Here is a 144179-nt window from a genome sequence, read left to right on the forward strand (position 1 = left end):
ATACTTTGAACAAAACCCTTCAAAACTATCTGACTTGAAACATTGTGCACGATCTGTTACCACACGATTAGGACTTCCAAAATCATTTATAAATTCTTCAAAGTGTTTTAAAACACATTTAGATGAGCAGCTGGAACAAGGACGTAAACGTACAAATTTTGTCAAGTTATCAACAAATACCAAGAGTTCGTTATTGCGATTTGAACTTAGAACAAAAGGACCCAGAAAATCTAAATGAATTATGTCAAATGGTCGTTTTCCTGGTGGGATAGGGTTTAGTTTTCCTTGAACTTTTCCTGATGGAATTTTCGCAAAGGCACATGTTACGCATTGTCGTATATGTTGTCTAATGTAGCTGATAAAGTAGCACTAAAACTCAAGTCAAGTACCGAGGTCCTTTTGCAATAATTAAAGTCCTACCATCAGATGTGTATCAAGTTGCGGACTTCCGAACACAAGGGCAAGGGCGCAAAAGGCGGCCACATACGACTACTGCACACGACGCTTCACAAATCAAACTATTTCACATTGTGAACGAAGAAGATAGCACACTAGACAATGTGACGTGCAACTATTCAGATGATGAATTACAAGCTAGCGAACCGTTACCGTCGAGCGAACTCATCTCCCCGTTTCCCGAGACTGATGAGACTACACAGCATATGAACGACGAAGTATATACATTCCGTAAGCAAAGAGCCAAGAAGTTGCCTATTCACTTTCAAGACTATATACTCTAGGTCGTGGACGACTAGATTGTAGGATGGCCGATTGTAAGCAAGAACTTGGGTTATTGAGAATGGCAACGATGGGGGATTGGAATTACGGTTTTTGAAGACGTTGGATGTTTTTCGGAATTATCGGGTTTGAGAAAGAGATTTACGTTTGATGATTAAGTGATGTAACGTTTTTGATGTTTACGTTGTTATTGAATAAAAGCTCTTAAGTTTTACATCTGTGTAGGGGGTTTTCCCCTTTCCCATGGGGGAATAGGGTTGAGTTGAAAAATAAATAAATAAATAAAAAAGCCGGAGTCGAAGTCGAAAGTTTCAAAATCCTGGAGACGGAGTTGGCAATTTTTCTTCCGACTCTGCAGCCCAGCGAAGAAACCCCCATGAGAAGGATCCTCGAGTCTTGATTGAGAAAAATATAATTTGAATTCGGGATACCAAAATTCAATGATTACTTTTATTAAAGTTCATCATAGTTGGGATGAAAAATATATTGTCCAGCATGAAAGCAAACGGGGGGGGGGGAACTTTCTTTTGTGAATACGACTGTATGATTTTACGATTACACTATTTGAAATTTTAAAGAAGTAATGGTAATTGAAATTTTTGTTTCTTGTTAGATATTTCTATAAGAGATGGCGCCAGCAGCAAATCTCTCTTTTCTGAAAATCCTTCTCTTTTTACGTTCTTGATCTTCCGAAACAGCGTTTCTCAACCTTTTTCGATCCGCGGAACCGCCTTCCCCCTCCCTCTCATAGTTTTCTTCTTTTTATTTCTGCATCAATACTTTTTTTCTTTGTTAAAAAATAAATTAATTAATAAATAAACTTTCGTCTCCGACCGGTGAGGGTATTTTTCTTTTCACAAAATAATAAGTAAAATAATAATAATAGATATAGTATTAATAAATAAAACCTTACTCGATATTAAAGGAACTTTCACAAAATATTTAGTTAAGATACTAGATAACTAACTATTGCAATGACTAAACATAAATTAGTCAGCATTTGAGAAAACTCAAAGACAATTTTGAAAATTAATCACAGAATTCACACAAAAAAAGTCGTATAGGATACTATTTTATTTTTGAAGTAAGATTTTACTGATCTTTTTATTATGGACCAGCGATTATCTCCGAGGACCGGTCAATTTTTTTCTGCTGACCGGTGCTGCTGGTCCGCCAGACCACTGGTTGAGAGAGCTGTTCTAAAATCATTTTTATTCTTTAACTAGCCGCCTTCGGCGACCAGCTGGTCCGCCTTTTTACGCCACGGTTGCCGCCTTCGGCGGCTGCATAGACAATTTAGCGACGGCATTAATCAATGTTTTTCTCTATATATCAATATTATCATCTGCCTTTTTACGCCAATGATGGCGCCTTCGGCGGCTGCTTAAATAAGTTTCGTGGCGGTATCAATCAATCTATATTTATATCATTATTAATTTAAATAAAATATTTTCTAGATCTATCTCCAGTTCCGTTGTTTGGAACATTTTTAAAGGAGGGGGAGGGGAAATACAAACGGCTTGCTCTTCATGCAAATTTTGTCGAAAAATAACGAAAAACACTTCCACTTTTACTTGAAACCATTGTTTTTTCAAAGTCATGGTGTGTGTTTGTGTGTGTGTGTGTGGGGGGGGGGGGCTATTGATCATACGTTGAAGTTCCTATATTTCTTATTATCCATCTACTGTATCCACCTCTATATTTGTCCACCTTTCTTTCTCTCTATCTATCTATACCTCTGATAGTAATTAACAATCCTTTCTATCTACAAAAAAAAAAAAACATTTTTTTGCCTTCTTAATACAGTGAAACCTCCGAATAGCGGACAGTCAAGGGACCAGAAGTTTTGTCCTTTATCGGGAGGTGTCCGCTATTAGGAGGAACTGCTTAATTTACCTTTTTCAAAATGGGCTGTTGTTCCCTTTGTAGAACATAATTGAAACAATTGCGAAAGGTTTACTACATTTTACGTCAAGTGTAATTAATATGTTTGGAGTAATACTCCGCTTGTTGGGACGTTCTTTGCAGGAGCAGCTCTGAACCATTTCATGACAACCTCGTCGATTTCACTGGTTTCTGTTTTACAAAACTTTACATTTTTTAAATTTTCATTCGAACTCACAATTCACAATTTTCTAATTTCGTCTTTATCTTTTAAAATTTCGCTGATTTAAGTTTTTCCAACTTGAAAATGATCGGTAAGACAACGCACACTTATTTTTAGTTTTTCGGCATTATCCAAAACATTAATTTTTTCTTTCAATTTTAGTCTCTTTCTTTTAGTTGCCATTTTAAAACTCAAATAATATTGTCACACAAAAAAATCAACTAAATCAACACGCCTTCAGGAAAGTTTGCAACTGCAAAGCTACGATTGCTGCGTGAAAAGCAGGTTCACTTGCCTCTCAATTCATCTCAGGGTATGAATATCTCATTACCAACGGCGGCGATTCGAAGGAGCAACCCCCCCCCCCCCACCCTTTTTATGGTTAATTAATTTATTTTATTTCAGTATCACTATTGCATGATTGACAGTTGGCAATATGACCTTGAATATGGGCAAATCTTTTTCATGTCTAATAATTAAACAACCCAACGAAACCACGTCGCCATAAAGCCGACTACTACCGGCACCGGTGTGCTCAATTGCATCTCCCGAGAGCCCCAGTTAGAAAAAGCGCCCAGTTTCCTTTTTTTTAATCTTAACTTTTGAATAGTTATTGTGTATAAAATTCATTAAAATCTTATGAAAAACGTACGTTAATTGTACGTACTGACATCAGTTTTCACTTATCTACTTCAATATTCTCAAAACTAGCCGTAACAAAATTATGACTTTTTTTTCTTTTTCATTTTTTGCTGCCCGCAAAAGTACCCTGCCTCTGTCCATTACCACCCTTTTAATTCCAAGAAACAGTGATAAAGGAATTACGGGAGGAGGGAATATCAGTTGTGGAGGATGAAAAGCTTTGTAAGGCAAGCAGTTACTAAGATATTCTGTGAAAAGAAAAAACTAGTATGTTGTGGCCATCACGAAACTTTCTTCTATATATTTTTTTTTTTTTTCTGATCCCTCCCCATGCTTGTCGAGGAAGCAATATTCCCAACAAAAACAAACTCACACATGCAAAAACTTGACGACTATCCCAATGTCTGAATTATTGCAAAAGCAAAGCAAAGAGCGAAAATTGAAAGTTATTTTAAAAGCCTTGCTTGAATTAATTACAAATATTTTATTTGTTAACAAACATAAGATGGCAACAGTTAAAAATTTTAAATCATTGAGATAATATTTCCTATCATTTCCGTACAATTTAAATCACGAGAAATACGCAGACGACAATCTATTACGATTTATCTTTCTTATTTCTTTCTTATTGTTGCATTAATAAAAATATTTTTATTCGCAAAAAAAAAAAAAAAACAAAAAAATCAACACCTCTTGGAGCGATCGGCGTCAAAATCGAACCAAAGCCTGTTTACATATGGATTCACATATATTCCAAATTTCAACCAGAACGTAGCATTACTTCTTGAGATAGGGTACTCAAAATGGAAAAAAAGAACGGGTGATTGCGCTACCCCCTTTTTAGCTGTTGACACAAAAATAAAATCAGTTCTTATACCCACTAAGGCAAGGGTTACTTGCCGATAAATTTTTCTTTCATTCCGTTCATTATTTCTTGAGATACAGCAGTCACAATTGACGACAAAAAACGTTCTATAGCTCAACCCCCGTTTGAGTTATTGACACCAAAATTGAATCAGCACCTGTTCCTGTTAATACCAACATATGGACCAAATTTTGTTTGATTCCGCCAGTTACTTCCTGAGGAATAGCAAGCACGCGTAACTCGAAAAACGTCCCATTGCTCCACCCCCCTTGGAGGAATTCGCGCCAAAAACTAATGGGCACAAGTTCACATAGGGGCACATATGTGTACTAAATTTCGTTCGATTTCATGCGGTAGTTTTTGTTGTAGAGCGGCCACAAAAAACTGGTCACACACAGACGTGACACACATACATACACACACACATACATACATACACACACACACACATACACACACACACACAGACAGACAGACATTTTCCAAAAATGGTCGAAATGGACTCAGCACACCTCAAAACGTTCGAATCCGTCAAAATTCGAAATTCGAAAATTTGCACGAATCCAATACTTTCTTCTATATATTAGATGCAGAAGAAAGTAAAACTAGTATGTTGTGGCCATCACGAAACTTTCTTCTATATTTTTCTTTTTTTTTTCTGATCCCTCCCCATGCTTGACGAGAAAGCAATGTTCCCAACAAAAACAAAATTACACATGCAAAAACTTGACGACCAACCCAATGTCTGAATTATTGTAAAAGCAAAGCAAAGAGCGAAAATTGAAAGTTATTTTAAAAGCCTTGCTTGAATTAATTACAAATATTTTATTTATAAACAAACATAAGATGGCAACAGTTAAAAATTTTAATTCATTGAGATAATATTTCCGATCATTTCCATACAATTAAAATCACGAGAAATACGCAGACGACAATCTATTACGATTTATCTTTCTTATTGTTGCATTAATAAAGCTATTTTTATTCGAAAAATAAATAAATCAACACCTCTTGGAGCGATTGGCGTCCAAATTGAACCAAAGCCTGTTTACATATGGATTCACATATATTCCAAATTTCAACCAGAACGTAGCATTACTTCTTGAGATAGGGCACTCACAATGGAAAAAAAGAACGGGCGATTGCGCTACCCCCTTTTTAGCTGTTGACACCAAAATAAAATCAGCTCTTATACCCACTAAGGGCTACTTGTCAAAAAAATTTTGTTTGATTCCGTTCGTTATTTCTTGAGATACAGCAGTCACAATTGACGACAACAAACGTTCTATAACTCAACCCCCGTTTGAGCTATTGACACCAAAATTGAATCAGCACCTGCTCCTGTTAGGGGCAACATATGGACTAAATTTTGTTTGATTCCGCCAGTTACTTCCTGAGGAATAGCAAGCACGCGTAACTCAAAAAACGTCCCATTGCTCCACCCCCCTTGGAGGAATTCGCGCCAAAAACCAATGGGCACAAGTTCACATAGGGGCACATATGTGTACCAAATTTCGTTCAATTTCATGCGGTAGTTTTTGCTGTAGAGCGGCCACAAAAAACTGGTCACACACAGACGTGACACACATACACACACACATACACACACACACACAGACAGACAGACATTTTCCAAAAATAGTCGAAATGGGCTCAGCACACCTCAAAACGTTCGAATCCGTCAAAATTCGAAATTCGAAAATTTGCACGAATCCAATACCTTCTTCTATATATTAGACTAGTCGACCCGTGCGGAACTCCGCACTGTGCTTCAAATCGTTTCATAAGGCATTTCGCTCTGTAAGAATTTCAAAGGAAGAACATTATGAAGAAGAACCGAAAAAAAAGTAAGCGTAGAAGAGAAGGCATGTAATTTAAAGACATCAGTAACAAAACCTCGTTAAATACAACGTTGTGATAATTTGATCATAGCTCCCCTTTTAATCGTACATATTTTCAATGCAAACATAAATGTCATTAAAAGTGTGGCTGAGTGGTGACTCGTGAAAAAGCAATAATTGTGCATGTGAAAAAACAGGTTGTGGCAAATACAGTCCTGCACATGTCAGCATCTGACGGGAAAAAAGAAACATTAAAGAGATATTTATTGGCACGTATTCGAATTGGCACCATTCTGACTAACAGCCCGACACCCCAACAAACCTAGCAATTGCGCCTTCCTTTTCGAAAGCTATTCATTGAAGGAATGCGTAGTAAAAACAGCAAAAAACCTTTTTGCCAAAAAAAAAAAATAATAATAAGATCATGCATCTGTGTTTTGTCATTAACCAGCATGATACGATTTAAAATTATTCGCAAAGCATGGAATTTGATTAAAGAATGACGAAGATCTCACGTAGCGATTGAAACAAACATTCTAGAGAAGTAATAAATTTGATTGAAAATAAGTGTTTTTATCTTTGAATATTGAACTATTTCACATAGAAGGTTGCTTTAACCGTTACGGCTTAAATGCCCTCAGATGTTTCTCTTTTAATCGAACACTTAAAATTCAAAACCAAAACCAGTTGAACTGAGTCCGTTCTTAAGTGTAATTTTTCGAACGTAAACAAAATATATTTTTTTTTCAGCAGAAAGCAGAGGAGTAGAAAATAATTTCTTGCTAATGAAGTTGTTAATACTTTTAATGCTTTATATCGTATTCGCGCGAATAAAAAATTAAAGGTTTTCTGAGTGAAACTCGTAGTTTTAATCGGGCGTAGTATTTTTTCATTTGTACAAAAGGTCGAACACTGCTATTAGAAACATCTACATTTTAGCATACAATAAAAATGTTTTTCTGCACAAAAAGGATTTCTTTAGGTAAATCTAATACTTTTTACTTTCTTCTATATCTAATATATAGAAGAAAGTATTGGATTCGTGCAAATTTTCGAATTTCGAATTTTGACGGATTCGAACGTTTCGAGGTGTGCTGAGTCCATTTCGACTATTTTTGGAAAATGTCTGTCTGTCTGTGTGTATGTCTCTGTGTGTGTGTATGTGTGTATATGTGTCACGTCTGTGTGTGACCAGTTTTTTGTGGCCGCTCTACAGCAAAAACTACCGCATGAAATCGAACGAAATTTGGTACACATATGTGCCCCTATGTGAACTTGTGCCCATTGGTTTTTGGCGCGAATTCCTCCAAGGGGGTGGAGCAATGGGACGTTTTTTTGAGTTACGCGTGCTCGCTATTCCTCAGGAAGTAACTGGCGGAATCAAACAAAATTTGGTCCATATGTTGCCATTAACAGGAACAGGTGCTGATTCAATTTTGGTATCAATAACTCAAACGGGGGTTGAGCTATAGAACGTTTTTTTGTCGTCAATTGTGACTGCTCAAACTCAAGAAATAATGAACGGAATGAAAGAAAAATTTATCGGCAAGTAGCCCTTAGTGGGTATAAGAGCTGATTTTATTTTGGTGTCAACAGCTAAAAAGGGGGGTAGCGCAATCGCCCGTTCTTTTTTTCCATTGTGAGTGCCCTATCTCAAGAAGTTATGCTACGTTCTGGTTGAAATTTGGAATATATGTGAATCCATATGTAAACAGGCTTTGGTTCAATTTTGACGCCAATCGCTCCAAGAGGTGTTGATTTTTTTTTTTTTTTTTTTTTTTTTTTTTTTGCGAATAAAAATAGCTTTATTAATGCAACAATAAGAAAGATAAAACTTAATAGATTGTCGTCTGCGTATTTCTTGTGATTTTAATTGTATGGAAATGATCGGAAATATTATCTCAATGATTTAAAATGTTTAACTGTTGCCATCTTATGTTTGTTAACAAATAAAATATTTGTAATTAATTCAAGCAAGGCTTTTAAAACAACTTTCAATTTTTGCTCTTTGCTTTGCTTTTGCAATAATTCAGACATTGGGATGGTCGTCAAGTTTTTTCATGTGTAATTTTTTTTTTTGTTGGGAATATTGCATATTGTCAAGCATGGGGAAGGATCAGAAAAAAAAAAAAAATATAGAAGAAAGTTTCGTGATAGCCACAACATACTAGTTTATGCTTACATTATGTTGAGTGGTCTGGATGTAGTCAAAGAACACAGTTCGATTAACAATCAACTTATCCGAATGATAACTGTAGCCCGCATAAAGGAGTCGAAACACCAAGTAGCATTCCCACTGCATTTATTTTATTAGGTGTGTATGTTATGAGCACATGTAATGCGTAATACTAATATAAATTTGATATTATGTCGGACAGCCCAAGCTTGCCCGAAGTTCAGATAGTTTATAGCCGAACGCTCTACCGAAAAAAACTTATCAATTAAACCGAACAACTAAGTCCAGTGCTGTTAAGCTTTATTAAAATATAAACACACACAAAGGCTTTTTTTTTTCTTTTTTTTGCCGAAAGCGACGTAAAAAATGGAAAACTGCATTAGAACTTTGCTTTAAAAAATGCATAAGAACTACAGGCTGCATCGAGGTTTTGAAACAGCAAGAGGCGATTTCGAAAACTTGAATTTTCGACCGTAAGTCTTTTTTTCGTCATTGGCCAGCCTGATAAGTTTTAAAATGAGAGGGGATTAATATATAAGATAAGATATTGAAGAAAAATGTATTTATTTTTGAAAATTTTTACAATTTGTTATCGCAGGCTGCTTAAACCGTTATGACTTAGATGGCAGCACGTGTTCATCATTTAACAGCACGGTTAAAATACAAAATAAATTGAACTATGCTCTTTTTTAAGCGTAGCTTTTCGAATGTAGTAAAAATGTGATAAGCTATTTGTTTTTTAGCAAAAAGAAGAAAAAATATATATTTTACCCTTCAAATTGAGGTAGTATTTTATTTATTTGTACAAAGAGTCAAAAACTCATTAGAAGAATATATATTTCAATATACGATTTATTATTTTTTTTCTGAGCAAAAAACAATTCTATTGTAGTCTGAAATCTTAAACCTGTTACTTATATTTTCGCTTACATTCTGCTTTAATTTTCTTTCCAGAGCCAAAGCTTCAAAAAAAAAAAAAAAAAAAACACGTGCAATTTCGAAGTAATTTAGCACAAAATCACTGAATATTTTCATATCAGCAAGGAACATTTCCTTCTCATTTATTCTATTCCCTCATAGTTGTTATTCATTTAACTCAGTGTTCATGTAATGCGCGATATTTCTCTAATTTTTTTGTTGCAGATTGTCCGGACGTGGGCCCGAACACGTATTCTCCTGGTTACGAAGAGAACGCTCTGCCGATCAAGCTACTCAGCTCTGTCGGTCATAGCGCAAATTAAAGTTATAAGTTTGACCGAAAACCTTATTCTGGTTCTTTAAAACAGGTTTTTCGGCTAAAAGAAACAATTTTTAGATCTTGGGTCTATTTTTCGTCAGTAGCCAGCACCATAAGCTATAAAATTAGCCGTAAATCAAAGAAATCGATCAAGAATTGAGGGAAATTCGGCGTAGAAACCAAAAACAGGCTACAGAAATAATATATAAGGATACAGAAGAAAGTAAAAACGGAAGTGCTACGATCGCAAAAGAAATGTTTTGTGAAATAACTGTCCGTTATTCGGAGTGTCCGTTATTCAGAGTGAATTACATGGAATGGCCTATATTGAGGGACTGGGACTTGCAAAAATGTCCGTTAATTAGAGGTGTCCGTTATTCGGGAGTGTCCGTTAACGGAGGTTTCACTGTATCATCTCTCTATCTACCAAACATAACCACCAATCCCTACAAAAATCATACAAAAAGCCGCGGGCTTTATTTATTTACTTAAAATTACACGCAAAAAAAAGGCTCTATGTTCTCTGTAGTGTGCAAAAAGCAGCGCTTGCAAAAGATAAAAAAAAATCACCGCTATTATTGAATTAAAATGCGCAAAAATATTTGACCAAAAATAAATATAGCAAACAGTCCAGAAAAAAAAAAGTTGGAAAAGTAAAGATATGAAATCTTTGAACGTTAAAAAAAAAGTGAAGAGAAAGCAAACAATTTCAGTTAGGTCACGTGATGAGGAAGTGCGGAGCTCTGCCGGCAATGCTTGCAGGTCGCGTCGTGTTATGCATTTAAAAAATTGTAAAAAAAAAAACTTTTGCGTAATTTTAAAAACTTTTTTCTTCTGAAATGGGCGGAATGTTTTTACTATTACCAACTAAAATTTTGGAATTGAGGGCTCAATACTTTTTGCAGGATGGGTTTCAAAAAAAAAAATAAACCCAGAAAAAAAATGCAAAATAAAGGTTTTTTCAAAAATTCATAAAAAATACAAAAATTGCTCTATCTTCAAAATTTTTTTGTTCATCATGTTTAAAATTAAATTTTCGACACTATAGTACAAAAATTATTTGTCTAGCGCAATTGGTTCGGGGTCTGTGAGGTTAAAAGTACTAAAAAGTGCTAAAAATCACATAAAACATTAAATAACTTTTTTTCTAATTAAAATATCAAAAATCGAAGCCCGAGGTGCACAACTTCAGCAAAAACTACACCTGTATACCAAATTTCATCTTTCTAGGCCTTACCGTTTTCCCGGGATGCGCGCTACACACACGCACACACAAACATCTTATTTTATTATATGTATAGAAGTTAAAATACGCAGAACAGAAGGGCGACCAAACTAGCATGGATTAGCTCAGTGGCCCCCATGAGCACATTCTAGAATACCGGTCGAACGGCGGGCACCATTACTATTCTTCAAGATGGTACTAAAAAGGTGGACATAAATAATACATATACACAACCTATAACAGAAAAAAAGTGATTTTAACGTAATTTTTAAAAACTGATTTTAAAAAAAAAAAAGTTCTCACACATAAAATAAGTAAATACTAAATAATGAAAGCAAACTAAACGATGTTTGAAATATAGTGCAGTATCTATAAGAATATGGTTTTTAGATATTTGAAGAAACGCTTTTTTGGATTCCATATTAACAGGGGAACAGGGGAAAATGTTTGAATTTAACGTTTTTCTTCGTGCTTAATTTTCAGCGGAAACTAAATAAATGAGCTTGCACAATAAAGCTCAGGTACAGAAGATGATAAAAATGCAAAAGTAAATAAATAAATAAGAATTCATAATAAATAAATAAATAAAAATAAATAAATGAAATAAAGAAATAAAATAAAATAAAAGTGAATAAAAAAATTGTAGATACTGCACTTTACCTTTCCACGGTATGGCAAGACGTGATATATACCTTGATCTCATGTGACACTTACTGTCAAAAATTATAATTTTCACAAGAAAATGAAACCAGAAAACTTTTATGCTTCTCTTGTAATTACATATTTTTCAGGAATTCTCATTTCATATAATGGATTTTAGGACAATGTCACCATGAATATACAAAATTTCCATTCATACAGTTCTTCTGTTCTCAAAGAAACAAGCTCTAAAATGTGAGCTTTTATCTGCGTTGTTCGCAATTTCTAACTTGGGATGGTTAATCATAAAAAATGAAAAACTTTTGCATGACATTTGATTAAAAATTACATTAAAAAAAACCATGATCGCATGCGGCGGGCACTGTGGTGCGCTGTGAGCATAAGCTTTGGGATTTTTGGGTTAGATAAAAATCAATGAAAGTTCCGTGTGTACATAAGTTCTTGTAGTAGCAATGTGTCGCATTTTTAATCAAAGTTACATAATAGTTTAAAGTAAAAATAAAAAAGATTTCAAAAAAAGAAAGAAATACAGGAAAAAGAAGAAAAAATAAAGGAAGAAAAATATTGAACACAATTAAAAATTTAAAAAGGTAAAAGTTTTAAAAAATGAAATCAAAAAACTAAGTTAAATTTATAATTTTAATTTATATTGCAATTTCTTACTAATATTATAAATACGAAACGAGTTTGTCTGTTTGTTACGTTTTCATACCTTTACTACTCAACCTATCATCATGAAATTTTGCATACACGATATCAGAGATACAAAAAAGAACATATAGCACTTTTGCAAGAAAAATGACACAACTCAAAATTTGGGGAAAATGTATTGACTATTGATTAAAAACCTAAATTTAATGCTCGTTCTTACCACATAAACTACGACAAAGTTAGCTTTCATAACTGGTGTATGATGTCATAAAAACGAAAAAAAAAAAAAAAAACAATAGTGACACGTTATTAAAATTTCATAATTTAGATGGAACATTTTCGAACTTTAAAGATGCATTATTCATTTAGACAACAAAAACTAATCGGTTAACACCACTTACTATTTTTCTTGCTAGTATTGCAATATTCAATACTAAATCTCTTAAAACTACTATTGCATAAAACCTTAATTTTCTAAATTGCTGTTTTTTTGAGTTGTGTTATTTTTCTTGCCAAAGTGCGAATTATACGGTATCCTTTATCCAGAGAAAAAGTATTCCATGATTTTTATTCCAACTTTAAAAAATCATAAATTTGAGATTATCACATCGAAAAAAAATCTATTCGTTCGATTTTTACAATATATTAAAGTCCTTACAAAACTGCACCGCTTTACCTGGAACGGAACAATTGGAACATCCGTAATCCTTCGTTTAATTAGTTTTCTTCTTCCAAAACGAGGCTTACCTTAATATTTAAACACTTCCTCTGATATCATTAACATCGCGTCAAGATGCAATTTTAAGACTTACAATTCATAATGTTTATCTTCCCTTCACGTACACCCTCTTTCTGCTATTAAAACCTTGAGGAAGAAAGTGACAGTTTTAAACCTTTGCAGGGTTTTGGAGGCGGGGGATACAGACTCTTTTTTATGTTCAAATGTTAAATTAATTAAAGACAAGCTATCATTACGTTACTGAGCACAATAATTTAATTTCTGTGTATTTTGCATCATTCAACGCAAAATATACGCTGTGCGATTGATCTTTTCTCCTGGATTATTGTATTTTTAAGTTGAATTTAATGGTATAATTGAATTCTTGAAATGCATTTTGGATTATTTAAAAAAAAAGGAATCAAAAGCAAGATAACTGACTGAAATGCTACAGTTTAAAATGTCAGTCAGTTACCGTGTTTTTAACAAATTTTTAAAAATCAACCAAAATTTATTTCGAGAATTCAATTAAACCATTAAATTCAGCTTAAAAAATATAATAATCTCGGAGAAAAGATCGCTTGCGCAACGTATATTTTTCGTTGAACATTACAAAATACTTACTGTTTTGCTCTAAAAATGTAATTGCCCAATCTCAAGTTACTCTGAGTCGAAAAAATAATAAATGAGTGCAACTAAAACCAGGAATATTATGTTTTTGGGTCGCCTGGCGCTTCATTACAGTGGCCGCTCTTTTAAACATGGAATTCACGAGATTTTTGGACAATTCTTTCCTTATTTCATGCTGATACACTTCACTTCTAATTTCCTTAAAAACTTCTTTCCTAATATTTGGTCTTGAAAATATCAGTTTATCTCAAAAAATACTATTTTGGCTGACTGATTTTGAAAAAATGATACTTGCAATATTTTTGCCCATATGTAGATTTTTTTCGTGATGACCAGAACAGATTAATTCTTTTTGCCAATGTGGTAAGAATGGTAAAACAGTATATAATTTTCCATCAGGTCACGAGTCAACTTGCAATACGACTCAAACAATACAAAATTCCACAACGAATTTTTATTATACAAACATATGTACACTTCATGTCAATATTTACAATGATTAAATGCAACAAAACTCCAATAGTCCCTTAGTAGAACATTTTACCAATTTGCCATATTTTACATCTTATCCAGGCAGTTCTCAGATATTACAACAGCATGGCAGTTACAAAGGATCCGATTGAGATCAAATATTTTAAATTCGGAGAGAAAAGATAGATTTTGTAAGACATCAGAGATTCAACAGTTATGTTCGCTTTTGCCATCACACACAACACAATAGCGTAGTAGATTGTAAATAAGTGTTATTAGTAGAAATTTTCTAAAATACTTTTATTTGTCCTGGTCAAGTTTCGTGCATGCGTAGTAAGAAAGACAGTTTAATTACTTTTTTACTATCACAGAAACAAAGCGTTATAGACTCAAATTTACCACCATAATACTTTTGTTCTCAGATTTTATTGTACCTTATAGAATAATTTTTTAAAAGGATTCTGCTAGGCTTTATTATTTCGTAAATAAAAGATAAGTAAATGAATGAACTACCAACGTTTTAACGCACAAAAATTGCTCAAGTTACTCTGCGCAGGAAAAATAAGCGAGTGCTATTGAAGCCAGGAATATTATGGTTTTGGACTGCCTGTCGTTTGATTACAGTAGCCGCTCTTTCAAGCATGGAATCCACGAGGTTTTGGGGCAAATTCTTTCGTTTTTTCATATATATGCTGCTAAACTTTACTCATTATTTTCTTCAATTTCTTTTCTAATATTTGCATTTAAAAATATCAGCTTTTTCTCAAAAATACTATTTTTAGTGACTGATTTTTAAAAAATGACACATTTCCCAAACTTACAATACTTTTGCCCATATATAGATTTTTTGTTAATTTGAATAATTTACAATTTTTGTGCATTAAAACTTCGGTAATTCATTCATTTAATTTTCAAGCACAAAGGTTACTAAGGCCGTTATTTAAAAGATCAGTAGTTTAAGTTAGGAATAAGGAATTGGCTACGCCACTGAAATTTGCTCTTTAAAACGTGTCATATTTTCAAGTTATAACTTAATGGGCTGTCTTAAAATTGAAGAAAATTTGAAGAGGTAAAAAAAAAAAAAAAACAAGCAAAACAAATTATATAACAAAATAACGGAATTCAAACTTGACTCTCAGAGTTTTACCAATAACTCTTACATTTTTACATAAGTACACTTAGCTCGTTAAAAAAAGGACAAGGAAAAATATTTTTTCTGGGAAAACTAGTTTTCGAATTTTGCTGAAGATGAAGGTTTCGAAGAACTTCAAATGATTAACATTTAACATAGTGTAAGAAGTTATCATTTAAAAATAAAGGATGTTTCATATTGAGTGGGAAAAATAATAACATTGTAAAAATTCTGCAATTGATTTATTTACCCGAAATGAATTGATTTTGAAGCTTCAACCATGTAATTCTATATTAACATCAGAGAAAAGTCTCCCGGTTGCAAATTTGCTATTAAGGGCACTGTTGATCAAAATGCCACAATGTACGCGGGAGAAAAGGAGAAAGCGCACTGGTTTCTGGAATGCGCCAAAATATCATCGTTTATCGTCGTCCAAAGAAATATTTATCAAAAATTTGGCACAGCGTTGAACAGTGGGTGGGGCAGTTTCAGGTCGATAAGTCCACAGCAGAGGTGCCCAATCTTTTACTCCCTGAGGGCTGCACCTCATACTAAAATGATTTTCGTGGGCCAGAACAAATGTAAAAATTTAAAATATTAAAAATTTTCCTAAATAAACTGGGAAAATATGAAACAAGAAAAATCACAGACGGGAGGATGGCTTTTAAAATCCTAAAACACATTCCTTGCTTTAAAAAATTGATTACTCAGTAAAATATAGCTAATAAGTCATATAGTTATCTAAAATATGAGATAATTACTATTGAAAATAAATCAATGCCATACTACAGTAATTTTGCCTTCACTGTAGTTATATTGCAATAATGATGAATCATCTGTAACAGCAACATTTAGCAAGATAAGTGTTAATTTTAATGGTATTGCATAAATTCTATTTTTCCTCATCAGTTTTTCCCCCAGGAATTTTAAGTCTTGTCTCTGTAAAGTCATCAAGTATTTGTTTTTGAACTTAAGCATCAACGATAATAAGTAGTAGCACACATTTTAACGTCGTCGTAGAACACATTTCATTTCTGTTAAAACCTAAGTAGTCATGCTTTGTTCAAACGTTTGCTGCTGCAACAGATTTGCAGTCATTGATGAATGGATAGTATTCAGTGCATTATTATATGATACTAGTCGACCCGTGCGGAACTCCGCACTGTGCTTCGAATCGTTTCATAAGGTATTTCGCTCATTAAGAATTTCAAAGGAAGAACATTATGAAGAAGAACCGAAAAAAAAGTAAGCGCAGAAGAGAAGGCATGTAATTTAAAGACATCAGTAACAAAACCTCGTTAAATACAACGTTGTGATAATTTGATCATCGCTCACCTTTTGGTCGTACATATTTTCAATTCAAACATAAATATCATTAAAAGTGTGGCTGAGTAGTGACTCGTGAAAAAGCAATAATTGTGCATGTAAAAAAACAGGTTGTGGCAAATACAGTCCTGCCCATGTGAGCATCTGACGGGAAAAAAAAATTAAAGAGATATTTATTGGCACGGATTCGAATTGGCGCCATTCTGATTAACAGCCCGACACCCCAACAAACCTAGCAATTGCGCCTTCCTTTTCGAAAGCTATTCATTGAAGGAATGCGTAGTAAAAAACAGCAAAAAAGCTTTTTGCCAAAAAAAAAAAAAAAAAAAAAAGATCATGCTTCTATGTTTTGTCATTAACCAGCATGATACGATTTAAAATTATTCGAAAAGCATGGAATTTGATTCAAGAATGACGAAGCTCTCACGTAGCGATTGAAACGAACATTCTAGAGAAGTAATAAATTAGATTGAAAATAAGTGTTTTATCTTTGAATATTGAACTATTTCACATTGAAGGTTGCTTTATGAGTTACGGCTTAAATGCCCGCACGTGTTTCTCTTTTAATCAAACACTAAAAATTCAAAACCAAAACCAGTTGAACTGAGTCCGTTTTTTAAGTGTAATTTTTCGAACGTAGACAAAATGTATTTTTTTTTTTCAGCAGAAAGCAGAGGAGTAGAAAATGATTTCTTGCTAATGAAGTTGATAATAATTTTAATGCTTTATATCGTATTCGCGCGAATAAAAAATTAAAGGTTTACTGGGTGAAATTCATAGTTTTAATTTGGCGAAGTATTTTTTCATTTGTACAAAAGGTCGAACACTGCTATTAGAAACATCTACATTTCAGCATACAATGAAAATGTTTTTCTGCACAAAAAGGGTTTTCTTTAGGTAAATCTAATACTTTTTATGCTTACATTATGCTGAGTGGTCTGGATGTAGTCAAAGCTTAAAAAAAGGAAGAACACTCTTCGATTAACAGTCAACTTATCCGAATGAAAACTGTAGCCTGCATAAAGGAGTCGAAACACCAAGTAGCATTCCCACTGCATTTATTTTATTACGTTTGTATGTTATGAGTACATGTAATGCGTAATACTAATATAAATTTGATATTCTTTCGGACAGCCCAAACGTGCCCGAAGTTCAGATAGTTTATAGCCGAACGCTCTACCGAAAAAAACTTATCAATTTAACCGAATAACTAAGTCCAATGCTTTTAAGCTTTATTAAAATATGAACACACAAAAAAGCTTTTTTTTTTTTTTTTTTTTTTTTTTTTTTTTTTTTTTTTTTTGCCGAATGCGACGTAAAAAATGGAAAACTGCATTAGAACTTTGCTTTTAAAAAATGCATAAGAACTACAGGCAGCATCAAGGTTTTGAAACAGCAAGGGGCGTTTTAGAAAACTTGATTTTTCGACCGTAAGTCTATTTTTCTTCATTAGCCAGCCTGATAAGTTTTAAAATGGGAAGGAAATAATATATAAGGTAAGATATTGAAGAAACATTTTTTTATTCTTGAAAATTTTTACAATTTGGGTGCTTGAACCGTTATGACTTAGATGGCAGCACGTGTTCATCATTTAACAGCACGGTTAAAATACAAACTAAATTGAACTATGCTCTTTTTTAAGCGTAGCTTTTCGAATGTAGTAAAAATGTGATAAGCTTTTTGTTTTTTTGCAAAAAGAAGAAAAAATATATACTTTACCCTTCAAATTGAGGTAGTAATTTTTTTATTTGTACAAAGAGTCAAAAACTCGTTAGAAGAATATATATTTCAATATACGATTTATTATTTTTTTCTGAACAAAAAACAATTCTATTGTAGTCTGAAATGTTAAACCTGTTACTTATATTTTCGCTTACATTATGCTTTAATTTTCTTGCCAGAGCCAAAGCTTAAAAAGAAGAAAAAAAAAAAAAAAAACGTACTAATCGGAAGTAATTTAGCACAAAGTCAATTCAAGTTTTCATATCAGCAAGGAGCGTTTCCTTCTCATTTATTCTATTCCTTCATAGTTGTTATTGACTTAATTAAGTGTTCATGTAATGCGCGATATATCTCTAATTTTTAGTTGCAGATAGTCCGGACGTGGGCCCGAACACGCATTCTCCTGGTTACGAAGAGAACGCTCTGCCGATCAAGCTATTCAGCTCTGTCGGTCAGAGCGCAAATTAAAGTTATAAGTTCAGCCGAAAACCTCATTCTGGTTCTTAAAACAGGTTTTTCGGCTGAAAAAAACAATTTTTAAACCGTGGGTCTATTTTTCGTCAGTAGCCAGCACCATAAGCTTTAAAATAAGGCGTAAATCAAAGCAATCGATCAAGAATTGAGGAAAATCTGGCGTAGAAACCAAAAACAGGCTACAGAAATAATATATAAGGATTATGCGCATAATGTCTCCATTCATTATTTCGATTCAAGGGAGAATCTTTTATAATTTGGATGCTTCACTTGCTAAATCGATTAACTCCATAAAACAAAAAGTCGAAGAAAAGTGATGAAGAAGATAGTGTTATCTATTGGAGTGAATGGGCCCTCGCGTTACATTTTCTGCCATCGCAGGATCAGAAATGTACTAAACCAAAAGTTTAACATAAATTCACATTCTAAGCATTGATTAATCACTATTAAAGCAGAAATGAGGATATTTTTTTAAAAGTGGAGTTTGGCAACTGAGGCATTCATTTATTTCTGTTTAATAAAAATACGTTTAGTAAGTCATTAAACCATAGACTAATAATAAGAGTAGACCGAGCTTTCCCAGACTTGCTGATGAAAAAATTGGTTCATGGATACATCATGTGACTGGTGGAAGGCTTGGCGAAAACTTGGCAGCATGGTTGCTAGATGGCTACATTATCTATAGTTTGGCACTCGACATGTATTTTAAGTAATGTGTTTTCATTTTAATTTCTTTCCAGGTGCAGAGATTGAACTGTTTTTCTTTTAGTTATGAATTATTTTGACATTAGTAATTAGTTTTTGATCACAGTTTTCAGTAACTTTTATTTCATTTGGAACTGCTACTTCAGCGTTGGTGTGAACGTAATGGAGGAAACGTTTTGCGTTAACGCAAAAATGTACTAATCAGAATCTTAAATTGAAATTGTAGGTAAAAATGTTACCGTTTGCCGATTCTATTTGGGCGCTTGCATCTTTAATTGCTTAGAGAGTTATTGAAATTGACTAACGAAAATGCACAATACTATCTAAGCGAAAAACTCACTTATATTAACAAAATATTTACAACTTCAAATAACAAATTTACAAATCAGACTCCATAAATATTCCGCATTCCATCAATTCTATTTATTTTATTCCTCGCGGTAGTTGATCGTCTGCTACGATCAATGCCCGCTGTTGCTAGGATATCCACTAGTCACATGGTTTGGTTCATGAGCAGCAAAGGGTTGCCATAGCTCGGTCTATTCTTATTATTAGTCTATGCATTAAACCTATTTTGATGTCCATATTCTTATAAAGATTTTTTCCTACTTAAATGAAGATCGATATCGTAAAAAATGATAAACCTCCTGCTGTTGCTATGATATAAAAAAAAATCTGGTGGATTGATGGTTAGATTTTGTCTTTGCTTAAGGCAAGATTTATATGGAAAAGAAGTGCGAATCTCCTGCAGTTTAAATAAAAGGAAAAGCTGCTGATGGCTTTATGGTCAGATTTTGTATTTACTTCAGTCATGATCTATATTGCGAGAAATGATGAATCTCCTGCAGTTGCTGCAATATAAAAAAAAAAATTCTTATGGATTGATAGTAAGATTTTGTTCTTATGTATCTATGCTGTAAAAAGAAAGAAAAAAAAGAAAAGAAAAGATGATTCTCCTGCAGTTGTAATGATGTGAAAAACTGCTGAAGGCTTGGTGGTTATATTTTGTCCTTGCTTAAGTTGTGATCGATTGGGAAAAAACAAATGAATGTCCTGCACTTTCAATGACATGAAAAATTCCTGATGACCTGATGGTTGGATTTTGTTCTTGCTTAAATCATAATCCATATTGCCAAAAAAAGCTGCATACTGCAAAAAAATACTGCAGTTGCAAATATGAAATATTGCTGTTGGCTTGATGGTAGAAGTAGTGACGATTTAAACCGCATAATACACACAATCAATTTAAGATCTTTTTTTTTTTTTTTTGGAAAAATGAAACGAATACATCAGTAATGCTGCTGGGGCGAAAGTCAACCTTGAGCTCAACACATATCACCAATCCTAATACAGAAGTTTATATACATGTAAAGGACCAATTATGACCATATCCCCCTCCCCCCAAAACAAAATTCTGATTGCGCCAGTGGAATGCCATCACATGCTCGTTGCAGCTACAATGGATTAAAAATTAAAATAACCTGATCTCACAAATTTCCTCCATTATTATGAATAATTCACCTGAAATGCAAATGTTACACACTTATAACTGCAACAGCTTGCAAAATAAATTAATAAACATTCGTTTAAAATACACGTTTAAATAATTTTTACATTCATAATTTTGATTCTGTCAATAACCTGTTCTGTTAAACAGTCAATTTTTAAACAACACTGAGGCAAAATCACTAAATTGTTTCAACTTCGCGATTCTACCAAAGACTTAATCTTTGCACCAATGCAATTGTTTTATCCTCAATGTAAGCAGGATTGGCGAATCTTCCGCTGGTGCGGCGTATTGCGAAGTCAGTAAACTCTAGATGATATTCAGCACTTACATTTAATAATATTATTTAATCAATGTTCTAATCGGTCCTTTTCATTCTGCCTATATTCACTGATCCACACAGTAAACTCGTCTGTACATCTCGGTAAAACACTTGTTACTCAAGAAGATAATTTAATTTCGTTAGTCTTGCAATATTTTCATTTACACTCAGATTTGCCGGTGCATCGACTTGTTAAATTAATCAGATGTGAATGGCATACAGCACTGAAATCTGATAACATTTTAGTTTGTCAATTTGTCCCATTCCGTCGCTGTACAAGGGCTCATTCATTTTCCCCCTTACAAACAGTTAATCGACATGCACTTGACAATGCTTAAATATGACTGCATCTCTGCAAAGATTTAAATAAGGATCTATAATGCAAACAAGATGAAGATGAATTTATGTGGCGGTAGCAAAACAAAATGAGCTCAGATGAGTAGATTTTAATGAAATATAGTTTTTCAAATAATGGTTCCATTCTTTACTTTAATGCCGTCTGTATTGGGATTTGCCACAGTAAAATTGTCAATCATTTATTTCTGAACAACATCTAATGGGTCGTAATCAACAAGTTTTGTGCCCTTCAAATTAAAATGTGCTGAGATAAGTAGGTTTTAATGAAATTTAGTTTTTCCAAAAATGGTTCCATTCGTTATTTTAACATCGTCTATATCGGGTTTTGTCACAGTGAAATCGTCAATCACGTCTTTCTGGATAACATCTAATGGGTCGCAATTGTCCAGTTTCGTGGTATTCAAATGAAATGTCATGAGATGAGTAGGCTTTAATGCAATATAGTTTTTCAAATAGTATTAGTTCCATTCGCCGTTTAATGCCATCTATAGGGCTGTTCACTTACCGGTCGCCCGTCCCGTCCATCCTGTTTTTTGCCGTGACGGACTACCAACGAAAACAGAGTAGCATTCACATACGGTCGCAGTACATCAATCACGTGATTGAATTCACTCACTAGAGGTAAGAGCGCGCTGTTTTGCGGAAACTCAATGAAATGCTGTCCTACTTTTGATGGGCATCAGATATCGAGGTTCTTATGATCGAAACCGGTCCCGTCCAAGACGGCTTGCCGTCATGGCAACCAGCAAGGAAAACCTGTTTCGGGTGGAAAAAATCGGCGCGGACGTGACGGACGGCCGATAAGTGAACAGCCCTTATATCGGGCAATGCCTCAGTGAAATCATCAATGATGTCTTTCTGAACATCTGATGGGCCACAATTGTCAGTTCTTGTGGCATTCAAATGAAAATGCGCTGAGATGAGCGGGTTTTAATGCAATATAGTTTTTCAAATAATAGTTCCATTCGCCATTTTAATGCCGTCTATATCGGGCTTCGTCGCAGTGAACTCGTCAATGATCTCTTTCTGGATGACATCTAATGGGTCGCAATTGTCAACTTTTGTAGTGTTCTCCCCGCTGTCCTCACCTCCCTCTGGTGGCCGATACAGCAACCATGCAAAGAAGAAGAAGACACAGGATAAGGATTTGAGGACGCAAGCCAAGATGAGGACGTTGTTGCTCATGAGTTGGTTGTCGTAGAAAAGACAGGCGCCTTGTTTGTTGCAAGTGTCTTGCCACAATTCGCAGCTCAAGTCAATTAGGGAACCAAACAGAATGGGAGCTGGTATCGTACCTGAAAGTAAAACATCATGAAAACTCAAACTATTTGACAAATGTGAATGCATAATCACAAAGAATATATTTCGATACATATGTATACAGGGTATATCAGGTAAACGTTCCATAAATTCTAAAAGAAGCAGGGGACCCGATGTCGATTCGGAATTACACCCCATTACACGGTCGGAAATAACTCCTAAGTGTGGTAGAGGGCGTTCTATGGGAATTAAAGGAACAATATTTCAAATGAAATAAAATAAACTTCTTAATTGCAAGGCAAAACAAGTATTCTTCTTCGGTCTTAGTCTTGTATGTTCAAGGCCTTTCTGCAATGAAAAATAGTTTTTCATCGGTAAATAACATGCATATAGGCTGCAACTTTGCAATTTTTGTGTATCAACAAATGACTGACCTTTGTCAAAACTGATTTAACTTTTTGAAAAAACCTCATTAAAGCATTTTGTACACAAAGATAAACATACATCGCACTTTACCGTATGAAGGAGCCATTTCCAACGATGCAATTATATGAAGTTTCACATCATCATCGCGTGAGCACCAGTATTAAAGCTTTTCCGGACTTGAAAGTGCACGCATGCAGGGCCGACGAGTCTTGTCGTTACCTTAGCAACACAATAGCATTGTCTGAATCTTTCGTTCAAGAACTCATGGCGTATGTAGCGAGAAACTGTATTCAGACTATTGAGAAAGCAGGAAAGAGAGAAGTCTCTGTTTCTGAAGCAAGAATCCCAAGTTACATGATAGCTATAAATTTTTGGAAGAAATCTGGCTTCGTTCACTAGTTTCACGCAAAACGCGTAAACCATTTTTCATAGTTAAATCATGTGATTTGAGATCTTTGCCTAATCCCTGCTCTAAGGTTCAGACTTTTCTCCACCTTTTGATTGAATGTTAAAATAAATAAATAATAATAATAATAAAATATGAGGACATATTTTTGTGCATACCTTGAAGCAAGTGGATAAAATAAAAACACTCAAAGTATACTTAGAATCATACCAAGAAGTCTGACAGCAATCCATTGCACCCCCAGAGCGAAGGATTTTTGACTTTCAGCCACACACCTAAAAATAAAAATAATATGTATTTATCCGAATTAATAACTTCGAGTTAAATTTCAACTAGTCTGACCAGTGAACTATTACGCAGAATTTCGTTTTCGGAAATTTATAATATCCTTAAAAACTCTAGCATCTTATATATGACATTAAAAGCATCTTTGATTATGTGTGTTTAGAATAGACTGAGAATCAAAATTATCTTAGATGACTGCACTATGAAAAAATTCTGGAATGTCATAGACAGGGGCGTGAACAGAAATTTTGGGACCTGTCACAAATCATTTTTACGATCCCCCTCCATATTGTTTACCCTCTATACGTCCCAACATATATTTCACCCTCATTTTAAAAATCTCGATCCCCCTTCAGGTTCTGTCCCTTCTTTCCCGCTATGCACGCCCCTGGTCATAGATTAGTTTCGGGCAATGTTCCCGAATTTCTCGGGTTTTCATCAGTTTCCTGTGAAAATCAAGTTTTTTTGCGAAAATTTTCCTGAATTACAACAAGTTGCATGAATGCAGATTTCTCAGTGTTGGGAAAAATGCTTTTAGCTACCTTTGTCAAAATATATCAATAGATTAATTAAGCGTTTAGAATTTAGCTCGTTTCCAGCCTGCTTAGATTGACTGAACCTCAAATGCAGGCGAAATTCAGTCTGTGAACACTGGAGCTTTGCAAGAGTTGCAACAAATACGGTGTAAAATATTTGCTTTAGGAGCTTTCTTAGTAAAGCAAGATTGTAACAAGGAATCACTATAAACATATGAGGCAGTGAGAAGCATGTGGACATTTTCAAGCTTTGAGTAAAATGACTATAAACATAACGGCCTAGGTAGGCTTTCATTGAATTTTTTTTTCGAATTCATGCTATACAGCTGTACCAGGACTACTAGTACTATCTCTCGACCCAAGACAGAGGAAAGGTCCACCTCCTATTTGTACTGGTTATCTCTAAATTTTTAAATTTGCCACTTACATCACTTTGCTTCTCACTGCCTCAATTAGGAATTTACTTTCAAAACGGACTATATCCACTTTTGAGGAAAAAAAAATTTTTTTTTTCATTTTCAGAATCTCTAATGTGAGCTCTATTGACCCATGAATTTCTTTCTTCGCGAAGTGGTTTATATCTACTGTTAAAAGATGTGTAAACATTGGCTTACACATCCTAAACAGATGTGTAAACATTGGCTTACAGATCCTAAACGGTGTATATCCATCCCCTTATTTCTTGCCAGGTCTTTTACAGCAAAGTGGAACTTACGAATTATCCCTAATTTGCCGGTACCCACTCATTCACTTTCATATCAAAAGGGCATATATCCAAATTTGAATTTGCCACTTCTAATTCAAAAGTAGTTCATAAATAAAATAGCAGAGCGAAGCACTATCTGAGCATTTCAATCAAGCATGATTCCGTCCATATTAAAAGATTGCAGCATTTTGCGCCTTGTGCAAGTCTGTTATCAGATAGGCAAGCGCGACCTCAAATTGTGATTACTAAATTAATGTTTAATAATAAATATTACTATTAAATTGTGATTAATTAATGATTAAACTGTGATTAATTGTGATAAAAATTTTGATTATAATTGTGATAAAACTGTGATCTGTTAATACTTACAACGCTGTTATTTGAATCGGCTTGGGTGGTTCTATTATTCATACTTAATTGGATGGAAGGTCCTTTTTTTAAAATGTTCAATGAAAAGAATAAAGTAAGCAGAAAGCAATAAAGAATAGTAAAAAAAAAAAGTTACATTAAAGAATGTTGAATCTTTTGTTTCAATCCGATAAAGTTTTTTCTGAAGAAAATGTGTGTTTTTTGCAAAAGGGATAATATCCACTGTTTCCACACCGATGATATCCAACACCAAAAAAGAATATATCCAAAATAAAATTGGCAATTTAGGTCTCGTAAAATTGAGGAAAAAATTCTAGACTTTTGCCAATAGTCACTTGTTATTCTACCAAAACAATGTGAAAAATTCGAAATTCTAACAGTCAGTGATTGTGCGTGGAACGTTTCTTTCGTTTTGCCAAAAAAATATAAAACTGGATATAATCCGTTTTGAAAGTAAACTCCTCATATAGTATAAGGTTTCATGGGAGGTTCCTGATCTGTTTCAGGAATGTGAACTTTTTATTGGGAAGGTTCTTGAATGGGGTCGTTTCCAAAACTTTAAAAGTATTTTTTTTTTCTGAAAGAACATGCTTAAAAACATTAGGATCTAACTATTTTTGAAATAATTTGTTTAAGTTTAATATTAAAAAAAATATACTTAAATCGGTGCGTTTTCATTGTTTGCATTTCTTGCTGATGACATCACAAATGATGAAATGCCCTTCACAGAGCAAAATATTTAATTCGCTTTTTTACTCACGTGTATTGGCAACGATATGGTTCATAGCTAGCATAGAGCGCACAATTTTAATTCGCTTCTTGATTATCATAACGTGGAAATGCAATACTACAAAGATGTGCCAAAGAGCATCATTTGTGACGTCATCAAGACCACGCCTTGTTTGAGAAATCGGACAGTTAAAAAAATTAATTAAAATATAACTGTTGGGAAAATGAAAAATTTTTCTGGGTCAATGTTTTTTTTTTTTTTTTTTTTGCTTATTCTATCAATTTTAGTGACTTAAAAGTACTACTTTTGACTGAAGGAAACAACCCCATCCTTCAGTAATATTCCAGTTTAATTTCAGGAAGCCTACTGATTTTTAGCGAGAAACTTTCCTGTTCTCCGCCAGATTTGTTATTGGTAAAACTAAAACTTAAGCGAACTAGCGGACCATTATTTTCCAGGAACGTCAGTGAATTGTTTTTACAGTGTGCATGACATGTTATCGTTTTATAGGAATGCTGACTGTAAGAAATTATTCACCTCAACGTTCCAGAAAGAGAAGGCATGCTGACGAGGAATGTGAACAGCATTGACAGGAAGATGAGAAGCAGGAACACCGGCATGTAGCTACAGTAATTGACGCATTTCTCTCGTGTTGCCTGAATGACCACACTCCTTCCATGTATGCTGATGTTACGACCCTCATGGACGATGCAACTACAGTCACCATACATCTAGATTTCAAAAGCAGCAAAAAAACATTTGATGTTAATTTTCAACTTTGAGTTATTTTCTTTTTAAATCTCTTTTAGCATATTTAGGTGATATTGTTTGAAGTGTGTTACTTTGTTGTCGCAATATGCTTTAGATAACTAATATAAATTACAAAAACTAATATTAAATTGAAGAAAAAAATAATCTGGCCTTGACTGCTGACGTCATATTAAAATAGACTTCGTGTGTCAGAAAACATATACAGTTTAATGACAAATAATTTTTATCTAGGTGACATGGGAAACACGGAAAAGAAAGAACAATCGCACCTGTAGCTGGGCAAACCTAACTTGGCAGTACTGTGAAGGCTACCATATCCTAATCGCAGCATTACGACGCTGCCAGATTAAGTTTGCCCCAACTATAGTAACATTTGCTAATGGCAAAAGCAGAATCATAATTGATAATCCTTTCAAAAGCCTTTACACATATTAAAATGAATTACAACTATTTTATTTGTAAACAGGTAGAAACTTGCAACATATAAAAAAGTTTCAAATCATTGAGCTTTTGTCCGTTGTTAGCCAATAATGACATCGTTGACCATGACTTGAATAAAGGCTTAGATTATATGCTATAGAAGGTATAGAAGGTATGGAAGGCTCTAGTTCTATATAACTTGGAGGTTTCAAACAAATTTCGTCAGATGCAGAAAATTGTGTTCTTTAAATTGGTACTAATCTGGTAACTGTGCAACTTCGTTTTCACTTACAAAATTGCAAAAAAAAAAAAAAAAAAAAAAAAAAAAAAAAAAAAAAAAAAAAAAAAAAAAAAAAAAAAACGCTAATTTGCAATGTTTTGAATGGATACCTTTGGTAATTAAAGACATACAAGCACGAGACTTAACTAAGAACACTCTCGATGAAGTCCTTTTTTGAAAAAAAAAATAATAATCAAAATCGGTTCCCCAGTTTAAGAAATATCACATTAAGAGTGCTATAAACACATACAGTCGAACTTATAAAACCTCTTCCCTGTTTCGGCAAGAGTTAAAAAGAGTGATTGTGTTGCAAACGAGAGCTCTTAGTAACCTGACATCTAAATTCAGCGCAGTTCCGAGAGGAGGGGGGGGGGGGGCAAGCAGGGCCCGATTACTGTTCCATAAATTGTTTTCATTTAATATCTATTTTCCTATTTGTTGCTTGTTTTTTGAGATGGATTGATGTCATGTTGAGTCTTGATATTCAGAAGGCATTTTATGCACTTTTAACTATCATGTGAAGTATAATACAACATTGCAAAAGTTGAAACGAAAATTACCGCTTCTCACGCAAGGACACGTGCTTGTGTGATCTCAACACTGTTCTCAGTTCCCTATTTCGTGGTGTTGCAACAACTAAAACATTTGTCGCATAAAAAGTACACCAATTTATAGCTAATATTTATTTGGTATTCATTAAGAGTTAATAAGAAATTTTCCGTTTTGACCAAATTAATAAAAGCTTGTACAAATAATCTTTAACCATAAACCGACTTTCATAGACTAAGAAACGCCATTGAAATTGGATAACTGTTTTTAAATCAGAATAATAATTTTAGCAGCGTAGTTCTGTAAACGCTTAATATTACGTTGTAACTGAGATAGGGATTAGAGGAAATCGAGATTAAGAGAATTGGAAAAATTAACTACATATTTCGGAAAACTTTTAGTCAGTATGCATCAAGGTCTGGTTGTTTTCTCTGCATTTGCACTGTACTGTCAAAGAAACCACATTTACAGAATTCAGGTTGGTAAGAATTAATTTTCACAGAGCTTAGCAGTAAAATAGATGGAAAAGTTGACGACTCAGTGACACTTAGTGACAAAACCTTAATCTGCCCTAAAAAGGAGAAAAAGTTGAACCTAGTAGATGAACCCTTGCAGTGTTTTCTTGAACCTTTCAGGCTGTTTGCCTCATGTGCAAAAAGGAGAGGCAGACTAACCGAACTGGTGTTTTTGAGATTTCAGACTTCAATTTTGAAAAATTAGACCTCAAAACCCAGGTTTCCCCAACAGATTTTTAAAATCATCTCTACGGGAAACAAGGGCATAACTTCTGAAAAAAAAAGGAATCGTAGGAAGAGTAGAATGTTGTGATACACACTTAAATATGAGACGGTCCAGTTTCAAGATAAAATGAGTTGGCAATTGATTTAAATATTACAGAATGGTTTCTACAACACTGTTAATTTCAGTCAAATAAATTCATATCTCATTTAAATTCAGTTTTAAAACTTAGAGCGCTGAATCCCTGAAGAGACCTGATGTAAATAATCTTGTTTCAATTAAAAAAAAAAACATGTCTATTCGGCCCAAAATGAGGCCCTCTATTTTTACTACATGAACTGGAGCTAAACTACACTGTCAAGTTTAGTGCTACTTGCCATGGAAGACGCCGGTAACTGTTTTCAGGTTCTTAAGTCGTTTAAAAACAAACATGCCCATTAATTGAAGAAAAACATGTACAATAGATCAAATAAAATGGGACATGTCCTAATTAAAAGTTTTAATTACATGTTTATTGTTCTTCCCATATTTTAAAGCTTTTTCTTAAAAATATTAAAAGAAACTAAATAAATTTGTACAAATATATAAATACATTGTTTCGTAAAATATTGTTTTGAAACATGTTTTTCGTGAATTCTTGAAACTCGTTTACAATGGATACGTGGGGTTTTGATTGGTTTCTACTCAACTGCAAACATGGTTGCATCATTCAGTGACTCTAACTGGAAATTTGGTTCACAAGCGATCAAAATTTTAATAGAGTTGAACTCGCTTGTAACGGACCCCGATTTAACAAGAACTCGGTTTTCGCGAGGAAATCAAACAGATTTTGTTGGTACCATGTTAAGTACATGGGAACATATAACTCGCATTTAACGTGCCAACCCGACTTAAAGCAAGGTGAAATTTTTGCATTTCATAAAATTTATGCTGATTGCCACCTCAGAAAAGATTATCCTATTTTTAAAAAAATTCCATAATCATTTTGAATTTAGCTAAAAGTAATAAACAAGACATAAATCCTGAGCACAACAGCCCTCGATATACAACAGCCCTCGACACGTTCCTCGAAAACAACAAAAAAGAGACAATAAGACAGTTCAAAGCAAATTAAGTACTTCTTTGGTACTTTACAAAAAAAAAAAAAAAAAAAAAAAATTGAATTTTGACATCTTGAATTCAAATTATGTGTTTCGCAATCACGAGTGTGTGTATGTGTGTGGGGTTGTATGTGTGTTTGTGCGTAGGGGTATGTGTGTGTAGGCATGTGTGTTTGTGTCTGTGTGCAGGCATGAATGTGTGGTAGTTGTGTGTATGTGTGTGTATGGGTAGGTGTCTGTATGGTATGCGTGTGTGTATGTGTGCAGGTGTATGTGTGTATGTGTTTGTGTGTGTGTATGTGTGCATGTGTGCGTGTGTGTAGTTGTGTATGTATGCGTGTGTGTGTGTGTAGGACATGGATGCCACCTGGAGACGGCTTTCGCTGTAGGAGCAGCATCGTGAGTCGACGACGGTGATGGTGCGGAGGGTGGCGGTGGGAAAATAAATTGATAGCAAGCCAAAAACAGTCAAATGAAAGCAATAAGCAATCGTGATTGCTCAAAAAACTGATTTTTTTCACGAACCCGTTTCTTACGAGCACTCGTTTATTACGAGCAAATATCGTGTACCTTCGCGCTTGTTACAAGCGAGTTTGACTGTATCTTTAATAAAATTGATCGGGTCTATCATTAGATTTGCGTTGGCAAGATACATATAAAAGATTAAGGAACATGGAGCAAAGTGAAATGTTGAAATATTTACTCTGCTTTTAGCTTCACCTATCTGGTATTAATTTAACTATGCAGTTCCATTTGTCGTCTATTCCTGTCAGGAAAAAATACCGCTGAAGATTAAAGCATTTGGTAATACAGGCAACTTTAAAAAATTGATACTTATATTGTAATATTTTGTTGAAAGTCAAAAATTATTTTTGCTGCCATAAATTGATAAAGTACTTGTTATTAACATTTTAAAAATTGAGACCTCCTAATGTTCAATGCAGCAAAAATGTAGTTACTATTGAGCTTATTTGTATTTTAAATAAATTGCACAATTAGTCAAGTACATACGGGGCAAAGTGAAATAGTTTGTTTCATTTAATCACTCAATTATTTAATACTAGTGCACCCGCACGGCTTCGCCCGTAATAGAAAAATTAAAGGTCTTTTGGTTCGCTTGTATATTTACAAATAATGTATAGTGAATTTTCTCGCTAATTGGCTTGTACCGACGTTACAGTTCCACGTTATGATAATTTCGTATCTCGCCAATTGGCTTGTGCCCATGTTACGGTTCCACGTTATGATAATTTCGTAATTTATGATAGTTTTTTTTTCTAAAAATTGGAATAAAAAAAGAACCACATCGAATTTTCGAAAAATCGCTTCGAGGTGCACACCCCCATGCTACATACTAACTTTGTGCCAAATTTCATGAAAATCGGCCGAACGGTTTAGGCGCTATGCGCGTCACAGACATCCTACAGACATCCAGACATCCTCCGGACAGAGAGACTTTCTGCTTTATTATTAGTAAAGATAAATCACATACGTTTTCATTTATTTATTAATTCATTTACGTTCATTCATTTAGTAATTCACTTATTTAATCATTCATTCACTTTTTTTCTTATTCATTCATTCTTTTACTTGCTCTTTTATTTTCTTCATATATTAATTGATTTATTAATTTATTTATTCGTTTTTTGTTTTATTATCTTTTCAGTTATTCATTCAATCTTTTAATTACTGATTCTTTTGATCAAAAATATGTTTTATAATCAAGTAGTAAATATTTCATTACAAAAATATTTTATTTTTCACTTTACTACATGGAAAAAAAAATAAAAAATTTCCAGCTTTTTTTTGAAGACTCAAATTTACTTCCAAAAATAAAAAATACAGTTTCAACGCAAGTTTTATTATAAAATAAAATGTTCTTTCTGTATGTACAGTCATTTTCAAAACAAATTTCCGATTTGTTCATTTTGAAAAAACTCGGTCATCTTAACCATTTCACTTCGTCCCACATTCCCCTACTTTATTTTGTTAACTGCATATGATGGACTTTCAGAAAAACGAGCTGATGTGTGCATCACATGACTTCCTTTTACTCCAATTTAATGTCATTTCCCCATTATTCGCTATTTTAATGTGATTCAATATTTATTCTCTAAATATCACCAACAATGGCCAAATTGAAACCAAAAAAAAAAAAAAAAAAACTCCGCCAAATTTGTCGCCAGGTTGGCGACAAAACTTGGCGACCAAAAGACTGGCGATATATCGCCAAGTGTCCGACAAATTATAACGCCACTTGAGTTTACATCGAAATTAACAATGATTTCCCCCCAAAAAGGTGCAAAAGACCCCCTTAGGAACATCCGAAAGCAACCAAAAGGGGAGGTGCACAACTAGACCCCACTACGAGTCTATGTACCAAATTTCAACTTTCTAGGACATACCATTTTTGAGTTATGCGAGATACATACGCACATACACACATACGCACATACACACATACGCACATACATACAGACGTCACGAGAAAAGTCGTTGTAATTACCTCGGTGATGGTCAAAATGGATATTTCGCGTGTCTATACATTCTTAGGCACTTTTCCGCATGTGGTCGAATCGAAAAAAAAACTCAACATTCATTTGGGGGTGAGCAAAATGGAAATTAAGGGCGATTTTTGAGTGAAAATTTTTTCGCGAATACAATACTTCCTTTTTTGTAAAAGGAAGTAAAAAAAAGGATTCCATACCTTGGTGCCGCCCAGTTGATATGTGCTCTTGCATCCGGCGAAACAAGGGGAATAGTAGACAATGTTGTCGGTGCCACACACCGGATCGTACTGCCTTGGTGAGCAGGAGCATGCCGTGTTGCAACTGCCTTGGAACTGTGGTGAACCAAAGGGTTCAGAGCTGTGAAACAAGAAGTTTTTTGGTTTAAGTACTCAGAACGCTTATGGACGTTGACGGGAAACATTTTTGAAATGCTCAAAATTGGTCTCGGCAAAGCGATATTAAACAAATCCACAAATTAAGCATCAAAAATATTGAAGAGGATGCTTTGTCAATAATCTTTTAAGCAAGAAAAAGTTTGGCCAGCTGAAATTCAATGGTGAACCCATAAATAACAAAAAAGTAAACGCTGGAATTTGTAGTTGGATATATTGGGACGGAAACACTAAGAATAGTTTAAAAACCAGGGATGTCCACCCCCCCTCCACCCAGAGGGATGGAACACCCCGTCAAATGCTATGGAGTACTCCCCCGAATGAGAGCCCCTCAAAAAGAGAAAAAGGCTTCTTGAAATATCTCCATAAAAATTTCAAAGAGGCAGCTAGTGCCATGGAACCCTTCTCGTGGGTACCACTAACTTCAAGTTTAGAGCAGCATGAGTTTGATCAGTTTTTAGAACAAAGACTAACTTTGGCAGAAACACACTGTAAAAAAATTCCGAAACGTTACTGGTTATTTCTGTGGAACGTCTCGGGATTTCACACGTTTTCACCTATTTCCCTGTAAAAGCAAGTATTATCACAAAAAAGTTTCCTGAATCGCTACAAGTTGCACGCGTGCAGACTTTTCACTGTTGTGGAAAATGTTTTTAGCAACCAGTTTAAAGATTGAATGAGTGTGTTTATTAAGTGTACTGGACCAAAGTTGCTTACGGCCTGTCCAGATTGACGAAGCTCCCAATGAGAGCGAAAATGTCAATGGATAGCAACAAGGCAAGGGTTCTTAGCAAGGTTAGGAATTGCAGGCAAGAGATATGCTTGGTTCCTTCTAGCATAGCTTTGGCCGTGGTCGCTCTGATTTTTATGGAGCTTTCTTTGTAAATTAGTAAGGTTCTAATCAATTGCACTAAATCTACTTAATTTTTCTAGAAGGTTCTAGAGACATGACTGGCTTTAACAGGGCAGATTTCGCACGTCTTCATAAAGTTTCAAGGTTAATTTCAGAAAGGTTACTGACTTTTAGCGGAAAGCGTTCCAGATTTTTCCAAGATATGTTACTGGAAGAAATTGGGCACATCAGCTGCCCATTATTTTCCAGGAACGTTTCTGAATCGTTTTTACAGTGCACTTTTTCGCATACCTCTTTTTAAATTTGATTCTACCAATAACATGCTTACATTTTTCGTTAAAGAAATGCACAAAATTAGCAGGATTTTAGTTTTTTTAGAAATTATCAAATGCTATTTTTTCTGGAAAAAATTTGATTGTATATGATGTCAACATTTGAGCCGTTGAGAGCAGAAGTGGAGCAACTTAATGTTTTTCAAATGTTTTATAACTTGCATTTGCATCAGATGGTACTTTAGTCCATAATCAAGTAAAAATCAGGATTAATAAATGAAAATGCGTTTTAGAAATCCGTTAATGCAGTAGGAAAAAAGTTCGATAAATACTCTTTGTACCACATTTCTACTAAACCATTGAATTACGCAGAATCTCGTTTTAATGACTTACACCACGTTTACTCTCAATGGTTCATTTTATTTTATTGGGACCATAGTAGGCAACTCAGCTACGCATGAGAAGCAAAGGAATGTAAGTGGACATTTTCAAGTTTTGAATAAAACGTGTTTAAAGCTAACATCCTAGGTAAGCTTTCATTGAATTTGTTTTCTAAATCAAGCTATATAGCAGCAACTACCAGGACTACTAGGACCATCTCTTGCTCCAAGCCAGAGGAGAGGTTCACCTACCATGTGTATTGGTTATCTCCAAATTTTTAATTTTGCCACTTACATCTCTTTGCTTCTTACTGCCTGATTTAAGGATATAAATTACAATTTGAGAGCGGTAAAGAAATGAAAAATTACCTGTTTGGTAGGAAAGTATTTAAACCAGCAAATTTGGAGTTGGGACAATGAAGAATGAATATGAAGACAAGACCAACGCATATGAAGGAGAAAATGATGCACATCTTTATTATTCCAGCACACCGCAAACTGAATTTTTTGACCAGATAGCCACCTAGAAATGTTCCACCACCGGCTCCAGGTATTGTCACTAATCCTAAAGAAAACAAAAATTTGAAATACTTGAAAAATACTATATAAAGCAGCTAAAACTTTACGATATTTATATTTTACAGGCTTTTCCCCCATCTACATTCAACTTGTGTTCAATTGCACACAATTCAGAAACGTTAGTTTAAAATACTGGGCACTTAATGCGCCCAATTTCTGCCAGGAGAAGTCATCTTGAAGCCTGCTAGTCATCTTGCAGAAAACAGAAACGTTTTCCGCTAAAAGTCAGTAACCTTCCTAAAACTTGAAAATGTCCACTTACATCCCTTTGCTTCTCACTGATTCAAGTGGTCTCTTATTTCTTGAGAAATTCGTAAATAATGTCAATTTTTGAAAGTGTCCAATGCTTTTGGTGATACAGGGTGGATGCATAAATACTCTCGGGTTCCAATATTTAAGATTAAATCAGCTGAAAAACGACCATAACCAGGAGTTACCTCAAAAGTGACATCTTTTCTTTTCTTTTCTTTTTTTTTTTTTTTTGAAAGTCGCACGTGATAAAGGTTTTAACTTTTCAAAATTCGTTTCGAGGCATATTTTTTTCGAAACACTACAGCGTTTTTTGTTCTCCAGCAGATAAAATAGCACATATTGATTTTCATAATATATTCTGCCTTTAATGCATAGAAAGAAATGCTTAAAAATTTAATCAAGGATTACACAGAATTTTATATTTTTTAAAAAAAAAAGCAAACTCACCAACAAGTACAGCTGCCCAACTCGCTGCTATGCTGAACTGAGATTCAATAACCTTTGGTAGAAAAGTTGCTAAACCTGATACCAGCATACCTAATGTAAGCAAAAGAAAACCCTTAGAGAAAATTTATTTAATTTAAGTTAATGTTGCAAATAAATATGTATCAAAAGAACCATTTTATCATGTGATTCAGAGTTGCTTCACACATTTGACTTCCTATATTGCCTTTCGGAGGAAGACAGGCAAAAATAGAAAAAGTTAGAACTAGGGACCCCAAAACACAAACACGTTAGTAAACTTTTAAAATGCAATAAAAAAGCAACAGTTTAGAAGAGAGGAAAAAAAAAAACTTTTTACATAAACTAGGTAGACTAATTTACGGATCAACGGAAAAGATTGGTGGCCTTTGGATGTGATTAAATATTTTCACTGCTTCGTTGATTTCAAGTTGTAAATATTAGTAGTGTGCGGCTATAATAGTGATTCATTTATATTATGGTCTTAAATTTGGAAATTAATGATGCCTTTTTTTCCTCCTTTTGGGGGAGGTTGGCTTCTTCTCTCATCATAGAATTAGCACGAAACATAATATAGCTTTTCAAGTTTCATTCCCCAAGTTTAGAAAATATTAGACGCGTTGTATGCCATTGTGATTGGGTTACACATGTTAGCACACTATGATTTTCATAAATGTAAATAAACAGTAAACGTAAAATACTGATCGATGCAAGATAGATTCTAAAAACTTTCAGGAAGACGCCGGAGACTACAACGTGACTTTTTTTTTTTTTTTTGTTGTAAGCATTCTGTTTATCATTCGCATCACTCAAGTGAATTCCAAACATTGATTTTTAGAATATCAGAAATGTGGATCCATCAGAGATGGGCTACAGTAAAATTGATTTATGGAAAAGGTCTGCTTTTACAGACATCCTGAAAAAAAGGGGGAGAGGGGGTTCGCATAGAACGAACTAAAGATGATGTACCAAAATTAAAAGGCAGATGGAAACAATGCTAGAAAGATAAGAGTTGGAGTTACCTTGCCAGAGATGGAAAGTCACATAGAAAACTTTACTAAGAAATTATTTATACGAAAAGTGAAATACACAGAACGGATGAAGCCTATAATGTGTGAAAGAAGAAAGGTAAATTAGATTTGTGTCTAAATTATAAAAACATTTTCCCACAATATTTTTTTTTTCCTTAAAAAATGTCATGGAGGCGCCAGATATCAACTACGGTAACTATCAAGTGTTCAACGAGCGTTCAACCGTGATTGCACTCACTAGCTCATTCATTATCAAGCGTGCATTTAGAGGGGGGGGGGGGCTTGTGGAGTTCATGACTCTCCCTCAATTAATCAACCAAATATAAATTACAACTGCAATTAGGTAACATTACATTTCAAAAAATTCGCCCCAGGCGCCCCGTTTAAGCCCAAATATTGCACTCTGACGGCCCGCCTTCACTGTAAAAACGATTCAGAAACGTTCCTGGAAAATAATGGGCTGCTGATGTGCCCAATTTCTTCCAGTAACATATCTTACAAAAGCCTGGAACGTTTTCCGTTAAAATTCAGTAACCTTTCTGTAACTATCCTGGAAACCTCCAAAAATATTCAGAAATCTTCCTGTTTAAAGCCAGTCGTGCCTCTGGAACTTGAGAGTAAACTTAGGTTGGTATAATATAATATAACAGCTTGGCTTCTTGCAAAGCCACGTAGTTCATAGACTGACTTGCGCCCTTTGGACGCTTTATCAGTTCGGATCGGCCTCAATCGAACTGAAGTAGATACATTTTATAAATACGCTTAGTTAATCTTTAATATGGGAGCTAAAAATATTTTTTACCGCAGTGAGAAGTCTGAATTCGTGCGAATTGTAGCAATTCAGGAAACTTTTTGACAATGATACTTGATTTTTCCAGGAAGTGGGTAAAAACCACTGAAATCCAGGAATGTTACACGGAAACACTCAGTAACGTTTCAGAATTTTTTTAGTGTTCACATAATGAGTCAAGTGCCTCTAAAATCAGAAGCTGGATCTGCCCACTGCAATTATGCTTACGCTTTAAGCTTTAGCGAAATAAAGAGGAAGAGCATTGTAAACGAAATATCGTGTTATAAATAGGAATAAATTAATGCATATAAGAATTTTTTACCTTCAGTTGCTCCGGCCAGACTAAGAAAAACGAAAGTTGGATTTGTCAGGAGAAATCTGAAGGAAGAAGGTAGATCTTTCAAACTGGTACCAAATCCTGTTTGGACTGCCTCGCTGTTTTGCAGTTTCTGGTGCATTTCCGTCTTTTTCTCGGCGCGTATTCTCAAAGCACCTAATGGAAAAAAAAAAGAGTGAGATTTTCAAGCATAGTTTTGCTAAGCACAATGCATTCAATGTCATTGCGACGAAAAATCCAGCCACAGGATTTAAAGGCAATGGACTTGGGTGTCATGTCAAAATAAGTGCAACAACAATGGGGTGGTTTCCTTCAGTCAAAAGTACTACTTTTAGTCATTGAAATTGATAGAATGAGCAAAAAAAAAAAAAATAATAATAATAATAATGAAATAAAATAATAATAATAATAAAATAAAATAATAATAATAACATGGACCCAGAAAATACTTTCGTTTTCGCAACATTTATTTTTAAATTAATTTTTTTAAGTGTCCGATTTTTCAAACAAGGCGTGGTCTTGATAACGTTACAAATATGCTCTTTGGCGCATCTTTCTATCGCTTTTCCACGTTATGATAATTAACAAGCGAATTACAACTGCGCTCTAAACTTGCTGTCAACCATATCGTTGCCAATACACGTGAGTAAAGATGCGAAAAAAATATTTTGCACTGTAAATGGCAACACGGAATGTCATTTCATCATTATGATGTCATAGGCAGAAGCCGTAAACAATGAAAGCGCTCCAATTTAAGTATTTTTTTTTAAAATATTAAACTTAAACAAATTATTTAAAAAATGGTCAGATCCTATGTTTTTAAGCATGCTCTTTCAGAAAAAAATACTTTTTTAAAATTTTACAAACGACCCTATTAGAGCATATAAAAACGTTAAAAAGGTTTTCGACAAACGGTAGTAAAAAACATTGTGTTTTGTAGTAAACAACTCTAAAAACGGGGAGGAATTATTGTTTTCAATTTCAGCAGTGAACTTTATGTTATAGTGCAGTTAATCGTATCAGTGGACCAGTGACTGATATGCCATCCAAGAGGTTATAGAGCTACTATTATCAACGTAACTGATTCACAGTGGAAATTTGAGTGATTCTTAAAAGAAATAAATAAATAGCCATGTGAATCTCGCTGAAGACAGAGGGGTTAACCATAGCCATATCCTCAATATGTTTATAAAAAGTTCTATGTTTAATACCAGTGATGTTCCCATCAAGCACAATATATGCGATCACATACATAATATTTCATAATATTAAAATATTTGAAATTTATAGGGGTATACGTTTTTTTTTCTGAAAAATGTTTGCGAGTAAACGGCGTATATGGAGTATACCTAATGGAGACAATACTGTTTAAGACACAATTAGGTCAGACTTATAAGCTCATTCATTTCACGGTTAGTGTATTGAAATTCTCGATGTCTCATTTCTAGACACTGTAAAACATCTCTTACTCTTAACGTTTTTAGTGCAAAGTACTTGACTTTAACTGGGTGTTATATCTTTTTTTGCAGTGTTCCAATTCGAATATACTTAATTAAAGATTTTCATGCAAATTAAAAAGTGAACGATAAGGCAACGCATTTATGATGGAAAATACGATAAAAAGTACAAATTGTCAGCCTTTAAGAAGAAATTGCATTTAATATGAAAATTAAAGACTAACAAGGCCTAGCCTAAAGGTGGTAAGTGTTGAAAGAAACCACCCGAACTTGCCTTCTAGCAATTTCTTTTTATGACTGAAACTAAATCTACAAATACGTAAATAAAATAACTGTAGCTATAATTATAGTACTTACCAGGAAGCGTCTTTGGAAATGCAGTAAGAGGTATGGCAACCAACGCACCAAGAATCGCGGTGAATATAAACCCAATCCACCAAGCACCAACCCAGACGCTGCTCGAAGATGTTAAACCTAACCTGGAATACGACAAAATAATTAGCAAAAAGTTATACAGGACGAAACTGGGAAAATGCTTTATTCGCCAGTGGTCACCTGTACCAATTTCATTAGCAACCTTTTATGTTTTTTGAAGTAGATACAACTTTCTTTTACTAATTGAGCAAACTGATGCATATTTTCCATTTATTGAATTTGGTTAGATACTAAATAGGTTATTTAATGCAAGTAATATATTTTAAGTAAATTTATTCATAAAAGCTGCATCTTGCTTCTTGTTGAGAAGATTTCACCAGTAACTTAATGTCTCAAATGTACTTTAATCTCATTAATTTCTTTTTTTAGGTGACCATTGAAAAATGAGTTTTAATCGCCACTTTTTCTTTTAGCTAGTCGCATTGTGGTCGGTGGCGATCGCTTATATTGCCCTTTGAAACACAAGTAAATTTAAATTTTGATTTTCATGCAAATAAGGTAAGTTCTATGCAAGTTCTTTAGTTCATCGAAAAATAAGTTAATGAAATACTAATGTGATACCAGGGCCGAATTTAGCTTCATGCTGCCCCTAGGCTGATTTGAAATCTGCCGCCCTCTCCCCCCCCCCTAAAAAAACGCAAAAACTCAAAAACACGAAAAAAAACGTGTTCCCGAAATTTAAACTGTCAAGCTTATGTAGAAATGATGACGTTTCACATTCAGGGATGCCCCGATGGGAGGTCACAGCAATCTCCCAAAAAAACTCCTTATTCGGCAAATTTCGCTGACGATTCAGAAAATTTATAGACTACATTGCAACATATTCTTTTTTCTTTTTAAAAATTCTAAAAGTTGTTTTTTAATGATACCTAGCGTTGCTTCTCATTAGATGTTATGTACGAATGTATGATATGCGCGTAAGCTCGTGTTTTATCATTCGGTAAAATTAGAATTTTCCTCCCCTCAAAAATTTTAATTCGATGCTCCTCTGCTTAGATTATTTAATTTTGTACATCGTTCATGGCTCAAGTACTGCTCTTGGGCAGGTTATCAAGCGATTCACATAAGATCAATATAAATAATATTTAAAATAGGTACATTTATTTGCACTTATCAATCAATAGAACATGGTTTTTTTATTTATTTATTTGGTTCTATAGTTTCATAAAACATGTTTTCTTTTATTCTTTGAAGTTTTAAAATGTTTCCTTGTAATGGTAACACAGATGAATGACAGAAAAATGATATTGACTTGAGTTAGACCTATAAGGGAAAATATAATGATAGAAAATGGGAGATAAGGAGTAACCGAGATTTTTGTCGAATGCTAAGCATGTTAGTATGTTTCACGTAAGACAGCATTTTAATTTTCAGAAAAAATAACTAATTTCTTTGTTAAGTAAGAAAAAAACAACGTCAAAAAAGCACAAATTGCAGATTACAGCAGACGCGTGTTTCGAAGTTACAGGGAACGCCTTTTTCAATGCAAAAAGTAATGAGCTTACGGATGAAAAGGCATTAATTTTTTGCATTGAAAAAGGCGTTCCCTGTAACGCCGAAACACGTGTCTGGTGTAATCTGCAATTTGTGCTTTTTTGACGTTGTTTTTTCTTACTGTTCAGCACAAAGGTATTTATTTATCTAACTTCTTCGTTGTTTCATTATTTGTTATCGTTTGCTCAAAAAAACATTTTGAATTTAGAAGAAAAAAGAAAAAAAAAACCGATTACATTCCGAATGAATTCTGTTATTTTTTTTTTTTTTTAAAGTTTCTTATTAGTGTTCTTTTGATCAAAACTGTGTTTTGAAATCAAACCTAGATTAATTACTTAATATTTATATCGCTGAATCTTTGATGAGCACTGAACTGTAATGTCTTGCGGGTTCACCATTTTATCAGTTGTTATCTTTATTTATGGCAGCATCTTTTTATCCTGCTATTTTTTTTTCATCTACGAATCAACGATTTGAATAATTTCCTCTGTTATTACGTTCACTCACTTGTGTTCTTACCACTCCTCAATGTTCAATGGTATTTCATTAATAAATTGTTTTTGTATTATTACGTTCACTCGTGTTCCTACCACTCCTCAATGTTCAGTGGTAATTCATTAGTAAATTGTAACTAGATTACTTTGCAAAGAGTCTAAAGATTCCGCTCTTGAAAATTGCCTATTTGAAAAACACTTTTGTTTAAAAAATTTTTGATGACTCTTTTTTGTTCTTCGGGTTTTAATTTAGCATGTTTCCTTTATTTAAAATCGTCCAGCCTTTTTCGCTCGTCATTCATTTTCATTTGCCTCCGAGACTTGATATCAACGAAAAAGAATTTTTAAATATTAATAATGTAAAAAAGAAAATAAACCTCAATCACTCAAGAAACCAGTACCGAATAAACTTAAGTATATCACTAAAATCTTAGTCAAACTCCAATCTTGTTGTGACTTCTGGATAAACACAACGACACTTTCTGAAATTGACACCCTCTTTTCGTCTTCACTTACTATTTTACGCTGATCAATTACCATGATTGAAAAACATTTGATTTTCATAAGATATGTGAAAGTAATAGTTATTAAATAACAAGAAAAAATTGTATCTGTGAAAAATGAAAGAATCCTAATAGTATTTTACTGTCAAGAACAAAAATTAATTTAAAAAATGTGTGGTTAAAGCAAAATTTGTCGCCTCTGAAAATTTTGCCGCTCTAGGCAGCTGCCTACTCTGCCTATTGGGAAATTGGGTCCTGTGTGACACACAATTATTGAATGCTAGTTAATTTCTGAGAAGTTAATTTGCTAACACAAACAAACAAAACTTATCAGCGTAAAATATGCTGCTATAAAGAAACAAAAATTCCTTTTTAAAGTTTATAAAAATATATTAAAAATTATGTGAAATAATAAAATTACATGAGAAGTTATGAGCAATAATTAATCGATGTAGCGGCCCTTGATATTGAAGACCTTTCAACAGTACAATTTTACACCCTTTTTAAAGAAATTGCTCCGAAGAAATGATTATTGAGAGATCCCATTTTTGTATTTATTACCACAATTTTTTGCGTTATCATCTTCATAATATATAATAACCAATGGTTGAATAACGCGCCTGACGTCATCGACAATGAAACTCGCGACACGGCAGGATAATTTGATAATATGTTTTGGTAATGCAGCCTCTCTCTGCCTCTCTCTGACATGCAGAGAGAGGCTTTATTGTGACAAGACTGAACAGGATCCGGTAATTCAACTGTTTTACTGTTAAGACTGTGTCATTTCAGGGGAATGAAGAAACGAAAATGTGGTCAACAATGAACGCTATCTACAGGAGTTTAGGGTTCATCCACTGGAACTAGAGAAAAAATTTCAACTATCAAGCTATCACCAAACAGGCAATTACTTTGTTCAAATGTAGAAGCAATTTTCACACGTCATATCCTGACGGGCGATTTTCTAGCTTTTTTAAGATTAATAATTCGCTAACTACAATAGTAGCAATTACAAAAAAAGCGAAAGCAAATTCTTATTTACATGATCTTGGGGATTTCTTCCCAGATTTGGAAGTTTTACGAGCTCAATCTTGGGTTTTATAAAAGTTCCAGGGCAACGCTAACCTGAGTATTTAGCAGAATAAACTCTGAAGGTCTAAAAGTATACATTGAAACTTGCAGTGTTAAAACTGGAATATATATTTTAAACCAAATATTTTTTCAAACTAATATTCAGATTCTGATGCATCAATAACATGAAAAAAATATATATAATTTGTAAAACATTTATATATCTGATAATTTATAAAATGAATTGGAATTTAAAAGAGACATCACACCTCGGTAAGGAAAGTGACACAACTCAAAAAAAAAAAAAAGCAGCAACGAAGAAAATAAAGGTTTTACGCAATAGTAATTTGAAACGATTTAGTCTCAAATATTAATTACAATACGCACACAAAAAATTAATTAAGTGATGTTTAGGTCAGTTTGTGTAGTCTAGATTAATAATGCATACTTAAAGCTTAAAAATTTTACTTATAAATTATGAAATTGTTAATGATGTGTCACTATTGCGGATATTGTTTTTATGCCCCCTCGCATCAGTTATGTAAGCAAATTTTGTGCGAGTAAAAAAGAGCGTTAAATTAAGATTTAAAATCAGTGACTGGTACGTTTTTCCCAAATTTTGACCTGTGTCAGTTGTTTTGCCGGGTGCAATATGTCCAACAACAGTCATTAAAACATTAAACTGCACAATTACTTACTCAGATGGATCGACTCCAATGTCAACGTAAAGTTTCAAAAACTGGCCGCCAATTAAGTATCCTACAGCAGGACCAATCACTGCCATTGTATAATAAATACCTAAGACAATAATAAATATAAATACATTTTCAGAAATATGTTTTGCAAGTTATTTAATTAGATGGTTCTGAAATAGCAAAGAAAACAATGTTTCAAGTAAAGAAAAGAATAATTGAATAAACGAGAACTTTGTGTAGAATAAAACGAGCCAACTCTTTCGCAGTACTTCAGCGTAATTTTATGGATGCTGGCCGGAGTAGCGGATTTTAGGGGGGGGGGGGTGCTTCCGAAAAGAAAAATTAATAAAATTATTTCATTTAATAAAAAATGACTTAAAAGAACACAAAAGACACAAATCTTATTTGAATACAAGCTTTTTTGTTTGCGAAAAAAGTAATACTGGAGTCAGAGATTAGAGCGGCTAAAAAAAATGTGTGGAAACGTGAATAGAAAAGTCATTTCGATCCAGGAAGCTATTTGCGAAATAGTAGATTTATTTTTCAGCTTATAAAAAATGCAAAATGAAATAAATAATTAATAGAAATTGACAAAACCGTAATATTTATAGAAACGGTATGTACTTAAAATTTTTTAAAAACAAATCAACAACTGCTTTGAAATTCGCAAAGAAGAAGTTTCTGAATTCTTCAATAAAACTTTTTTGTTATGTAGCTATGATTTTCGTATTTACATAATATTTATAGTTAAAATATAAATTAATTTATAAAAACTCAAATAAGTTAAGTGTTTATTTAATAACCTTGTCCTCGTATTGTAATTAGCATGAAAATTTTCCTAGTTAAAACCGCTAATTTTACAGCATTATATAGGGTTTAGTATTTAATTGACTTGAAATGTTGAAGATATTTTACATCCATATTTAAAATAGAAAAATGCATAATTGTACTTAAAAGTAGGATTATATGGCCTTAAGGAATCCTGAATCAAAAAAAAAAAAAAAAAATAAATAAATAAATAAATAAATAAATAAATAAAAATAAGGGCATGAAAACTTTGTTATGAAACATTAAAAAAAGGGGGGGTCAATTTCTTGGCCCCCCCCCCAAAAAAAAAAAAAAATTTTTTTTCTGTATCCGGCCCTGCCGGCCGCTGGCTGATTCTAAGGAAGTGTCAATTGAAACATTAAAAAACAACTAGAATTTGTTTTTAATACTGACAACTAAAGTTTTTTTACTTTGTCACTTTTACCCTCAAAAGGAGTCCTTTTAAAATATTTATTCCTAAGAAAAAAAAAAGAAAGAAAAAACTTCTAAATTTTTTTCTTCAATGTTATCAGTATAAATGCAAGCATTTAGCTCTGGTTTTAGCAGAGGAATACATGTAATAATTCTTCTGCGAAATGTCTTAGTTCAGTCCTTTTTCTTTTTTTTTAAGAACGTGTTTTTATCAACCTTTCAACGCACGAAAATGTCAGAAAAGGTTATCTTTATTCGTGATACCTAGATGGCGCCACAAAACCAAACACAGCTCAAATATAAAACATGTGGCTCAGTTTTATCTTGGCACGTGGCGTTTTTGTCACCAACTTTCATAGGGGACATGTCTTTTCCTCGAATTTCAATCTCAACCTCGATTTTCAGGGGTCGTGTTTCAAAACTTTGGTTAGTTTGCAGATCGACTGAACCGCCGAGATGAAACAGAGACAAATAATTTTCACAGCACACAGTAAGTTTTTTCGGTTTTTGAGGACTAGATTTTTTTTCAGGGGACCGTTTGATATTCACAGGTTGTATGAGGAATTCCAACTCAAAGAACAGTTTAAAGCCAACGTAGTTGACTGCAAATGAAGTCTCATATCCATGAGTGCGCCTCAGAAATACAAGTTACATGAAAATGGAGATTTGATATTTTATTTCGTTTCGTATGACTTTTTTTTTTCAAAAGCAGAAAGCGGGCAATTCAACTAAACTCGACTTTCGTTGCTGAGTGAAATACTCGATAGTAATAATAATAAAAACTCCTCTCGACCAATTTGTGACAGATTGTGCCCCCCCCCCCCAAGTTCAATGGCGCAAATTCCCCCCAAAATTGTTCTCAACTCCTTTTCCCTTTTTTATTTATTATTTTTAGCTCACTTTTTTATTTTATTTATTTATTTTTTAACATTATTTATTTATTTTAATATTATTTATCAATTTATTTATTTTCAATTATTATATTATTATTTTATTAGAAAAGTTCTGCCTTTTAATGACGTACATACACACACACAAACTAAATAAATAAATAAAATAAAAAATAACAAAAAAATATAATTTAATGCAATTGAATAGAACTTCCCTGATCTAACAAGAAAGCTTCATAAGCAGTAGAGCAACCATGGCCAAAGCTATGCGAGAATAGCAAGAACCAAACTTAATCCCTTGCTGCAGTTATCCGGTGACTTACCCACTCTCACTGGGAGCTTGGTCAAACTCGACGGACCATAATTGCCTAAAAGTCAATACACTTAATAAATACGCTCATTCAATCGTTAAACTGGTAGCTAAAAATATTTTTCGCAATGTATTTTTCCTGACTTGTAGCAATTGAGGAAATGTTTTTTTTCAAAAATATTTGATCTTACGGTGAAATAGGTGAAAACTTGTAAAATCCCGAAATGTAGTTTCACTGAAATAACCAGTAACTTAAAATACAACCGCCAGCTCAGTTATTCCATCCGAGGACTGCAGACAACTACAAAACTACCGACTTACTACAAAATAACCAGTAACGTTTCAGATTTTTTTTTTTTTACAGTGTACGATCACACCGGCAACACGTATAAATCATTTTTCAAGTACATTTTTTTTTTTTTTTTTACAAATGTCAGACCAGTGCAAATGGACTGAGCATACTGTCAATAAAAGCCATTTTCATGAATAGTGTTCCCGCTAGGTCGTTTTTGAAGGGCGCAGCGCCCTGCCCTTTTGCATATCAGCAGAATGCGCCCTGCCCTTTTTTTAGATCGCGAAATGCGCCCTGGCCTTTTCAAAAATAAGAAATTGCACTTTGTGTTTTTAAAAAGATGCCTCAACCATCATTTCGACCTGCCGCGATATCGGGGCAATTTTATTTGTCCAGCGATCGTCTGCAAAAACGACTATGTCTTATCCTTGTTCCCAGAATTTCACCTTGAAAACGGCCCCATAAACAAAAGGGGAAGCAAATACCTAGGCAAAGAGGAGATGAGATTCTCAGAATTCAAACAAGCTTATCAGTAGGAAACAAAGGCATGTTCTTCCTTCCACTGAGGGTGGGTTTTTGAAAGGTTGTGGGAAGGAGTAGGGTCCTCTGGGAAGGGAGAGATCTTAGTTTCATTCCTTCCCATCCTTGATCTTCTGAGAATCAACAATGAGAGAGGGAATAGGACATTTTCCTAACATTTCAGCCCTTTGTGTCCGATTTTCGTTTGCACGTGGAAATTAGGCTTAGCTAATTTTAGCGCATTGCTAGTGATTGTGTAGCAATCTTTTTACATCTGTTTCTGGAAAGTTAACTTTCTGATTGTTTCCTAAGAAGAACATAGTACAAAGCTTACTGGGCAAAAATGCAAGGGTATTTTTTTAATATCTTGGATTTCCCCCCCCCCGCCCCCCCTAAAAAAACATTTGAAATGGAAACATATCGCATTGACAAGGCGTTCATTCAATTCTTTCCTTTTTGCTAAGTGTTTTTATTATCATTGTATATGTGTGGTGTGATTCATATAACAGATTATTTAAAACACTTATTGACATAATAGAAAGCATACTTTTGACATACTCGTGCTTTTTTCTAACTAAAATGATTTTGCACTGTTTGTTTTTCTTTTATAAATATTATGCAATTGATTTTTAAAAAAATCACAAAATTAAAATGCCGATACATTAAAGTTTCACAAAATTTGTCTGAGATAAAAATCTTAGCTTGGTCCAAGCTGCTTATGCATTGCATTTAGGAGCGCATACATCTGCCAACACATTTGTGTTATGAATTTGAACAACTCCAAGACTAGGAAATAGAGCTCAAATGAAGTCTTTTTAGTTTTGCAACTTTCTACCACTGCATTTTTGAAGCACTGCATACAGTATTTTAAGTTAATTATTCTATTTGAAGTGTAATATATTTAAAAAAGGAGAATTTACACTCATCACGATTTTGATGTCTACTAAAATACTTAATGGCACAATGCACATTACTAGGCAGTTTCTTTGGTAGGAAGGGGTGATCAGTAATTAAATACTCTTCTTCTTAAATTAAAATTGAAAGGGTTTTGAAATGCCTAGAATTTTTTTTTTTACTCTTATAGGTAGTTAAAATTATGGCCAGAAAAGTGTTGAAAAACAGCCAAAGCGAAGTTTCAGCATTAGCTAAATGTTCCTTTAAAGTGGAAAATGTGCTTAGCTTAATGGGAATTTGTGTGTGTGTGGGGGGGGGGGGGTGAGTTAACACCTATTCTGAAGACAAGTGCGTTTTCTGGATGAAATCATATTTAATACTAAAGTCAGTGGTGAATGCAATCGAGGGGGGGGGGGGGTCATGGTGCAGAATAGACTGAATTTTTGCAAGGTGTTTTAAGTGTTATTTCTCCTCTTAATTTTTTTTTTTGGGGGGGGGGGCGCTCAGTACTTTTTGAGTGGTGCATCATTGGTCTTGGGTGGAGGGGGGGGGGACACCGCGTTGAAATAGTGCCCTTTTTTAAAAAAGTGCCCCTTTCAAAGGTCAGCTCCCTGCCCTTTTTTTTCCTAGAGTGAACACTATTCATGAATACTAAAAGCATTTTTCTCTGTTCCGTTTCAACTTAAAAATTCTCCGCTTCAAAAAAAAAAAAAAAAAGCTTTAAAATAAATAGGTTAGGAAATTAGTATTTTTTTCTTTTTTTCAATTGATAAAGCACTTTTATGAAGAAAGTATAAAGTTGAAAATTGGGGTTTTTGAATGTTTACTCAAACACTCCTCCGCCCTGATTCCTTCATACATTGTTCTTGACAAAATCTACAACAGTAGCGTAACAACGTTCTATTATACTTCAGCTAACTTTGCTAACGATGTTCTATTTCTACCAGAGATATGTCGCCGAATGACTAAAGCTACTAATATCTTCGCGACATAGAAAATCACCTACCATCGCCGAATCTAAATTTAGCAAGGGAATTGAAAAGATTCTGGGTCAACTCATCGTCACCGTGGTAGATGGCCGACGACACAAAAGATCGGTGGAAAGGGGGTAAGTAAAACACATGGACTTTTTTTTGGCACAGACCTTTTCGAGAGTATACGAAGATCATGTTCTATTTTGGTGTTCCCAGGAGTAATTTATCAAGGGGCACTACACCTCTTTATCTTGTGAAGTCATCTTGGGCATGTTTATGAAACATTTCAATTCGCCGTTACAATAACTACTGTTCGGTTGGACTGTAAAGATGTTGAAATTACCCAAATCTAAATTTCGGATGGAAAATGTTGAAAATTACTTGACTGAAGCAGTAGTACCACCATCTAGAGCTTGTATGCGCTCGTTACAATGAGGATTCCAGTGGTTTTAATTGCCGAAGGTGCTCTCATTAAATACTAGGGGCCAAATACTTTTTTCTGCGTGGGTTTTCCATTATTTTGGACAACCTATGTATTTCAGGTGAATTACCACACTGTGGTTGCATTATTCAAGTGAAGTCCTAAAATATTCAATTGCATGTAGAGAATAAATTTATTACACCAATACTTCGGGAAAGTAGGTTTCTTTCTAATTTCGTGACACTCTTAGAAGTAAAACAAAACGAGCTGATGTGTGCATCACATGACTTCCTTTCACTCCAATTTAATGTCACTTCCCCATTGCTGGCAATTTTAACGTGATTCAATAGTTTACTCTCTAAATATCACCAACAGTGGACAAATTGAAATCAGATTTAAAAAAAAAGATCGCCAATTTGGCGACAAATTGGCGATAAAACTTAGCGACCAAAAGACTGGCGATAAATCGCCAAGTGTCCGCCCAAGTGTAACACCACTTGAGTTTACCTCGAAATTAACAATGATTTCCCTCCAAAAGGAGGCAAAAGACCCCTTTCGAAACACCCGAATGCAACCAAAAGGGGAGGTGCACAACTAGACCCCACTAGGAGTCTACGTACCAAATTTCAACTTTCTAGGACTTACCGTTCTTGAGTTATGTGATACACGTACGCACATACGCACATACATACATACATGCGTACATACAGATGTCACGAGAAAATTTGTTGTAATTAACTCAGGAATCGTCATTATGGATATTTCACGTGTCTATACGTTCTTAGGCATTTATCCACGGGTGGTCGAGTCGGAGAAAAAAAAAAAAAAAACTCAATATTCATTCGGGGGTGAGTAAAATGGAAATCAAGGTCGATTTTTGAGTGAAATTTTTTTCGCGAATAGAATACTTCCTTTTTGGTAAAAGGAAGTAAAAAGTGTGAAGAAACTGGTTAGAAATGACGTATGGTAACCCGTTTTAAATTCACGCCGTAATCGGTATTTCTGAAAGCCGGTTTCCTTACATCAACATTGAAGTTTCAGAAATGTGGCGGCTACTTCTAAGGGATTATATTAGATTTTAGATGACAGTATATACATTTCATTAGATATCTCAGATGCATTAAAGTGGTGTTTGTTTTTTAAGCGAAATACGTTTTGGAAATTGTTCCTTTTAGATCCGATAAATGGAAGTCCGGTTTAGAGTGGTTGTCCCTGTAAGCAAGCCAATAAGAATTAATTTTTTTAATAGGTTGAATATAAAACTTCAAAAGTGCACACAAGTACAACATGCATTTTATAATTTTTTATTTTACTCAATACATGTTTCATTTAATAAAATTTTCAGTATCATCAAATATGCTTGGATTTTTTTTTTTTTTTTTTTTGGATTTATATCTAAGGAATACTTGAAGCAATGTTAGTTTTTTAATTAATTATTATTTTTATTGATTTGCACACCTATCATTCATAGAATGTTACATGCACCTAATGTGCCAATACTTTTCTTTATATCTTACCTTTCGCTTCGTGATTTACGATTGACTTAAATTTTTCCTCAAGTTAAAAGGTCAAAATTAATAGTTACTTATAGTAAAAAGTCGATGCTAAACTAAAACTGTCTATAGATAACGATCCACTAACTAAATAGTTAATTTTTCATGAATAAGCAACACATAGTTTTTATAAAAATAATAAGAAATTTGGTCTACAGAACTTGAATCAAGTTTTGCTAGCTCCGAAGAGATGAAACTGCAATTTGAAAAAAGAGTTGCAAAAATTTTAGTATTCAGAAACATTAAAATTATGATTAATCGGCAGTTGAGTAATCGACATCGACCGATTATCTTTTGCCGGTGAATCGGAAATCGGCCAGTTTTCTTATGGTGCATCCTTATTTGTAATCAAAAATTATCATGTAATAGCGAATTCACTGACCGAGTAACGCTCCTGACGTCACCAACAATGAAACTCGCGCCATAGCATGATAATTTAATAATATTTTCTGGAAATATTTGACGTACAGGGTAAGGTTTTATTGTGGCAAGGCTGAACTGGATCCGGTCACTTAACTGTTTTACTGGTAAGACTGCATCATTTCAGGGGAATGAAAAAACGAAAAAGTGGTCAACAGTGAACGCTACCTACTGGAGTTTAGGGTTAATCCCCTGGAGTTCGGGTTAAAATTTCAGCTATCAAAATATCCTCAAACAGGCAATGGCTTCGTTCAAATGTAAAAGCAATTTTCACACGTCGTACCTTGACGGGCGAATTTCTAGTTTTAAAAGTGATGACCATTTTTATGTGAAGACGACTCCTTAACAACATTTTCGTAACAGAATTAAGTAGAGCACATTATTTCTGAAAAATTGTCACCTTCTGTAAGTTTCTGTGTAAATAGTCTTCAAACACGAAAAAGTGTTTTTTGTTTCCCCATGGCTGTGTGTAAGAACGTACAGTCATGTGAATTCAAGTTAAAAAAAAAAAAAAAAAAAAAAAAAAAAAAAACTAGGTATATCTTTGGTCTTAAGGTTTCAGACAATGTTCAACATTCTATCAATAATATACTTTTAGCTGATAAATTATACTGATTTGCCAACCGGGGGGAAGGGATTGTATTGTGATTTTATATTATAAAATTATAAAATGTTCAATGCTTGTTGTTATGTTAATTTTCTTTTGGAGTCAAACAGACAAATTATTATTTAATTAGAAGAATTTACTACTTGTGTATATTGTGATACTTTTTTAAACATAAATATTATAATAGTTTTTCTTTTTCATGTGTTTATACTCCAAATTATACTGATTTAATAACACTGCGGACAGTGCTTTTGGCGCTCTTAAGTGTTGACTTCTTATTACTAACTCATATCGAACTACAATCTAGAATTTCTTAATGTTTGTGATTGTCATTTGTAATTGACGTTTTATGTGTAACTTTATTTATTTTGTTTAATGTTTGTTATGCTTGTGTGTGTTTTTGTTAATAAAATCTTAATTTTTATAATCTTTATCTTATTTTTTTTAATATTATTTTAGAAATAAAAATTAGATGATTATTATTTACCCTCAGAAATGCAACAATAAGGAATGCCCCTCTATGTCTCACCGAGGACCTCCCTCACCCCCTATCAACGCACGATTGCGATCAGGAGAAGCCCAAGATCCAAACGGAAAGCCTATCTCACTCGCTATCGCTTTCCATTAACAGCGTAATGAGCCTCGCGTCCCCAATTGCCAACGGCGCCAACTCTGATAACAGCTTCCCTAAACGCCTGAGCTTTGGAAATACTTCAACCTCCGAATTGTGTCGGATGCCACTCGTGACAGTGACATGAGAGGGGGGGGGGGGGGGCTAAACGATTCCAATTTTGACGCTCTTGAAGTGAACACGGAAAGTGGGCCTCTGCTACTCCACTTCCTCTGTTTTAGCGAGGATCCAAGATTGCCATGTGTCTTGTGAAAGAGGATTCCTTATTGATGGTGTTTACCTTAGCTTCTGTTGTCGTAACATAGTGGAAGAATGCTGCTGCAGATATAGAGCCCTATGTATATATCAGTCACCACGACAATAGTGGAACATCTCAAAAATTTTAAAGAGTATTGATTGAAAATCTGAATTTAAGGCTATAGTTAGTTTATATCAGTGTTTTTCAACCTTTTTCATGACACGACCCCCCTAGTATCAAAAAATATTTCGCGACCCCCCCCCCCGACCTTTTTTATTTTATGTATGTTAAAAATATTTAATCCATACAAAAGTTTTAGGCGTTTGCGTTATTAGGATTCGAATATAAATATATAATTAAGTACGTAAAACAGTACAGGTTCCGAGTGCTACCGACAGATGGCACTGGTAGTCCCCCGCGCGAAAGGTCCACAGGTTTCGAGACGTTTCGTTACGCTTCGAGATGATTCTCGCTAGAATGCGCAGGCCTATAAAAGGGGCGGTCGGCTACGGCAGTTGCAGACGCAAAATTCAGTTAAGCTCCCTAATTCATCGCCGATCATGTCTAAGCATTGATAACAAATTACTGATCTACAAGTTATATCTAAGGCCTCTACTGACCTATGCATGCCCCATTTGGTGCATGACAGCAGTCTCTAATTTCAAAATTCTCGATACTAGCCAGCACATTATGCTGCGCCAAATCACTAACTCTCCTTGGTACATTCGAAATGATGCATTAGAGAGTGAACTGCGCATTCACTCGATCAAATTTTTTATGTTCAGGCTTTCGCAAAAATTCTACAATAATATCCAATTTGTGGATAATCAGCTCCTTAACGAGCTCCCAACATATGATCAAAGCGATCCAATACATAGACGGAGACCACGAGCTGTTCTCGCGTTTTACCCTCCTCCATTTCATTCCTAATTTACTTTTTCTTTTGTTTCATTTTTATGTTTATTTTTAATTTTATCCTCCCCATTTCAATATGCAGCTTCCCCATTCAATTTAATCTCAAGCATAATTGCTAAATTTCTCCTAAGGGTGCTCAGTTACTGTGGTATCCCCCATATTCCCCATTTCTTTCCTCCGTTGTGTCGGCTCAGGAAATGACACCTTCCGATTATAACCGCCAGGTGGCGCGATGATGACGGCGCTGGTGCACCACAACTCTCCGGATTTGCTCTCGGCCAATCACGACCCTGCTCCTCGACGGCTTTGCCTCCAACATCAATACACCCAATCAACAGTCAGCTACTTTTCGACATCCTTCCATTGGAGATTACAGACATTGTCTAAGTGCTCCAGAACCAAATTACATTTCCATTTCCATTGAGTGCATGAGCGCAAAGCAAGTGAAATCGGAAGCAAGACCGCGATACGTGAAAACGATTCGGAAGTGAAACTACGGTGTTATACGGACTGTGTGTAAGATATCAAACACTTGTTTTACGTATTTATTTGTGTTGTTTGTTTTCATTGAAAATGGATAAATTTCTGAAAAGATCATCAGAACTATCAACGTCTAGCGGGAGTAGTGGAATAAAGAAAAAACGTCTTTATGACGAGAATTATTTGAAATTTGGGTTTACTGTGATTGACAATAAACCGCAGTGCGTAATTTGCTTTGAAATTTTGTCAAGAGAAAGCATGAAGCCATCGAAGTTGGTACGCCACCTAAACACAAAACATCCTAATGAAAAAAATAAACCCGTGGAATTTTTTGAGCGAAAATTAAAAGCTCTTGAACATCAAAAAACTGCTATAGGACAAATGTCCAACCTAAATGAGGAAGCGTTGCTTGCTAGTTATCGAGTAGCTTTTCGTGTGGCTAAAGCAGGAAAACCTCACACTATCGCCGAAAATTTGATTTTACCAGCGGCTTTAGATATAGCAGAGATTATGTTTGGCAAGCAAGAGATCGAAAAGCTCAAAAGTATACCTCTCTCTGACAATACTATTCAACGCCGGATAAGCAATATGGCGACTGATGTTCGTGATCAAGTCATAGAAAAAATAAAGAAAAGTTCTTTTGTGTCCTTGCAATTTGATGAATCAACGGATATTGCGGGTTGTGCGCAGTTTGTAGCTTTTGTGCGTTTTGAATCCAATGAAAAATTAATTGAAGAAATACTATTTTGCAAGACACTTCCCACAAATACTACAGGTCAATGCTTGCATGACATATTCATTGAAGCTACGCAAGATATGAATATCGATTGGGCACAAAAATGCATTGCTATTTGTAGTGACGGAGCAAAAGCCATGACTGGTGCGAAGAGTGGATTTATTGCTAGACTGAAAGAACAGATGCCAAACGCTTGTTGGATGCACTGCTTTCTCCATCGCCAAGCTCTTGCAGCCAAAACCTTGCCACAAGAATACAGTCAAGTTCTACATATTATTATTAGTATTGTAAATTCTATTAAAGGAAAAGCGTTGCAGACTCGATTGTTTCGACTCATTTGTGATGATATGGGGGCTCTCCACCGAAATTTGCTTTACCATACAGAGGTTAGGTGGTTATCGAAAGGCAAAGTACTGACCAGAGTTATGGAACTTCGCGCTGAACTATTAGTATATTTACAGCAAGCCAAGTCACATTACTCTGAATTCATTTCTGACCCGGAATTCCTTTTGAAACTGGCTTTTCTTTCGGACTTATTTGAGCATTTAAATAACTTGAATAAAAGTCTTCAAGGGCGGGATGAAAATGTCATTACAGCAAAAGACAAACTCCATGCCTTTATCAAAAAAATTGAATTCTGGTCATCATCTATAAATCAAAACAACTTTGATTCATTTTCGTCGACACAGTCTTTCATTGAAGAAGTCGGAAGCGAGATAAACATCAATTCATATATATCTGGTATGAAAATGGTGTTAGATAATTTGAAGAAAGAATTATGTCATTACTTCTCAGTGCAAGAGATATCGGATAGCACTGGGCAAAGATGGATCTTAAATCCGTTTTTAAATGCAGCTATAAATGAGGCGAATTTAGCAACTAAGCTCAAAGAGAATCTGCTAGAATTATCTGCCGATGGGATGTTACAATTGGAATTCAAGTCTGAAAATTTGGATACCTTTTGGTTAAAAAGAAAAACAGAATACCCAGAATTAACAAACGAGGCTTTGAAGTGTTTGATTCCATTTGCTACCTCGTACTTGTGCGAGTTGACATTTTCATCAATGGCCCAAATAAAAAGTAAACTAAGGAATCGCTTAAATTTGGAAAACGATTTAATACTTAATGTTGCAAAAACGGATCCACGATGGGAGAAATTGATTGAACAAAATCAAGCGCAACCTTCACATTAAAATGAACGAGTACTCGAAGATTTTATTTTTTGGTAATGTGTGATATGTGTAGTATGTTAATGTGTAATGTGTATAAATAACATAACGAGTATCATTTTGTAAACTTTTTTCTTAATATATCTACCTTTTTAAAATTTATTGATTTTTTACTGAGTTCTCGCGACTTTTTTCTTAATATATCTACCTTTTTAAAATTTATTGATTTTTTACTGAGTTCTCGCGACCCCCCTACAAAGGCTTCGCGACCCCCTGGGGGGTCGCGACCCACAGGTTGAAAAACACTGGTTTATATAATTGGTGCTCCGTAGCGCATGAACAATATAATCAATTATGGTATATCATAAGTCAAGAGGGAAGGGCAAGTGAAAATGTCTAAAGTCTTACATCTTTTAGTCACAAAAATATGTTCCCATGGAGCAACGCAGGGGGTAGGCCAAGGGTCTTTTAGATTGTTGCTACAGCTGCTTTTCCTATTTTCTGAAAATTTGTTCAGTTCTTTATTCCATTTGGTTTTCTATATCTGTAGTTGTCACACAATCTTGTCATTAGATAAAAAATGGTACATCATTAAAATTTAGAAGAAAAAAAAATCAAAATGTAACCACAATTTACACGGTAGCAAGAAAAAAAAAATTCCTTTGGTGCCCAGAGTTTCAGAACTGATTTTAGCTACGTTTGAAGCGATGATTCGAAATATGAAATTAATTATTTTCTATCAGCTCCAATTCTTTTAGGTCAGTGCTGCTGTTAAACTCAAAACGGGCAATTTTAACTCCATTTTGTGCAATTTTAAAGCAAGTATAGGCTAATGAAACAAAGATTGCTTCTGGCGTATTTGCTGTTTTCAGTCTGCAATGCAGTTACTTGAAGGAAAATTTACTAGATGGAGTAAATAACTGGCAAGTTTAATACCAACACTTCAGCAAGTTACGGTCAATTTCTGAGTTCTTGTCTAGCATATGTTTACTTCACGCGATGTGTGATGAAATTGACCTCTGTTTATAATATTATCCGGGCCCGATTATTATCAGGTCCCTAAGATATTAGAGGACCCTAGGTCAAACATTTTTTTGAGACCCTCTGTAATCAAATCATATTAATACAAATAGTCAAGGAGAACCAAAAGTGATTTCAGAGGCGTTGAGGTGTTCAACTACTCGTTCAAAATATTTGTTGAATTTCAGGACATCCCACACCTTATAAACCTTGAACAGTTTTGATTTTTTTTCTTTTTTTTTTACTTACTCATTTTTTTTAAATCACTCAACCCAAAGCTCATTATTCAAAGTTTTTAGTTCTCAAAATGGAGTCTTTATGCAATTCCATAAAATTAAAATTTTGCTTCAGCCTAATTGACTTCATAAGCTCTATTACTTATGTTGTATTTTGCGTCATTATATCTCCTTAATATTTTGTGCTTTTGAAAAGTGCAAATGATATTTTAAGCAAACAATTTTCACTATCTTCACGAAGACTATTGTGAACTTGATGGTATCAGTAATATTTCTAATCGTGATGAATCTTTACGGGGTGAAAGAGAAATGATCAGGAATCTTAAGATTTAAAATAGTTTTTTATTTATTCTGTTTTAAGTCATTTCTCTTACTTTGAGCTAACGACTGCACATCTTAGCGTAGCACTGATCACAACCAGTTAGTAAAATGAAACTAGTCAGTAAAATTCGACAAGTAATAAGCTTTTCAATACAAAATTTCTCAATTTTTGACATATTAAGTATTTTGCTCAAAACTTTTTCTGGAATGAAAAACGAGTAACCTCGAAGCATGTGCAAGCAATATTTTTAAACCTGTGTTTAAAATATCTAAATAACATTGATTAGTTCGCCTACACTATGTAACATTAAAGATTCACGATGATGAATAAAACTTACCGAGATAAACAGAAGACATCTTTGTCGGGACATTCTCATCCAAATACGTGCATCCCAAAGTGTAGAAAGGAGCTGCACCAGCACCATGAAGCAACTGACCCAAGAAGAACACATACTTATAACTCGACAAATAAGACACATTATCACTATTACATTCGAGCGAACTGTTCGTCGCCGAGCAGAGATCTTCCTGCTCTTGGCTGAAGGAATATTGTCCAGACATGTAATGAGGTAAAGAAAACACAAAAGAACCGATGGCCAACACAAGAACACCACTGCCGATGAAGATTGGCTTGCTTCTTGATCCTCCCAGGTAGCTGACGGGGATAAGGCACAGGAAAGAAGCTATGTCATAGCCACCAGCAATCAGTCCCGATTCCGTGCTACGAAGCTGGTAGCGTTTTTCAATGGTGGTAATTACCACATTGATGAAGCCATTGACGATGAGTCCTTGCAAGAAGCCTGCCCAACATAGCCAGAAGAGGACCCACCGGGCTGAGCGGAATCTTTGGAGTTTGCTGGGCTGCAACGGTCCCCATCCACAAGGCGATCCAACATCATCGTCTTCATCTTCGTCGGATTTGTCCTGAACTGTCCTAGAAAAGTCCTCTAGGTTGTGTGCTTGCGCAACTAAGGGTTCGTGGCTGTGTGATTCATGCATGTCGTATGCATCGCTAATTGAGGAACTCATCCGCACAGTCCGATTATTGTCCTTCATTTTTGCTGTTTACACTTGTAGTTTGGTCAGTCAGAGCCAGTTTCTTTTACACTGTTTTTCTCCCTAAGAAGAAATATGAAAGTTAAACAAAATCTAAGAAATATTACACAAAAAATAAATATAAAACTACTTTCGTTTATGATTGTTCAGAAACTTTGTTTTGCAAAGTTTCTTACAAATATTACGTATAAATATTTGGCTACTTCACATAAAAACTGAAGACAAATACTGAATCCGTAGGCGAAATAAAAATCTTTGTCATGTCCTTTTATCTAAAATTCTTTGGTTGCCCCAGTTTGACTTACAGATATGAAAATAATGTTACATTTATAGTTCAAGTTCTGTTTCTGGTTTTCTAAACCAATACGAACAATGTTTGTTAGTCATAAGAATGCATTTAAAATTAATTTCTTGCCACTTTTTAAATGATTTTATAACAGATGGAAGTTCTTAATGTACTGGTGCTGACTGACGATAGTAACTTCATTTACTGAACATATTTTTCTTCACTCTAATGTTAACCTGTCGTTAAAGAAAGTTCAGTTTTTGCATAACTTTTGTCTAATGTCCCGGAAATTAAACAATAGCAGATTCTTATTTCCTAAATTTTCAAATGGAAAAAGTTCTTACATATAAATTTGTTCACACGAGTTGAACAGTTATCAGTCCTAGATCTACAATTTTTGGCTATCTGCAAAAAAACACAAAAATTTTCCCTTAATTACTGGATACCTTAAAACTTATTATTTATTTATTCATTTTTTGAACAAGAACTTTATCAACATAATGTGATTTCCAGCTTAAGAATTTTCTACTGAATATTTCTCTCATAAAAATAGAAAATAAATATCGCAGATTTTGCGCATGTGCAGCCATCCAGATGGTCACTGATAAGAAGAGTTAGTAAAAATTCCTTTAAAGTTTACAATACCGAACTTAGAAAACGCTTCTGTGTGTCTTTCTATCTAACATATTCCCTTCTAGCACTCCACAAGGGTGTGGATCACCAGTGCAACTAAGTTTGTAATTAAAGCAGATCCGGGTGTGGCAGTTCAAAGAGCTCTTCTTTATGTGGGAAATGAATTAAGTGACGCAATTCTTGTATTATCCTTAATAACCTTAATTATTGACCTTCAAATGCTTTTCTGAACGCCACTAAGACGACAAAGCATCAACATTTATTTATTTTTAAACTCAACACTGATTAGGGACTGTCTCGTTTCCACGACACCCTTCCCCCTTCATCCTCAAAACCCGACATAATTTGCGGACAGCCCCTTTGATTATTAAAAAAAAAAATAATAATAAAAAAACGAAATATGTAGTCTTTAACAATTAATCATATTTCGCTAAAATTTGATGGTAATGACTATCTAAGATTCAACGTTGAAACCGAAATAGCCCATCCTACGTACACTGCCCACACTTGTTTCAGACTTTTTTCTTCATCACTGCAGTGAAATCTGCTCAAGACGGGAAAATAAATTAAAAATAAAACAATGCATTTATTCATAAACGAAAGTAGCCGCCCGGACGCTTCGTTTTGATCTGTCCGCATGCCGCATAATGACATAGGTTGGGGCGGAAGTCCTTCCAAACTGTTTCCCGACAAAACGGTTTGGTGCAGCAGCTCAATTGGAACAGCTTCGCGGTCAATGAATATGCGTGGTTATTTCCTTTCGCGAGAAAGAATAGTTGGCTATGGTTAGAGTATCTTTTAAATTTCCCTTTCAATTGCAGATTGTGCAGCAACACCCACTGAAACCTGAGAGATAATGGCAAGGCTAGAAACCAAGATAATGGCAAGGCGTAGAACTTTTTGAGGTACTCATAAAAAAATCTTTGAAACATTTTAATAATGTTCAAAATTTACAAATAGCAACAAATGTTGCAGATACGTGTTTCGGAGTTGCAAGAAACTTAAAAAAAAAAAAAAAAAAAAAAAAAAAAAACTTGCAGATAAAAAGACATTTAATAAAAGCTTTTATATTTGTACGGGAACTGTTTTCGAAATAGTTTCTAACAAATGTAATGGATAAATATTAAGTAGTTAAGTTATTTGGCATAAAAAATTTAAGGAAAGGTCTATCTATGAGATACAAATAAAATCTTAGAAACATTATATAAAGGTTAAAAATGACTTAGCAACAAATATTGCAGACATGTGTTTCGGGGTTACAATAAGCAATTTTTTTAAGAAACAAAATCTTACAGATGAAAAGACATTAGAAAAGAGTTTTTATATTTGTACAGAAACTTTTCGCACTAGATTCAAACAAGTACAATGGATAAATGTTAGTTTACGTGGCGTTAAAAATCTAGAGACAAAAAAAAAAGGTATTGAATAACTGAGAATTTTTCTGCAAATATTGCACACCCTTTCGTCAAATTTACTATATCAGCAAGAAATTATTGTCAGCCGCTGCAGGGAGAGTTATAAAAGTGCTTACATACATATATTGACTACCGTATTAGGATTACACTGCAATAATAAAAAAAAGAAACATTACTGATTATTTCCGTTTGAACGTTTCGCGATTTCACTGGTTTTAATCTACTTCCTTGGAAAATCAAGTATCTTTGTCAAAAAGTTTCTTGAATTGCTTCAAGTTGCACGAATGTGAACTTCTCGCTGTTGTGAAAAATATTTTTAGCTACCAGTTCAAAGATTAACTAAGCGTATTTACTCAGTGTTTCTGTTTCAGTTGCATTACGGCCCGTCTAGATTGACTAAGCTCCCAATGAGAGAAAAAGTCTCTGGATTCAATAGCTTTGAAGGAATTCCAGGCGAATTAAGATTCCTGTTACTTACCCGAGATTCTGCGTTTGCTTTGCTGATGTTTGCAATAACGCTTTTGGAGCTTTACTCAGTAAACCAGAAAGGTGCCAAGCTATTATAATAAACAAACCTTAGTTTTCTCTGAAGGTTCCAGAGACACGACTAACTTTAACCAGAGAAATTTCTGAACTCTCCAGAAAGATTCTGGGATAATTTCTGGAATGTTACTGAATATTAGTGGAAAACATTCCTTACTCTGTAAAACGATTCAGAAACGTTCCTGGAATATAATAGGCAGCTGATGTGACCAATTTCTGCCAGTAACATATCTCGCAAAAACCTAGAACGTTTTCCTCTAACATTCAGTAACTTTCCTGAAATTATTCTGGAAGCCTCCTTACACTATTCAGAAATCTTCCCATTTAAAGCCAGTAGCGTCTCTGGAACTTTAGAATAAACTTATATGTTTAATATAACAACTAGGCTTCTTCCTGAGTTATCATTGGAGCTTCACAAGAAATACTGCAAACATGGCCAAAGCTAAGAGAGAATTGCAAGTAAGTATCGAGAACTGTACTTTCCTGCAATCCTTGCAAAACCGCGTAGACCATGGACTTTTCGCTCCCTTTGGGCGGTTAAGCAGTCTGAACGGGCCGTAAACGAACTAAAGTCCGATACAACTTAATAAAATACGCCCAGTTTATTTTTAAACTGGGAGCTAAAAATATTTTTCACACCAGTAAAATGTCTGCATTCGTGCGACTTGTAGCAATTCAGGAAACTTTTTGACAATGATACTTGATTTTTCCAGGAAGTGTATAAACACCATTAAAATCCCGAGATGATACACGAAAATACTCAGCAACGTTTCGAAATTTGTTTTACAGTGTATGTTCCATTTGCAACATATATTACTTTCAGAAATTGGGCACAGCTGCTCATTATTTTCCAGGAACGTTTCTGCAGTGTATAAATTTGCATTAAATCCGAGGGCTCTGGAAATCGTTAGCAACCTCCTCCTATCCGCGCCACTAAAATCTAGATCTTAAACACACCTATACACTGAATTGTTTATAAAAGACGATGAAAAAGTCTTTCGTGTTAGCTGTGGCAATCAAACTGCAGACTTTTATGCAAAATCTTTTACCCGGCGTGATTTGTTTATAATTTTAGCCTTTTATACCTGCACTGCAAAAAAAAAATTCCGAAACGTTCCTGAGTATTTCCGTGTAACGTTTCGGGATTTCAATGGTTTTTATCCACTTTCTGGAAATATATATCAAGTATCATTGTTAAAAAGTTTCCTGACTTGCTACAAGTTGTCCAAATGCAGACTTATCTCTGTTGTAAAAAATATTTTTAGCTCCCAGTTTAATGATTAACTGAGAGTATTTATATGGAGTATCGGCTTTAATTCGATTGCAGTTCGTCCATGCTGATTTAACTCTCGAAGGGAGCGAATAATTATGGACTGCGTAGCTTTGCAAGAGTTGCGATCAAGTGAGATGCTAGATACTTACTTGGAATTCTGGCTTAGCTTTGGCCATGTTTGCAATACTTCTTTTGAACTGTCTTGATAAATCCGGAAGGTGCCAAGCCGTTATATTATCCCTACCTGAGATTACTCTGAAGTTTCAGAGACACGACTGGATATAAACGGGAAGATTTCTGGATTTTTCAAGAAGGTTACTGAATTTTAGCGGAAAACTTTCCTAGTTTTTGCGAGATATGTTACTGGCAGAAATTGGGCACATCAGCTGCCTATTATTTCCCAGGAACGTTTCTGAATTGTTTTTAGTGTGGGCTGTGAAGTCGGAGGGAAAATGATCCACTCTGGCTCCAACTCCGGGAATTTTATTTTCCTCGACCCCGACTCTTTTGCCCCAAAATCAGTCCGACTCTGCAAAGCACAAATCAAAATTTTCAAAATCAACTTTAACATTTTAACTAATAACGGTATTAACATTTTTTTTTTCATATGCCGTTTGGGGTCAGATTATTACCAGAGTTCTCAATGATTGATTTTTCAAAACGTAAAAAATTGTTTGAATATTTATTTATTTATTTTTGTGCGTAATTGCTTGGTTTCATTCACTTTTTCAACTACCCTTTTAAACAGTTCTATTAATTTGTATTTTATTTTCAAAGATTTTCCTTCCGTTAATGACTGATAAAACAAGGATCTCAGCAGTTTTTTAGTTTGTCCCTACGGAGAAAAAGGTCCAAAAAGAGATCTTAACCTTAACTTTCGAAGTTTAAAATTAGCGAGGCACTAATCACGGATTAATCGGCAGAAATCGGTAAGTGGCCACTTAGTAAAAAAATTTTAATCGGCCAATTTTCAGGATAAGAGACGTTACTGAAATTTTAAAGGAGAAAGGGAATAAGCAAATCCGATTTTGAAAAAAAAAAAAATGAATTTTTAGAGAGGAATGGGACCAGTTCCAGTTGGAATACTAGATCTAGTTTCAGAGGAGAATTTTCGCTTGCTTTAAGCAAAATTGTACTATTATTATTCTGTTTTATTATTCAAAGAAATTTACTAATTATTATTTAAAGGCGTATACTTCATGTAAAATACACAAATGAAAAATGTGCTCACCTCTGCTAAAATAATATTAATAATCACATTGGATCACGGAGTTTCCTAACGCACCGTGTGGATTTCCTTTCACCTGCAGCCCATTGGGACAACTGCCGGACGGAGGGAGATCCGAGAGTCGATTCACCCACATCCGTGGAATGTGAAGCCCTCGTCCAATAGGGAAATCTCGACCGTCGGTTCATTTGGAAAACAATTCGGATGCTCGGAAAGCAGTGCGCTTGCGCTGTGGATGCAGCAAATGGCGAAACGATCAGTATTATGCACCGGACACACCCTTCGGTGGAATGACAGGGATGAAGCGTCCCACTTGGGACGAGCATTAAAAAAAAAATCTCCCTATTAAATCGGGTTGGGACATTCCTGACCCCCTCACCACTTTTGTCAAAGTGTCACACCTTACCTTATCCCTTAGCCCCTTTGTCACATGTCACGCTATTTTTCTTATTAAGCAGCTTTAAAAAAAAAAGATGTTGTCACACTTCTTGCCCCTCCCCCCCCCCCCTTCTTATTGCCATAATTTCACGAACCACGTTCTCCCTCAAAGGTTACATCATTTGTGGACAGCCCCTTACTAAAAAGCCAACATTCTGCAGGCATGGTAAAGCGCCACAGTCCAGGACCCGAATGATGGCAAGATGTTTTTGGTATGGTTTTGTATAAAAATGGTGCAGTTTTTAGCAAGTACTGAAATATCACTCATGAAAATTCAATTCAAATTGCAAAAACGTGTCCAGTTAAAGGACTCTCTCTTGCTCATCTCATTTAGATTTTTTTAGTTACTATTTTACAATTTTTATTGAACAAAGTATTTACTAAGCAATTTCAGTAAACCCCTCCTAACGGACACCCCTCTTATGCGGACAATTTTAAATTCCCCGATTCCAAGGCAAATAACATTATTAAACCTTTGTCCTGCGGACACCCCTCTATTGTGGACAAAAAAAAAAAAAAAAAATGTTACTATACTTTTTCGAAAGCCGTAAAAAAAAACCAGGAAAGTTACTTATACTTTGTCTTGGGGTGGAGGATAGGAATGAGGAGAGCATGACAGATTCAACGTGCACCAGCCACCTTTAGCGAACACGGATGATTTTCGACTGACAAGCGCCTTACCGATTGCGAAGAAAGACCTCATTTTATAGGAGTCGTAGAATTATGGAATCTTAATAATGTAAACAAAATATTTCTCTTCCCATTAAATTAATCATTGAGAAGTATCGTTTATCTTATCTGAATCCCTCTCAAACATCAAATAAAGCATCATACTTAACTTCGAATGAAAATTTTCCCGCCGAGAACTATATTACTAATAGAATCAAAACAAAAACTGAAACTCTCGGCTAGATTGGCGACGTTACAGATGCCAAGGTGCATTGTCAGTGTTATGCTTATGATTTTTGGAACCCTGGCAAATGCAATTTCTTTTTCCACATTTTGCGCTGTGGTCTGACGGATTTATGAGTGATAGTCATTTATTTTCAATTCTAAACATAAATTTTTAATATTTATCAATAGCTAAATCTTAATAATTTAAAATGAATGTCCCTTTTTGATTCACTTTCCGACTGAACTATATTTTAAAAATTGAAAAGTTTGTGCGTAAAGATATTTCTAAACTTTTGGGCCCCCTTGTGGCTCGGGCCAGTGTTGGGCATTAATCAATTATTTTTTCAGTTGCTTTGTTAATTGATTAAAAAAGTAATTGCAATTAAATTATTTGCAATTAAATTAATTGCAATTAAATCAATTGCAATTAAACTATTAATTGTACTTTGCAATTAATTTAATTAGATTAATGTACGTTAATCGCTTTTCACAATTAAAATAATTGCAGTTAATTTTTTTTATTGTTTTATGAAACAATTAAAATTAACAATTAACTTAATGTATCAATAGGTACAGGGCAGCGTACAGAGTTCAAAGTATTATTCGAATTCGTATTTTCGTTCAGTGTTGATTGCTCGCTCGCCGCGTGAACTATTCTCGTCTTGGCAAGTTTTTTCCCCACGTAAATGTTTGTTTAAATTCAGTGTTTTAAAATTGTGCAAATCATTGTTTTATAGTTTAACCTGTAACAGGGAAAATCAGAAAGAAGGACATAACAGGGGACGTAAGATCTCAAAGACCGCTCTGTTTACTTTTCTTTTTTTTAATCGTGTAGTTAAGATGCATTTCTGTAATTTCCCTCAGATGTTCTTCGGACTTTTACTAGTACAATTTTTTTTTTGATGAAATATACGTTTTTTGAGGATATTTTGCTTGAGTCATAAGACTTTTTGAGAAAAGTCATATGCTGCAGTAAATAATCTATTATTCATTATAAAATAACAGATACATGAAATTCACCGCCAGCTTAACTATTTCCAGCCGAGGACTGCAGCTTCGTTCTTTTTAGTTTTCATCAGCCAAGCATAGGAAAATGCATAAGCTGGAGATGGAAAACAACTTAAGGAAGCCAAGAGTGCCAAACAAACTGGTAGTTAATATAGAATTAGCGCAGACCAGACGTGTGACCGAAGTAATGGTTCGGTTCAACTCGAGTATTTCATATATTTCTGCTTTAGCTCTGGCTATTGGGCGGTAATTTACTGAAAGTTACTGATATTTTATTGATATTTTATTTGTCGCTAATATGTGTATTTAAATAGATAGTAATATGGTACCCGTTTAGCGTCCACGTTCCAAGTAGACCTGCCGTCTGTGGAATATATTGTACAAAACCAGTAATTTTTTTATGAGTTAGTTTTAATTAAAATTCACAGAACAATCAACAATTGTTAGATGTAGTAAACTGCAATTAACAATTGTTAATTGTAGTAAACTACAATTAACAATTAATTAATTGTTAATTGTAATTTTCCTTAATTACAATTGATCAATGCAATTAAAATTTGCCCAACTCTGTCTCGGGCCAACAGGTGTATTTTCTCTCTCCCCCCCCCTGCATGTTCCTGGTCACCGGTAGCGTTAGCAGGAGGAATGAGGTGCGATTTTTGAAGAACTCATAGTTTTATGATATCGTAAAAAGAATTTCTAAATTAATTACTATATATCTATTTCTAGCGCTCAACAGCAAATACATTTTCCGAAGCGGACAGGTTTTAATTAAAGTTTTAATAGCCTTTTCCTACTGTTTTATTTGATTGACTCAAAACTGTTTTGAACAAACATGATTTAAATAAGCGGCGGCCACACTATAACAAAATAACTGGTTAACTTAAAATTTCGCCGCGTAAGAAATATTACTGGCCCCTGAAGCAAATCCTTTTAATGTATAATAACAGGAAGAAATTTGGGCTTAATAGTACCTGGTTCATAGACTTGATTGCCTTAACTTTTAACTTGTTAATTACGTATTTAGGAAGTACACATGACCTCCAGAAATTAAAAATTTCAGACAACAATTAATTTATCGTCCCCAACGAATCTTGTCCTCTGGAGATCACCACGGTTGACTCATCCTGAGTAGTACTTCGTAACTTAATGAAAATTCTTTCTTTTTTTATATGTGTTTGCTGCCAACACTAACTGGTAGTTATATCAAGTAATTACTCTAATGTGATGTACTTACAATTTACACATGAATTAAATATGCCAGTGTATAAAACAAACAAAACACTCAAGTGAAATATAGACATTGTTCTTCAAAATAGAATAATTTGTCGCTTCAAAAACTATTTCCTTTCCCTAAGCTGTTAACAAAAAAGGCAGAAACTATTGTTACCAGAATTGAGTTCAGATGGCGCTGCATACTCATCCTTTAACGCTTTATAAATAGGCTTCCATCTGTCTGAAATTCTGGGGATGAAAATTTCAATATCAGCCAGTCGTTTTATTTTTGGGCACTCTGAAATATCGCATCACATTTTTATGAAAAATTGATTTATTTAATAAATAAAGATTTTTCTGTTGTCAGTCTATATCACATTAACATGCGTTGTAAAAATGCTTTTATTTCAATCAAAATGTGTGAAGTTACACTTCTTAATACCCCCCCCCCCCTCTTATAACACACTGTCACTATTACCCCCCTAAATACGTGCCATGATCTGTGGCAAAATCCATAAGATGATGAGAGAATGTTGCACTCAATGCCTCCGGAAACACACTTCTACTGGAGTCTTTCGAAGCTGATATATTTATCTCCTACGCTTCAGCATTACTTCTTTCTATATGTATTTGCTGCCGATTCTGACAGGTTGTTATATCAATCTATTAGTCTAATGCTGAGATTCTCAAACGGTGGGTCGTGACGCCCAAGGGAGTCGCGGGGTTTGGAAGAAAAGATTAAAGAATATTAATTTATTACTGTGTTATTATTAAAATTAAAAAAAGTACACATAAAGCTCTAAAGAATACACATTCAAGTTCATTTTTGTTTTTTATTATTTAGTGGAATACATGAGCTTATTTGGAATTAACCAATTTTTTAATGTCTTTTCCAGTGTCATACGATTTCTTGATTTTGTTTTTAAGTTCATCATTATGTTTGTTTCTTTGTTTTGTTATGTGTGTTTCGTTTTCGTATTGCATGCAATAATAGAACTTGAAGGAGCGCAAAGTCAGTAACTGTCATAAAACTACTGCAAGTATATAGAATCAGTAAGGTCTACTACTGGTACTACTGGGAGGTTTCGAAAAGATGCGAAGTGGGGTTGTTCGCAGACGATTTAGTGCTATGGGACTCTGGCCCTGACATCAATAAACTGGAACATTGCATCAACTCTACACTCAATGAAGTGTGTGGTTTCGCAGAGGGTCACAAATTGTGTTTTAACCCTTCCAAATCTACAGTTAGTTTCTTTACAACAAATAGGAGACTTTTTAACTATCAGCCAAAAATCTATATGAATGCTCATCCGCTTGCGGTGGAAAAGCACCCTAAATACTTGGGCTTTGTTCTGGACAGCGAAGTTACTTGCAATAGACATATCGATCACTTAATTCAAAAAAGCAAAAAACGCTTAATGATCTTAAAATATATTTCAGGGCGCGACTGGGGTGCCGACTCTAAAACTCTCAGAACTACTTACATGGCCCTAATAAGGCCTATTCCAGAATACGGCTATCCAGTCTACAGCTGTGCCTCAAACACCAACTTACAAAAGCTTGAAAGGGTACAGCTTAGTGCGGCTCGTATTATTACAGGACTTCGTAATAGTTGCCCAAATGAGATAGTACTATATGAGGCCGATCTGCAACCTCTCAGCCTTAGGAGAAAAACTAATTTGGTGAAATATTTCTCAAAGCTCACCAGTTATGGGACCCAGAATCGAACGTCTGAGTTCTTGTTGGGGTGGACCAACAATAAAAGATTAAAGAAAAATAGCCCTTTAAGCTTGGCTGACTCAGACAACTTGATATCAAAAAATGTAATTCAGCATAGTTTGAAACAGAGCATTAATCCCTCAATTGGTTTAAACAGAGTCTACTTCCACACGGATCTTCCTTTCCAGGTGAACAAGAAATCAGATGCACCGGCTTATTTGAAACAATTGGCTTTGGAAGTGATAAACAATATCCCTGAGGACTCTATTATAATGTATACGGATGGTAGTAAGGATGAACGTAACTGCTCTGGTAGTGGTGTTTATATTTTATTCCAAGGGTGTGCAACAAAATTAAGCAGAAGAAATCCAGACTGTTGCTCAGTGTTTAGAAGCGAGCTTATTGCTATCGATGAGGGGCTCGGTTCAATTTTGTCTTCTCCCGGCTCTTCAGCCGTTTGGATTCTGTCAGATAGCCGAAGTTCCATCCAATACCTCTCTAATTGGCATAAAGTGGGTGATGGTACTGGTGTTTCTATTATTAACAAACTGGAGCATATTTCTTCTTTTCGAGAGGTGCATTTTCAGTGGATTCCATCTCATGTTGATGTTCACGGTAACGAGATGGCCGATATCTTGGCTAAAAAAGGGACTGGTGAGCCATTATATACACCTGATTCTTTGACTTACTTGGAGCTATTTTCTAAGGCTAAAAGAGATGCAAAGTCCTCCTGGACTGTCCCTCCTACCCATAATTGGTACCAGGCGAAGTGCCCGGGAGGTGCATTATCTCTCAAGTGTGGTAGGCGAGATCAGACGACCATCAGTAGGCTCATTAGTGGACATCTAAAATCATTGACTTATCGCAATGGAAAAAAGACTTTTCCAACCTGTGTGAAGTGTGCCGATCATCAGGCCACCCCTGAACATATACTGAATTGTCTGGGACTTTCAAGGTTGGATCTTTTGGCGGATCCAATGTTGGTGTTGGATTTTTTGAGAGTGACGAATTTCATAGACCTGGTTTAGCGCTGCTAAACACCGGAGATTTGCAACAACACTGTCTCTTGTCATAAAATAATTCAAGAGACAAAAATTCATGTTAATTTTATTAGTTACTTGTGTTTCTAAGGCTAAAACTTAACCATTTGTATAGTTTTTAGTTATTGTTTTAGGGTTTAGACAGAGTTAACACTTTGGGAGGTCGACAAAATACTTAGTCTAAAAAAGGATTCGCAATGTCTAAAAGTTTGAGAATTCCTGGTCTAATGTGTTTACTTTGTATGTTTTAAAAGTAAACATAAATTTGAAATCATCTACAAGTATAACAATAACAAATCACTTTAGAGTTGAATTGATGTGTAATGTATCATGGGAAAGTCACTAATAAGCAATCTTCGAAAGAAGAACATTACATTTTCTAGAAGTTGCTGAATGTAGTAGAGAAACTTTTGTGCTGTAAGTGAAGTATTCTAAAATAGTGATGACTTTTTTGATGTTGCGAGGATGAATGAGTGTTTGACGATTCTCAGACATTGTGGTCAATTAACAATTGGATAAATGAAACAACTTTGACTTCAATACGCTGTAACTGCTTTTTGTAAAGCATTTTATTTTACAAAAACAATATATATATATATATATATATATATATATATATATATTTAAAAAAAATACGTTGCCATTCAGTTTTCTATTATCTAGTGCACAACAGTTACTCTGAAAATATACGGATTTTTCTTGTGAGGGGGCAACAACTTTTACCAAAGCCAGAGTAACATTTTGGCTTGATCAAGCCCAAGGCTTAGAACGTGATTTTCGATCTGACATTGAGCAAAACAATGGACTACATGTGTCAGCTTCGCGAGCTGCATATGGGCCACGGGCTGCATGTTGGGCACCACTGGTCCAGAGTGTTAACCTAACTCAATGAAACTAAAGAACATGAAAAAAAAAACAAAAGAAAAAAAAAAAAAAAACGCGTAAAAATGTACTCGAGAAAGCTAAAGAAGGGAAAAGTGTTCGGCGTTTGGGCAAGGAAATACTATTAATAAGTGTGAGTATATTACACCTTACCTACTGAGTAGTAAGATAACACTCATTTGACCTGTATCTCATCAAAGGTAAAATTCAGTTTGATACGGTACACTGTAAAAACAATTCAGAAACGTGCATGGATATAATTAGCGCCCGATTTCTGTCTGTAACGTATCTTGCAAACACCCGGAAAGCAGATGCATAATAATAGCTTGGCGCCTTCTTGATGTACTTGAAAATCTTTGCTCCAGCAACCACAGCAAAAGCTAAGACAGATTTACAAGTACTCTTACCACGCAACATATTAACCAGCATTTGCTTGCATACCTACGGAATCCAAAGCCTTACTCGCTTACATGGGCAGCTTTGTCAATCTAAACCAGATATTACCGGATTGAAGGCGATCAACTTAATAAATAAACTTATTTATTCTTTAAACTGGTTGATAAAATATTGTTCACAACAGTGAGAAGTCAGCATTTGTGCAACTTGTAGCAATTCAGGAAACTTTTTAACAAAGATACTTGATTTTCACAGGAAATTGATATAAAACCTGTGAAATCCCGGAACATGAAGGGCGCCCATATAGGGGGGCAAGGGGGGGTCAAGTCCCTCCTTAGAAATTAGAAAGGGGGTCAAGCCCCCCTTTAAAAATTAGAACTTCCTTGTTTTTAGTGCTTTTTTCTTTGCAAAAATGTAAAAATATTTCTTTTCCAGCCATTAAGGAATAATTTATTAAAAATGTCAAACTTTAATAACTTTTAATCTGTACTGAAATCGATGTCTATGGAGAAAATATCCTGCTAAACAATGAGGAAAATATCTGAGTCCCCCCTCCCCCTTAATATTTTGCATATGGGCGCCCATGAGGAACATAAGCTCGAATCTAATCTGACGTTTCGGAACATTTCGAACCTTTGTTATTGTTATTATTACTATAGTTAATTTGTTGCAATTTAATTGTGGCGATATCAAATGCTTTTACGTGGTTCTATAACAGAGAACATTGTGTAGTAACTTTTAAAGTGAGCCATATTACATTATTAAATTTAAGATACTTATTGTACTGTATATTCTCGAATGTTTGAGTAGGCTGAGGGAGTGCAGGGTGCAGGTCCCTTTATCTGGTATCATTTAACAAGAATTTTTGAAACATAATTCAACCGAAAATGGCTTAAACCATTAGGATACAATTACATGTAATCAAGTACTCGTTATACCAGTTAATAAAGAAAAAAAAAAGACAAGAACACACAAAAATGAACAATCAGTAGTGTGTTAAAATCATTGCATAGCTAAAATCAGCGAAAAAAATCTCACGGATAGAATACACTCAAACAAAATAATCGATACACCAAGAAGTTGTCAGAATGAAACAAAATTTTACAATCCGACGGACAACATTCATATAAGAATGTGATTAAAAAAATGAAAGCAAAATGATCCTTAATGGGGTCGTTTCCAAAATTTTAAAAGTATTTTTTTCTGAGAGCATGTTTAAAAACAGAATTTAACCATTTTTTAAATAATTTGACCAAGTTTAACATTTTAAAAAAGGTACTTTAAGCGACGCGTTCATTGTTTACGCTTCTGCTGATGACATCACAAATGATGAACTGCCATACACTGTTGTCATTAGCAGAGCGCAATATTTAATTCGTTTCTTGATTATCATAACGTGGAAACGTGGTAGATAGATCATTACAACCTATATACTAACTATATGTAGGAAAGAGGTGGTGGATAAATACGCCAAAGCACATCCTTTGTGACGTCATAAAGACCACGCCTTATTTTCAAAATCGAACATTTTGAAAAATTAATTAAAAATTAAACGTTTTTTTTTTTCCCCTCGCTCCATGTTTTTTTTTTTTTTTTTTTTTTTTTTTTTTTTTTTTTTTTTTTTTTTTTTTTTTTTTGAGCAATCACGATTGCTTATTGTTCGCATTTGACTGTTTTTGACGTTCCTATCATTTTATTTTCCCACCACCACCCTCTGCACCATCACCGACGACTGGGTCCTCACGATGCTGCACCTATAGCGAAAGCCGTCTCCAGGTTGCATCCATGTCCTACACACACGCGCATACATACACAACTACACACACGCACGCACACACACACACTCAAACACAAACACACATACACAAACACATAAACACATACACACACGAATACATACAGACACCCACACATACACACACGAATACATACAGACACCCACACATACACACAAACATACACACACGAATACATACAGACACCCACACATACACACAAAAACATACACACACGTACACACAATTACCCGCACATTCGTGCCTGCACACAGACACAAACACATATGCCTACACACACATACACATAACCCGTACACGCAAACACATACCCCCACACACAAACACACACGCCTACATACACACACTCGTGATTGCGAAAAACATAATTTGAATTCAAGATGTCAAAATTCAAATTTTTTTTTTTTTTTTTTTTTTGCCTATTCTATCAAATTCAGTGACTAAAAGTTGTACTTTTGACTGAAGGAAATAACCTCAGTGCAAAAAAAAAAAAAAAAAAAAAAAAAAAAAAAATCCGAAACAAATGAAGGTTTTAGTACCATGTTGGTTCGCCGAAAAGAAATACTTCAAACTTTACTTTCGGCAAAAAATATGTAACTGAAAATGCCTTGAATCTGAAATAACTTGTTGGTTCGAGATAATTAATTTCCAGAAACATAAACAAAAATTTCGTGAAATGGAAAATTGTGTCACGTAACCCTAACCATTCTTATCTTATTCAAAATGAGGAATCAAGAAAAGCAAATAAATTAATTAAACGAAAATTGGAAAGCGAGAGATAAGCTTTATTAAAACCCGAAATACTCTGCGTTGAAAAAATCTGTTATCGTAAGAGTTGCAACTTTATGCATCCAATTAGAAAAATAAAAGAACAAAAAAAAGGCTTGAATATGAATTCTTCAAGCAGGAGGGAAAATAAAAACATTTCTTAACTCCAGCTGTCACAAGTAGGTGGACAAAAAGCGCATCGTGTATGTTTACAACGAAGCGTGGGAAAAAAAGTAACATAAACTACTTTTCCCTAAATATAGAGATTAGAAACGAGGTGAAAAGGAGAAAGTTAAGATAGATTTCCGCAATTTATAAACACGGGGTTGTGATTCTTTTTCCCTTCTAATCTCCCCCTCCCCCAAAACTCAGTTTTCTCTTGAAATGATACTGCTAGCTTTTTACTCCATAAAAGAATGTAGTACAGTATAACTCCAATTTTCCGAATCAACTGGAATCCAATCCATTCGGATAATCCGAAATGTGGATAGTCGGATTTTTCTGAAAAAAGTTCTATTTCAACACTAAAAAAATTCCGAAACGTTACTGGTTATTTTCGTGGAACATTCCGGGATTTAATCAGGGGGGTTTAATCTACTTCACAGGGTTTAATCTACTTCCTGAGAAAATCAAGTATATTTCTCAAAACGTTTCCTGAATTGCTAAAACATGAACGAGTGCTGACTTTTCACTGTTGTGAAATATATTTTTTTGCTACCAGTATAGAGATTGACGAAGCGTGTTTATTAAATAGGTGTGCTTCAAGTCGACCATGGTTTTTCCAGATTGATTACGCTTCCAATGTAAGCGAATATGTGGCTGGTTCGTAGCGGATTAACAAGGACAAAATTGCAGGTAAGGGATAATATGCTTGGTCCTTGCGTTTATGGCTGCTATAAATGGCCTTCTGGAGCTTTTTGGGTAAATCTGGAAGTTTCTAATCACACAATTAACTTAAACCTACCAAATTTTTCTTAAAGGTTCCTGAGACATGACTAGCTGTAACAGGGGGGATTTCTCAACTCTTCAGGAAGGTTACTGACTTTTAGCGGAAAACGTTCCTGGTTTCGGCAAGATATGCTACTGGCATAAATTGGGCACATCAGCTGCCTATTATTTTCAAGAAACGTTTCTGAATTGTGTTTACAGTTAATCAATTAAAGTATGTATGTTGAAAATGAGAGGAAAAAAACCCCTATTTTTAAAAAGCTTTAAGTAGAAAGTAAAGCATACTTATAGTTATCGTACTATGGTACAAAGAACATAATGTACTATGGTATGTAAATGAATGTCATTGCTTGCTGAGCATCTCGGTGGAAGTAAGTTGTTTGACTAACTTCGTGGAGGGAAAGATAAAAGCGCGCGTGTAGACGCAAATCATTATTTTGAATCGCAGTACGTTTTCGCGTTACTCTGAAAACGATTCGGATAATCAGCGATGCGGATAGTTGAAGTTCGGATACTTGGAGTTCTACTTTCTAGTATCTATTTCTAGAATTATAGTTACATTTAAATCTACATTTCATCTAATGTAATTAACTTTATAGTTATATCAGAATTGGAGGTGTATTCTATTAAAGCTTCTGCACAAAGCACTCAAAAAGTAGGGGGCAAGGGGTTCAAAATTACTGGAAATTGTGAAGCATTGAATAAAAACCAGTTCTTTTTTCGGTTTTTCCCGGAAAGACGGATTTCTTGTTGATAGAAATGTAGTTTACTTGTTATATTTCCTTAGAAAACATACAAAATGTTAAATATCTGAAACCATATAAGCAGTTTGTGTTACTTTTTTCTTTTTAACAGAAGTCAGGCCCGTCATTTAGGACGGTCAAGGGGGTCAAATTGCTCCCCCTAACTTTGGGCACATCAACATACATACTTAATGTACTTACACGTAAGTGGGCGTAGTTTCCAGTTTTTTAGTATAATTTACATTGAATACATACCCTTTGCCCCCCCCCCTTCCTGGAAAAATTCGAACTAACAAGCCTACAGAAGTATATACACCAAACTTTTGTCTTATTAAAAAATAGCCAGTAACTTTCTTTGCTCAAAACACTAAAAACTATCCAATTTATTCTAGGATCATTTAATGGTTAATTTTGAATGAGATTTAATTTTTGTTAATAGTTCAATGATCTTGTATGGCAGAAAATACCTTTTTTTTTCCGTAAATTATGAGAATTTGAACAGGAAGTTGCCTTTTTAAAACTAGGTAACAAAACTTACAACCCTGGATAAATGAACTTTATTAGTATACGAAAAAACTGGCACCCGATGAAAGAAGCGTAAAATGAGGGGAAAACACAAATTCAGGGTACGTAAAATCGGAGTTCCACTGTTGTGTGTTTACCTTCCTTTATCTGACTTCAGAATACTTTTTAAGAGATCCCGCACACGAGTTTTGATAGAGCTATTTGTCCAAAGATAACACAGCAAAGCTTTACAAATATTGGTATTATAACATGCTGATAACAGCCTTCAGAATGTTTGCTTTTGTTCTCAGCTGCTGCTTGAGGTATACATTTAAGATATTTCTTAAAATATTAGTAAATATTCAGCAAAACTCGTAGAATTCAAATCGGAGAGATTTGCTTTCAACGTTTAAGAGCAACACAATAGAACCTCACTTATACGTATCTCCGGATTAAATTTGTAGCTTTAAAATTTTTATATTCAGATAAGCAATTTTAAATTACAGTATACTCCCGATTATCCGTGCTAATCACCGGGCGGCGTAGCACGGATAATCGAAAAACACGGATAATCCGAAAAATCATTTAAGGAATATGCAGGGTAACTATTTAAGGGGAAATTAGAAAAAACTAAATGCTCACACAAACCAGGAACTTTTCTTCAAAATTTATTGCTTAAAAAAAATCGGTGATACATTTGTTTTCTTTGTTTGTTTAAATTGTTGTGTATGTCGGTACAAATTTTTTCTTACTGCAATTATTTCTTCGTAATCGTAACTTCTTTTACTCATGTAATCCAATAAATGTTCCACAGACTTTAGAGCAGTAGAATGTGAAATTGTATAATCTTCATGCTCTTCATCTTCGTTTTCGGTGTCATCACTTGCGTTTGATTCAGTAACAAGTTCAATGATATTTTCGTCAGTTAGACATTGAAATCGTGATTCACATTCGTCGCTTTTAAACCACTCTTCGACATTTTCAGCCTCAACTGATTCGAAACCTTCGATTTCTTTAACTTCCTCAATGATGTTATCGATATTATCGATAACATCATCGAAGCTTTAGAAAAGTGTGATTCCGAAATGATGCACGGATAATCCGCAAAACGGATAATCTGGAGTATACTGTATGTATTAAAATAATGTAATAAATACTAAGAACAGAATTGTAAGTGCGCCGAAAATTCCCTTTTCAGTTTTATTATATTTACAGCTCTTGCATATATTGTACAATAAGTTATCTTACAATACAAACACCACTTCTGCTGAACAACACTGTAAAAAAAAAAAAAACCTTCCGAAATGTTGCTGGTAATTTCCACAGCTCGATTCGGGATTTTACAGGTTTTTACCTACTTTCTGTGAAGATTAAGTATCTGTGTCAAACAATTTCCTGAATGACTTCAAGTTGAATACAAACTTCTCACTCGTGGGAAAATTAGTTTTAGCTACCAGTATAAAGTTTACCTGAACGTATTTATTTAATATATCTATTTTTTTTTTTGTATTATTCTGTGTTAGCGCTGACCCAAATTGCAATAAAGCTTTCTTATCTTATCAGGAAAGCGCCACGCTACTACTTAAAGGTGTTTCAAAAATGACTGACACATTTAGAAAAATTAATAAATACTAAACGGTCAGCGATAGAAATATACCGTTTGTTGCATTATTCTTGGGACAACAGTAAATTTTCAGACAGACAAACTATCAAAATTAATTACAATGTTCCTCGACAGATGACGCTACAGGAATTTTAAAAGGTTTGAAAGAAAACGTAGTCTGTAACAAGATCGCCAAAATGATCAGTATATTTGAACATTCAATAAAAATTAAACGGGCAGCGTTGATTTTTCAAATGTATACCGATCTTTTTGGCGATTTTACAGACTGCGTTTTCTTTCATACCTTTTAACATTCCTGTAGCGTTATCTGTCGAGGAACATTGTAACTAATTTTGAAAGTTTGTGTGTCTAAAAATTTACTGTTGTCCCAAGAACAATGCAACAAACGGTATGTTTCTATATCTGACCGTTTAGTTTTTATTTATTTTTCAAATGTGTCAGTCATTTTTGGAACATCCTGTAAATCTTGTATATATGTTTTCTCTGGAGGTTCTAGAAATGTCACTGGTTTTACCGGAGATATTTCTGTATTATCTGGAAAGATTTTAGGATGATTTCAGGAATGTAACTGACTTTTAGCGGAAAACATTCCTGTTTTTTGCAAGATATGTTACTGGCAAAAATTGGGAACATCAGCTGCCTATTATTTTCCCGGAAGGTAACTGAGTTATTTTTACGGAGTGTAAGAATAAAGCTTTCGGTAGATCGCACTTTATTCAAACGATACACGTGTTAGAACCGGAGATTAATTCAGCAGTTTCATTCATTCTTAATTGATTGAAAAAAGTACCGAATTTTACTGAATGTTAAAGTGGACATATATCTACATCCAAAAAGAAACATTATTTGCCATTCAAAGAAAAAAAAAAAGAAAATTAATTTGAATTCTGAAATTTTGAATTCAAATTAGGTTTTTCGCAATCACGAACTGCGACAAGACTCGACTCATTGGAGTTATTGTTTCTAGAAACGGCTCCTGCCCTTCCTCCTGGGCGGATACGTGTGCATAGTTACGTGTGTGTGTAGGCTTGGGTGTGTGCGTAGACCTGTGTGTATGTACGTAGGCGTGTGTGAGTGTATGTGTGTGAAGTCGTTTGTGTGTATATGTGTGAGTGTGCGAGTGTATGTGTGTGAAGTCGTTTGTGTGTATATGTGTGAGTGTGCAGGACATGGACGCCTCTGACCAGGAGAGCGGATAGCTCGGGACCGGAGGAGCCGCGCCTGCAGAGGACGGTGGGCGGTGGTGCTGCTGGTTCAAGCTGAAAAAGGAACCAGACGTCAAAGACGGTCAAGTGAGGACAATAAGCAATCGTGATTGCTCAATAATGCTATACTAGCTCCAAATTTGCCGAATTGTCAGGAAAGATATTGGGAGGTCACAGAGGTCTCCCATTGGTGGTATCCAGTTCAGAATATTTGACACTTATTTAAAAAAAAAAAATCAAACGTAATATTTTAGAACATTCCAACTGCTTCTCCCCCCCCCCTCCTTTTTCTTCCCATAATACTTAAATTTATAAAAATGCAAAGCTTGAAAATATTAATTTTTTTAGGTGCATTTCCGATTTTTTATTCATGAGATACGCATGATGAGACTATGATGGCAGTAACTTTATCTGAAGAAAGCTATGAAATATTTAAAATCCACCCTTTAATTAATTTTCTGATGATATAATTTTGGCACGGGAACTCTCGACGAGAAACAAAAGGTGGGTTGTTAAGGCAGACAGTGCGCGAGGGAACTGTGCTTTGGAACTGTAGCTTATGGCGCCGAAGGTCTCTAGTCATGACTTGGAGGAAACACCCACCATGAGGAAATTAGAAACACCTGGTGGGTAATTGTTATTGAGATGTAGCGGTATTTTTTTCCCGAATGCAGAGTCACACACAGAAAAAGAAAACAACTACGGAGAAAATAAGAAAATAACTGTAGCACGATTGTATTCGCCACTTAATAGTAATAATCAGAGGGGTTGTAGAGAAAAAATCACCTAGAGTTATTTTTCAGGTTATTTTCAAAGAATGCAGCAAGTAAGGTTCAATACATGTTCGCGCTGTTTTTGCTTTTAGCCAAAGTAATTTTACTTTGGCAGAATAGAAAGATATGTACTGTAAACAACAGTACAGTCAAGGCTTTATGTAGAATAACTTATTCTCATTGCGTTGAATGATGTGGACACGTTGGCAGAGTTGAATTTATACCTTTCAGATTTCGATTGACCATTCAAAAACTATTCCATATGTCTACCTCATACAACAGAGAAATTATTTATTTATTTCATTGTCTATTTTAATTTCTATTACTCTTAGAAATTTTGTCGAATGATAAAATACGTGTATGCATACATACGTTCATATCGTCGCCTCAGAGCAACAGTAAGACATATAATCCCAGGAATGACTAAGATATTCTACTGTTGCTCTTAGGCGACGATATATCAAACGCAAAGGAGTGATTCTCGAAAAAATTCCGTGCGTAACGCTAAGTTTTTTTATTTTATTCAAGTAACTATTAATTAAATGTGAAATTAACTGATATGCTTTGATAGTATATTAAACCATGTATTAACCCAACAGCATTACTTTTTGAAGGCTTTGGTTACCTGGAAAAAATAAAAAACTTAGCGTTACGCAAGGGACATTTGCTCGAGAATCGCCCAAAGGAACATTCAGGCTGGGCGTTTAAAAATTTCAATAATTGGGATCATGTTCCGAAATTTGTGGAATTGTCAAATAAAATTTGTAGAATATAGAACTTTTTGGTAGGTCGCAGTAAGACGTCGGACTCGCAACCGAAGGGTACTTTTCTCCGGGATTCGATGCCAGCCGGTTCAAGATCATCCGTGTTCATTAATGGTGACTACAACACGTTAAATATGTCGTAGTCACAAAGTCCTCCAAGTGAGTGAATCAATACCTCTGAGAGTGCTGGACCAAGGACTACTCGGCTTTTTCTCTGGATAAGAAAGCAGAGCTGTCTTTATGTCCCCTTCTAACCGGATTCCAACAGGATGTGCACATTGTTCAAGAAAGAGCATGATGTTCACAATTTAAATCAAACACTATTATTTTTTTTTAATGAAAGATGTGGCGGTATTTTCATGTAGTAATATGCAAAATTCGCAAGTCTTCGTTTTACCTGGCTATTTTCGTTTTTTCAAATGAATCATATTCAAAGTTTGTGTATTCACACGTTTCTTACAAAGAAATCAAAATCCGAATAAGAATGTCATAATTTGATGAGAGGAGGGGGGAGGAGGAGGGGAGGAATCAATATTTATATTAATGTAGTCGTAATTACTTTGTGATAGAATCACATCCCTAACTATAATCAGTCAAAATAATTAACATTTACTTTCTGCTTGTAAGCCAGTTTTTTTTTTTTTTTTGACGAATAAACTCGCACTATCACAACACAAACAAGTTTTGAAGCTTGCGAATGTGAGGGAAAAAAGTAAATGTTTTTTCACATGTGTTTGAATCGGATTGTGTTGAATGCATTCGTAATGTAATAATGTGACAAGAATGATGGATTGTCTTGTTGACAAGTGTAAAGTAATAATCATTCATCCGCTGCGCAGTTTGTGCTCAAAGGAAATCAAGTAACCAGGTTTGATATTTCTTTCCGTTAAAATTTTAAGAACACAAACCTGAAGCATGAGAAAGAAAGAAAGGAAAACACTACTATCCTCGCTAATAATAAGTTAGGAAAGAAGAAAAACCAGTAAAATATTCTCAATTAATATGCTGGAAAATGCAATATCACACTTACTAGTGCTTCTTTTTTATGTCCATATTCGGCTAAAATGTGTCCTTGAGACACTCTTAACGACATGTGACATGTATAGAAGAAAATTGCATTACATCACATTACCCACCGGTTGTGTACCTAAAGTTTTAAACAGCTAACAGGTTGAAGATCTAGGTCAAACGTCAAAGGAATCAAGTTTTATCAAAGCAACTAGAAAGGGGGCAACAGTTCAATTTGAACCCAGCTCCCACCTCTGGAGAGTCTCAAAAAAACTTCAATAAAAATGTGTGTGTGTGTGTATTATTATTATTATTATTATTTTTTTTTTTTTTGAGATTAATATTATGTTGGGTAAGCAAGTGGGTGATTATAAAAATCTAGTAAAAGTTATGCGACCAACTTAACCATTTTTCAACCTCATGTTACTATGTTCACATGCCTTAGAAAAAAAAAAGTTCTCACAAGAATTGAAGACTGAAAATGGAAAACGCAGTCTTCAGTTGCGTTTCCATTTTTTTAATGCGTTTTCCATTTTTTTTTGCATTATGTACTTGGATTAACCAAGATAGGTAACCTTCAAAAACCTTCAATGGCACTTACTGCGCTCTCCGACTCACGGGCTCTAACTCTTGCTCCAATGGCGGACTCTAACAACGTTATTGTAACTAGTACTTTTAGGGTGGATAGGCACATAAATCGTTTACCACAGTGAAATGCTTTGCATTTACTTCATTTTGACGAAAAAATATTATTATTATTATTATTTTGGTACTTAATGCGTTTTTAAATTTCACTCATCAATTAAGCTTAAGGATTCGTTTGATTTCTGTACCTGATAGCCATTCAGCATCTAAGTATTTTTTCAGCAGTAAGTGACCGTAATTTTTGATGTTCGTACAGTACAGTGTCCCTAAGAGTCACAATTTCTGTTTTTCGAACTGCCTACTCATATTTTAATACAGTACAACATCATTTATCTGGACTAACAGGGACCAAAGACAATCCGGATACACGAAAATCCGAGTAATGAGCTAAACACATTCTTAAATAAGCAGACTTATCTTTTATTACAGCAAAAAACAATGATTTGTAGCAAAACTACCTAGAACAGTTTCTTTTGAAAATACTTTATCACCTTTATCACAATAGTTCACCTGCAGGGGTGTCAGATTGACGTTCCAAAAGTACGCAATATTGCTTACTAAATTAGTACTAATTGAAAGTTCTATGCAGAAGTTGCACTTTTAATCAAAACAAAAATCGAAAATTTGTGGTATTTCTAACTCTGTTCTTACAAATCTATAATTTAAAATAATTATTTAAGCAAATATAATTTTTCTTAACCCTACAACATTGATTCGGATAAACGGGAGCCGGATAAACGATATTCTACTGTAGTGTTTTTTTTTTTGAGCAATCACGATTGCTTATTGCTTTCATTTGACTGTTTTTGGCGTGCTATCATTTTTCCCACCGGCGCGGCGTCACCCTCTGCCAGCACCACCCGTCGCGGCGGCCGGCCTCACGATGCTGCTCCTCTAGCGAAAACCGTCTCCAGGTTGCGTCCATATCCTACACACACACGCATACATACCTGCACCAACACACACGCACAAACACACACACACACACATACACAAACACCACCATACACACACATACCCCTACACACATACACAAACACATACTCACACGCATGCATACAGACACCTACACATACAACAAATACACACAACTGCAGACACATTCATGCCTGCACACAGACACAAACACATATGTTTACACACACACACATACACATACCCCCCCCCACACACACATACAAACACACACTCGTGATTGCGAAAAACATAATTTGAATTCAAGATGACAAAATTCAAATTAATTTTTTTTTTTGCATGAGACGAAGGAAGCGCTCCTAAACAACATATCCAAAATTAAGAAATAACAATTTTTAGATCCATCTATAATGTACTATCAACCTGGTTTTCTGCTGTCCTGCCATTTAGGGTCCCTTTGAGCCATGTCAAAAATAGGATGCAGAATAAATCAAAATATTATGCAAATGCAAAATAAAGTTTTGCAGAATAGAATTAGCAACTTTAATGCTGAAAAATAAAATTTCTAAAGGCTGGAAAAACTCCCCTTTCGTACTTTACAACCTCACAAGATTTTTGTGACTTATAACATTGCATGGAATATTTCAATGCAAGATGAGCACTTTCGATAGCTTGAGCACTTTCAACAACTTGGAAAATAGCTTCCAAACAATTAACTTCAGAATCGTTGAATGATGCAATTAGATGTATACAATATTTCTAACTTTCTTTCTTTCTTTCTTTCTTTTTTTTTTTTTTTGCATTAATAAAGAGTAAAATATTTATTTCATCACCTTATCAGGTAAGTGCAGAACTAGGGATTTTAGCTTCTCCCCCCCCCTCTAAATCAAACATACAATAAATAAATAAATAAATAAGCGGCGGAATGTTAACTGGAATTGCTCAAAGTTGCCCTGAACGATTATAACCATTAGAAAAATATGGACAATATATGCTGTCGAATATGAATACCGAATAATATATGCCGGAAGGTATTGTATATATATATATATATATATATATATGTATATATATGGACAAAATATGAACAATACCTTTCGGTATTGTAAATTTTGGTCCCCTACAGAAGAAAAATCATACATCCCGCTATTATACATGTTTTTCAGAATTCGAATCCGGTTTCATTCCGTCCTGTTGAGGATAGGGCTACGGAGTCGGAGGGATAATGACCGATTCCGACAATTTTAGAGCCTTCGACTCTGACACTTTTACTTCAAAACCAGTCCAATTCCGACAGCACTGGCAGAATTGCGGACTTTAAGGGAAAATGACCGATTTCGATTCTTAGAATTTTAAACCTTCGAATCCCGACTCCTACTCCGAAGCCCTAGTTGAGGCAGAAGGAGCGGAATATTGACCACATTCTAACTTTAGCCTCTCATAATAAAAATACCTGCTACCACAATAACACAACCATTCGAACAACGGGTAGAAATTCCAAAATGAGCCTTTGTGGGGTCAATTCCGAGGCATCACGTACCACACAAATCCGATTTTCCACTCCTGGGATATTTACCGACCCTAATAATCGCCCGCCTTTTGGGGTGGCCAGTGCAATTCTAAACACGCGAACCGCTGATTTTCGTATCTCAGCAACGGGGGCTAGTGTCAATATCCTCTGGGGTCAGCAACCTCACGATTGCAGCCGATACATTATTTATGGAAACTGGTGCCGAAGTGGGCTTCAAACTGTCAAACGGTTCGGAAGCCGTCGGAATCCATCCGAAACGTGACGAAGCTTCAAATGAGATGAAAGCTTTACGAGCGAATTCGAATTATAGATGACGTTAATTCCGTTTGCTTTATTGCAACAATGTTACCGACATTTCTGCACTTTATGTCAGACTAACATAAGTCCAAAAATGGCGATTTTCAGGTTATTGCAACATTGTATGTAGACTCTTATTCTGCATTGAATCATCCTTATGTATTATTTCTGTAGCCTGTTTTTGGTTTCTACGCCAAATTTCCCTCAATTCTTGATCGATTTCTTTGATTTACGGCTAATTTTATAGCTTATGGTGCTGGCTACTGACGAAAAATAGACCCAAGGTCTAAAAATTGTTTCTTTTAGCCGAAAAACCTGTTTTAAAGAACCAGAATAAGGTTTTCGTTAAACTCTTAACTTTAATTTGCGCTAGGACCGACAGAGCTGAGTAGCTTGATCGGCAGAGCGTTCTCTTGGTACCAGGAGATTACGTGTTCGGGCCCACGTCCGGACAATCTGCAACAAAAAAATTAGAGAAATATCGCGCATTACATGAACACTGAATTAAATGAATAACATCTATGAGGGAATGGAATAAATGAGAAGGAAATGCTCCTTGCTGATATGAAAACATTCAGTGATTTTGTGCTAAATTACTTCGGAATTGTACGTTTTTTTTTTCTTTTTTAAAGCTTTGGCTCTGGTAAGAAAATTAAAGCATAATGTAAGCGAAAATATAAGTAACAGGTTTAAGATTTCAGACTACAATATAGAATTATTTTTTGTTCAGAAAAAAATAATAAATCGTATATTGAAATATATATTCCTCTAATGAGTTTTTGACTCTTTGTACAAATAAAAAAATTACTACCTCAATTTGAAGGGTAAAATATATTTTTTTTCTTCTTTTTTCAAAAAAACAAATTGCTTATCACATTTTTACTACATTCGAAAAGCTACGCTTAAAATAGAGCATAGTTCAATTTATTTTGTATTTTAACCGTGCTGTTAAATGATGAACACGTGCTGCCATCTAAGTTATAACGGTTCAAGCAGCCTGCGGTAACGAATTGTAAAAATTTTCAAAAATAAAAACATTTCTCTTCAATATCTTATCTTATATATTATTCCCTTCTCATTTTAAAACTTATCACGCTGGCAAATGACGAAAAATAGACTTACGGTCGAAAAATCAAGTTTTCGAAAACGCACCTTGCTGTTTGAAAACCTTGATGCAGCATGTAGTTCTTATGCATTTTTTTTTTTTTTTTTTGCAAAGCTCTAATGCAGTTTTCCAATTTTTTACGTCGCTTTCGGCAAAAAAAAAAAAAAAAAAAAAAGCTTGTGTGTGTTGTATGTGTGTGTGTATTCATATTTTAATAAAGCTTAAAAGCACTGGAATTAGTTGTTTGGTTAAATTGATAAGTTTTTTTCGGTAGAGCGTTCGGCTATAAACTATCTGAACTTTGGGCATTCTTGGGCTGTCCGACATAATATCAAATGTATATTAGTATCACGCATTACATATACTTATAACATACACACGTAATAAAATAAATGCAGTGGGAATGCTACTTGGTGTTTCTACTCCTTTATGCAAGCTACAGTTATCATTCAGATAAGTTGACTGTTAATCGAAGGGTGTTCTTCCTTTTTTTTAAGCTCTGACTACATCCAGATCACTCAGCATAATATACTCATAAAAAAGTATTAGATTTACCTATAGGAAATCCTTTTTGTGCAGAAAAACATTTTCATTGTATGCTGAAATGTAGATGTTTCTAATAGCAGTGTTCAACCTTTTGTACAAATGAGAAAATACTACGCCAAATTAAAACTACGAGTTTCACCCAGTAAACATTTAATTTTTTATTCGCGCAAATACGATATAAAGCATTTAAATTATTATCAACTTCATTAGCAAGAAATCATTTTCTACTCCTCTGCTTTCTGCTGAAAAAAAAAAAAAAAACATTTTGTCTAAGTTCGAAAAATTACACTTAAAAAACGGACTCAGTTCAACTGGTTTTGGTTTTGAATTTTAAGTGTTCGATTAAAAGAGAAACATGTGCGGGCATTTAAGCCGTAACGGTTAAAGCAATCTTCTATGTGAAATAGTTCAATATTCAAAGATAAAAACACTTATTTTCAATCTAAATTATTACTTCTCTAGTATGCTTATTTCAACCGCTACGTAAGATCTTCGTCATTCTTTAATCAAATTCCATGCTTTACGAATAATTTTAAATCGTATCATGCTGGTTAATGACAAAATATAGAAGCATGATCTTATTATTATTATTTTTTTTTGGCAAAAAGCTTTTTTGCCATTTTTTACCACGCATTCCTTCAATGAATAGTTTTCGAAAAGGAAGGCGCAATTGCTAGGTTTGTTGGGGTGTCGGGCTGTTAATTAGAATGGCGCCAATTCGAATCCGTGCCAATAAATATCTCTTTAACGTTTCTTTTTTTTCCTGTCAGATGCTCACATGAGCAGGACTGTATTTGCCACAACCTTTTTTTTTCACATGCACAAATATTGCTTTTTCACGAGTCACTACTCAGCCACTTTTAATGATATTTATGTTTGCATTGAAAATACGTACAACCAAACGTGAGCGATGATCAAATTATCACAGCGTTGTATTTAACGAGGTTTTGTTACTGATGTCTTTCAATTACATGCCTTCTCTTCTGCGCTTACTTTTTTTCAGTTCTTCTTCATAATGTTCTTCCTTTGAAATTTTTAAAAAGCGAAATGCCTTATGAAACGATTCGAAGCATAGTGCGGAGTTCCGCACGGGTCGACTAGTAACAACGTAATTCTATAACTAAAAAAAAATCCTTTATGATTATTTACCAGTATTATGATAACGCCTTTGTGCGCACCACGCAAACGTTTTTACGCTCTCTTGCAAAATAGTGATAATGTGATTTATCTGTGTGTTAGTCTGACTTTGAGGTACAGAGAAACCTAACTTCATCAGAAAAAGCGCGTACATAGACTTCGGTGCGTAAATTTGTAATTGCGCCCCCTTCCCAATAAATTTTTTTTTTATTTTTTATTTTAACATAGTGTTATTTTTACAGAGCGTGCGCCCTCATTCCTCTTGGGGGCTGCGGGGTGCTATGTACGCCACCGCTCATCAGCGTTAGAAAATATGTTTTATTGAATTGAAATTTCGGTTTGCGAAATCCTTATTCTTGGTTTTTCAGTATTTATTGTTTCAATTGAGTTGACTGTCACAGAGGGGATCAACATGGGTTCCGTGGAACTCCGGGGTTACCTGGAAACTTGAATGCAAGGGATCACTATTTACTTAATCAAAGTGCCAAAATTTCAGAAAAAATGATTTTAATTTTAATGAAAGATAGAAAAGGCGGATTGTATGAAAAATTAAATATAAATATTTTGTTATTATCCAGAAAGCATGTTTTATTAAACCAATAAAAACATCATCCCCCACATCTTACCATTAGTTATCTTATGACGATGTTTGTATTGCAATACAGATGTAAAAATAACTCTAAATCTGAGTAGAATAAAACTCTGATATCCTTTCTTTTTTCATAAAGAGGTTCTTTTAAGAAAACGGTAAGCTCAAAAGATTCCACAAAGTATGCAAGGTTGAACAGCTTGGACCAATCTACCTATAAAAATTTGCCTGGTAAGTAGATAAAACCTATTTCAAGAATGTATAAAATAGAAAATATCGTTACACCCTCCATCCTAGGTCACTTTTTCGCACTGGAAGTTATAAACTCCTACAGAACTCATGAAAAGAAAACCACAGTAATTTCGAAAGTTCTTCAACGAAAAATGTCATTTAATGAATCCCTCTCCCCTTTTCTTACCAAAAACAAAATGAAAAATATGATTACACAGTACACACATAAGATTAGTAACATTTTCTCCAAATGCTAAACTTTTTATTTGACAATTTTTTGGAAGAGTAACCATTAATAATCTGTTTCCTGAGAAGAAAAATGTTAAAGTATTTCATTTTTTGATGAAAAAATGATTTTTTCCCTGTAATTTTTCTCTTCTACAAGTCTAGTCGGTAAAATCACCTAAACAAAAATTAAACAAATATACACCTTGTAAAACTAGATAAAAAACAATCCTACAACGTACGAGTCATGTTTCAGAATAACGAAACTGAACAAAGAGAAAACACGGATTTGGCCGATGTTTTTTCTTTTCTTTTTTTTTTCCTCGTTTAGGACGCCATCTTTACATACATACAAATCAAACATAAAAAAAATTCCATTCAGCTTCACAGTTATGCTCGGAACGGTACAAGCATTTAAGCTGTGAGAAGTTTTATATGTGTTGCGATGAAACGTCAAAATAATAATTTTAAAAAATGTTATAACAAAACATTTGAAAGACGTTTTTTATTTTAAAACAAAGAAAGAAAGAAAATATTCATTAAAATATTAAGTAAATCTAAAATGATCACACCCGCTAATTTATTTTAAATTTCATCCAGTTTGGGTCAAGCTTTTGTAGTATTATTTTACATTTGAAAAATTCAACCGAAACAAGACAGTATATACTAGAATAAATTGACATGCATGATCATTTTCGATTTAACTGTTTTTTTTTTTTTTGTCTGAAATGAAATTTGTTTCTGCGTATCTGATTATGCTTATTTTATTTATTTATTTATTTGTATTATTATTATTATTTTTGATAAAAAAAAGGGGGGGGGGGCGGGTGTTGGGCAGACTTTTCCTAATTTAAAAATTATTTAAAAAATACATTAGTTTTTTTTCTCTTTTACATATTTCATTGCTGTTAGGGGGGGAAAAGGCTTCCCTAGACATATTTATTTGGTTATAAGCAAAATGATTTTAAAAAATAATAACAAAAAGGGTCTGTGGAAAAAAAACTATGATTCAGTTTTAAGGATTAAAGTTTGTTATTTTCAAAAATAAAGTTCAAATTTCCAAAAATCATTAATAAATATTACTGAATTATTGTTATTACTATGCTCTTTCCTTTTTATACAAAATTTAAACTCTCTTTTTCGTCATAGAGGAGAAAATACAGTAAGCATTTTTTAAAAAAAAATTACTTTAAAAAATATCTTTATTTAGAAGACAGGTTCTGGTGCATGGACCGTTTTTAAATCCAACATAATTACCTGAAATCCGCTTAATTATATGGAGAATTCTCATTAATCTAGACTTAAACATAGAACGAAACAATTTAAAAAAATCGCACTTTCGTCTGATTTTAATTAAGAAAACTTCGTTAATTGAAGCAACCAAGCAGATAAATTATGTTTTAAATACATCGTCAACTTACGTGAACATGTTTATGTTAGTGAGATTAGATTTTTTGAATTAGATTTAAGACATTATACCTCTATCGCTGAAATTGAGAAAAACAGTTTTAGGGGGGAAAAAATGTCTTTTTGGATAATCCGAAAATCAATATTTTCCTGAAATATGTTTTGATGTACAAAAATGCTTATACGTTTAAAAACTTTCCGTAATTGCATAGAATGATAATCTTGTTTATGAAATGCTTTTTTTTTTTTGATGTCAGCATGTTTTGAAACAACTCGTAAAATCTAGATCTTAAAAGTAGAAAGGAGAGGAAGAAAAAGAGAGAGAGAGAACTGTATTTCTGTTTTCTGGTTTTAAAAATTGGCACTTGATTTTTTTTCCTTCCCCTTCGCAAGCTTAAAAAAAAAAAAAAAAAAAAAAAAAAAAGAACTGAATGCATTTGAAACGTTTTAAAAAATGCAGAAGTTTTTGGAATTATAAAGAAACGAAATCAAAACAAATATAGCCTGTTTGCAATAATTGCAATTAAATTGAAAATCGGCGTTAGTACGTGCCACACAATATGAAATAACAAATTTAATCAATTTATCTTGTCCTTGATCGCCAAATTGAACAAATAGTTATTCACATTAAAAAGGGGAAAAAAAAGTACATTATTTCACAATATACGGGGTGCATCAGAATTATTTGTACAAACTTAAAAAAGAAGTAGGGTACAATTTGCGTAGAATAGACGTAGTATGAAATAATGTAAAATAGCGTAAAATTCACGATCAGGAATAGTAGCAACTTGTTTTGGAAACAGCTCCTTCAAAGGACGAAATGATGAGCCAATAGAGGGCACTTAGCAAGAGTTCGAAACATAATGTAGTACAACTTGATGTACAACTCCGTAGCTGCAATCACTGGACGCCAAAGAACGCTTTGATCTTGAAGTAAACGTGTCACATCTTTAGTCCCAAAGTTGACTTAATTTTTTTTTTTTCGGTCCTCACAGTATTTATAGCTGTTACACATTTTGTTTTCACAATGAAAAAAATACTCTACTTATTGATCTGCAAAATTAGAACTACCCCCCCCCCCCTCCAAAAAACCCCTTATAATCTTCTAGATATGAAAATATATGTTAATTAAAATTTTGCTGCTCCCTCATATGGGAAGGATCCAGCTCCAGGCTATCAGGGCCGCACAGAGCCAAGACGGGTTTCTTGTCAGTAATGTCGCCGGCTCCTCCCGCCCACCAAAAAAAAAAGAAAAAAAGAAGAAGAAAAAAAGAAAAAAGTGGGAAAGGAGAAAAAAGGGGGAAAAAGAAAAGAAAATAGGGGAAAAGAAGAAAAAGAAAAGGGGTGGGAAAAGAAGGAAAAAGAAAAGAAAAAGGGGAAAAGGAGAAAAAGGGGGAGAGAAGAATAAAAAGAAAAGGGGCGGGAAAAGAAAAACAATCAACTCTATTTTAAGTGCCACAACTGTAAATGCCAAAAGAGTAAATTTTACTTAATCTTTACGTTTTCTCTAATTCGGAGCCCCTCCCTCCCCCATTTTCTTTCTACCTTTCTTTTTCTTTCTTTCTTTTTTCATTTCTTCTTTTCTTTCTTTCTTTTCTTGTGTCAGTTTCGCCGGACCTCTAGTTTGCGACTAGGTTGACATGGCCTCTCGTCGGGCCTGCAGGCCACTTGTCCCGATTCTCTCTCATAAAATAACCCCTGGCTGAAGCAAGATCATAAGAAATTCTTGTGATGCAAAATTATTTAACGCAAAATCTTAGCAAAAAGTGCGCAATGTGGGGTTCAAGGCTACAGCCAACACCTGGAAAGCAAGAGGTGAACAGCAAGGTGAAAAGAGAATCCTGTTCCTCCCTTAATCCAATCCGTCACGCAGACTGACCCCACTCGTATTATGTGCTGGCATGCAATGCAAACGATCCCGCAACAGTTGGTTTGATCCAAGTCAGGTGAGGTTAAAAGTTAACCATAAACTTAGCAGACGATAAAGTCGTGAAAAAGAAGTTTAAAACAAAGCGATCCATTTGTCAGAAATGGAAGTAGATGCAATTACCCATACCAGGATTGAAGGGGAAGAACAAGTGGAAGAGTATGGAGTGAATAAGAGAAAATCGGTTGTTGAGTTTTTGGTTCGTTTTTTTTTCTTCTTCTTTGATTCACATGTAGTTTTCTTTCAGTGCAATGTGGAAGTGATAGCAGTGAAGATGTAAGGAAGTTGTGATTGTTAAATTTGCCATTTTTTCTTTTATTTCTTTCTTTTTTTTTCTGCTGCTATTTTCCGTTTCGTCGTCAGTGTGGTCCGTTCCAATTCAACTTCTTCAATTTAAGTGGATCTTGTATCGCCATTAACAAGCTTTTTGTGGATGAAAAAAAAAAGGACACTGGACTGCATTGCAGAGATATAGCTAGGTTTATTTCAAAGCTTAAAAACGCTCCTTGACAGTTTTTAGCCGATTGAAATTCATTTTGGGAGAGCGAAATAAACGAAACCATAAAAGTGATTAATTATTTTTTAGAAAAAAAAAAGAGAAGAACTAGCAAACATTCTACAGAGGAAATGGAAAATATCAAGGAAAGATAAGATGTGTATTCTACCGTGAGTAGGTAAATTGCAGTATTTGCAGAAATGAGTTTTCGAGATTTTTGAAGAAACGCGTTTTGGATTCAGTATTAACAGTAGGAAAGTGTTGGAATTAGACTTTTTATCAGCGAAAACTAAATAACCATGCTTGCACAATAAAGCTAACGTACAAGAGATGAAAAAAAATACTTAAATGAAATTACTGCTTACTGCAGTATTTTAATTCGTTAGATATTTCACGTAACAGTAACAAAACAATCAAATGTATTGTTTTAAAAATTTCAATTTTTTTCCAACTTCCACGATTATAATTTTTTATTTTAAAGGACAAGTATACAAAGTATAAAATTTTAAGTATACAAAGAGTGAAAGTGTGCTGAATTAAGTTTTAGAGGCAAATTTCCAATTTTCAATGCGTGAAATACGCTTGATAGAGACATTAAAAATGTCTCAGACTGTACATAGAGAATATCAGGTGACATTTATTATTCTTTTCAAACAATGTCACCGTTTATCCAACCATTACATCCTTTAGTTGTGTATTTGGTTAGCTGATTGCTTGGGTAAATTGCAGTGGTGTAGTAGAGGGGTGTCCCCAATTTCTGAATTCATTAAATTCTGCTCCGAAGCGCTGCCCCACCATTTTATACACCACTGGTTTAATGAACAAGAGCCTAATATGGCTGTACTGCGCCATTTTGTGTTTGACTTTCAACTAATAAATTGAGTATATGTGGCCCTACGAGCTTGAGGACTCGAATATCTATACTTTTAATAATCTTAACTAATAATAAAACTGAAAGTCTAAACTCTGGATCTCTGTCTGTTACTGTTCTTCTTCTATTCAAATTTTAAGAACATTTTACCGAGCAAATTATCGTAACGTGGACGAACAAATTACCATAACGTGGACAAGAAAATTACCATATGCGTTCATGGGTGAGCAAGTTAACATAGCAAAATGGCGAGAAATTCATCATCCATTATTTGTAAATATACATAACACTCCAGTAGGCGAACCAAATGACCTTTTAATTTTCTACTACGGGCAAAGCCGTGCGGGTACAACTACTTGTTACAAAAAAACTTTTAAGAGCAGCATGAATCCTGGAGATTTACAGTTAGATTCAACTATCTTCATAATCAGTTAAATTCATTCTTGTCTCCAATGCACAGAAACATAACGACCTCCCGAACTCTAAACAAAATGGTCACTCAGGTTAATTGAGCACGGTTCTGAGCATCCTCTTCATCTCTTATGACTGTCAAGCGGAGAGTCATACATCATTTCTGGAAGGGGAGGTGACGGTTCTGAAAGTCACCAGTGGGGGTAAGGGAATAGCGTGAAAGTGACGTCACAGTCCTTTAGCTTATGAAGAGGATACTGCGATTTGTCAAGTGTTTTTCTGTGACAGATTTATCAAGACATATGGCCTTTTTCTACACCGTCATTTAGAGGCTTGTTAGAAATTTGAAGAATATTTGTAACGAATATCTCTATTGCAAAACAGGGGCTCCCTGATGGGAGGTAATGAGCTGGAAAATATTGTTAGATACTTGAATTATTAGAAAGAATTTTGAAAAGAAAACGGAAAGTAGCAGAAGAAACTAACAAAATCAGATTCGATTTATTATACATTTCAAACCAAAAGTTTAAAGAAAAGCAAACACAAACACATCCTAAACAAGAGGAAATTGATGAAAGGTTATGTTAATATTGTAAAAAGAGTCGTCTCTCGAAAAGAAACTACAACTAGTTGTAAAAAAAAAAAGGCTGCACTAAATAAAAATGAAACATACCCACACACACACAAATGATGTATCAAAAATTAGAACGCAAGTCACCGAACTATTTGAAGATGAAGGACTCTGAAACAATTAGAAGAGATGTACTGAGTATTCGAAACAATACCACCTACCAGCGTGAATTCAGATTGAGTGTTTGCAACTGAAGGAAGTTTGTGCTCAATATTGAGTCCCAGGCATTGCGAAATTTGATCGATGCATTATGCTTCTTATTATTTTTTATTATAAATTCTTCATTTTATACTGGTTCACAGTAATTTTTCATACTTAAAGCCCTTTTTGTATTTCATTATGAAACATGGCAACGAAACAAGTATGTTTTATATCATTTCTTGATAAATTTCTAATACCGTTATTCTACCCTACCGGTATATTCATGTATCGTGTTTCAAAAAATACCGAATACGGACATTACATTTTGGTTCTGATACTGCTATCACTAGCTGTACAGTACAATAAAGCTGCTTTTTTGATTCAGAGAAGTGGGAAATTCTACAAATGTAAGTTTCAACAGTTCTTTTTTAATCACGACCAAAGCGGATCCAGAAATATTTGTAAGGCGGGTCAAGTTTCAATGGCCGGCGTTATATCTCCTACGTAAAAAAGCTTATTTATCTTAAGCACCCATACTCCTCTCCCCTCCCCCCATGAGATGAAAACCCATTCAAATACTCCATTCCTACATTTTTTCAATGGTTAAGCTCATTACAGATTATTGTGCTGCTGAAAATGAAAAAAAAAATAAAAAAAATAGCAATAGCCCATTCAAACGAACCCAGTCAATCCTTTGAACTGTGACGCGCTGAGAAGAAATACCTTACAGAACGAGGCAAAAAAAAACAAGTTAACATTGATTCCATGTAATATTTTTTCGAATCTAAAAATTTGAAGATTGGTGATAATCATAATAAAATTCTTGTCACAGGGGGGTCAGATGACCCTTTGACCCTCCCCTGAATCCGCCCCTGTGACTGATACTTCGTACCCGGCCGGTACGGCGCACCATACTTCCTCTCTTAAGATTATATAATAGTGATACTATATTAAGAGCAAATAGTAACGATGTTGTAAATGTCAACGCTTTCTTATATGCATCTACTATGTTCCGGATTTCCGATTAAGTTCAAGAAAATATCGTGAATGGATCTTGCTGTAAACGATAAGAAAGAGTTATTTTATCCTAACGAATTCATTCACTTCTCTTAGTAAAGTGATAAAATCTTTTTTTCTTAGGTACAGCGGAAGTTGGTTTGCGTATTTTTCTGTGGTAATGTGTAATTGTGGTTGCTGTAGAATGCAAAACTGAGTGAGGGAGGATCGAGGTGGGGGGGGGGGGGATGCCTCAACTTCGTCACTTATATGAGGAGACGTTTTCTTTTCAATTTTTAAATACAGTAGGGAAGAGAACGTTTACTTTCTGCAGAAACAATTTGTGAGAAAACCAGGCTTGTACAGCACAAATTGAAAAATATAAGGTGTTTTTAGTTTTGCCAGAGACGCTCCCTACTTGAATTTTTTGGAGAGCAGAAATTCTCAATTTGCCGAATCGAGCTCCAAATTTTGTCGAATGATGATCATTTTGACGAACATAACACCAAATTTCGCCGACTAGAGCGCCAAATTTTTCCGAATGATGATAATTTTGACGAATCGTCAGACAAAATTTGCCGAATAATTAAATTTTTAGGAGGCCACAGTGACCTCCCGTAACCTCTCATCGGAGTGCCTCTGAGTGTTGCACAGACAAAGAAAATTTATTTAAAAACTTTTTAAAAGATTACAAATAAAAATATTTTTGTAAATTATGAACCTCATCTCATCAATATTACAATATTGTATTAGCTAATGGCATAGAGATAGCGCAAACATCGAAAACTGAAAAAGACGTCAGTGAAAGAAAATACTCTAAGGGGCGCCACGACGGGATCTTAATGGTCAATTCCCCTGAAGCTTTGGTTGTAACATATATTTCCAATTCTAATATGACAGTTTATATCCTTACAAGGGTTTTTATGACCGAACCCTCATTCCAGGGGTGCCCCCCCCTCCAATTTTAATGACGCAAATCCCCCCGCCCATTTTTCTCCACTCTATTTCCCTTTTTTATTTTAGCTATCCTTTTTTATTTTACTTATTTTTTAAAAATATTTTAAACTATCTTTTTTTTTTATTCATTTTTTAAAAATCTTTTTTATTTTCTTATTTATTTATTCAGTTTTAATTATTATTAATGGTATTTTATGAGAAAAGTTCTGTGCTACGCCGATGACATACACACAAACTAAATACAAATAAATTTAAAAAAAAAACATTTTAAAATCCCCCCCCCCACTTATTGAAGCATTTTGTAAATTTGAATGGCGCAACTTGCGCCATAAATTCCCCCCCAGTGTGTACCCCTGTCTCATTCCCCCAGAAGGTTATCTCTAGCTGCGCTAATGTCTGCCGCAATGTTGAAAATACAGTGAAGCACCGTTTAGACGTTTTTGAAGGGACTGTATGAAAAAGGCGTACAAACGAAAAAACGTATAATAGGTATAGGGTGTACCCTGCAAAGTCGAATGTGTATTAGACTTTGCAAAGTCGAATGTGTATTAGACTTTGCAGGGACCAATTTTAAAAACGTATGATTGATAAAAACGTATAAAACAGAAACGTATAAACGGTGCTTCACTGTAGTCTAAATCTTCTCAGAACTGCGAAAGGCGCTCGCGTAGCGAGTAGCATGCATGTATTACCGTCGTAAATAGCAGTTTTTGAAATAATGGTCAAAATTAAAAAATATGTTTGAATCTGAAGCTGTTTTTTTTAATGAATTTTCTTTAGTAATGCAAACCCTTATAAACACCCTGTATATTACTCAGGTTTCGGGGTTAATAATAAATACAAATATGTTTAAAAAATGCATAATAAATACAAATATGTTTAAAAATTATCTTTATTTTTCGGAACTGTCAAAGGAATTTAAAGTTACCAGTTTTTAGATGTTTATTTCTTTTAATGAAAACTTAAGCTTGCCTGCATTGGGGGAAGTTCAAAATGAAATCTGTTCAATAAAAGAAGCATTATGTTAGACTACGGAGCGACTTGTAGGTAAAACTTGACAGTTTTTTTGACCCTTGACTTCTAACTTACTCTTCGAAAGAGTTTGTATCAGTTTCGCTAAATACTTCAAAAGAATAATGGAATAAAAAGAGAAAGAGAAAATAAATAAATAAAAAGGGTATACTTCAGTTTTAATTGAATCCGTTTCGCTCAAAATGTATTAAAGAAAAAATGCGTACAAAACTGAAAATAAAAGAAATCCTGAATTGTGTTATATCATTTAATAATATTAAAGAACAATTAAAAAATTTGTATCAGGCTGTCATTTAGGAAATTCAAGAGGGAGACCCTCCAAACATAGCGAATATATGGGCATGGTGTTTGTACCAATAAACATGTAAAAAACATACAAGTTCTCTCCCCTAGAGAACTTTGAAATGACCGGCTTGATTACTATAGATTATTTCTTATGCAGCATATTTGATTTGAATAAAGTAAAAAACTTTTTCAGTGGCTTTAATTGTGCTGTCAGAGCTAGGTAATCGATTTTACTATAAAACACCTTGTAAAAACGTCTTTTAAAGCTTGAAATTCGGTACGGGCCAAATAAAATGTTTGACTTGTGGTTTATGTTTACATTCGAGAACACAGTTTTAAAGCTCAAACGTTGTGAACATAAATTATGTACTTCATATAATGAAATTGCTCATTAAGTTGAAAATTATACACAATTTAATTCTTCAAAATCAGTGCATCAGATTTGTATTGGTGAACATCAAATTTAGAACGGTATTGGCCAAAGGATCAAAGATGTCTCTCGGGTTTTACCACACAGAATATTTGAGGCAAATCGACTCTTTATGTATAAAATTGTACCATTAGCAACAAAACTTTTAAATTAACTGCTCTGACTAATAAATGAAACAGATGTATTTTAAACTAGATTTATTTCCAGGGTAATGGGAAAATAAATAAATAAATAAAATAATTGATCAAAGCAAACAAATTGTGTGATCATTTTCTATACATGGTTAAATCAAGCATGGCTGTGTTTTTTCCAGAGTAAAAATGCAAAAAGTTTACCAAATAAATTTTTTTTGTGAAAAATCATTTGCTAATAAAGAAAACTGAAATTTACCTCCATTTGGAAATCCACTTTAATTCACTTTCATGTTCTGCCGGCAATTAACCCCTTCGAGCATGTGTTCGAATTGCAATCTTCTAAGTAAGCATGGAACTGAAACCGCAGAACATTTTTGTAGCAGAAGAAAAAATAAACTGTGATTGATTTACAGATGATTTTTTTCTTTACTCTTCCATGCCACCGTTCCACGTTCATAACATCCCGCCAATCACGAGAGCAACAGTTTAGAACAGCACATTGTGGGTGAAAGATCTTGTTATCACTAGAGGGCGCAGTGGCGTGGGGTTACCATAAAGAAGTTTGCTCTGGAACAAGATCATCTCGCCAAGAAAAGTTATGAATGAAGAGTCAGACGAGGGGGTTTTATTCTTCACGTCCGTCGCGTAATAAGTTCTTGATGGGTTAAAATCTCGCTAACGGAATATTGTAATATGAAGCATATCGAGGGCTTAAAAGCAGAGGCAGGGGTGCTCATCTGGGGGGGGGGGGTCATGGCTCAGACTGCGCCATTAAAATTTTTAGGGGGGAGCGGATTGAGCTGTATTTCACCTTGAAGAGGGGGTGGCTCTTGCGTTTTAGGGGGTCTTTGTTATAACTGGGGGGGGGGGGGGGGGTGCTCCCTTGCACTTGGGGGGGGGCTCTCCCTTGACCAGAGGAATTTATCCAAATCTATTTGATAGAAAAACACTGCAGGGCGATTCTCGAAAAAATGCGTTCCATGCGTACGCTAAGTTTTTGTTTTATTCAAGGAACTATTAATTAAATATGGGATTAACTGTTATGCTTTGATAGTATAGAGAATCGCCCTACAAATTACTGTCACATAGATTGATTTAACAGTTATAAAAATCACATCTTATCCCAAATTAATGGTTGAATGATGATTTGACTAATTTGGTACATTTTTGTTATTTTTAAATGAGAAAAGCTGGAATGAAACGGAAGTGATATTTTTTAACAGCACTTGCTGAACGTATATCTCTATTTAGAAGAAAAAAAATGGATGCTATGGATTGCAGTATTTTTAATAATAATAAAAATAAATAAAAAAATCATTAACATCGAAAATTGGAAAAGGGTGTTCCGTATATTTTTATGCATACACTTTTTTTAAAAAGAAGAACACTGAATGTCACACTGTAAAAAAATTCCGATACATTACTGGTTATTTCCGTGAAACATATCGGGATTTCAGAGGTTTTCACCTATTTCCCCGCAAAATCAAGTATCTCTACAAAAAAGTTTCCTGAATTGCTAAAAGATGCACGAAAGCAGACTTTGCACTGGTGCGAAAAATATTTTTTGCTACCAGTTTAAAGATTGACTGAGCGTGTTTATTTAGTGTACTTGCTTTTATTTGACAATGGCCCGTCCGGATTGACTAAACTCCCAATGGAAGCAAATGAGGCATCGGACAGCTGGCTGCTATTTTCGCGTAGTTTTGGCCATGCTTACGCTAGTCTTCTGGAGATTTCTTGATAAATCAGGTAGGTTCTAATCAAATACATTAAACCTATTTAATTTATCTAAAAATGTTCACGAATGGCTTTAACAGCGGAGATTTCCAATATTTCAGAAAGGTTACTGACTGTTATCGGAAAACGTTCCTGGTTTTTGTAAGATATGTTACTGGTTGAAATTGGGCACATCAGCTGCCTATTATTTTCCAGGAATGTTTCTGAATCGTTTTTACAGTGCAGAAAACTCAATGATTTATTGTTAAGTACTTCCAACGACACATAGAATAATGAGCATGTATGGCTTGCCAATTACCGAAAGTCCGCCATAGTGACGTGAAATTCCTTCAAAATCATATACATCAATTTAAGATAGAACATAACGCAATCTGGTGGGGAAAAAAATCAAATTTCATTTTTTTAACAGTTTATGATTTCAAAGAAAATTTAATTATTAAAAACTACTTTTTCTCTGCAAAAAAAAAAAAAATCAATTTTTCAATTTTTTCCTCTTTTTAAAGAAAGAAACTGATTTTTTTCTCTCGTCTCCAGGAAGTTTCCGGAAATTTTATCTCTCTACTCTTGAATAGTTTAATAGTATTGCAAAATTAGCTGCAATTTTGCCATTGGCAAAAAAATTCCAACAATCTTGAGTGCGCACACTGCAAAAACAATTCAGAAACATACCTGCAAAATAATGGGCAGCTAATGTGCCCAATATCTGCAAGTAATGTTACTTGCAAAAAACAGGAAAATTTTCCGCTAAAACTCAGTTACCTTCCAGCAATTACCCTGGACTCCTGAAGAATTCAGAAATATCCACGGTTAAAGCCTATCGTGTGTCTAACTCCGTGACCCATCAGAGAAAACTTAGGTTCATTTACGATACTAGCTTAGCATTTTCCTTATTTACCACGAAAGGAACATACATTGCAAACACGGCCACAGCTAGGACCAGGGCTGTGGAGTCGGAGTCGAAGAGTCCGAATCGGATTGATTTTGGAGTAAAGGAGTCGGAGTCGTTAGAAAACATGCTGACTCTGACTCCGGGCTTCTCTTTTTCTTTCATTTTCACTGACTCTCCTTGCATTTTTTAAAAACTGATTGCCAATTGGTTCTATTACATGTATAAAAAGCTACTAATGAGAAAATAACTGCCATTATGGCAATCAGCAAGTTACAGGTGTAATCCTTTTCATTTTTTTAAAGGATTTTTAAGTCATCTTACTTTTAAACTCGTAACTATTGGAAAATTTAATTTTTAAATTTAATTTCTAAAGTTGTATGCGTTTTGGGTTTACGATGAAAAACAAAATGCGAAATTTTCATAAAAAGGAATTAATACTTCAATCTCTGTTTAGAGGTTTTCCCCTTTCCCTGAAGGGAGAGAGGGAATTGAAAAAATACAATAAAAAAAAATGAGTCGGAGTCGGCCTATTTACTACCGATTCCGCAGCCCTGGCTAGCACAGAAATGCAAATAACAAATCAAGCATCTGACTTGCCAGCAATTCTTGTAAAGCTTTGGAATGCACACTTAATTACACTTCTGTTTGTGAAAATTGCAACACCATGAAGGAAGCATCATAGTTGAATGAAATGTAGCACACAGTTGAGTGGTAATGATACAAATAAATGATTACATTTTCAAACCAAACAAACAATAAAAAGAGATAGAAATTAGTATTTTGGGTGGCCACCACGAGCCGCAATAAGAGCTGCTACACGACTCGGCATGGAGTGAAACAAAGTTTGAATATCTGCCTGCGGAAGACCATTCCATATTGTTTGTATGCGCAATCAAAGGTTATCTGTTGAAGCAACAAGAATAGGATCACGAGCGAGACGCCGCAAAACGAAATCCCACACATGTTCAATCGGTGACATTTTCGGAGAATATGCAGCCAAGGAAGAAGCTGTACCTGCTGCGAATCAAGGTAGGATTTGACAGTCCAGGTGACATGTGGACGGGGATTACCCTGCTGGAATACAGCCCCTGGAAATCCTTGCAGAAAAGGAATAGCTTAGGGCTGTAAAACTTCGTTTATGTATCGGGTACTGTTCAAATTGTCCACAATTCGTAGCAATTGTGATCGTCCATGATATGCTATGGCACCCCAGACCATAACTCCGGGTATTCATACACTGTGGCGTTCGATAATGCACTCCGGAATGTGCTGTTCACCTGCATAGCGCCTGACACGAATTCGGCCAACATGATGCCACAAATTGAAGCGGGATTCGTCAGAAAAGACGACCTGCTGCAGATCAGCACGCCAGCTCCTATGCACATTGGCCCATTGTAGCCGCAGGCGGCGATGGTTTTGCGTGAGAGGAATCCTGTATAAAGGAATCTTTGCGCGCAGCCCACGCTGCAGCAGAAGTCTCCGAATTGATGAAGCACACAATGAAACACCTGTAGCTGTTGACCACTGTGATGCCAATTGTCTAGAAGAAGCTGTGAGGTCCGTCAGCGCCATACGCACCAGGTGTCTGTCATCGCGAGCTGACGTCATATTTCGGGGTCTATTCCCGGATTTCCAAGCTGTCCGACCCTCGTCCGTCCACTGCTTCCAAACACGCATGATTGTGTTGCTGTTCGCTAAACACGAGCGGCTACTGCATGATAAGACAATCCAGCTTCAGGAAGGCCGACGATTCTGCCCCATTCAAATTCCGAAATTTGCTCAAAATTCGCTTTCTTTCGTCGAAGAGGAATAGTAAAGATTCAGTTAACGGTTTACTCTAGCGTTTAACCACCGATAATCATACACGCCTCGCTACAGCCGTCTATTTATATTCGGTTCGATCCGCCGTTCAGAGGGCGCTGCTCAGCATACGCATGAGTTACCGGCCTGCAATTCTAATCATTTGCTTACCATGCCCTACTTTACATTTCCTACAATTTTCAGCTCACTCGCGTAAGTCCTTCGTGGTGTTGCAATTTTCACACACAGGAGTGCAGCTGCGTCATGCTCGACGGACAATTTGATACGAGTACAGATCAGGAGAGATCTTCGCACCAGGACAACTTTCGTTTTACGCTGAATGAGAGAAAAAAAAAGTCTGTAAATGAGCTGATATGATAAAGCGGTATTACTGGGGTCTCAAGCCGATACTCATAATAAAAACGCTCAACTATATTTTAAACTGGGAGCTAAAAATAATTTGCACACTGGTGAGAATTGTGCATTCGTGTTACATCGTGTTCCAAAAATGACATTTAAAAAATCAATAAAAACTAAAGGGGCAGCGAATGAAATATACCGTTTGCTGCATTATGCATCGGGCAACAGTGAATTTTCAGGCAGACAAAATTTCAAAACTACTTACAATGCTCCTCAACAGATGGCGCTGCAGGTATTTTAAAAGGTATGAAGGAAAACTCAGTCTGTAAGAGCACCAAAATGACCGGTATATTTGAAAAATTAACAAAAACTGAACGGGCAGCATTGATTTTTCAAATATACCGTTCATTTTGGTGATTTTACAGCGTTTTCCTTTATAGCTTTTAAAATACATGTAGCGCCATCTGTTGAGGAAAATTGTAACTAATTTTGAAAGTTTGTCTCTCTTAAAATTTACTGTTGTCTCAAGCATAATACAGAAAAACTTTTTTTTTTCTTCGCTGCCCGTTTTCTGTTTATTGATTTTTCAAATGTATCAGTCATTTTTGGAACACCTTGTACTTGTAGCATTTCAAGAAACGTTTTGTCAAATATACTTGATTTTCACAGGAAGTGGATCCAGAGCCTTTCCATGGAAATTATCAGTAACGTTTCTGAATTTTTTTACAATGCATCAAAATGAGGTGCCGATCACATGGTCATGAGACTGAGGTGTCTCGAGAGTCTACACAATGCATTTGGCACCTTCTCAATTTTTGGATCTTTTTACTACTGTGAACAATAATGTTCAAATGCGAACGTTATTAAAAGCGATTTAAAACCTAGGCTTAACGTCAAAAATCAGGAGAGTTACATGAAGTTAAAAACATTTGGATATTTCCCCAAGCTGGAGCAACTCCATTAGCCTAAACCCTAAAAATCTTACTTATGCTTCTATTATTTGCCACATTTAGCGAAGCTCTATAACCCACTGAAATCAAGTTTTTGAAGTGAAACTTTTTATGCGAGGGCTTTGAAATGGGGTTGTTTCCTTCTGTCAAAAGTAGTAATTTTAGTCACTAAAATTGATAGAATGAGCAAAAAATAAATAAATAAATAAATAACATGGACCCAGAAAATTCTTTCATTTTCCCAACAGTTACTTTTTAATTTTTTTTTTTAAATGTCCGATTTTTCAAACAAGGCGTGGTCTTGATGACGTTACAAATGATGCTCTTTACCACTTTTTTTGCACTGCGTTTCCACGTTATGATAATCAAGAAGCGAATTAAAATTGAGCTCTACGCTTGCTATCAACCATATCGTTGCCAATACACGTGAGTAAAGATGCGAATTAAATATTTTGCTTTGTGAATGGCATTTCATCATTTGTGATGTCATCGGCAAGAAATGTAAACAATGAAAGTGCACCGATTTAAGTATTTTTTTTTATAAATATTAAATTTAAACAAAATATTTAAAAAATGGACAGATCCTATGTTTTTAAGCATGCTCTTTCAGAAAAAAATACGTTTAAACTTTTGGAAACGATCCCATTCTGATCGGCAAACTTTTTGCGCAACGGAAGTGACGTAGTTATTTTAGGTAACAAAAAGTCACACATGCGCTCTTCTTGCTTTCATTCTTTCTCGTTGTCCGTGGTTGCGTGTACTGCGGTGAGTACAGCTATTGATTATCAATTGAGCATCCGTTGAAACGCGTGTGTATAACCAACGCATGTCGAGTACTGTTTAGTGCTTTCCCTGTTTATAAACTACTAGTGGCACCCGCACGGCTTTGCCCGTAGTAGATAATTAAAAGGTCTTTTGGTTCGCCTGTATATTTACAAATAATTTTTGATGAATTTCTCGACAATTGGCTTGCCCATGTTACGGTTCCACGTTATGATAACTTGGTAATTTACTCGTCCATCTTATGACAATTTTGCTCGGGAAAATGTTCTTAAAATTGGAATAGAAAAAGAACAAAATCGAATTTTTGAAAAATCGCTTCGATATGCACACCCCCATGCTACAGACTAATTTTTTGCCAAACTTCATGAAAACCGGCCGAACGGTCTAGGTGCTATGCGCGTCACAAAGATCCTGACAGACAAAGATCCGGATAGAGAGACTTTCAGCTTTATTATTAGTAAAGATTTCATTCATTAAAATGTACAATTTTGTCGTAAATATGCCTGGAAAGTCTTGGCCAGGACTCCCTCGATTCGGGGTACGATGTGTTCGCAGCTGTCTGCAGATTAAGCCGTTGATTGTCAGTGAGATTGCGCTGTGTTACGGCACGGCGATTCGTGGTGATATTAGTATGTGTACGAAAACGTTAATTTCTATACTTAAGAACGAAGTTGAGGATGCACAGTGACACGTATGTATGTAGTTCGATCCAAAATTCGGGGATAAGTTGTATGAAACCTTACTTTGAATACTTCACATCACCGAAGCACATCCACCTTCAAAATAGTCACCTTTAGCGACTATGCACTTCAGCCAATGTTCGTACAACTTTTGGAAGCACTCCTGGAAGCCATTTTTCGCAACCACCTGTAAAAACTTCCTGCGATGCAGCTTTAACTTCTTCTGACTAAAGAAAGCCGCGTCCCTGTAGATGTTTTTTAACTGCTGGGAATAGGTAAAAGTCACACGGGGCCAAGTCCGACGAAACGTGGTGTTATTTGTTTGACATCCAATCGAAACGTGCCTACTCAACATGGAAGTCACCTTCTTCACCACGATGAAGTGAAAGCTGCATTGTAGGAGGAATTACAGGAGGTTGCGAAACTTGGCTTCCAGGAGTGCTTCCAAAAGTTATAGGAACGTTGGCAGAAGTGCATAGTCGCTCAACGTGACTATTTTGAAGGTGGATGTGCTTCGGTGATGTGAACTATTAAGGTTAAGGTTCCACAACTTGTCTTCGAATTTTTGGATCGTACTACTTATATAACTTAATACAAACAAATGACAGACAAACACAATGACTATTTAATAGTGACTGATTGATAATTAAAATGTTTCCCTGCAATACGAAAGTATCACTTCTATCGCGTGCCTTTATGACACCCAGTTTTTTAAAATTATATTTAGGTTTTTCTAATTAATTTAAAAATAGTTTATTCATTTCTTTTAAGACGTCGAAAAAAATGTTCTGTTACTACGGATAAAAGTGTCATTTTCTTTTTTTCACGAACACTACATTTTTTATTGCTGCAAATAACCACGAGACTGTTTTCACTGATTGTTTATACCAGTTTAAAACCTGGCTCTCAACGCCAACGTTACCAACCAATGGTTTTGTTTAAATTGGAACACATTTGCACTCGCACGTTCTGTTTGTTCAATTATTTTCCAAATGAAATCGGAATGCGTAATGTTCCATTTTTGATGTATATAATTTCAAAGGAATTTCACATCCCTGTGGTTAACTTCAGGTTACTGACTGGCTACTGGTGCACTTATTCTAAGTGTCGTTGAAACTAATACTTTTCAATAAACCATTACGTTTTCAGAGATTCATCGAGTTCAAATGTTAAAACAATAAGGATAGAAAAAAAAAGCGGATCAGCCTTTTCTCTTTTAAAATCGTATGTAAAGCATATCACTAAAGCTGATAGGTAAAATAACAAAATTTACTGGTTGTTATCGATTTTTTTTTAAGTACATACCACGGGTATTTTAAAAGAATGATACAAAAAACGAATTATCTCCTGGGTAAAATTCATTGATTTCTCTTACTTATTACAATTCTGAAGTATTTGTACGTGATCCATCAATTAAAGTGTTGTTAGCTTTTTAATTCACGTGTAGCAGGTTTTTTTTTTTGTTTAAACATCCGGTTTTTTTCTATCTTTTTTTTCCCTTTGCAAGATGCATTCTTCAAAAATATTTGAATTTCCGTCACTGTCATTGCTCGCATAAGGTCACGTTTCAGAAATTAAGTGGTTTTTTTCACAAGCCGATACATCTCGTAGTTTTCCGCGGCGATAAATCGTCGCAGTGTAATTAACCAGTTGTTCATTTACATCGAAACTCACACTGACACTTAAAAATGGGAACGTTCATTCAGAGCGCCATCTATTAATCTAGTAACTAAATATTTTATCGGGGCATCTATTAATTACTTCTTGTGGTACTTTTTTTTTTTTTTTTTTATAAAATTGCTGTTAACGTTGAGAATAATTGATTCTAGTCAAATAATAAATGTTAATTACGAAAAAATTGATAGCCAAAGAAAGAATCTGTTTTATTTGATATTAACTAAGTTTATTTTCTTTGCCTACCAGTTATATTTATGGTATAAAATGTATATAAGTAAATATTTGCCGTTTTTCTTTGCCATATATATAATTTCATCAAAATTAAAATAGTCCCTTCGCTTTGTGCTTGAAGGAGACGCAATGAACGCCAATCAGGAGTGTCGGTATCAGGGTTGCCAGAATTAAGAACAGTAAATACGGGACTGGCTTCTAGGAGTGAAACGGGGGGGGGGGGATTTTTCAGACGGGGGGGGGGGTCTATTCATGGTCATTAAAATTCAATCGCAACAAAGCATTAAATTTCACAAAATGTCGACTATCAAAGAATCAAATTATAAAAATCGTTTTCATTGCGCTTGACGAGGCATGCGCAGTATATTTCCAGCATTAGTCAATGAGCAAAGAAGAAGCAACATTCGGTTCTTCATGGTTTGCGCCAAAACAAAAACATACAAACCAAATCAAAAGAATAACCATTTTTGCGTTTGCTGCCACATGATTTTCTTACTGTTCGTTGTTTCACATTTTTGTTTTATCCCTTTAAAATAATGTCTCGTTCTGTAAAATATTGATATCTGCTGGAATATGGGACTTAAGCCACCCCGTATGAAAGTTCCCCGGAACACGGGACAATTTTTCAAAATACGGGACTGTCCCTTGAAATCTGGGACGTCTGGCAACCCTGGTCGGTACTGGTGGTTATCATATTCAGTCTAACGTATTTCAGACCATCAGTACCATCCTTATATATTATTTCTGTAGCCTATTTTTGGTTTCTACGCCAGATTTTCCTCAATTCTTGATCGATTTCTTTGATTTACACCTTATTTTAAAGCATATGGTGCTGGCTACTGACGAAAAATAGACCCACGGTCTAAATATTGTTTTTTTCAGCCGAAAAACCTGTTTTAAAGAACCAGAATGAGGTTTTCGGTTAAACTTATAACTTCAACTTGCGCTATGACCGACAGAGCTGAATAGCTTGATTGGCAGAGCGTTCTCCTCGCAACCAGGAGAATGTGTGTTCGGGCCCACGTCCGGACAATCTGCATCAAAAAAATTAGAGAAATATCGCGATTTGCATGAACACTTAATTAAGTGAATAACAAATATGAGGGAACTAGTCGACCCGTGCGGAACTCCGCACTATGCTTCGAATTGTTTCATAAGGCATTTCGCTTTTTAAAAATTTCAAAGGAAGAACAGTATGAAGAAGAACCGAAAAAAAGTAGGCGCAGAACAGAAGGCATGTAATTTAAAGGCATCAGTAACAAAACCTCGTTAAATACAACGCTGTGATAATTTGATCATCACTCACCTTTTGGCCGTACATATTTTCAATGCAAACATAAATATCATCAAAAGTGGCTGAGTAGTGACTCGTGAAAAAGCAATATTTGTGCATGTGAAAAAACAGGTTGTGGAAAATACAGTCCGGCCCATGTGAGCATTTGACAGGAAAAAAAAGAAACAGTAAAGAGATATTTATTGGCACGGATTCGAATTGGCGCCATTCTGATTAACAGCCCGACACCCCAACAAACCTAGCAATTGCGCCTTCCTTTTCGAAAACTATTCATTGAAGGAATGCGTAGTAAAAAACAGCAAAAAAGCTTTTTGCCAAAAAAATAATGATAATAAGATCATGCTTTTTGAAATTATTCGTAAAGCATGGAATTTGATAAAAGAATGACGAAGATCTCACGTAGCGATTGAAATAAGCATTCTAGAGAAGTAATAATTTAGATTGAAAATAAGTGTTTTTATCTTTGAATATTGAACTATTTCACATTGAAGATTGCTTTAACCGTTACTGCTTAAATGCCCGCACATGTTTCTCTTTTAATTGAACACTTAAAATTCAAAACCAGAACCAGTTGAACTGAGTCCGTTTTTTAAGTGTAATTTTTCGAACGTAGACAAAATGTATTTTTTTTTTTTTTTTTCAGTAGAAAGCAGAGGAGTAGAAAATGATTTCTTGCTAATGAAGTTGATAATAATTTTAATGCTTTATATCGTATATTCGCGAATAAAAAATTAAAGGTTTACTGAGTGAAACTCGTAGTTTTAATTTGGCGCAGTATTTTTTCATTTGTACAAAAGGTCAAACACTGCTATTAGAAACATCTACATTTCAGCATACAATGAAAATTATTTTCTGCACAAAAAAGATTTCCTATAGGTAAATCTAATACTTTTTTATGCTTACATTATGCTGAATGGTCTGGATGGATGTAGTCAAAGCTTAAAAAAAAGGAAGAACACCCTTCGATTAACATTCAACTTATCCGAATGATAACTGTAGCCTGCATAAAGGAGTCGAAACACCAAATAGCATTCCCACTGCATTTATTTTATCACGTGTGTATGTTATGAGTACATGTAGTGCGTAATACTAATATACATTTGATATTATGTCGGACAGCCCAAGCTTGCCCGAAGTTCAGATAGTTTATAGCCGAACGCTGTACCGAAAAAAACTTATCAATTTAACCAAACAACTAATTCCAGTGCTTTTAAGCTTTATTAAAATATGAACATACACACACACACACACAGGCTTTTTTTTTTTGCCGAAAGCGACGTAAAAAATTGGAAAACTGCATTAGATTTTTGCAAAAAAAAAAAAAAAATGCATAAGAACTACAGGCCACATTAAGGTTTTCAAACCGCAAGGTGCGTTTTCGAAAACTTGATTTTTCGACCGTAAGTCTATTTTTTGTCATTAGCCAGCCTGATAAGTTTTAAAATGAGAAGGGAATAATATATAAGATAAGATATTGAAGAGAAATGTTTTTATTTTTGAAAATTTTTACAATTCCTTACCGCAGGCTGCTTGAACCGTTATAACTTAGATGGCAGCACGTGTTCATCATTTAACAGCACGGTTAAAATACAAAATAAATTGAACTATGCTCTATTTTAAACGTAGCTTTTCGAACGTAGTAAAAATGTGATAAGCTTTTTTTTTTTTTTTTTTTTTTTTTTTTTTGCAAAAAGAAGAAAAACTATATATTTTACCCCTTCAAATTGAGGTAGTAAGTTTTTTTTATTTGTACAAAGAGTACCTCATTAGAAGAATATATATTTCAATATACGATTTATTATTTTTTTTCTGAACAAAAAATAATTCTATATTGTAGTCTGAAATCTTAAACCTGTTACTTATATTTTCACTTACATTATTCTTTAATTTTCTTACCAGAGCCAAAGCTTTAAAAAAGAAAAAAAAAAACGAACAATTCCGAAGTAATTTAGCACAAAGTCACATCAAGTTTTCGTAACAGCAAGGAGCGTTTCCCTTCTCATTTATTCTATTCCCTCATATTTGTTATTCACTTAATTAATTGTTCATGCAAATCGCGATATTTCTCTAATTTTTTTGATGCAGATTGTCCGGACGTGGGCCCGAACACACATTCTCCTGGTTGCGAGGAGAACGCTCTGCCAATCAAGCTATTCAGCTCTGTCGGTCATTAGCGCAAGTTGAAGTTATAAGTTTAACCGAAAACCTCATTCTGGTTCTTTTAAAACAGGTTTTTTCGGCTGAAAAAAAAAACAATATTTAGAACCGTGGGTCTATTTTTCGTCAGTAGCCAGCACCATATGCTTTAAAATAAGGTGTAAATCAAAGAAAATCGATCAAGAATTGAGGAAAATCTGGCGTAGAAACCAAAAATAGGCTACAGAAATAATATATAAGGATAGAATAAATGAGAAGGAAACGCTCCTTGCTGTTACGAAAACTTGATGTGACTTTGTGCTAAATTACTTCGGAATTGTTCGTTTTTTTTTTTCTTTTTTTAAAGCTTTGGCTCTGGTAAGAAAATTAAAGAATAATGTAAGTGAAAATATAAGTAACAGGTTTAAGATTTCAGACTACAATATAGAATTATTTTTTGTTCAGAAAAAAATAATAAATCGTATATTGAAATATATATTCTTCTAATGAGGTACTCTTTGTACAAATAAAAAAACTTACTACCTCAATTTGAAGGGTAAAATATATAGTTTTTCTTCTTTTTGCAAAAAAAAAAAAAAAAGCTTATCACATTTTTACTACGTTCGAAAAGCTACGTTTAAAATAGAGCATAGTTCAATTTATTTTGTATTTTAACCGTGCTGTTAAATGATGAACACGTGCTGCCATCTAAGTTATAACGGTTCAAGCAGCCTGCGGTAAGGAATTGTAAAAATTTTCAAAAATAAAAACATTTCTCTTCAATATCTTATCTTATATATTATTCCCTTCTCATTTTAAAACTTATCAGGCTGGCTAATGACAAAAAATAGACTTACGGTCGAAAAATCAAGTTTTCGAAAACGCACCTTGCGGTTTGAAAACCTTAATGTGGCCTGTAGTTCTTATGCATTTTTTTTTTTTTTTTTTTTTTGCAAAAATCTAATGCAGTTTTCCAATTTTTTACGTCGCTTTCGGCAAAAAAAAAAGCCTGTGTGTGTGTGTGTGTATGTTCATATTTTAATAAAGCTTAAAAGCACTGGAATTAGTTGTTTGGTTAAATTGATAAGTTTTTTTCGGTACAGCGTTCGGCTATAAACTATCTGAACTTCGGGCAAGCTTGGGCTGTCCGACATAATATCAAATGTATATTAGTATTACGCACTACATGTACTCATAACATACACACGTGATAAAATAAATGCAGTGGGAATGCTATTTGGTGTTTCGACTCCTTTATGCAGGCTACAGTTATCATTCGGATAAGTTGAATGTTAATCGAAGGGTGTTCTTCCTTTTTTTTAAGCTTTGACTACATCCATCCAGACCATTCAGCATAATGTAAGCATAAAAAAGTATTAGATTTACCTATAGGAAATCTTTTTTGTGCAGAAAATAATTTTCATTGTATGCTGAAATGTAGATGTTTCTAATAGCAGTGTTTGACCTTTTGTACAAATGAAAAAATACTGCGCCAAATTAAAACTACGAGTTTCACTCAGTAAACCTTTAATTTTTTATTCGCGAATATACGATATAAAGCATTAAAATTATTATCAACTTCATTAGCAAGAAATCATTTTCTACTCCTCTGCTTTCTACTGAAAAAAAAAAAAAAAATACATTTTGTCTACGTTCGAAAAATTACACTTAAAAAACGGACTCAGTTCAACTGGTTTTGGTTTTGAATTTTAAGTGTTCAATTAAAAGAGAAACATGTGCGGGCATTTAAGCAGTAACGGTTAAAGCAATCTTCAATGTGAAATAGTTCAATATTCAAAGATAAAAACACTTATTTTCAATCTAAATTATTACTTCTCTAGAATGCTTATTTCAATCGCTACGTGAGATCTTCGTCATTCTTTTATCAAATTCCATGCTTTACGAATAATTTCAAAAAGCATGATCTTATTATCATTATTTTTTTGGCAAAAAGCTTTCTTGCTGTTTTTTACTACGCATTCCTTCAATGAATAGTTTTCGAAAAGGAAGGCGCAATTGCTAGGTTTGTTGGGGTGTCGGGCTGTTAATCAGAATGGCGCCAATTCGAATCCGTGCCAATAAATATCTCTTTACTGTTTCTTTTTTTTCCTGTCAAATGCTCACATGGGCCGGACTGTATTTTCCACAACCTGTTTTTTCACATGCACAAATATTGCTTTTTCACGAGTCACTACTCAGCCACTTTTGATGATATTTATGTTTGCATTGAAAATATGTACGGCCAAAAGGTGAGTGATGATCAAATTATCACAGCGTTGTATTTAACGAGGTTTTGTTACTGATGCCTTTAAATTACATGCCTTCTGTTCTGCGCCTACTTTTTTTCGGTTCTTCTTCATACTGTTCTTCCTTTGAAATTTTTAAAAAGCGAAATGCCTTATGAAACAATTCGAAGCATAGTGCGGAGTTCCGCACGGGTCGACTAGTACAAGTTGAATTCGGGATCATCCGAGCTATGCCTCTCATTCCGGCTAGCTTTAAATCAGCAGTTACATGCTAATTTCTCAATTTTAAAGGATTTCGATTTGAACTTATTTCAGCGCTAAAGATAAATTCTCTAAAAACAACAAAATGTATCATAAGATTGTTTTTAAAAGAGGGAATGGGGACAATTAACTCCCGCTAATTTTTTAAAATACGAGGCTTGTCCCCCTACCTCTCCTCGTTTTGAGCTGGTTACGCCCTTTGCTATGGAGGCAATGCACTGGCGCAGAGACCTTGAATCCCTTAGGTTACATCGTTTTTGCAAAGAAAAATGGGTTCTTTGTAACCTCGAAACACGTGTCTGAAAGTTTTCATAAGTTTATGCTTTAAATAATAATAATAATAAAATAAAAACGTTGTTCTAAATATTTTTACTTTTCAGAAAAATTTCAAAATTTGTTTCGTTATGATATTTACATATCTATGTGTTATGCTTTTTAGCAAAACTTTCAGTCATATTTTCTTTCCAATGTGTTATTATTTTTATTATTTACGTTCGCTACTGAAGCATTATTTTCATTTATTTTGAGCTCACTAATGGTTTATTGGAAAATGAGGTCTAAAATGTACCACTATATTTTTGTTCAAGTTTAAATTTGCAAAAACTCGCTGACACATGTGTTTGGGAGTCACACACTCTTTTTACTTTCTTTTACGAAAAAGGAAGTATTGTGTTCGAGAAAAAAATTTTCCTTAAAAATCGACCTTAATTTCCATTTTACTCACCCCCGAATGAATTTTGAGTATTTTTTTCGACTCGACCGCACGTGGATAAGGGCCTAAGAACGTATAGACAAGCGAAATATCCATTTTCGCGATTCCCGAGTTAATTACAACGAGATTTCTCGTAACGTCTGTATGTACGTATGTATGTGCGTATGTGTGTATGAGTGTATGTATCTCGCATAACTCAAGAACGGTATGTTCTTGAAGGAAATTTGGTACGTAGAGAAAGATCAACTAGAAAGTTGAAATTTGGTACGTAGATTCATAGTGAGGTCTAGTTGTGCACCTCCCCTTTTCGTTGCATTCGGGTGTTTCTAAAGGGGTCTTTTGCCCTTTTTTTATGAGGGAAATTATTGATAATTTCGGTGTAAACTCGAGTGGTGTAATAATATGGCGGACACTTGGCGATGTATCGTCAGTGTTTTTTCGCCAAGTTTTGTCGCCAACCTGGCGACAAATTTGGCATTTTTTTTAAAAATCTGATTTCAATTTGGCCACTGTTGGTGATATTTAGAGGATAAACACATTAAAATTGCCAGTAATGGGGAAATGACATTAAATTGGATTAAAAGGAAGTCATGTGATGCACACATCAGCTCGTTCTCATTGTAAAAAAGATGTGAGCTTGTTTATGTAGAGACAATCGACTGAGGTGGAGTTTTTAAATTCTCACATCTTTTTTCAAAAGAAAAAGGTTCCTTGTTACCCCAAAAAACGTACCTTCAAGTTTTAGCAAATTTATGTATATTTTTTTTTACTCATTTATTTATTTTCACATTTTTACGAAAGGGGAAAATTTCCAGCTTTTCATTTTTTATGATATTTACATAGCAGAATGTTATGATTTTTATTAGTAAATCTTATTTGTTCATATATATTTCTTCTGTGTTTTCCTTTATAGTGTGTTATTAATATTAATTTTTGAATATTATAGTGAGAAAATTTAAAATTATCATGAAATAAATTCTTGTTATGCTCAGGATTTTTGTTGATCATTCTGCAACATTTGATATTTTTTGTTTTAACACTAGTTTATGAGCAATTTAAAACATAATTGTTTCCATTTTTTCTTCTACGCCAATTTTTTAGTATAATTGTAGTTTGTTTATAAAAGTAGTGCAAAGGCAAAAAAAGTTCAAAGGTTTTCATTTATTTTCCGAACGTTGTTTCGAAGTTAGTTTTAATTTCGTTAATTCTCTTCCCCCCTCTCAACTTTGCTGAAAACAATGAAATTTGGATTATAAGCTTTATTTCATCATTCACCTCTTTCAGGATCCAAAAATTATCTTTAAAACCACATTTTATGTCATATTTTTTACATTCATCTTGTAACAACTTGGTATAAAAATCACGAACTAACTTGTACAGCCTGCAAACTATGTTAATTTAAATCCAATCCCCGTCCTTCCTTCGCTGAAACGAAGGAATTAAATGCTTTCTTCCTTAATTGGCCATTTTCGTATTCGAAAAATAGTTATAACTAAATTTCAGTCAATATTTTTTTTTCATTAATTTTGCAATTACTGATAATAAAATAGAAATTAATTTGTTAGCCAGTCTCCAGATGCAGTACGACACTCCGGGGGGAGGGGGGGGAGGGGATCCGCCCCGAGTTTCACCCGTCAGGGGGTTGACATCCAAAGTGGAGTTGTAAATAAAAGTAACAAATGCATTTTAGCTTTATTTGAAAAATATAAAGCTAAAATGCATTTGTTGGACTCCAACCTTGAACATTTTTCAAGGGGGGGGGGGCAGACCCCCTACTCCCACCCCTCATCATTTAGAGTGACAATTATACTCAAGATTAAGTTCATATTGTCTAAACTTCGCCCTAGTAGTGACTTCCACTTAAACCTAAAAATTGAAGTCAATTATTTTTCCTTGTGTTTGAGATACGTTTGACATTATTAAATGGCCATCAATTTCATACACCCCCTTAATTTATACAACTCATGATGGTTCTGCTCATATGCGACTAGAGCAATTTATATAAAAATCGCTCATAGTTTAAAAATTTCATAATAATACAAATGTAGGAATGTTTCTGAAAATAGTAATAATTTCCTGTTTTCACAAAACATTAAAACCCTATTTTTCGTTAATTGAAAAAAAAAAAAAAACGTTTTGAAAGGGGGGGGGGGGGGCTGACACCACGAATTTCCGCCCCGGGCTTCACCTATCTTAGGTACGCCACTGCCAGATTTATCGATGTGAAAAATTACGAAATTTAATTGTTCGTGTTTTTACAATGTAGCCTTCAAAACTTTTCTTTTCTATGCATACCACTTAGGTATCTTATTTTGTTTATTAATTTACTTAAGGAGAAAACAAGTGTCCATTTCTCACCACAAGATGACTAAAACTTTGAAATCTAGAGCGTTTAGAAATTCAAATTAGAAGTGTCATTATTTGGAAAATATTTTTTTAACATGCATTTTAAAGCAATGGTCAAACTTTTAGGTTCTGTGCTCCCCTTTGAACCCTAATTTGACGTCACGCCCACTCCCATCGGATGTTCTAGGTAAGCGAAGCTGGTTATTAAATGAAAATATATATATTCACACAACCAAAAATACAGATTAAATTACACACACACACACACACACACACACACACACACACACACATATATATATATATATATATATATTCACACAAATTTTTATTGCTATCCATCATCAGGGTTCGCCGATATATGTATCATGATATGTATCACGATATATATCCGATACGTATTTATTTTTTCAACTATGGTATTTTCAATATAAAAAGTGTATTAATCATAATTAAATTGTTCATTTATTATCAAAAAATAGCCAAAAGTTATGTACTATATTTTTATGACGTATAATACATCAGAAATATAACAAAGTAATATAATATTCCTTTTTTACTTGTACATTTTATATTCCTAAAATTATTAGTAATGTAACAATTTTAATTCATATTAAAAGTGCCTAGTTAAATTTTAAACATTGCTCAGAAAAAAAAGAAAAAGTCTTATGACCGAATAATGCATATCATTTATTTCTGAATAATATTACTGTAAAAGTAGCTAGCAGAAGAAAAATGAGTAAAACAGCTAATGCTAAATTAACTCCATTAAAATTGATATAAATGTAAAATAAAATATTGGATGTAAATCATGAAAGAAACATTAATTTTAAGTCTGCATATACAATCATAATACAAGAAAATAAAGAATGATTTCAGGATGCACGTACTGTTTTGAAGACTTTAGTTTGTGCTAATTGAAAATATCGGATATATATCAAAATATCCGATATATATCAAAATATCGGATATTTTTAATATTTCCGAAAATATCATGATATTTTCAAACTCTGCTGTCCATAACTTTTTTTGAACCTATTATTATTAGAACAGATGAAATCCAAGAACCAAAAAACTAGCACACATTTAATTGAGGTAATCTAAGACCTAGACGAAGTCCAAAACTCCAGTAACTTTTATAACATTTAAGAGAGGGCTCGGTTATTTATTGTAATTGACGACAAAATTGAACAAGTTAGTTTTACCTTTCAATTATTTTTTTCAAACTCTCACGTCTCCCTTGAAATTTACACACGGCCCCCAAAGAGCCCCTCTCCTCCTCCAGGTTCAGAATCACTCCTTTGAAGAATATTGAAGGCAGCATTCATGCGCAAGCATGGTTTTTAATCCGTCTCTGAGACAAAGACAGTTTAAGGTTTGTACAAGGGCCGAAATAAAATATGAGCTTGCCCACGTCTAATGAGAAGAATTAGTCATTAATTTTTTTTATTAGTCACTAGTGGTACCCGCACGGCTTTGCCCGTAGTAGAAAATTAAAAGGTCATTTGGTTCGCCTGTATATTTACAAATAATGGATGACGAATTTCTCGCCAATTGGCTATGTTCATTCGCTCTCCCATTTCACGTCATGATAATTTCGTAATTTACTCGTCCATCTTATGATAATTTTGCTCCGTAAAATGTTCTTAAAATTGAAATAGAGAAAGAACAAAGTCGAATTTTCGAAAAATCGTTTCAAAGTGCACAAACCTCTGCTACAAACTAATTTTGTGCCAAATTTTATGAAAATCGGGCGAACGGTCTAGGCGCTCGCTATGCGCGTCACAGACAGAGATCCAGACATTATGACAGAAAGACTTTGAGCTTTATTGTTAGTAAAGATTAAAAATGTTTTCAGTATTAGGGGAGGGGGGAGGCAATACTGTCTTCAAGTTTGCCGAATATCAGAAAAAAAGTTCCTAATTAAGGAAATTTTTTGGAGGTCATACTGACCTTCTGTGATTTCCTAAAAGGGTGCCCCTGTGTTCGTAGTGATAGGTTTCGCTTTGCGAGGAAGTTCACTCTGCCTGAAAACTTCAGACTGGTGAGAGTGAGTTCTAACAAGAACGAAACTGCAGTTCTGAGTGTGGTAACCGAGCTGCCTAACATTGCATGTAATTTATAAAAAATGTTTTCCTGTTTTATTTTATCTGTTTTGAATTAATGCAAACAAAGAAACTAAAAAATCGGCGAACCAGTCAGCGAAAATAATTACATGAAACGTACAATATCCGTCTAGAAACATTACTTTGACAAACATTGTGTAGGACTTCCTTTGAACTTTGCTATGAGAACAATCAGCAAAGAGTCCTTTCCTTGATTATAAAAGGTGCAAAATAAGGATATTTTTCTCAATTTAGTTACATAGGTTCATACATTATTACCTAGATGGCTGAACGCGTAAGCGCAAAGAATGAGGATAAGGAAAATTTTGAACAAAAAATAACAAAAAGAATTTCCTCTTTTCCTTTCAGTTGATGAAACAATTACGGACCGCAGAAAAGAAAAGAATTGCTAACGACGTCAAATCAAAAAAAAAAAAAAAAAAAGAACCTTCTTTTTTTGACTTAAAGGCTTGCCATCTAGTTAAAAAAATTTTGAACTGAAAATTTGAACTCTGGCGGGGGGGGGGGGGGGGATTTACGGCCCACCACATGAATTTTCTGCAAGAATTTTTTTTGAGCAATCACGATTGCTTATTGTTCTCATTTGACTGTTTTGATGTGCTATCATTTTATTTTCAAACCAGCATCCTCTGCCAGCACCACCGACGCGTCGACCGGCCTCACGGTGCTGCTCCTCTTGCGAAAACCATCACCAGGTTGCGTCCATATCCTACACACACACGCATACACACATATATACACACTGATGCCTCTGCACAGACACAAGCACACACTCCTACACACACACACATACACATACTCACGCCTGCACACAGACACAAACACATATGCCTACATACACATACAAATGCCTACACACACGCGCGTACACACAGCACTGCATACACAACACGCACCCACACACATGCGCCTACACAAAGACACGCGTATTCATACACACACACGCTCGTGATTGTGAAAAACATAATTTGAATTCAAGATGCCAAAAAATCAAATTAATATAACTTTTTTTTTTTTTAAATCATAAACCGTTTTCCTGTTATACATTTTTGAAATAATTCAGTCTATTTCAGGACACCCTGTATCTATCTTCTGATCACCTCTTCTCTATCTTCAATTGTTGCATAGCTACATTACCCAAAGAGCCCTTATTTGTAGCTCAGTCCATCTGGATGGGAGTAATTTAACTGAAGGGAAAACTTTTGATAAAAATGTTGAGTATATTTCGACAGTGGTAGCGAATAATATGTTTCATAAAAATGAGGTGTCTGGCAGGTCCCGGGCTCGAATCCGGGCTCTGTCTTGGATCTACTTTTTCTCTCCTCTCCTTGTAGTTTGTTTATGTGAATGTGTAGTTGTGCTGTGAATGGTTGCCCAACCTATAACCGGGTCCCTATGGCATATGTGGAATTTGGAAGTTAGTATCCCTTGGAAAGGACAGGCCGACTTATACGACATTTTGGTTCCAAGACAGCTAGGAATCCAACCTTTTTTCTAGTATTTATAAATACGTTATAATAATCCTTGGTTGCTATGTCGCAAAACATTTGATGATAAATTGAGTAAAATGTTCCTTAAGGTAAAAATAAAAGGATAACTTAATTCACAAATTCAACAAAAAGGTATCGGGAAATGTTTACTGCAACGAACCTCATTTTCGCACCTTGTTTGTTTTTAATTTGTATTAATTAAATCTGTTTCATTTACAGAATAAAAAATTAAAACATCAATCAGGCAACACGTCTAAAGCTTGGCCACCAGTTTTCTGCAACGAGGCTTTTGTAAAAATACTTATTTTGTCCGTTGTGAGTTTCGGAACTAAAATGCCAGTTTGATCAGCTCACCCTATTTAGGGGCCTTACGGAATTCGGATTTAAGACCCAATTTGCGATACAGTTAGGAAAGTGAAGTAGCGTACCCTAAATTGCCAGCCTTGCTCGCACAAGACAACAACATAAGATCGAGATGTCTGCAGTCACGCAACTTTATAGCATTTCAGTACAACTTTACAAAGGTTCCCATTGTACCATTTTACAAAGATATATGATTTTCACTGAAAACTGGTGTAGCCGTGAAATCCCAGAACGTTGAGCGAAAATTATTTCTGTGACGGTTCAGATTTTTTTTTTTTTTTTTTTTTGCAGAGTAGTTTTTCATTTCTAACTCATAATACAATGACACAAAACATATTGCAATTCCAAACTCATTGAAACATTCCTTGAAATTCCATAATAAGAACTACACCACTACACATAAGTAAACATCCTGATCGATGTTTTATCGTTAAAGCTGAGACCTTGTTATGTTTCGGTCTCTATTTATAATGAAGCGATATAACACTAAAAACACATTCCTGAGTTTCGAAACAAATTTAATATAAAGAGGGAAAAATTGCTTGACTTCTCGAGAGTTAGAGGAAAAGAAACTTACAAAGGAATGCAGAGAAATTGTTTTTTGTGAAATGGATCCTCGGAAGGAATTTTTATCTGAACATTGCAGGATAGGAAAACGAGTGAAGAATGCATGTAATATCAACCTCGTTCCTGGTAACAAGATGTTATTTGAAAGCACAGTAATAAAATAAAGTAACAGATGAAAAAGAGCGCAATTTTGTCATTTTGGCAAGCTGTAGGGAGCTAAAAATGAATACCGTTATGCCGCTATTGCTAAAGGCGAGTGAAACGGGGAAATTGAAATTGACGTATTAGCATATTGGAGCAGCCAAAAAATAAATGAACATATGGTGACATGGTCAAAAGCTCTTTACCTTTTCAGTATAAAGATAAAATATATTTTTTTGTTACAAAAATAGTAACAATGTTTCCTTTTCAATGAAAAAATAAGTTTTTTTACTGTAAAAAAATTCAGAAAAAGACATTATGCATTTCATTTCCCATAAAATAAAAATTATTCCATAGGATTTAAAAAAAAGTTTTTGCGTATTTTTTTCTTTTTAGAGAAATTTTGTTGTGACAAACATTTTTCCCTTTACTGCTCAAAGTTATATGATCCTCAAAGTTAAGCACAGATATATTCACATACACTGCACGAAAATTCCGAAGCGCCAATAAGTTTCGAGCATCGTTCCGGAATTTCAGTTTTTTATCACTTTCCTATTAAAATCAAGTATATTTGTCAAAACGTTTTCTGAATTGCTACAAGTTGCACGAATGCAGATTTCTCAGTGAAAAATATTTTTAGCCACCAGTTTAAAGATTAACTAAGAGTATTATATAAAGTATCACCTTCTTTCGCTTTGGACTTGTCCTGACAGACTCGGCTTTCTAATTACAGCAAAATGTAAGTCTGGATTCTGTTGCCTTGGAATAATTACATGCAAGACTGTGTCTCGGCAGTGTTGCCAGATTGGGGAAAATTTCTCGAATTTGGAGAAATCTTGAAGGAAAAGAATTTTTTTTTTTTTTTGAATTCACGTATTTACATCCGGTATAACAGTGTTTATAAAAAACAGCTTTGATTTAGCTTTTCTCAACTTTATGGAATTCGCATTTCACATTATCCTTATACATTATTTCTGTACCTTTTTTTTGTTTCTACGCGAGATCTTCCTCAATTCTTGAACGAATTCTTTGATTTACACCTTATTTTAAAAGGTATCATGCAGGCTTCTGACGAAAAATAGACCCACGGTCTAAAAATTGTTTTTTCTGACAAAAAAAAAAAAAAAAAAATCTGTTTTAAAGAACCAGAATGAGGTTTTCGGTTAAATTTATAACTTTAACTTACACTGTGACCGACAGAGCTGAATAGCTTGATCGGCAGAGCGTTCGACTAGTAACCAGGAGAATGAGTGTTCGGGCCCATGTCCGGACGCTCTGCATCAAAAAATCGCGCATTAGATGAACACTTAATAACATTGAACAACGAATCGGAGGGAATAGAGTAAATGAGATGGAAACGCTCAGCTGTTATGAAAACTTGATGCAGCATGGAGCTAAATTGATACTTAAATGTAAGGCTTTTTTTTTTTTTTAAAAAAAGCTTTGGCTCCGGTAAGAAAAGTAAAGCATAATGTAAGCGAAAATATAAGTATCGGGTTTAAAATTTCAGACTACAATGGAATTGTTTTTTGTTCAGAAAAAAATAATAAATCGTATATTGAAATATAGATACTTCTAATGAGTTTTTGACTCTTTGTACAAATAAAAAAAATATTACTACCTTAATTTGAAGAGTAAAATGTATATTTTTTCTTCATTTTGCAAAAAACAAAAAAAAAACAAACAAATCGCCTATCACATTTTTACTACATTCGATAAGCTACGCTGGAAAAAAAACTTAGTTCAAATTATTTCGTATTTTAACTGTGCTGTTAAATGATGAACACGTGCTGCCATCTAACCTATAACGGTTCAAGCAGCCTGCGATAACAAATTGTAAAAATTTTCAAAAAAAAAAAAAAACGCTTCTCTTCATTATTTTATCTTATATATTATTTCTATCGATTATTTTTCTGTCAATATGCGAGATCTTTCATATCTCTTGAAGAAATTCCCCCCTCATTTTAAAACTTATCAGGCCGGCTAATGAAGAAAAATAGACTTACGGTCTAAAAATCAAGTTTTCGGACACGCCCCTTGCTGTTGCAAAACCTTGATGTAGCATGTAGTTCTTATTCAATTTTTTTTAAAGCAAAGTTCTAATACAAATTTCCAAATTTTTGCTTCGCTTTCAGCAAGGAAAAGAATTAAAATTAACCTGTGTGTGTGTGTGTGTGTGTGTGTATGTTTTTTTTTTTTTTTTAAATAAAGCTTAAAAGCACTGGACTTAGTTGTTCGTTGACTGTTAATCGAAGGGTGTTCTTCCTTTTTTTTTTTTTTAAAGCTTTGACTCCATCCAGACCATTAAGCATAATGTAAGCATAAAAAAGTATTAGGTTTACCTCAAGGGAATGCTTTTTGTGCAGAAAAACATTTTCATTGTATGCTGAAATGCAGATTTTTTTAATAGCATTGTTTGACCTTTTGTACAAATGAAAAAATACTGCGCCAAGTTGAAACTACGAGTTTCACCCAGTAAACCTTTAATTATTTATTCGAATACGATATAAAACATTAAAATAAAAATCAACTTTATTAGTAATAAATCATTTTCTACTCCTCTGCTTTCGGCTGAAAAAAAAAATGTCTATGTTCGAAAAATTACACTTAAAAAACGGATTCAGCTCGATTGGTTTTGGTTTTGAATTTTAAGTGTTCGATTAAAAGAAAAACATGCGCGGGCATTTAAGCCGCAACGGTTAAAGCAGACTGCTATGGGAAATTGTCCAATATTCAAAAATAAAAACCGTTATTTTCAATCTAATTTATTACTTCTTGTTTATTACTTTGTTTGTTTCAATCGCTACGTGAGATCTTCCTCATTCTTTATTCAAATTCCCTGTTTTACGAATAATTTTAAAGCGTATCATGCTGGCTAATAGCAAAACGTATAGACGTATGATCTTTTTTTCTTCGGCAAAAAGCTTTTTTGCTCTTTTTTATTGCGCATTCCTTCAACGAATAGCATTCGAAAAGGAAGGCGGAATTGCTAGGTTTGTTTGAGTGTCGTGCTGTTAATCAGAATGGCACCAGTTCGAATCCGAGCCAATAAATATCTCTTTAATGTGTCTTTCTTTCTTTTTTTTTTTCGTCAAATGCTCACATGGGCAGGACTGTATTTGCCACAACCTGTTTTTTCACATGCACAATTACTGCTTTTTAACGAGTCACTCAACCACACTTTCAGTGATATTTATGTTTGCATTGAAAATATGTACAACCAAAAAGTGAGCGATGATCAAATTATCACAACGTTGTATTAAACGAGGTTTTGTTACTGATGTCTTCAAATTACATGCCTTCTCTTGTGCGCGTACTTTTTTCCGTTCTTCTTCATAATGTTCTCTTTCTTTGAATTTTTTAAAGAGCGGAATGCTTTATGAAACGATTCGAAGCACATTGCGGAGTTCCGCACGGGTCGACTAGTGTGGAATATTATGCTACGGAATTTCGCATTAATATTCTGCGTAAGTAATTAGTTGTTGCGTGAAACGGGTAAAAATAAGTGAGTGTGATGAAGAGTGTTCTTGGATAAGTATATAAAGTTCATAGTTTAAATGTACAGAAGCAGAGTAGTAAATGCGAGTAGAAAAAATTACTTATTTCTAACCTCTCGGTCGGCCAAAAGTCCTTTCTTGATGCAGGCGCTTGTATAATGAGAACAAAAAAAAAAAAGGGGGGGGGGGAATTTTAGAAGAAAATTTGGTTATTTGGGGAAGAAAAAAAAAATTCAAGAGAAAAAGTTATCATGGCAAGTCGATTACTTTTATGAAAATATTAGTGAAAAAATAATTTTTGAATTTGGAGAATTTTGATAGAAAACATCGTTTCTTGGGGAAAAGTTAGAAGGGAAAATCTGGATTTGTGTGTGTGTGACCAATGGCAAACACTGATTCTCCGTAATTGTTTACATTTCTGTATTAGCCTCGGCCATGGTTTCAGTGAAGCTTTATGAGCTAGAGCCCCTTGAATAGAACAGACTGACTTATCCGACATTTTGGTTCCAAGACTGAATTAGATCCAACCTCGTTTCTAGTATGTATAAAAACGATATAAGATTCGCTGGTTGCTATGTCGTAAAACAATTGACGATAAGTTGAGTAAAATGTCATTTAAGGTTAATCTGGAAAGATAACTTAGTTCACAACTTCAACAAAAAATGTATCGGGAAATGTTTATTGCAATAAACCTCATTTTCACACCTTATTTGTTTTTGATTTGTATTAATTAAATCTTCCTATTTTACAGAATAAAATAAGCAAACATCAATCAGGCAACACATCAAAAGCTTGGCCACCAGTTTTCTCCAATGAGTCTTTGATACAAATACTAATTTTTCCCCCTACAAGTTTTGAATCAAAATGTCAAATAAGCCATAAAATATCCTGGAGGAACAGCACGATTATCTTTAACCGGAGAGATTTTTGAATTCTTTAAAAAGATTTCAGGAAGGTTATTAAATTTCAGAGGATAACGTCCTTTTTTTGGCAAGATATGTTACTACCTGAAATAAGGCACATTAGCTACCCATGATTTTCTAGGAAGACTTCTGAATTGTTTTTCAATGTACATATGAGACAAAAGAACATTTTTTACTCATGAAAATGCATAAAAGATTCCAGCAATAAAATCAGTCATAAAACACAACAAATACGAATAATAAAATATTATTTTTAGGAATCGTCGATGTGTGATGAAAATGATGAAATAATGAAATTTATAAATAAATAAAAATAACTTTCCGTCTATGGTATTTCTTAAAACGATACCCTCTGGCGCATATTTTCCTATCTTACATTTTACTATCTCTGCCGTGGAAAGGTAAAGAGCAGTATCTGCAAAAATGAGTTTTTGAGATATTTGAAAAAAAAAAAAAAAAAAACGCCGTTTTTGCTTCCCCTCTAACAATAGTGAAATGTAGTAACTTGGCGTTTTTTTTTTTTTTTTCTGTTCGAGCTTTATTTCGAGCGGAAATCAAATAAGCAAGCTTGAGCATCAAAGCTAAAGTACAATAGACAACAAAAATGCAAGCATTGTCCTTTATTTTCCCATGAAGAATTTATCGAGAGTCTCTCATTTTCGTTATTTTCTTAGGAGCTACCAATAAAAACTTTCGCCAAAGCGCGATAACTCTCACAATGTGGTTTGTGTTTGGCGACCCGGCAAGCTCGTCGACATCATGTCCTTGGAGACGCGTCCTTGGCAACCGAAAGAAGAGACGGCTCGGCTGTCGTAAGGGTGAAATGTGAATATTCGCTTCGGACGGAATCGCCTTTTCATCATTTTATCATCTGGTCGAATGATGAAAATCAAACGCCTCTTTATGTTGCGATGTTTGGATTAAAATTAGATAACTGCCTCACGCTTTTCTTGCCGAAAGTGCAGATCAAGTGTCTTTTCCTAATGTCTGTTCCTTGAGATTTCTGATAAAACAGGGATTGAATGACCAACTTAGTTATTTTTAGAGCATTCGACTGCAGTTTTTACTTCGTTTCAATTTTCCAATGAATAACATTCTTAAAACTTCAAATGGTGTGAAATTTTAAAATTATACTTTGATTGATCATTTATTTATTCATTTTTGTTTTCTTCAAATAAACTCACTAAGTGATTTCATTTTAAACCTGTTTTTAAATTCTTTTTTTGAAAAATGCCATTTTACCTTGACAACATTTTTGTTTCATTTTCAAAGAGTAATGCATAAAAGCCATGTTGCAAATATTCCATCACCTGTTTCTGAGATTCCATTTTTTTTCTTCGACGTAGAAATGAAGTTACTGCTCCAAAATTCCTAAAACGTATTCAGAAGCTGTTTTTAAATACGAGGGTTGATCCAAAAGTAAGATTCCCATCAACTTTACAAGTATACAGCACTGTGTTTCTCATTGAAATTTACATCGTTGGAATGGTAAAACGTTTATCTATTTTTATAGATAATCGCCATCTTTTTCTGTGCATTATTGTCGAGGGTGCCATAACTTCTGTATCGAGTGTCACAGAACTCCACCGCAAACCCGTTGAGGAAGCGTTTCACCCCTTTTTTGACTTTTTCGTCACTCCGAAAACATTGGTCATCAAAGTGTTCCTTAAACTTAGGAAACAAGTGGTTATCACTAGACTCGAGCTCCAAACTGCAATCAAGAACAGAGTAGTTTGTTGACTGTCATGTCTCACTCTGGCGGAGGAATTTAGTGACACTCCATACAGAAGTTAGGGCACCGTCGACAATAATGAACAGAAAAAGATGGCGATTATGTATAAAAATTGAGAAACGTGTTTTCTTTCTAACGATGTAAATTTCAATGAAAATAGACAGTGCTGTATATCTGTAAAATTAATAGGAATCTTATGTTTGGATCGACCCTCGTATTTAATTCTGTTGATTGTAAAAATGGTGGGTTGAAATTCCGCAAAGCGTATCAGAAAGTTGTCTGTAACAAATGAGAGGAAAAAAAATACATTCTTATCTTTGACAAAATGATGATGCGATAAGCACCAACTATGATATCCAAAAACCAATTTGCATAGGCAAGAGGTTCGAGAAGTCCCGATGGGATACTAAAGGAATCTGTGGTCAAAAAAAAAAAAAAAGGGTCGTGAATTCGATATTGGCCAGTTGAAGAACCTTCGTGTATCCTTACGTTAACTGATGTGCATTAAATTAGAAGTTAATTCGCAGATTATACAGCATTTTTGTTAACTTTCGTCAACAAAAGACACTCGTACGCTTTATGATTTAAAATATTGAATCACTTAGTTTATTCGCATGTGGGATAGACACATTCTCCCCCACGATGCTTTAAACTTGACTTTGAACTGACATGATTTAAAGCCACGTCGTGATGCCGTTTATTTATATACGTAATTTACATTTACAAAAACTGGTAGATACTAATAACACAATTAAATTCGGTAGTCATAATGTAAACGGGGATTTAAATATTTTTGGAGCTAGGTGGGAAGAGTGATTTTACCAACTCAATATTTATCATGAAATTGTCCAATGAGAAGGAAATAAAGTTCATCGATTTGAATGCTGCAACGGGTGGTAAAAGGTACTAAGTCACAAAAACAAAGTTAGACAGAAGATAAGTTTAAAAATTTTCTTTTGTGATGATTTGTATTTCTCGATTATCCTTTAAGGCATGGGGGAGGGGGCAAGGGAAGGAAACACCCCTCCCTTCCAGAGTAAAATATTCAAAATAAAAAAAAGTTTAAAAAAAAAATAGAAAAGTTGATTCTGGTTGCTTCAGCTTCTAAACTTATTAATGAGTTCAGCTCTAGTAACTTTGAGCTTGTTTTTGAAAGTAAGTATTTTTTCATTTGGAGCTTGTTGAAAAAAGAAAGCTATTGCTGTTTAGTTCTGTTGTTACCATTGCAATACCGCTACAATGACAGCAAAAGGTAAAATCGCGCAAAAAACACTCCCCTTTTCCACAAACTTTACACAAAAAGTGTTCTTTCTTTTGCAAAAGTATGTTATTAGCGAGAGTGCCCCGAACTTACATTTTTGGGAGAGCAGAAATTCTCAATTTTCAGAATGAAACTCCAAATTTCGCCTAATTAAACTCCAAATTTCGCCGGGTGGTGATAATATTGCTGAATGGAACTCCAAATTTTACAGAATGGAGCTCAAAATTTCGCTGAACAAAGATATTTTTGCCTAATAGAAAGAACTCCAAATTTTGCCGAATGATGAAAATTTAGCAGAATCGCCAGACAACATGTGTAGAATAAGGACATTTTTGGATGATCACTGTGACCTCCCATCGGGGTGCCCCTGGTTATTACACACGGCCCTTCTACATACTCTAAAAAAAGATTATATTTAGAAAAACGCCTCCCCTCCCCCGGTAAGTCATTTTCGAATTTTCCAAAAGAGGGGAGGGGAGAAAGGGTAAATATGCACTTCTGACCACAAAAGACATTCCGACCCTCAACGTTTAACTATGAATTTAAAGCTAGATATAATTAACTTAAGAACAACATCGCAGATGAGAAATCCACATTCCCACCCACGATATCTGGAGTATGATAATTCACTTTGAGACGGACCACACCAAAATTGAGATATTTGTTTGTTTATGTCTGTAATTTACATTTACTGAAACTGGTAGATATAAATTAATCAATTACATTTGATGGTCACAATGTAAACGGAAGTTTACATAGTTTTGGTGTGAGGTGGGAAAAGTGGTTTTGCCAGCTCAATAGTCGTGGTGGTATTGTCCAATGAGAAGGAAATCAAGTTTAGCGATTTGAATTCTGCAACGGGTGGCAAAAGACACACTGTAAAGAAATTCCGAAACGTACTCAGTCACGTTTCGGGATTTCAATGGGTTTTATCCACTGCTTGGAAAAATCAAGTATCATTGTCAAAAAGTTTCCTGAATCGCTACAAGTCTTACGAATGCAGACTACTCAGTGTTGTGAAAAATAATATTAGCTCCTAGTTTAAAGATTAACTGAACATATGAATAAAGTGTTTCGGCTTCAGTTTGGATGCGTTTCGTCCATGCGGAATAAGCTTCCAAAGGGAGCGAATAAGTATGGACTACATTGCTTTGTAAGAATTGCAAGCGAGGAAAAAAAAAATTCGATACGTATTTGCAATTTTGGCTTAGCTTTGGCAATGTTTGCAATGCTTATGGAACTTTCTTATTAAATCAGGAAGGTGCCCAGCTATTATATGAAAGCTGCCTAATTTTACTCTAAAGTTCCAGAGACGCGACTGGCTTCAAACGGGAAAATTTCTGAATTTTTTAGGAAGCTTCCGGTATAATTTCAGGAAGGTTACTGAACGTTCCTGTTTTTTGCAAGGTATGTTACTGGCAGAAATTGGGCACATCAGCTACCCATTATTTTCCAGGAACTTTTCTGAATCTTTTTTACAGTGTGAATCACAAACACAAAGTTATTCAGAAAATGAGTTTAAAAAGGTTTTCTTTTTCGTGACGATTTGTATTGCTCGACTGTTCTTTTATGACATGGGAATATTCAAAAGGAGACAAGGGCGGAGAGCTGCCCGTTCCCCAAACATGAAATATTTAAAATCAAACCGAAAATTTAAATTAAAAAAAAAAAAAAAAATGTGCGTCACGGGACGCTCGGCAGAAGTGATAACTTTCATGGGATTAATTTATTATCATTATTTAATCCTACGAAAGTAACAATTGGCTTATGGTAGCTATAATAAGCAACGAAATTTTTGCATTGTATGTTATCTAAAAATCTTGCAAAGACTGCATCAAGTAGTTTCGTGACTTGTAGTGGCTTCTTCTGGCTTATTAATCATTTGTAATTTGGATTGTAGAGACGATACTAAGTTTTTAGCTCGATCGGAAACAAAATTAACATTAAAATCTTCGGTTAAAATTAAAGGAATTGTATAATAATCTTCCTTTAAAGCAGAACCTTCTTGTGTATAATTTAAAAGCTGTTTATGAATAAATTGAATAATACTTGAAAGACTTTTGTTTGGGGATGTATATATGTTGGCAATAATAATTCGTTGCTTTGCTTCATTGAGACATTCTATTATACACGTTTCACCAATATCGTTTTCTGTAGCCGTTATTAAAGGTAGTAACATTATTAACATGTAATCCTATATTTGGAGTGACAATATTTATGCAATCAAGATCATTCTGATAAACTACTACGCCTCTTGCTCTTATATTTTGACGTTTTAATTGCACAATACGTTTAAAAGATGGAATAATTTTAGTATTACCGTTTCCAAGCCATGTTTCACATAATAAAAGAATATTACAGCGTTGAGAGACCGAATCAATAAGATCGAGACTATAAGCATTAAGGTTTTGACAGTTAATTGAAAAAAGTGATATTTCTCTTTTATTTAAAATGAACTGTCGGCGCAAAAACAATAGATTAAATAACGCGTCGCTTCTAAATATTTCGTTTATCAGAAAAAACACTCAAACTTACGAAACATTTTAGATTTTACTCTGTGATAAACAAATTAAATGTTTATTTATTATTTTTGTTTTCTCGGCCGTCCCCGACCCCCACGTTGCGGAGTCTGCGGGGATAAAGTTCATTTAAAATATGTACACCTTATCACAGTTCAAAACCCTAATTGAAGCGAGATATTTTTAGTATAACTAATCGCAAAAATGTTTTTATTTTGAAAATAAATTAAAAGATTAAATGCTGTTTTGAATATATATTGTTTACAATGTTATTGGTATTATATTGTATTGTTAAACTCACCTTTCGACAGGAGATTGTGTTATGTTGCGACGATCATCCATCCTCTGTTAGTTTCATTACTTTTTCTACTATCACTTAACGCTTAAAGCTGATCCAAAGAGTAAAGAAACAGAATTTCCCCGAGCATGCGTGCTTCTGTCGTATGCGCGAACGAAAAGAATGCCAGACGAGAGTTGCGCCGTAACGCGTTATGTCACAAATCAGTTTACCCTCCCATAAGAAGTTATCACTTCAAAAAGTAGAGTCATGTGAAAAAAGCAAGTTTCTTGAAGAAAACGAGTACAAAAGGTTGAAAGGCATCCCGGGATTGAGAAAGACTCAACTCTTAGTTGAATTACATAATTTATCCTATTAGCCAATCGAAATTTTGTCAAGTAAAAATTCATTTCGAACATTTTCTAGGTCCAACATATTTCCAAAGTCTTTTGACGGTTAAAGCTCCCACCAACCTATCAAGTAGCAAGTATAGAACTCGGTCTTATAGAGGACGACAAACTTCGGAAACTAACCTTATTTGATTCATGTCACTTTCTGACTTCGCTCCTTAACTCAGAGAATTGTTTATAACTCTGTCAACTTTTTAATCCTAATGCTATGTGGTAAACAGTTCAAAAAGATATCTGTGACGACATATTGCAAGGAGAAACTCAGCAAAAATGCTGTGAATTATTGTTCAATGTTAAATGACACATTGTAAAAATAAATAAATAAATAAATAAATCCGAAGCGTTACTGAATCTTTCTGTAGAACCATCGGGATTTCACAGGATTTTATTATTGTTCTTAGAAAAATCAAGTATCTTTGTCAAAAAGCTTCCTGAATTTCTACAAGTAATATGAATGCATACTTCTCACTGTTGAGAAAAATATTTTTAGCTACCAGTATAAAGGTTAACTGAACGTATTTAATAAGTGTAGCGACATCGGCTTGGTTACGGCAAACCCAGAATGACGAAGCTGCAAATTATAACAAGTTTGATTAATGGTTATCGGCTTCAATTTTAGCATTGCTGTGGTTGTAAAAAAGCTCTTAGAACTTTTCTGATGAAGCTGTTGTATTACACCTACTTAAGATTCCATATAACGCGACTGGATTTAACGGGGGAGGTTACGAAATTCTTCAGAAATAATCCAGGATAATCTCAGGAAGATTACTGAATTTTAGTAGAATGCATTTTTGTTTTTGTGCAAGATACGTTCCTTGCAGAAATTGGGCACATTAGCTGAACAGTATTTTCCAGGAACGTTTCTGAATAGTTTTTACAGTGCATAAACGAAAGGCTAATTTAAATATAAGCAACATTTGTCAATGAAACTGAAACTCAATGGAGGACTTTTTTTCGCCATTGCCGCAGAAAATCAACGAAAAGAATTCTATAGATCAAAATTTATAATAAAAATTTCACATACCATCACCATCATCGAATCTGAAATTCAAACGTACATCTATACGATATGTAGTACATCGTTACATACGGGAAGATTGTATCGTTCACTGGGGATTATACGGTCTCTCTTGATCAGGAAATGAGGTAAATGAATTGGTTTCAAATCTCATAAAAACGGTCAGAAGGGGTTTTTGTCCACAACAGTCCTTACACGTGCATTAACTACTGTATTAGGATTGACAACACTGTTAAAACCAAGACCTCTGGGGATGTTTTTACCCACCCCCACCATTTTGCTCAGCTGCTACGTTCTACAGCGCTGGATTGACCATGCAGGTGATGATAATTTACTCTTTATGCGTTAGACAGCCAGATCCGAAAACTAAACCCTATGTGATTTTGGGGTTTCGTCAAAAATAGTGTTTATACACCAACATTGCAAAAACTGAAATATCGCATATGTATAGCTTTACGAAAAATTGAAATTGAAACACTTCAAAATGTATGCTAGATGTGTGTCGTGTTACGAAAGGCGCACACATCAAAAATTTGTCGCCGAAAAACATTCCGAACCGTTACTGAGTATTTTTGTGTGACATCTTCGGATTTTAATGGTTTTTATACACTGCCTGGAAAAATCAAGTGTCACTGTCAAAATGTTTTCTGAATTGCTACAAGTCGCACAAATGCAGAGTTCTCTCTATTGTGAAAAATATATTTAGCTCCTAGTTTAAAAATTGCCTGAGCGTATTTATAAAGAGTATCGGCTTAAGCATGAATACGTTTCGTTCAGGTTGTTTAAGCTCGCGAAAGGAGCAAATAAGTCCGTGGACTATGTAGCTGTGGAAGGATTGCAGGAAAGTTAAATTCGCGATAATTACTTGCAATTCTGTGTTATAGCTTTGGCCTTGTTTGCAGTACTGCTTGAAAAAGCAGGAAGGTTCCCAGCGGTTATATTAACCCTACATAAGTTTATTCTAAAGTTTCAGAGACACGTCTGGCTTTAACTGGGAAGATTTCCAGGATAATTTTTGGAAGGTTACTGAATGTTAGCGGAAAACGTTCCAGGTTTTTGCGAGTTTTTACTGGCAGAAATTCGGCACATCAGCTGCCCATTATATTCCAGGAACGTTTCTAAAGCGTTTTTACAGTGTGAGTGAAAGGACACTTGGACAGTTTATCTTTTTTTTTTTTGCATCATTTATAGGGCTAAGTGTAAAAGTTTATGAAATATAAATTTTTTAAACCGAGATATTCTTTTATTCTAACTCTGTATAATAAATAACGCAGTTTCACACACCTGTGAGATTTTGAAGCATTTTTGTCTGTTTCCTTAATTTAAACAGGAGGATAGACTTTGTAACATCATCGTAGGCACGAAACTTTGTTCACACCCACAGATAGGAATCATACATCAATCTGGCAATAACACCGACTATTATTTTAAAATTTATTTACTTATTCTGCAGTTAAAAAAATTGGTAGAAATGAATAAATCATTCATATTTGGTATTTGTGTGTGTGTGTGTGTGTGTGTGGTAGTTAAAATATGAGCAGGGGTTAAAATATTTTCAAGCGAAATTTCAGTAGTATACACTGAATTTTGATAATACAATTGTCCAACGAAAAATTAATTTGAAACGCCCGAAAAACTTGACTTTAACCACATTGCTAATACTAGTGTTAGTAATTTATATAATACAGGCAAGCAAGATATACCGATGTCTTATTTCAAGAACTAAAGTGTGTTTTTGTGAAGAACCGCTTGCCACAAATAACTTCTTCCTTATAATTAAAACAAAAGTATCTAAGAAGCAGTCAAAATTAAAGATGATATGAGACCCTTCGAAGAAACCATTCTTTAAATAACTTAAGAACAATTTAGATGCTTTCTTGAACATGGATATTTTAATAAATTAAAATTTTGCAAATCTTGATTTATCATATTTCCTTGGGTGATTTTATGGTGAAAAAATATTATGGACGCAAGCAGGGTTGCCAGTCGTCCCGGATTTCAAGGGACAGTCCCGTATTTTGAAAAATAGTCCCGCGTCCCGGGGACTAAGTCCCATATTCTAGGTAATAACAATATTTTACAAAACGAGACATTATTTTAAAGGAAAAAAATAAAGTAAAACAAAAAATGAAATAAACATAGTCCAGTCTATGAGTGCTCAAAACAGGGGAGTAGCGTGCATGGAATATGCGATAATTTTTGACTTCAGAATATTGTTAGGGATAGTAAGTAAGTAAACGTACTAAAAGTCCCTGACCTGGGGGAGGGGTGAGCTAAAGGTGGGAGGGAGGGAGGAAGAAAACTTTGGGTTTTTCGAGAAATATCGGAAATGGTGGAAAAAAATGCTTTTAAAATTAAAACTCATGCTAAATAAACTTACTGTGAAACTGTTTCTACACATATTTGTCAAATTTCCAATGATTTTCCGGGTATATGTTATGAAAAATCGATGATTTTCGAAAAAATTCTCTCTTTTTGTCAAACATTTGCTCCTAGTGCCTCCCAAGATCCGTATTCATAAAAATTATCAACGACAAAGTTTTAGAGCTTTAAATTTCCTTCAATTTGATATGCTACTTTGTTATATTTTTTTCAATCAATCAAAAGTTACAGAATTTCAAACACGCACTTTCATGGCAAAAAATGGAACACTTGCCATTCACAAATTTCAAACTGACTCGAAAGGATCGCGCACTTCCTCTTTCTTCAGTGAATTCGACAATCCTGATGGACAATAAAGAAGTATTTGTGGATTACTACAACACAAATGATTTTTAAGGGTTGGGGGGGGGGGGGTCGTAAAATTGTGACTTTGGGACGAGGGGGAGGGAAAGAGTAAGAAGTGTGATATCAAGCATTTTTTTAATACGAATATGTTTAAAAAAATTGTTTTTGAAAAGTACTTTGTGACAATTTGGGAGGGGGTCAAAAATGTAGAGAAAATGTGTAACATCATTTATGGACAGCCCCTTACCAAGACTTGCAGAACTACGTATATGCAGTATGAATTAGCTCTATACCCATTGCATTATTTAACGAAAATGAACTGAGGAAGTGGAGAAAGCCAGCACTACCGTATTAAGAAATTCATTAGAAGTAATTAGTAAATATACTGAAAGTCCCCGATCCTGGGGGGGGGGGGGGAGGGGAGTTAAAAGTGGGAAGGGTTACCCAAATTTTGTGGTTTTCGATTATATCTCGGAAACGGCAGGAAAAATGTGTTCCGAATAAAAGTAAAAGTTAACTAAATTTATTGTGAAATTGTTTTCATACATTTCCAGTGCTATTTTAGGTACGCGTTCTTGAAAACCAATACTTTTCGGGAAAAAAACTATCGCCTTCTTTTTGTCGCAGAGTGTCTGTGCCAAGCAGGCGCTCAAGGGATCTTGTGCAGCAATCATGTGACAAGGACCCTGACAGTTTTATGTGTGTTGAAATTCCACCGGCTGAACACCTAAACTGCAGATTCAAACCTGATACCAAAGAAATACGAAGCCTATGCCCAATCACAGCGACACCCAGCTGACAAGCAATCAAAAACTATGAAGTTCTAGCATGTAGTCAATTTCTTTACTCTTATTGAAATGAATATGTGACGCTATAGCAGGATATTGAACATTTTAATAATAGAAATAAGGTAAATGTAGCTGACCGGCAGCACATTTTTGTAATTATAGTTTTTATTACATTATTACTAATCATATTTTGAAAGTGTTTATATGGAATATGGACTGACAGCAATTAGAAAATGAAAATATCATCTTTAAGGTGACATCTTGGTTCTATTCTGAGGCGGAAGGGTCATGTCACCTGCAGTGGAAAAGTTGTTCTTAGAAATTGGTAATGTATTGATGTCATCGTCTTCCCCTTCGTCCTGGATAAATGTATTGATTCCGTTGTTGCAACTGCCCTTGCAATGCAAGCTTGCGACAGAGTAGTCTAACGATGATTTTCTACATGTCACCTCCTGGTCACTTGAAGAAAAGCAATCTGTCAAAATCATCTTCAAGATTCCGTCAGGAGCAACATCCGATTCCGACAGTTTCAGCACGAGTTGGTCATTCCTCCTTTCCTAAACCCCCAATCCGGAACTTCACCATTAAGTTCCTAGCTGCAGGTTAACTTGCTAGTACGGCAGAGTCAGAGATCAGACTTGGTGTTAGCAGCTAGTTTGATAATTGATCTGTAACGGGTAACATGTGTCATCTGATCTGTAACATTGAGGGACTTTTCTGTCGCTAAAGCACCATACCATGAGAGATACATATGACCCCAGCTGCCTCAATGGATTCAGGGGAAGAAGAACTGTTGATATATACCTTAGATACATGTTGTATGATTTTAGATTTCTGGCAGAATGTTGTGATCAGTTGGGGATTTGGCTATCAAGAGGACAACTAGGAGTACATCCTCTCAAATGATAGCTACCGAAGAATTTTGCCATCTGATCCGTCTTCGCAATATCAGCGTCAACATCACCTAAAGCTCGGAGCGTATTTGTCTCGTTTTTCAACAGCTTCATCATTAGCCTATTTGTCAGCTGACTGTTATTATGAAAGTTGGACAGAAACCTTTTTGTTTGATCGTCGTTTCAATTTTCTAACTGACTTTGATGTCCATATAGTTTATACAGTCGTCTCTTTTTGCCTAACAGTTTTGTAGACTATAGGTATCGTCTGCAACAACAAATTCAAATTTAATTAAATTAATGTCGTTATCAATTTCCTTAAACAGTATGTATAGTGCTGACTTTCTGCACGTCCTTAGTCAACCAATTCATACTGCATATACGTAATTTGCAAATCTTCGCCCGATTCCTTTGTAAAGGGCTGTGTGTCCACAAATAATGTTTTTTTCAACATTTTTAACCCTCTACCTCCCCTTTCCCTTCTCTTTATCACAAAATTCGTTTTGCAAGCTACTTTTCATAAACATATTCGTATTAAAAAATGCTTGATGTCACACTTCTTACTTTTTCCTTCCCTCTATTCACAAAGTCGCAATTTGACGCTCCCCCCCACCCCCCACCTTAAACATCATTTGTGTTGTAGTAACCCACAAATATTTCTTTATTGTCCATCAGGATTGTCGAATTCATTGAAGAAAGAGGAAGTGCGCGATCCTTTCGAGTCAGTTTGAAATTTGTAAATGGCAAATGTTCCATTTTTTGCCATGAAAATGCGTGTTTGAAATTCTGTAACTTTTGATTGGTTAAATAAAATATACTAAAATAGCATATCAATTGAAGGAAATTTAAAGTTCTAAAACTTTGTCATTGGCAATTTTCATGAATACTGATCCTGGGAGGCACTAGTAGCAAATGTTTGCACTAGTAGCAAATGTTTGACAAAAAGAAAGGATTTTTCCCCAAATCATCGATTTTTTATAACATATACCCAGAAAATTATTATAAATTTGACAAATATGTGTAGAAACAGTTTCATAGTAAGTTTATTTAGCTTGAATTTTTATTTTAAACTCTTTTTTTTTCCACCGTTTCCGACATTTTCTCGAAATACCCAAAATTTTCTTCCCACCTCCCTCCCAGCTTTCGCTCACCCCCCCCCCCCCCCCCCAGGGGCGGGGACTTTTAGTATGTTTACTTACTAACTACCCCTAACAATATTCTGAAGTCAAAAATTATCGCATATTTCATGCACGCTGCAATGTGTTCATTGACTGGACTAAGAGTAATAAGAAAATCATGTGGCAGCAAATGCAAAAATTATTTTCGTTTTAATTTGGTTTCTGTTTTGGTGGCAGACCTTGAGAAGTCGAATAATTGCTTCCTCTTTGCTCATCGACTCTTGGAAATATATCTCTGCTCATGTGTCGTCAATCGCAATGAAAACGATTTTTATACTTTGATCGGTGACATTTTGTAAGGTTTAATGCATTGTTACGATTGAATTTTTCAGATTTATCATGAAGAGATGTTCTACGTCGGAAAGCACCCCCTTAAAAATACACCATGTCCAATAATTGCCCTCAACCTCAAAAATATCCCCTCCCCCTTTCACTCTTAGATTGTCCCATATTTACTGTTCTTAAATCTGGCAACCCTGGACGCAAGTTAACCTTTGACACTGCTTTTGTATCATTCTAATATTAATATAAAGCTTGTGTGATTACTTTTGTATTAGTATTTCAAAGGAATAATAAGAAAGGGCTACATGACATTGAACAACTAATTCAAAAGTGGATGGCGACGATAACAACTTTAAAACAACCAGAGACATCAGGTTTTGTCACAGTGATATAAATAAGCAATCTTGATTATTCTAAATTCTAATTTCTTTACTTTTTGTGTATTTGAAACAAACCTTAAAAGAATTCTTTCAAAATGTTTATTTCTTTTGCTGGAAAACATAAGTTCCTGCCTTCAATTTAAACTTGGCATAATCTGGCGAGAAAAACTTCAATAAAATGACGGGGGATCGCGAATTAAAAGTATTTATGAGAAAGCGAACTTACTGGTTTAGCTTTAAGATGGCACAACTGAAATTAGCTTGAGTTGCCTATGTTCTGTTTTGCCATCTACAATCTAACCGATTAACTATACCTCGGCTCGCTTCATAAACAAAGATACAAAAATTTTATTTTCAAAATGGATTGTTTCCTTCAGTCAAAAGTACTACTTTTAGTCACTGAAATTGATAGAATGAGTAAAAAAAAATAACATGGACCCAGAAAATACTTTCATTTTCCCAAACAGTTATTTTTTAATTAATTTTTTAAAATTTCCCATTTTGAAAACAAGGCGTGGTCTTTATGACGTCACAAATGATGCAATTTGGAGCATCTTTCTACCTCGTTTTACACGTTATGATAATCAAGAAGCGAATTATAATTGCGCTCTGCGCTTGCTATCAACCATATCGTTGCCAATACACGTGAGTAAAGATGCGAATTAAATATTTTTCACCGTGAATGGCAACACTAAATGGCATTTCATCATTTGTGATGTCACACGACAGAAACGTAAACAATGAAAGTGCACCAATATAAGTAATTTTTTAAAAATATTAAACTTGAAGAAATTATTTAAAAAATGCTCAGATCCTATATTTTTAAGCATGCTCTTTTACAAAAAAAAAAAAAAAAATACTTTTAAAATATTGGAAAAGACCTCATTACTGTCGTTAAAATTAGTTTCTTTATCATTCAACCGTCAAGACTGAGATTCTTCCACACCTGATCCAAAAAATGTTTATCCTGTTTCACAGATGAAACAAGATAAGTTTAGTGTTATACTTCACTTATTGTTTCCACCAGTTTTTTTATTTCTATATTTCGGTACATTAATGGAAAATGTGCTCCGTCAGGTAGCTGCATAGGTGAAGTTGAATTTACCTTCAATTAAGGCTCCTATATAAGGGGAGCTGACTTATCCGACATTTTGGTTCCAAAATTATCGGGCGAAAAAAATAAACATTTGTACAAAAGCCTCATTGCAGAAAACTGGTGTCCAAACTTTAGGTGTGTTGCCCGATTGATGTTTGATTATTTTATTCTGTGGATGAATACAATTTAATTAATACAAATTAAAAACAAATAAGGTATGAAAATGAGGTTTATTACCGTAAACATTTCCCGATACATTTTAGCTGAATTTGTAAACGAAGTTATCTTTCAAAATTTACCTAAAGTGACATTTTACTCAACTTATCATCAATTATTTTACGACTTAGCAACCAGCGAATATTATGACGTATTTATAAATACTAGAAACGAGGTTGGATCCAATTCTGTCTTGGAACCAAAATGTCGGATAAGTCAGCCTGTCTTTTTCAAGGGGCTCTACCTTCAATACGTGGGCGAGAACTAATGTGACGCGCCTGCATGCTAGCAAAAATTTAGTGATCACGAAATTGTTGTCTTTTTAAATCAAGCTTGTCTCCAACATTCACATGTACGCTTCTCCCTCTTACTTTCGAGGGGAGGGCTGGTATTGCTTTAAATGTGTTCCCTTACGCTGAATCGAATAAAACTGTAACCAAATTTCAAGAATTTTCTGCATTTAAAAAAAAAATCAAAAAACTGAACCCAACGATGGCAAAAAACACTAAAATGTAAGAAACAAGGTAGTTGCTATTTGATACCATCGACCGGTACCCGCATAGCCTTGCCCGTAACAGAAAATAAAAATGTCATTTGGTTCGCCTGTATATGTACAAATAATGGATGATGAATTTCTCGCCAATTTGCTATGTTAATCGCCCATGTTATGGTAATTTGCTCGCACATGATATGATAATTTACTCGAACACGTTATGATAATTTACTAGTCCATGTTATGACAATTTGCTCGATTTCTTAAAAAGTTTTTAGTTGGAATAGAAAAAGAACAAAATCGAATTTTGAGAAAATCGCTTCGAAGAGCTCACCTCTATCCTACGAACTAATTTTGTGCCAAATTTCATGAAAATCAGCAGAACGATCTAGGCGCTATACACGTAACAAACATCCAGACAGAGATCCAGACTCTCAGCTTTATTATTAGTAATAAAGAAGAAAAATGTGGTTTAATCAATTATCTCCCCTTACTCTGGAGGAGTTTATTTTAGCTAAGCCAGTACTTTTCGTCATTAATATTGTCAACAACAAATACAAATAATAAGCATTATCCATGAAACATTTAGTAGTACTTCTGAGCCACCGCAGCGTTGTATCAAATATATACAAAACGTAATGAATATAGATCAGTTTTTCGTGAATCGGGTGATAAAACAGTGGATCAAAAAGAACTTTCTCTAAGGAAAGGAGTAGGAGCCCAAAATGGTTCTTGCATGCAAAAATGAAAATTATAACTAGAATTTCCACCACATCTTCAAACTCTGGGGCTTAAACCTTCAATTAACTACCCACCCTTTTAGTGACGTTCCTGTATCGAAATATCATCTAACATAATATTTATTTAGGCAATTTAAATAGGATAAGAGATTAATAAATTTGCAATATCTCAAAATACTGAAGGGTGCTGTGACACTTACAGGGGAGCATTTTTGCTTGCTACTAACAGGAAAGTATTCCGAATATCTACATAGAAAGATTAAGATAAATCAGCTAACGACTTTTGAAAGCTTAACCTATGTTTCATCGTAGGTATAGTGCCTAGAAAGAGAAGTGTGCAGATCAAAGGACAAAAAGTAAGGTCAGATCTGCGGAAAATGCAGATGGGGAGGGGGGGGGGGTGCAGATTAAACCATCAAAAATTTTAGTGGTGTTTAAAAACTATTTAAGTGTCATTGGGGAATTTTTTGGGTGCGGTGGGGCTTCATAAAATTTGGGGGAGGGGGGAGTGCTCTGTCGCTCTTGGGGGGGGGGGGGGCACACCAAAGCTAAATCTGCATATTTAGATCTGCAATAAGAAAAGCTATTAGTCATCTCGATAAACCAGCGATTCGAGCAATTTACCCTCAACTGCGCAGGAGTGCCGAGGAGGAGGAAGGGGGGGGGGGGGGAGTTATGGCGCAGACTACACCATTGAAATTTTTAGAACAAATCAAAGAGTTCCATTTCTTAATTTTCTCCTCATCTTCGGGAACTTTGAAAAGCGAAACGTTTTCTTTGCCTGATCCGTAACCACTTTTGCACGCTGGTATAACAGAAGATGTAGCTTTTTTTTGTCTTAATATAATCGACTTTTATGTATGCACTAGCAGCCCGTCCCGTCTTTGGTCGGGTTTAAAAAAAAAAAGCTATATACCTTTATAAAACGTTATGCTGTAACTTTTTAAATTGAAGTTAAATGGTATGCAACATTTTTTGTTTGGTTTTTGAGATTTGAAACAAATTGATTTACCTCATTTCCTGATCAAGAGAGACCTACATAACATATACTTTCCACTGAACAATACAATCTCTCCTATTTAACGTTGTACTACGTATCGCATAGTTCTAAGTTTAAACTTCAGATTTGAAGATGGTGCTGGCATAAGAAATTTTCATTCGAAATTGCAATCACTTAAATTGGAAAAAGATATGCTGGGACCATGTTGATGCAAGGAATATCAGCCATTTGATCTGCTGCTGATGCTGTAAGAACAATGCTCGAAATCATATTATTCCGCAGTGAATTTAGTTGAGGTTGAATTCTATTGAGTAGACAAGACAAATTAAAGTTGCGCAAAAAACCTATTGGGATATCGGTTTTAATTTTAAAAGCATGAAGGGAAAACCTGTGGACAGAAGAGAATTATGGAATTCATATGGACGATGCACAGCGTTCTTGGCAAAAACTATGGCCCTCTTGAACATCCACGTAAAATCTTTTTTGACAAAGAGTCTTGAATTCAGAATAAACGCTGAGGATCAAATCATTTGGAGAGAATTTCCTAACTTATCTATTTTGATAATATACCCTTTTCCAGGAATTTTCCCGTTACTTACTTGAAATAAAAGACTGTGGTACTGTGGTAATTCTTACGACCATCTCTTAAACGAACTCTTATACTAGTTGTTTTCAAGATACAGAGATTGAAAAGGGCTACTAAAAAAGATAAGACTTTAATCAGGCTTAAAATATATCTGCACCCGTTCCTCTAGGGCACCAAAGGATAAGTTTAATTAAAGTCACCGTCAAATACGAAGGTGACACCTCTCATAATGGGGTGGTTTCCTTCAGTCAAAAGCAGGGCTGTGGAGTCGGAGTCGGAGTCGGAGTCGAAGAGTCGGAGTCGGACTAATTTTGGGGTAAAG

General features: G+C 34.6%; 1 protein-coding gene across 1 annotated transcript; it reads right to left on the reverse strand.

Moving 5' to 3' along the window:
* Nucleotides 1–20579: 20579 nt before the first annotated feature.
* LOC129227261 (solute carrier organic anion transporter family member 4A1-like) lies at nucleotides 20580–99360 on the reverse strand. The gene is made up of 11 exons (XM_054861778.1): nucleotides 99309–99360; nucleotides 58293–59073; nucleotides 44093–44192; nucleotides 39755–39876; nucleotides 37926–38096; nucleotides 35768–35857; nucleotides 34859–35054; nucleotides 32790–32949; nucleotides 26762–26955; nucleotides 23809–23873; nucleotides 20580–22801 (listed from the first exon to the last, which is right to left on the reverse strand). Exons 2-11 carry the CDS (start codon nucleotides 59008–59010, stop codon nucleotides 22455–22457), a joined length of 2163 nt encoding a protein of 720 aa, XP_054717753.1. The 5' UTR covers nucleotides 59011–59073; nucleotides 99309–99360; the 3' UTR covers nucleotides 20580–22454.
* Between the last annotated feature and the right edge of the window lie 44819 nt (nucleotides 99361–144179).

Source organism: Uloborus diversus, chromosome 8 (assembly GCF_026930045.1).
Source record: "Uloborus diversus isolate 005 chromosome 8, Udiv.v.3.1, whole genome shotgun sequence".
Classification (NCBI taxonomy): domain Eukaryota; kingdom Metazoa; phylum Arthropoda; class Arachnida; order Araneae; family Uloboridae; genus Uloborus; species Uloborus diversus.

Bases quoted from the DNA above. Each gene is read 5' to 3' on its own strand.
- LOC129227261 (XM_054861778.1), bottom strand. From the start codon at position 59,010: ATGAAGGACAATAATCGGACTGTGCGGATGAGTTCCTCAATTAGCGAT. The intron at 26,956-32,789 runs GTATGGAATCCT...TTTGAAATCTAG, and splicing joins ATCAACTGGGCGGCACCAAG to ATGTATGGTGACTGTAGTTG. The intron at 23,874-26,761 runs GTGAATAATTTC...TTTTATTTTTAG, and splicing joins TCTCTTTCTGGAACGTTGAG to GTGTGTGGCTGAAAGTCAAA.